This window comes from Folsomia candida, unplaced genomic scaffold, assembly GCF_002217175.1.
Source record: "Folsomia candida strain VU population unplaced genomic scaffold, ASM221717v1 Fcan01_Sc010, whole genome shotgun sequence".
Classification (NCBI taxonomy): domain Eukaryota; kingdom Metazoa; phylum Arthropoda; class Collembola; order Entomobryomorpha; family Isotomidae; genus Folsomia; species Folsomia candida.
In genome coordinates, this window is record NW_019091202.1 from 817,995 (window position 1) to 962,173 (window position 144,179).

General features: G+C 36.8%; 11 protein-coding genes, 4 long non-coding RNA genes and 1 other non-coding gene across 21 annotated transcripts; 10 read left to right on the top strand and 6 right to left on the bottom strand.

Annotated features, from left to right (window-relative positions):
* Positions 1 to 2,723: 2,723 nt before the first annotated feature.
* On the top strand, positions 2,724 to 6,029 carry LOC110854761. The gene is made up of 9 exons (XM_035855432.1): positions 2,724 to 3,033; positions 3,112 to 3,605; positions 3,685 to 3,702; positions 3,789 to 4,175; positions 4,263 to 4,290; positions 4,406 to 4,469; positions 4,587 to 4,816; positions 5,310 to 5,357; positions 5,722 to 6,029. Exons 1-9 carry the CDS (start codon positions 3,012 to 3,014, stop codon positions 6,027 to 6,029), a joined length of 1,599 nt encoding a protein of 532 aa, XP_035711325.1. The 5' UTR covers positions 2,724 to 3,011.
* On the top strand, positions 5,873 to 11,198 carry LOC110854569 (extensin). Of its 3 annotated transcripts, none has more exons than XM_035855230.1 (6): positions 5,873 to 5,993; positions 6,681 to 6,721; positions 6,832 to 7,322; positions 7,400 to 7,944; positions 10,008 to 10,240; positions 10,658 to 11,198. In XM_035855230.1, exons 2-6 carry the CDS (start codon positions 6,700 to 6,702, stop codon positions 10,957 to 10,959), a joined length of 1,593 nt encoding a protein of 530 aa, XP_035711123.1. In that variant the 5' UTR covers positions 5,873 to 5,993; positions 6,681 to 6,699; the 3' UTR covers positions 10,960 to 11,198. The 3 variants fall into 3 exon arrangements, with proteins under 3 accessions (XP_035711123.1, XP_021958712.1, XP_021958714.1); XM_022103020.2 differs by having other exon boundaries at positions 5,902 to 6,039; XM_022103022.2 differs by lacking the exon at positions 5,873 to 5,993 and adding an exon at positions 6,277 to 6,590.
* Positions 11,199 to 28,021: 16,823 nt separating this feature from the next.
* On the top strand, positions 28,022 to 30,079 carry LOC110854601 (retinol dehydrogenase 12). The gene is made up of 3 exons (XM_022103061.2): positions 28,022 to 28,415; positions 28,963 to 29,550; positions 29,824 to 30,079. The coding sequence occupies exons 1-3, from the start codon at positions 28,113 to 28,115 to the stop codon at positions 29,989 to 29,991; spliced, it is 1,059 nt and encodes a 352-aa protein (XP_021958753.1). The 5' UTR covers positions 28,022 to 28,112; the 3' UTR covers positions 29,992 to 30,079.
* A 5,442-nt stretch (positions 30,080 to 35,521) lies between these two features.
* On the bottom strand, positions 35,522 to 36,220 carry LOC118436705. The gene is made up of 2 exons (XR_004835654.1): positions 36,164 to 36,220; positions 35,522 to 36,091 (listed from the first exon to the last, which is right to left on the bottom strand). It is a non-coding gene; the product is annotated as an uncharacterized LOC118436705 (long non-coding RNA).
* Positions 36,221 to 44,754: 8,534 nt separating this feature from the next.
* On the top strand, positions 44,755 to 45,652 carry LOC110854534. The gene is made up of 2 exons (XR_002548330.2): positions 44,755 to 45,167; positions 45,252 to 45,652. It is a non-coding gene; the product is annotated as an uncharacterized LOC110854534 (long non-coding RNA).
* A 347-nt stretch (positions 45,653 to 45,999) lies between these two features.
* Positions 46,000 to 49,315, bottom strand: LOC110854617. Its single transcript, XM_022103081.2, has 3 exons — positions 48,976 to 49,315; positions 48,793 to 48,862; positions 46,000 to 48,334 (listed from the first exon to the last, which is right to left on the bottom strand). Exon 3 carries the CDS (start codon positions 48,318 to 48,320, stop codon positions 47,550 to 47,552), a length of 771 nt encoding a protein of 256 aa, XP_021958773.1. The 5' UTR covers positions 48,321 to 48,334; positions 48,793 to 48,862; positions 48,976 to 49,315; the 3' UTR covers positions 46,000 to 47,549.
* A 1,781-nt stretch (positions 49,316 to 51,096) lies between these two features.
* Positions 51,097 to 58,010, top strand: LOC110854573 (zinc finger protein 37). Its single transcript, XM_022103030.2, has 8 exons — positions 51,097 to 51,442; positions 51,734 to 51,857; positions 52,048 to 52,225; positions 52,556 to 52,648; positions 52,710 to 53,102; positions 53,816 to 54,136; positions 55,256 to 55,372; positions 56,027 to 58,010. Exons 1-8 carry the CDS (start codon positions 51,216 to 51,218, stop codon positions 57,064 to 57,066), a joined length of 2,493 nt encoding a protein of 830 aa, XP_021958722.1. The 5' UTR covers positions 51,097 to 51,215; the 3' UTR covers positions 57,067 to 58,010.
* A 262-nt stretch (positions 58,011 to 58,272) lies between these two features.
* On the bottom strand, positions 58,273 to 58,344 carry Trnae-cuc. The gene has a single exon. It is a non-coding gene; the product is annotated as a tRNA-Glu (tRNA).
* Positions 58,345 to 65,629: 7,285 nt separating this feature from the next.
* LOC118436889 lies at positions 65,630 to 69,483 on the top strand. Its single transcript, XM_035855545.1, has 4 exons — positions 65,630 to 66,466; positions 67,092 to 67,417; positions 68,156 to 68,446; positions 68,948 to 69,483. Exons 1-4 carry the CDS (start codon positions 66,079 to 66,081, stop codon positions 69,422 to 69,424), a joined length of 1,482 nt encoding a protein of 493 aa, XP_035711438.1. The 5' UTR covers positions 65,630 to 66,078; the 3' UTR covers positions 69,425 to 69,483.
* A 4,358-nt stretch (positions 69,484 to 73,841) lies between these two features.
* On the top strand, positions 73,842 to 77,101 carry LOC110854618 (calcium-dependent protein kinase 2). Of its 3 annotated transcripts, none has more exons than XM_035855405.1 (3): positions 73,842 to 74,530; positions 74,592 to 74,785; positions 74,872 to 75,100. In XM_035855405.1, the coding sequence occupies exons 1-3, from the start codon at positions 73,897 to 73,899 to the stop codon at positions 74,962 to 74,964; spliced, it is 921 nt and encodes a 306-aa protein (XP_035711298.1). In that variant the 5' UTR covers positions 73,842 to 73,896; the 3' UTR covers positions 74,965 to 75,100. The 3 variants fall into 3 exon arrangements, with proteins under 3 accessions (XP_035711298.1, XP_035711299.1, XP_021958774.1); XM_035855406.1 differs by having other exon boundaries at positions 74,592 to 74,768; positions 74,872 to 75,018; XM_022103082.2 differs by having other exon boundaries at positions 74,592 to 77,101.
* Positions 77,102 to 80,941: 3,840 nt separating this feature from the next.
* Positions 80,942 to 84,358, bottom strand: LOC110854762 (trypsin-1). The gene is made up of 6 exons (XM_035855433.1): positions 84,352 to 84,358; positions 83,378 to 83,550; positions 82,489 to 82,616; positions 81,820 to 81,937; positions 81,518 to 81,761; positions 80,942 to 81,045 (listed from the first exon to the last, which is right to left on the bottom strand). The coding sequence occupies exons 1-6, from the start codon at positions 84,356 to 84,358 to the stop codon at positions 80,942 to 80,944; spliced, it is 774 nt and encodes a 257-aa protein (XP_035711326.1).
* A 4,308-nt stretch (positions 84,359 to 88,666) lies between these two features.
* Positions 88,667 to 95,016, top strand: LOC110854747 (cyclopropane-fatty-acyl-phospholipid synthase). 2 transcript variants are annotated; one of them, XM_022103196.2, is made up of 5 exons: positions 88,667 to 88,777; positions 89,629 to 89,741; positions 92,163 to 92,587; positions 93,053 to 93,469; positions 94,177 to 95,016. In XM_022103196.2, the coding sequence occupies exons 2-5, from the start codon at positions 89,710 to 89,712 to the stop codon at positions 94,548 to 94,550; spliced, it is 1,248 nt and encodes a 415-aa protein (XP_021958888.2). In that variant the 5' UTR covers positions 88,667 to 88,777; positions 89,629 to 89,709; the 3' UTR covers positions 94,551 to 95,016. The 2 variants fall into 2 exon arrangements, with proteins under 2 accessions (XP_021958888.2, XP_035711276.1); XM_035855383.1 differs by having other exon boundaries at positions 88,694 to 88,969.
* Positions 95,017 to 101,356: 6,340 nt separating this feature from the next.
* On the top strand, positions 101,357 to 107,586 carry LOC110854638. The gene is made up of 5 exons (XM_022103103.2): positions 101,357 to 101,426; positions 102,060 to 102,176; positions 103,427 to 103,887; positions 104,719 to 105,066; positions 107,258 to 107,586. The coding sequence occupies exons 2-5, from the start codon at positions 102,173 to 102,175 to the stop codon at positions 107,267 to 107,269; spliced, it is 825 nt and encodes a 274-aa protein (XP_021958795.1). The 5' UTR covers positions 101,357 to 101,426; positions 102,060 to 102,172; the 3' UTR covers positions 107,270 to 107,586.
* A 2,676-nt stretch (positions 107,587 to 110,262) lies between these two features.
* LOC118436777 lies at positions 110,263 to 111,486 on the bottom strand. The gene is made up of 5 exons (XR_004835698.1): positions 111,374 to 111,486; positions 110,986 to 111,262; positions 110,765 to 110,831; positions 110,592 to 110,630; positions 110,263 to 110,530 (listed from the first exon to the last, which is right to left on the bottom strand). It is a non-coding gene; the product is annotated as an uncharacterized LOC118436777 (long non-coding RNA).
* A 1,980-nt stretch (positions 111,487 to 113,466) lies between these two features.
* LOC110854651 lies at positions 113,467 to 118,455 on the top strand. Its single transcript, XR_002548340.2, has 3 exons — positions 113,467 to 113,554; positions 113,647 to 113,745; positions 114,034 to 118,455. It is a non-coding gene; the product is annotated as an uncharacterized LOC110854651 (long non-coding RNA).
* A 13,645-nt stretch (positions 118,456 to 132,100) lies between these two features.
* Positions 132,101 to 134,983, bottom strand: LOC118436726. The gene is made up of 2 exons (XM_035855307.1): positions 134,304 to 134,983; positions 132,101 to 133,996 (listed from the first exon to the last, which is right to left on the bottom strand). Exons 1-2 carry the CDS (start codon positions 134,521 to 134,523, stop codon positions 132,684 to 132,686), a joined length of 1,533 nt encoding a protein of 510 aa, XP_035711200.1. The 5' UTR covers positions 134,524 to 134,983; the 3' UTR covers positions 132,101 to 132,683.
* Positions 134,984 to 144,179: the final 9,196 nt, after the last annotated feature.

The window sequence follows — 144,179 nt, forward strand, 5'->3', positions numbered from 1 at the left end:
CTGCAATTTTAAATTTACGGCATTATTACATAACTTATCTACCATGCTTATCAAATTTTGATACGTTGGGATGTCTGCATGATCCGGAAAACATGCGTTGACCACTTGACGACCACTAATTAGAATGCATCGCGACAAGTCATCCATAACGAGACGAGGTGACAGATTGGCAGAGATTTCATCATTTGAGGAGAAAATTCATTTCTATTTGCTAAAAATTCGTGCAAATTAAGGGGATTTAGATAATTTGTATTTGCATAAACAAGAAAATGCGAGGTCGTGGAAAGACGACGGAGTACATTCAGGCTCTGAGAGAATGGACGAGCTGGAATAGTTTGAGGTCAGAATTTGCAAAATTTTTGATACATCGTTACAGAAATTGTTTTATTTTTAAATTTGTATCTACATAACTTCACTCTTAGAAATGCAGTATTAACCCTTTAACGTGTATGATTAACGACAAGAAAATGCATTAAATCGGGGACACTATAATTATGTTGTGGTCATGGCGCGGGAGGAGAAATTCAGGAGTTTTTAATAAAACTCGAAAAACTGAAAAATCAAAAATTTAACATTGAGTTGCATAGGGAAATATCCAGCTTTTCGGGAAGAAAATGTTCAAATTTAGCATTGTGTTGGCATAGGAGAAATCCCTCAAATTGCAAAAAATTTTAGGTCGGGGAGAGAAAATGGTGAAAATCAATGACCTCCTAGAAACGACAATTGTCTTCCTTCCGCGCCATGACCACGATTTTTCACGACGACTTTTGTCGTACTCCCGAATTAAACCATTTCTTATAAAACGACTATTGTCGTCGTTACAGTTTAAAGGGTTAACCCTTTAAAAATACCAACCAGGTCGTATTCATGTACATACATATGATTCTACCAAGACGGTATTGATACAGAGGTCGACGCCGCCGATCTCACGCCGCCGCGCCGCCATACGCCGATGATTTTTCCGCGCCGCCGCCGCCGAAAAATTTGATTTCCTATTCCTTTAACATTGCGACGCCGCGCCGCGCCGCCGACGCAGCCGAAAAATCACCAAAGACTGGCGCCGCCGCCGCCGAAAATTTGTCGGCGTCGACCTCTGTATTGATACATTTGTGATACTGACGTAGTAATAGCTTATTGGTATTAAGTTTTCCCATATCGGTAGCAAAGTTTAGTATTAAAACACCAGATTTTTAAGAGTGTATTCATGGATATTTTAGAACTTATTCGTAAAAATATGTACTTGCTCTGATTTCAAGCAGCATTTGGCTGGCAGGAATGGCAATCTTGTTGCTTGTATTGGTAAATATAATTAAAATGAGAACTATCCACTTTAATTAAACTACTTAAGTCTTAAATTATTCTTTAATTAAGCAAAATTTATGTGTCAGATAATTTACGGGATTTGGTGCTGGGACGTTTTTACCGCGTGGAAACGATGGCGACAAAGGAGTCCTGCCCGATTTCGGGCAAAATTTTGGAACAGATTTTCTTCTCCAAATTCGGTGAGAGGATAACAATTCATTCACGCAGTCATTTGCAACTTTGTAAAATGGTTTTACAAACTCGTCCAAAATAAAGAGACTGGACCTGTGTAAGTTTAAAGAAAATTTGGAATTTAGAAAAATTTGAGAGCTAATTTGCGTTCGTAAAAATTTTGTAAAGGTTTGTAAGTTTTACAGAATTTGCAGATTTTACAAGGTTACTAAGGATTGTGTGAATTACGTCAAGGCACTTTTTATTCAAATAAATATGTAGTTAGCAAATAATGCGTATTTAAATAAAAAGGTACTTGCAAATTTTCAGACCGGATTACCATTACATCAATAATTAAAATTGGGATGCTTCTACTAGTGCAAAAATTGCTCGGAAATGCGTTTCAATTTTCCACTTTTGCGGATAAAATGCATGATGTTAGGAAGAAAACAAGTGCAAATTATTTATTTTCATGGAAAATGCTTCATTTACTCCTGAGTAAATGAAGCATTTTAAATAAATAAATATGTAAATAAACCGTCGCAAACGCGCATACGGAAGTAGCTTCAGACGTACTTCACCCCAAACGGTCCCACCACAGCTCGGGAACACTTAATTTCACTCTATTTCATCTATAGATTAATTTTTTATAAAAATCTCATTTTGCCCCAACCACACCCCTGGCGCCTACGGGGTGTGGCACAACTCCGGAACACATAATTTTACTCTATTTCACATATAGATTAAATTGCACTAAAAATCTCATTTTGCCCCAACCACACCCGCTGTCGCCAAAGGGGGTGTGGTCCTGTTGCCCCCAAAAGTTGATAGGATCCTCCCCCTGGGGTCCTATGTATGATGGCGAAAACCGATTTCGATTATCTCGATCCGTTCTCCTGATATCCTGCTGACAGACAGACGGACAGACAGACAGACAGACAGACAGACAGACAGACAAAGTCTTCACATAAAGTAGCTGAAGCTACTTAATAAATATGTATATAATAAATAAATAAAGAAATATGTTACAGGACTGTAACATATTTTTTTATTTATAATTTGCGAAATAAAATGTTGCACATTTACGGATGTTGGAAAAACATGGAATTAATTGTACCTTATTATTTTGCATGAAATATTTCCATTTCCATATGAAAACGAATTCATGACAAAAATGAAAATGCGACATTAACAAAGTTGCTTAAAAATGGGTTGTTTTGAGACGTGGGAAATCTGCTCAGCTCAAATTCCAACTTCACGTCCGGTTTTTCTGTTTATTTACAACTTGAACTTTTTCATATTTCGCTATTAAAACTGCAATTATTAATTGCGTACAAATAAATTTCCATCTTTAAATAATCAATAATGTTCTCAATTTTTATAAAGTTTGTTCGTCTAGAAGCAGGACTTTTTAACAAGATGTCACATTATATAATTCCGTTTTTGCAAATTATTAACAGATCGCTCTATGTATAATTAACCTTTGTTTCTAAACGGACAATTGTCAATTTGCATACATTTCTTATAAACCACGTGTCATGAACTACCGTGGTCCACGTGGTAATTGGACAAATATACATTTCATCTATTTCCTTATAATTTCTCAAATTTGGTTTAATTGGTTTCTAATTTTGTCAGGTTTTCGGCCTCCTTTTCGTGGTCCTGGACCTCGAGGACCACCTCCACCTCGTTTTATGGGTGCACCCCCACGACCGCCCCCCTTCTTTGATGGTACACCTCGATCCCGCATGTTCCAACCTCGTCACGACGGCGGGGGCTGGAATGGGCCTGGAAATTTTGACAATTTTCCCAGAAACGGTCCACCTCCACCATTTGAAGAATTTGAAGAATTTCCTTCATATTTTAATGGTCCTGGAGGAGAATTTGACGAATTTCCACCGTATTTTGAACCAGAAATGTGCAATTCTTTTAACCCCGACGTGGTCATGCGAGATCCGTACAGGGGGGATTTTCCTCCTCCACCTCCGCGTCGTCGGCCTCCTCTCCCTCGATCACAGGATTGGAGGGAGAACCGCATTCTAAGAAATCCACACCCGCACACCTCTCCAAAACCGGAAATATCACAGCAAAATTCACCAAAAGTCAATAAAGTCCAGCCCCTCGCGGATATTGTGAGTAAAGAAAATAAATAATCGGCTCCACCTTATTAAATTTGTGATACAGATTGTAATTAATTAATTATTTCGACAGGGAACGACACCCTCGCCGGTAAGAAAGACGTCTTATCGAGTTAATAACGGTGACACATTGTTAAATCTGTGATTCAAATTGTAATTAACTATTTATTTGGATAGATTACCACACCCCCAGCGATAACTTCGACTCCTAAACAAACTACTAGTATTACTTCCCCACTGGAATTGCAGAAAACGTCGCCAATCATACCTTCAGTCCCGGGAAAAATACCCACACCTCTGGCGATCCTACCGTCAAAATTGGCGATAACGACCCCCGTGGTTGTGGCACCTTCAAAATTAACGCCCTCGATACCAACGATGTCGTCACTTTCCTTAAAAATAAATTCGCCTTCTGGTGCCAAAAGTATCGACAGCGCCGGCGACAACCAAGAAAGAGGAACCACGTCCCCCTCCATCCGCACCGCATCCCGTCGTGAGCGGAATTGTGACACAAATCCTCACCTCGTCTGGGGTCATCGACCGGAGAATATTTTTCGATGCGAGGTACAGACTTATTTAGCAATATGGAATTTACATATAAAATTTGTCAAAATTGGGTCAAAATTTGACCGTCAAATTACTTGATTTCAGTTGTATTTTTATCCAAGCTTTTTGGAAAGTATGATGTACTTTGCATAATTATTTACTACACAGGAGTAATGCAGTAATTCTTAAGAAATTCATGAAATGAGAGGTTGTTTTTCGTTACTTTGTGAAAATGTTGATTAAATTAGATAAAGAATATTATTTCATCGTAATTTCACTCCGATACTTGTGCATACTAAATAACTTTGTAAAGTGCGTAAACCTTGGGAAATTCAGTTGCAGGAACAAAATCTAATTTCTTATAAACACTATTTTTAAATTTAATTTTGCAATTATTTATTAATTCGAACGTTTTTTGACTAATTTTAGCACGATGGTTGGCCCCATGCCGTCCGTAGGCGAGGCCGTCGTGGTTGAGGTGGAACGCGTGACGGGGCTGCCTTTCGAATTCATCGGGCGTCGCGTCCAAATCCTGTCCACGTTGGATGACCTCATCCCGAAAAGTGGGGATGAGGAGGTCGTCCCCCCGGAAACCGACGCCACGTTGGAGAAGGAGTACGCCATGTTTTTAAAGGAGTCCAACCTCACTACCAAGGATGGTGAGTTTTTGATTTTAAAAACGCAAGCCTTTGTAACTTTAACTTTGTGAGTTTTCAAACCTAAAAAAACGTGCTACAAAACCACGTGACTAAATATTGTAATAAAGATTAATAACGCTTTAATTTTATAAAAATAGTCTTTAATAATTTACAAGGTTTAGAAAAAAATCATTAAATTATAGTAAAGTTTACGAATTCACCGTCTTTAAATTCATGCTGCAAGGTACAAAACTTTTTATTCCTAAAACAGCGATGACAATTGTCCAGCAAAACATTTAGAGGAACATTGAATTTACGAAGGTTTAAACTTCACATATGAAAAAAATTACAACAACCTTATCAATCTGTGCAGGTTCTATTATAATTTTGCTAATGTGCATTTCGGAAATTAGAGACGAAATTAGAAGATCACACAGTAATTTAGTTAAAAATAATGAAAAAAGCTCAGGAAAATTCATGAAAAATATACATTAATTTTTTGTAATCTCCTCAGAACCTAATAACCCGATGACCACACCCACGCCGGCCACCACCAAAAAAGGTACTTGCAAAACTTTATATCTGAAAACAACGACAAAATTATGGAGAAAAATTAGCAAAATAATTATAAGAAAAAAAGTCTGTTTTGAAAGTCACTAATTAAAATATTTACATCAAATTAATTTACCCAATTAACCAATTAATTTCCAAAAAAATATTATTCACAAAGTTTCTAAGATTTACGAAATTCTGTAAAACCCATATTAATTTGAAATTCATGACTTATTAATCTGCCATATTGTAACTTTGGAAATTATACATTTCAAAAATTAGAGACAAATTAATGTAAAAAAAATAATAATTTACAAAATTTACAAACTTACGCTAATGAAAAAATTCACATTAATTTTATAACTTTTCCTCAGAACCTGATAACCCGGTGGTTATCGTCAAAAAGACACCCGCCGAGAAAGCGGAGTCCCAGCGCCTCGTCGCCTTTCGCTCGCACATCGCCAGGCAGCACAAGGCGCTTCTGTTCAATCTGAAAAACGCGGACCGCCTGAAGCGCGGCCTGTCGCCGCTCCCCAAGCCCAAGGAAAAGGCCAAGCGACCCGTGAAACAAAGAAATAGAGGAAGAAAGCGGGTAGAAAGAGGGAAGCTGTTTAGAGCTAGGCGTCAGAAACTGGGTGTGGACGGGGTAGGGTCTCCTATTCCGGTTTTAATTCGGAAATAAATTTGTACAGGTGCCGTTTCTTAATTAAGACTGTATTTTCGGATGAAATTACATTCAATGTATGTATAAGAATTATTTAAAATACTGTGTCAAATCACACAGGTCTTGATAACATTGTTAAATCGGTAGGGTTTGTAAAATAATTTAATTCTACAAACTTTTACAAAAAAGACGCCCTTGATCGGAGTAGGTTTACAAAATTTTGTGAGCTAAGGAAATGTTTGTCAAAGTTTGTAAGTTTACGAATTTTGAAATGAGTAAATTTGGGAGCTTTTTCATATTTTCATAATTTGAGTGCATTTTCACACGTGTATGAAAATGCAACCATGACAAAAGTGAAAATGAGTTGTATTGAATTGAGACGTGGGAAAGCAGCTCAGCTCAAATTCTATGTAATTTCACATCTCACATCTGGTCTCTATTTATTTACAAACTTTTACACATTTTGCTAAAATTTTAATTATTAATTGTTCACAAATTATTTTTCGTCTAAATAATCCACGTTTTCCACGTTAAAGTCTTTAAGTTTAAATTGTTTGGGATCAGATTTTTCGTCAATTCGTAATTCCTACTTTTACAAAATATTTATTTCCCGTTTCAAATTCGCAGCACTTTCTAATAAATAAATAACAATTTGTATAAATTCCACAGCTTCATAAAATAAAGGGTCATGAACTACCGGGGTCGGGGTGGTAAGTAATATTTAATCTATAATTAATATTATTTATTAATTTGAGCAAGAAATTATGACAATTTCATAAATATGTATTATTATTTTTATTTTTTCGTCTTTTTTCGTCAGGTTTTCGGCCCCCTTTTCACGGTCCCGGACCTCGAGGACCTGGACCCCCACCACGTTTTATGGGGGGACCACGACCCCTTTTCCGTGACGGTCCGCCCTTCTTTGACGGACCACCGCGACCACGACCCCCCATGTTCCACCCTCGTCACGACGACTTCGACGGCCCAGGAGATTATGACGATTTTCACAGAAACGGTCCATCACCCCCTCATCATCATTTCAATGGGCCTGGAACTGAAGGAGATTTTGACGAATTTCCACCATATTTTGAAGAAGAAATGTGCAATTCTTTTAACCCCGACGTGGTCATGAGGGATCCGTACGGGGGGGATTTTCCTCCTCCGCCACCCCGTCGTCGTCTTCCTCCCCCGCGATCACAGGCTAGGAGGGAGGACCGCGTTTTGAGAAATCCACATCCGCACACCAAAATACCAGAGCCACCACCAAAGCAACCCCCAAAAGTCAACAAGGTCCAGCCCCTGATGGATATTGTGCGTAAAATAAATACGATTAAATACTTAGGATTAAATTTGTGCTGCAAATTGTAAGTAATTAATTATTTCGACAGGTAATGACACCCCCGGTGGGAATATCGACGCCTGTACGAGACAGTGTGAAACTAGAACGGCACGTTTCTTCCCCCGTGGCAAGAGTGGGGCCGACGGTAGAGGTCAAAAGTACGTCACAAATAAGGTCAATAATACAGCCGGCGAAATTAGCGACACCGACGCCACCGGTGGTGTCGCCTATAAAATTTGCGACACCCGTCGTGGCGCCACCAAGATTTGCGACACCCGTCATTGCGCCACCAAGATTGGCGACACCCGTCGTGGCGCCACCAAGATTGGCGACACCCTCGATACCCGTGCCACCACCGACGAAATTAAATACACCACCACCACCAAAGCCAACAACGTCGTCACAGTCCTCCACAATAAATTCAGCAATGTCGGCGGCAGCGGTGCCAAAGCTGACACTCCCTAAAAAAGATGAGCATCATCCCATTGCTGAAAAAGCGAAGGAGTCAAAACCACCCCCCGTTGTGAGCGGAAAGATCACACAAATCCACAACTCGTCCGGCGTCGTCGACTATAAAATATTTTTTGACGCGAGGTACAGTGTCGGACAGATGTCTACGTCCACATAGTCGCGTCAATTTCATTTTCAAATTGTCACTGAACTACTGAACCAATTTTCATCATTGATATATCAAATTCTCACAAATTTAACGTAATTTCATAAAACATATGAGTTATTTCTGAAAATTCTGGGAAAACTGAGAATCATAGTGCAGAGCGAGAGAGGATGAAATTTGAGCGGACAAAAGTCTACGTCCACTTCACTTTAATTGTCAACAACAAAAATCTCTCCAATTTATAAAATCAGGTAACTTAATAAATCTATCAATAACATATGCCGCATTAATTTTTAAATAATTTTCTTCCAGAAAAATATGATGGCGTCGACACGCAAGGAAATTCCTATCGCTATTCGAGATCTTGTCATTCAGGACTGGAAGGGTGGACAAAAAGGGGGCTGTCGCAGAGACAAATATGGACCAAGTATAAATTAGCAAGGACAACCATCCAGACAATCATTAAGAACTTTAAAGCTAATGGTTCAGTCCAAAACAAGGTCAGAAGTGGTCGAAAACCCATTTTGGCTCACCGAGAAGTACGCCACGTGCTCAACAAAGTCAACGTTACACCCTCACTTAGTGCTCCAAAGCTATCTACCGAGATCAAGGAGATGTTCGACAAACAAGTTAGTCCTAGGACCATCCAAAGAACACTGAATAAGGGAAATTTGAAATCCCACAGAGCAGTCCGGAAGCCTCTTATTGTACCGAGGAATGCAACCAAACGAGTGAAGTTTGCCAGAGACCACATTTCCAAGCCACAAACATTCTGGGACATATTTTATGGACTGACGAGTCAAAGTTCAACGTCTGTGGGTCAGATGGGCGTCGTAGAGTGTGGAGGTATCCAAAAGAAGCTTTGAATCCAAAAAATCTCAACCCCACAGTTAAGCACGGCGGCGGGTCGGTAATGGTGTGGGGATGCATGGCTTCAAGTGGGGCAGGAAAAATGGAATTTGTTGACGGAATTATGGACCAATACAAGTACCAGGGAATACTTGACCGTAATATCCAGGAATCTGTTCGAAAACTTGGACTTGGACGACGATTTGTCTTCCAACAAGACAACGATCCGAAACACTCTGCCACGTACACCATGGAATACTTCAAGAAAAAAAAATTTCGAAGCTAGAATGGCCTCCCCAATCTCCAGACTTGAATCCCATTGAGCATCTGTGGGACCACATTGAAAGAGAAATAAGAAAACAATCTTTTTCAGGAATTCCGGGCCTTAAATCCAGAATTCGTGAAGTTTGGGAAACCATTTCTGAAGATGTGACCAAGAATTTGGTAAACTCTATGACTCGACGCCTTGAAGCCGTCCTTAAAGCGAACGGAGGCCCAACCAAATATTAAAAATTAATTGTTATAACATTCCTTATAAATTACAGTTTTTTTGTATGTTTTCTCTTACTGGACGTTGACTTTTGTCCATCCAATTGTTTTCATTTTGAATTAAAATACATCTCTGGCCTAAAATAAATTTTTTAGCGGAAAACTAATAATGTGCTATGAAATTACGTTAAATTTGTGAGAATTTGATATATCAATGATGAAAATTGGTTCAGTAGTTCAGTGACAATTTGAAAATGAAATTGACGCGACTATGTGGACGTAGACATCTGTCCGACACTGTAATTCATGAGAAGTGTACTTTTTTCGGAAATTTACTTGATTTCTTTACTGTTTTCGGGTTTAGGATTTTATGTATTCCGTCCCGACGTTTAAAACTGCGTTTAAATAATGTGTAAACCTTGTAAAATTATCTTACGTATAACTTTCCTGATTCGAAATAGGTTTTAAATTTTACTCCGTATCGTTTTCTTGGTTAAACTATTTTTAATTATTGAGTAATATTCTACGTTTTATTACTTTAATGTTATCCCATTTTACGTAAAATGTGAAATTTTATTGAATCATTTTGAACTTTTTTTGTTTAATTTACGATATTTAAGAATTTACAAATAATGTACAGTGTTTTTTAGCAATTTTTAAACTCTTCCTGATTATTAATTACTGTAATTTTGTCCCATTTCAGCACGATGGTTGGCCCGATGCCGTCGGTGGGTGCGTCCGTCGTGGTCGAGGTGGAACGCGTGACTGGGATGCCGTTCAAATTGATTGGGCGTCGCGTCCAAATCCTGTCCACGATTGAGCAAGTGCTCGAAAGTGGGGATGAGGAGGAGGTCGTCCCCCCGACAAATGACGCCGCGTTGGAAGAGGAGTACACCAAGTTCTTAAAAGACTCAAACCTCACCACCACCACGAATGGTGAGTTGTAAATCGTGAACTGTGTAAACTTTGCAAATTGGGTGAAAAATTTACATTATTACACAGTCCACAAATGATACTAAAATAAACGCTTTAAGTTTTGATTTTGTAAAATACGCTTCACAATTTCCTTCTGTACAAAGTTTACGAAACGTTGGCGTTAATGTTGAGGCAATTCACGCAGTGGTTGGTAACATTTTACATAAGTATGTAAAATCCAAAAATTCTGTAAATTTACAAACTTTAAAAATATTTCTAAAGACAATTAGCTTCAAAATTTTTGTAAACTTATGTCCTCATGTCCTCTTATCATTTTACAAAATTTGCGATTTTACAAAGTCACCGTTGCCTCAGAATTTCCACAATTTACAAAATTACGAAACCAAAATACTAAAACCTTTTTGTTAATCTCCTTAGCAACTGATGGCCCTGTGATCTCTCCAACTCTTGCCGCAACCACTCCCGCCGGCGGAATCGCTAAGACGCCCGTGGATGAAGCGGAGATCGAGCGCCTCGCCGTGTTCCGCTCGCATCTCGCCCTTCAGCACAGGACGCTTCAATTCAATCTGGAAAACGCGGACCGACTAAAACGCGGCCTCCCCCCGCTTCCCAAACCAAAGGAAAAGAAGCCGAAAAGACTGGAACGCGATATTGTTCGGACACTCGAGCATAATAAGGCGTCATTATTGAACTCTTTAAAAGTCAATAAACCCCAATAAAATAGATATAAATAAGTATCATACATATGTACATCATGTATGATACATATAAGTATTAGATTGTTTAAGGATATGCAAATCTGTAGCAAAATTTGTCTTTTAACTCATTCATACCGATGATGTGGTCAGTTTTATAAATAAATTGCAAAGTAACGATGTAGATATCCCGAAATATATTGAACAGGTTTTATTTTTTACATGAATACATAAAGGGTGTTAATAAAGTCCGATCCCATGCATTTTTTGGAGCGTGGTTGTTACAAATTCAGCTGGAACTTTTGAACCAGTGAAGTTATTTATTTCAAATTTTTACCATGGGGGGAACAACTAAACGTGTAAGTCATGAGCATCTTAGCGTTGAGATACAAACATTGCATCAGCAGGGGCTTAAACCTACAGAAATTGTGCAAAAATTGGGCTGCAGCCGCAGAACTGTTTGGAAATGGAAGAATAAAAATTTTGTCCACGACAAAAAGCGACCAGGGCGACCCAGAAAGGTGTCACCTACCACAAAAAGAATGATTAAAAACAGACTTTGCAAGAAAACCGGTAGTTCATTACGTAATTGAGCAAGGGAGTTAAATGACTCAAAACGCTATAAAGAGAAGAAGAAGCAAATTAACTGTGTGACCGTGCAAAAATTTGTGAAAACTACGAAGTGGGGTCACACAGCTTACAAACTAACCAAAAAAACCTCTCATGTCACAAAAATATATCGATGACCGTCTGAAATTTGAAGAACTCCTTCAGAAAAGTGCCCATTTGAGTGAAAAAAGACTTGGTGAAGAATTGCGCAGTCACATCCTTTGGACTGACGAATCTATTATTGAACTATATCCAAAATTGAACCAACAAAATGTTCGTTACAGGACAGAAAACAAATCGGATGTACCATCAAGAGCGATCCCAAAATTCGGGCTTAAAGTTATGGTAGCGGGTGGATTTTGTGCACGTTGCGTGACCCCTCTACATATCATACCAAAAGGCAAATCAGTCAATGCAAAGCATTATATGGAAAAAATATTACCTATCTATTTCGATAGCATGGGGAACAAGGAAATATTTCCGAATGAAAGAAAAATAGTTTTCATGCAGGATGGTGCTATAGCCCATACAGCAAAAGCGAGTTTGAGTCTCATCAAGACGCAAGTTTCAACGGTCTGGAGCAAGGGGGTGTGGCCCGGAAACAGCCCAGATTTGAATCCCCTGGAGAACCTGTGGTCCATACTTAAGGAAAATGTATACAAAGAACCACAACCCCGGACGAGGGAAGAGCTAGTAAAAAAAGTTCAAGATGTATGGAATTCGATTCCCACAGACACATTGGAAAAATTAGCACAGAGCCTTAAACAAAGAGTTGAGGGCATGGTTAAAGTAAATGGTAACAAGACCAAATACTAAGGTAAATATGTCGAACATTTTTTGTAAGTATCACGGGTAGTTTTTTTTATACTAGCCTTCACTTTTTTATAGGAAAAATGGGATCGGACTTTATTAACACCCTTTACATGCACACGTGTTTAAACATTTATTTAATTTAATTGTACATACATATTTATTAAGTTACAACGAACCACTTTTACATAATGAAGGATGAAAGGTGGATTTTTAATTTAAAACTTCAACATTTCGTACCCACCCTCCTCCTAAAAGAATGTGCACAAAAGTGATGTATGTAATATTGTTCGGAAATTAATTTATGCATATTATAGCCTTTTGGATACCGCAAATTTGCGGTTTTCTAGTGTACAAAAGCAGTTTTTAATGTATTCTTCTTACGTTTTTGAACTATGATTTTCTCAATTATGCTCTTCCCAATTTCCAACATGCACACAAGGCCACACGCTACACAACAATACCCCCAAATTTTACACGTAGTGAGAAACTTCGTCCTAAAATCTCTCCTCTCTAACTCATTAACAATCGGTTTTGTCCAATTAGCATAATACATGAATAACTTTCTCGGCCTACTTTTCTTAAACCATTTCTCCCACCAGTGATAAATCCCCGAAGAAATCAAACCCTTTAACCGTCCATACACAAAATTCTTCCTGTGCGTTGAATCAACCTGAAAGCCAACCGAAGTTGACAGAAAGCCATCGTCTGCCCCCTTCATAAAAACTATTCCGTCACCATTATCATTCAGAAATGGTAGCATAGCGTCAATATTTTCAGTGTAGTCGACATACGCAAATTTCCTGGTACACCGGGACAAATTTGAGTACAGATCAGCCCCCCATTTATGATGGAGTTCTTGCCAAATTCGACGACCACTTTGACTGCCCTTGGAAAAGTGTGTCTTACTGTAGACTAGATCACGACCCCCTAGCAACGCCCTACCGATACGTCTGTATCCCGCCAATCTAGTCAAGTTCCCCTCATACAACGCAGCCTCTTGGAATTTCCAGGCAAACTCGATCGAAACGATGGACTCAGCTTGTCTACCCTGCCCGTATGCGTTCTCATAGTCGATGTGCGCCTTAAGTGGGAGAAGAAATTTAAATCCTAGCCCTTCAAGATCGTAGATATGCGACCATACCGGATTTCGGCGGTATGGCTTGATCACTTCTGCGGTAAAGACGTCTTTATACATGCAAATGATTGTGACACAAGTTAGAATCCAGAACCAGAATAAGGCCCTCATTTTGCGGGGAATCACCTTAGTGATTAAAGATGATAGTGAAACCTCTAATAAAATGGAAAACGATACAATGACCATGTCTACATTTGAAGGGCCTGATAGAAAATTTGACATGGCCATAAAGACAGTAATTACGAGTGAAATTAAAATCCAGACCACTTTATCAAAAGGTTTAGTAAACAATTCATACGATTTTTCATGCTCAACACCGTAACACGCAATGAAACTGCAGGCCCTCCTCGCCAACATGATTATTTGATGGTTTCCTCGTTCAAATCGGAAATCGGAGGAGCCAAAATATAAATATTTCTCCTCTACGTCAACTTCCGCCGGGATTGTTAGGTTGTACAGTGTCTCAGAAAATATCGTGTAGGCGAGGAAGTCGTCAAAATTCTTTGAATCGTCCGCGACAGAAAACCAATCCGGGTATTTCGTAGTGAAAAAGTATTTTGACTGGATTCGTCGAAAATTCGTGCGGTATGTGTATACAGGTCGAAGGTCATCCATCCAATTTGGGTAGATCCAGAAGTACGGGGCAAATGTGGTCGAGATAAGGTCCGCCCTTTTGTCGAGGAGGAAGTAACATTCGTGCAAATTTCGTCTGGGGCAGTGAAATTCAGTAAATTTAGGAAATTTATGTACTAGCTGTATCGGGACTGGGTTTGGATGGACGATTTCAGAAAGACGGTGGTATCGATTCAGGTGATAAAACTTAGGATTAGCATCTGGAGTATCCACGAAGACACAGAATTCCCGATTTCCCATGAAATTCAGATCCGTGTGGGATATCACGGAATGAAGTTGGTCTAATTGGATTTCCATTTTTTGTTGGGAATTGGCCAGAAAGATGAAGTATACTGGTCCAGGTGATCCCCAGATGCTTGGAAATATTCTGGAATGTGGGAACTCCCCATTGTACAAAGGACTTTCTGGAAAAACGGTGCTCCAACATAACGGGCGGTGCATGCGATAAGTTATATTTTCGTGGATGAATGGCGACCAGTAATACGATCCGTTTGTCCTGTATTGAAATAGGTGAGCAGTTTTTAAGTGCACGAATATTGGGTGAAATGAAATAAAGTTGAAATTTGAATTGGGAAGAATTAAGGTGATCAAGCAGTGTGAAAAAATTTCTATGACGGGTAACAAGGAGGCTGGTGGGTTCATATTGATGCGATAATAAAGGGTGCAGTTATTACACGAAGTATTATTTTATACAGAAATTTGAGACGCCTACCTGAATGATTTTATTTAATCGATAAATGGAATATTTATTTAGAATCCTACAAAATGAAGGTTTTATAACTTGAACATTAAAATATAAATACACATACTTGAGATACAAAATAATTCTAAAATAATTATAGGCATTGAAATTTGTGCAAATAAAGTGACCCGAAAAAATAAGTGCAGAGTACTTTTATATATTTTCATGTACTGTTGCATTGACTACAAGCCTTTAGCAACTTCCACTTCATCCTCGGAGTAAGATGGTATTTACGTATGCAGATACTTAACCTTAGACTTATCAATGGACACTTGAAAATCAATTGTATGTAAACCTGGCCCACATGTGTACATATTTACGAAGGACTCTTATAGATGTATATTAAAACTCCACTGACACAAGTATCTGGAAAGCAAATAGGCTTCAGTAAAGTTTAACCTGTAATGAGAAATATGTACACAATGTGAAGTGAACACTGTGAAAATATTGCTAATCAGTGGCCGCGGAAGATGATCTTGACCGTGGGGACATGCTTGACAAAAAAAGTCGCAAAAATAGCTTCTTAATTTCACAATATACTGACAAGGAAACATACCGAGGTGTCCAACGAGTTAAGGGTCGACACCTATACCAAAATCACCACAATGCATGACTTATTAAACAAACTGAAGGAATTTCCTTGTAAAATTCACTTTTCGTCACGTTGTGACGATATTTGTGACGAGCGCATGACCATCGGGTTGCCAGCGGGAGAGGTCGGCCGCTGAACGATCAGGTCAACCACAAAGAAGCGTGGTCGTCTTCAGAGATTTCAAATTCTATCAAATTTTGAAAACCACTTGAAATTTTGAAAAAAATTTTTGATTTTCTTCAAAATTTCAAAAATTTCTTCAAAATTTCAAAAATTTCTTCAAAATTTCAAAAATTTCTTCAAAATTTCAAAAATTTCTTCAAAATTTCAAAATTTTCTCAAATTTTTAAAATTTTCTCAAATTTTCAAAATTTTCTCAAATTTTTTTTCAAAATTTCAAGATGTTTTCAAAATTTGAAAGAATTCAAATACTCTGAAGACGACGCGAAGACGACGACGCTTCTCTGTGGTCGACCTGATCGTTCAGCGGCCGACCTCTCCCGCTGGCACCCGATGGTCATGCGCTCGTCACAAATATCTTCACAACTTGACGATAAGTGAATTTTATACGGAAATTCCTTCAGTTTGTTTAATAAGTCATGTATTGTGGTGATTTTGGTATAGGTGTCGACCCTTAACTCGTTGGACACCTCGGTATGTTCCCTTGTGAGTGTTAGCCCGCTTTTTATTTACATAGTAACGTCGAATTTCTTGGGTGAACCCATCAACATCAGAAGTTCGATGGTGAATTTTTTGGGTACTTTTGGTTTGAACCGCTTCTCATTTGCATAAGGATGCAGTTTCTATTCCAAGAATCGTAAACTTGACTTGTCTGGAAAAGGTTTCCAAACTCGCACCTGGTTTGAAGCCCTCCGTGTAGGAATAGTGGTTCCAAAGTCTTGATTAGAGGTATTGCTGTTCACCACGAACTGGCTCGTGTCATAAGACTAACATTGGCTCGGCTCGAATATAACGAGCCGAGCCAATGCTAGTCTTATGACTCGAGCCAGCTCGTGAACAGCACTAATTAGATAAGAAAACTTACGCTTGAATCAAATAAATACATAACCTGATCAGCTTCTTATGTATAGATAGTTCTGCAATATTGTATTCTTAGTTCTAAAGTTTCCGGGATATACATAGTCTTGCTTTTCTCTCTTCCGTTGACCAGATCAAGTTTGAGACCCTGCGCTGGTGTCATATTGTTGCTTCTGATAGCAGGTTTTCGAGCTTGAAAGTTTAAGCGGTATTTAAAGTATTAAATACGTAAATAACTGAATTTGTTTTAAATATTTAAATACTAAATACTAAAATACTCGAATTTTGACCAGGTATTTAAATACTCAATTACCTAAATACCTGAATCTATATTAAGTATTTAAGTACCAGTTATTTAAATACTCTTTAAATAGTAGTTAAATAGGGATAGCATCTGAATTACCAACTCTTATTAGTTTCGATCTATATTCTCAAGTAGATTTGCCAACAAACAAAATGAGTTAGCATTAAAATAAGTCAGTTGTTTAAAAGATTAGCTTTAAGTCTTGATCAACTACTAGAAATGTTCGGAAATGTTTGAGAAAATTAGAGTAAGACTAAATATGTGGAATTAATAACTTGTGTCACAAGCTGAAAATAAGTAACCAATGTGAATAAGCCTAAAAATGCTAAAATGCAAATTATTTCTTTAAATTTTCAATTTAATTAAAATTTTCACTCATGTTTGATTAGTTTTCAAAACATGAGTTGTAATAAACTGCTTGATTTTGTACCTATAAAATAAACTATACCTCAAAACATGAAATGAATGCTATGAATTCGATAATTAACAACGTCCAAATTCCGACTTTTGCATCATGTAAAAGAAATTAAATATTTAAATAATTAATTTTTAAATACTTGGAATATTTAAAGTATTTAAATACTAATTAGTTAAGTACATTTTATACACTCATGTATTTAAATAATAAGTACTAAATACTTGAAATTCAGTATCTAGATTTTAAAGAATAAATACTAAATACCCAAACCGGGTATTTAAATACTAATCTTAAATACCAAAGTATTTAAATACAACAACTCTGGGTTCAAGCTATGGTTCATGCAATGCAAGTACATTGCATGCGACTCAAGAATCTTGAGTCATAATTTTGAATAAAACTTTGGACTCCAAAGTATTTTCCCGACAAATTTCTTGCCCCGTCATAACATTGCCCCTTAAGTTTGACAAATCCAGCCCAAACCTTCGTACGACATCTTTAATCCATTCAAAATGTTCTCACGAGTGGTAGAATTAATTTGATATAATCCTAAGAAATACTCCTTGCGAACAAGATTGTAATCAAGAAATGGGATGCAAAGTCTGACTTGTTCATTAGTGGATACATCTGTCGTCTCATCCACAATCAGGGACTTTGTATTTTCTTGTTTTATTTCCCGCGTAAGATGGCTCGGAATTAATCCCACCATTTCATTCTAAATGTCGTGCGATGTAATAGATTTGCTCCCCTTTAACCAAGTTTGGAGCTCCGGAATTTCTTCCATGCGAACCTTAAGTAATTCAGTAAAATTCCCTCGGCACTTTCATGCCCTTGAAGTGCTATAACTTGCTTGCCAAGGAGCGAAATCGTCGTTAATATTGCTCGTAAACATTTTCCTACTTTATCTGAGAATTTAAAAGTGACGAAACTTGATTTGGTTTTCTCTGACAATGCACCAATTTGATTGTGTTTCCAGTTCCCGAATCCTTCCACAATTAATGATTCATTCCTGATCGTGTTGCAATTTTATCTACAAAGCTTCAATGCACATCTAGCATTTTGTTTTTTCATCTCCATTGCTAACTAAAATCCATGGGTGTTCGGACGATCACGTTTCTTGGAAAATATAATTTCGACCTCCCTCGACGTATGGCTCGGGAATTTTTTGACATGCCTTCCTGAGGCTACTCAATTTTTCCAGCAGCCAAAAAAATGAAATTTTACTGCAGAACAATTTTTGTTATTAAGCATGGCGATTTCGTTAGTTTAATTCTTACTTTGCTCATTTTTAAACCTCATGAGTTTGACACATTTTGAGTTTTTGGAAGCTGTGGATGACAGGAATGTAGTAATAGGCGGCTGGAATAACGACAAGGTCGAACATCGGACTGGGGGTGATGTTCATTGGGCTACGGAATTTTCTGCCATTAATTTATTATTTTTCCAGAATTAACCCGGATATGCGAGGCAATTTATCTTCTTTACTAGCCATATAGTATATTGCATCAGTATTTGTTGAGTATCACACAAAGTTTAACTAACCTGGTAATAATTTGGGGGTGGGTAATCGTCAACCGAACATGCAATTATTTTGGTTTTTTAATGAAAAATTCGTCGCAACTCGCTTGGACCCCATGATTAACGACCTAAAATACCATTTCGCACGATTGTGCACATTCCCATTTACTAAATATTATTCTTAACAGATGAGACGTTTTAATTAAATTTTTTTATGTGATTCTTAAAAATTTTAAGTAAACAGTTTGTTTTAGTCCTAATTATTTACGTACGTAAAGCCAAAACAAGTTATCACATTTAGTCGATAGTATCGACTCGATACTTAAAAGTTTATTGGGACAAATAAGCTACAATAGATACTGTACCAACAAGTTTGTTGATTATTATTATTTTAAATGCCAATGCATTTTTTATTTGATTCTTGTAATTAAATAAATGCATTCCCGGTATCTAAATATGGAAGATATGCAGCCTGTTTTTATAATGTTTCCAACATTATGTCATACATACATGCATATCAAATAAGGGAATAATCATGAATGTCAAGATAATATTATATTCGAGTCTTCTGGGATCCATGTTCTGTATATATGCATTGGCTGTCCCCACGGCAAAATTTCCGTGGGGACATTGTCCCCATGTCCCCACGCTTCCGCGGCTACTGTTGCCAATGTAAATGAAACAAAATATGAAATTCTTAAATATGTACACAAAATTCCAGGGTTCAAATCAAAAACGAAGGACGCAGGGGTTTTATTAGGCTTTATTGAACATATTGTGGAAAATTGATTAAGCAAAATGTCACATTTGCTAACATTACTCATTTTATGGCATTAACATTTTTGCAATGTTTATATAAATATTTAACACATACTTGCTATTATGGGTCCTCAAGACTTCAAAGTGCTCCTTGAATTGGTAACAACTTTCGTCTTAGCTTTAAATTCGAATTTGTTCTTAACAAAAACAAAACCATTTCCTATACTACGTTTTAAAATGGATGGTCTATATTTCCAATTACTCCAAAGATCCACAACGAGTTCTGCACAAAATCCCAAGGTAGATATCAAAATTAAAATCCCAAACAGATAGAACACTACCAATATATTTCCTTTTAAGCTCAATGGGGCACCAATTGTACCCTTACCATTTTCAGGTTTTGCTTTCAATCTGTTAAAGTATTCAATTATTTCGAACCATTTTCCCACAATGCCAGACTGTACTAAATAATTTATTCTGTCAAGTATTCTCTGGCTCCCCCAATTTTTTAGGCTAAATCCTTTCATTGCATTTGCAATACCCTGTTTTCCCTTAATTACCATATGTTCTAACAATACAGGTCTCCCAACGTATGCTCACAAATTTGGGCCAAACTAGCGTCAATCGATCACAAACATAATTAGTATGAAATTTGCAAATGGAACTATCTGCCAATGCGCAGGTTTGGCGGAGATATTTGCATCTAAAAAGGGGGAAAGATGCGAAGCAAATTTGGAAAATGAAAAATTTGCCAGCCTTGGGGGTGCGTTTTTTCCTCTTTCTATGCAGATATCTCCGCCAAACCTGAGCATTGGCAGATAATTCCATTTGTAAATTTCATACTAATCATAATATTTGTGATCGATTGACGCTAGTTTAGTAAAAATCTGTGAGCATACGTTGGGAGACCTCCATTGTTAGAACATATGGTAATTAAGGGAAAACAGGGAATTGCAAATGCAATGAAAGTATTTAGCCTCAAAAATTGGCAAAACCAGGGAATACTTGACAGAATAAATTATTTCGTCCAATCTGGCATTGTAGAAAAATGGTTCGAAATAATTGAATACTTTAACAGATTGAAAGCAAAACCTGAAAATGGTAAGGGTACAATTGGCGCTCCATTGAGCTTAAAAGGAAATATATTGGTAGTTTTCTGCTTGTTTGGAATTTTAATTTTGATATCTACCTTGGGATTTTGTGCAGAACTCGTTATGGATCTTTGGAGTAATTGGAAATATAGACTATCCATTTTAAAACGTAGTATAGGAAATGGTTTTGTTTTTGTCAACAACAAACTCGAACTTAAAGCTAAGACGAAAGCCGTTAACAATTTAAGGAGCACATTGAAATCTTGAGGACCCATAATAGCAAGTATGTGTTAAATATATAAATATTGCAAAAATGTTAATGTCATAAACAAAAATATTAATGTCTATGTATCTCTTTAGAAGCCATTCATAAATTACGTAACGCAAAAATCGCATTTTTTTAAAACATATTTGTCCATGAACTTTAAATAATTACATTGTTCAATTTGTAACGTTATAATATTTTTGGTACATAGAAAGCTAACGCACACAACCATTTTTGTCGTATTTTTTCCTACACTTTCCCCCCACACCTTCGATCCACTTTCCTACTTTAAAGTACAGTTTTCTACAAGCGAGACGAACATACATTTTAACAAATATTGAAAAATTTATCGCCCTATTCCACAATCGCATCCTCACTCCCTCATCGGACAAATTCTCTGTTATAAAAACCATTCCAAGGGTGATCATCGTTACCCCCACTACATTAAAGAATGGGGAAAGTGTGTTCTTGGAAATATAATCAGACGGCTTTCTTTTCTGTGTCAAATTCTTCGCATCCAACATAATTGCATGCACGACTTGCACCTTCCACAGGTTTTGAAATCCTCCTCTCTGCAGAGCCTTGACACTCTGACCAATTTCAACCCTCAGGATGGAGCTCACAATATCAAATTTTTCTTCGCTTAATGTAATATCATAAATCACGAAGCATTCATACTTTCCCTTCAAGTCTCCATTTTGTAGGTGCAGGAACGCTCGGAATGTAACATCCTTCTCGAAAAGTAGGACAACCCTTCTTGGATTACGTTTCCTGATGTATGCAGTCTCGTTTTTCCAGGGGCCCCTAGTAGTTTAAATATTACTATTTTCAAGGTGATACAATAAAAGTACGACTGGAACTGGCAATTGAATCTTTTTTTTAAGCTATTTTTCAAGCACACCGGGATTGTGAAGCGAGTTATGTTTAAAAATCAAGACAAAAATTAGGAGTCACATGACGCTCATCTTGCTGATGAATGGCCCCTTTGAAGAATAATATTGACGGCAAAGTTCAATTTTCGAGTTATTTTTCTCTTGATGGATTATCCACGGGGCGATAAGCAAAGGGGGGAGCGTGACTTTAAATGGACGTAAATATAAGTGTGATGTGATTCCTAATTTTTGACTTGATATTTTGACATAACTCGCTTGAAAATCCTGTTGTATTCCTCATTTTAAACTTTCCATCCATACGAAAGAGCTTCGGGGCGAGAATCTCTACGTACAAAAGGTAAGACGTCACAAAAATTGAAAGTTTGGCATGATTTATAAAAGATTAAAAAAAAATATTTGTCTCATAAATTTACTTGTTATCTCACCTGTGTGACCTGTAATTAACGGGTGAAAACCCATAATTGTTTTACTGCGTCCGTCCCTCCGTCCGTCTGGTTCCTGCGAGGACTCTAACTGAAGCACAGTCCTTTCTGGCTCTCTCCAAATAAAAAAAACAGTTGGGTTCGCCGCGTGAACTACTGTCTGTCGGCATGATAACTTTAGAACAGATCAAAAACTTTAAACCAGGTTTCGGGAATCAAGTTCGGAAATGGGGTCAATCTGACCAGCCCTCTTGTGCTAAAGGGTGTGGTTAAATTGTTTTCTAAATTAATTTTTTATTTACATTTTGTAATTCAATGGATCCACGGTTACACTAGCCGAATGGGCTGGTCAAATTGATCCCATTTCCGAACTCGATTCCCGAAACTGATTTAAAATTTTTGATCCGCTCTAAAGTTATCTTGCCGACAGACAGACAGACGGAGGGACGTTCTAAAGTAAAACAATTATGGGGTTTTCACCCGTTAATAACAGGCCACGCAGGTGAGATAAAAAAATTATAAGCAAAATAATTTTCTTTTAATGTTTTATAAATTATGCCAAACTTGCAATTTTTTGAAGTCGTTCCTGGATGCCTTTTTTTGACGTCGACGTGCTCGCCCCGAAGCTCTTTTGGGAATGAATGGAAAGTTTAAAACGAGGAGTAGCTTGAGAAAGGTTCCACTGCGAGATGCAAACCATGCATCCCTATTGAATCGGCAGTTATTATTTTTTTTACAAAAATGTGCATTTGGCTAAAATGTTTTTTATAATATGTACGTACATACATACCGCATAAAATTAAAGGAGTACATACCTTAGCCGGATAGTTTTCTCATGGGGGAAGCCGCCCAGTGAGTTCCGAGCAAATTCCTCCTCCAGTTTGGAACGGACTGAAAACATTCCCACATACTCCTCCGATCGATAAACAAGGGTATACCCCTTATCAAAAAAGGCACGAAGCGTGCCAAATTTCTCTGCTGGTGGTGGAATCACCAAATTAGCCGTTAAGTATATCTCATACTGAGCAAGGAGTATAAAACTTGAAAACAGGAGGGATACAAAGATCCACACGGAGAGATACTTACTAGTCGACGCTTGTCGGACAAACGTCGCACAAATCGAGAAAACTACCTCAGCCACGTTTTTTACCATCATTCTAATCTTTGCGAGGTGGAAGAGGTCTTTAAAAATTCTCCCTAGCACTAAAACACCCACCATTCCAGCGCAACCCAGCCACACCTCTTTTCCAAAGGCTGACACCCACACGTGCAAATCCGACCTTTCGGACCAAACATTGAAATTACAGTGCAGCGCGTTAAACCCCTCAGGTTCCAGGGAAACCACTATATTAATATGAACATAATAGAATTTACTAACATGGATATTTTCGTGAAAGTAGCCCCATCTATGGCTGAAGGTGATGGACGGTACAAAAGTCAAATTCAGTATGTCACTTAACGTTAGATATTGTCTCTCCTCCGTGCTGCAGAATTTTCTTAGTGGGGAAATGTGGTATTGCCCCTTGCCACAGAGCGCACTGTGCTCACGAACCTGCACTAATATGACCGCGATGTAGACGTCGTCAAGCCACTGGGTACGAAGCGAATTTACCGTTAACCTTTTAACCTTGTGGGTATAGAAAATCGGAAGAAAAACATTTCGGCAGTAAGCGCAGACAAAAAACCACTCCATTGTTTTCGCATAAATGGCAAAGATTGTGCTCGGGATGCTGAAATCACCCCTGGATCGAAGCAATATTACGTCTTGTGGGGGCAGTTGAGAAATTAGGATAATTATAGAATGTTTTCGGCCTCTGTTACCGTCCCTTGTGCCGTGTGAATAGTCAGACCGAAATCTGTTGTCTTGGATTTCTATGTTAGTGAAAACTGTGATTGTGCAGATTTCATAAAACTTGAAGTCAAGCAGGTCTTTCTGGTCTTGAATATCTGGGGTAGACACGTTGTATCGCCCGCTGACCGTGTAGATCAGGTTTGCCGGATTGTTGGCATGGATGAGGTTCTCGGTTAGGTCAAGGTGTTCAAAGTTCAAAAATTTCAATATGCAGGGACCAAAGTGACCAAAATTGCCGGAGGGGAGGTCGCCCAGACCGAACGTTGGGGACACCATGGTTAGCAGTATCTGTACGATGAAGTACTTCGGATACATTTTACCTCGGAATTAAAATAATGTTCAGATTATGCAAAAGTTGAAAAATGCGCTTGAAAACAAATATTTTGGGGAATAGTTTAAATTACAAAACTTGTTTCTGATATATCTACCATAATATATTTATATTTAATCCTTATGTAGCAAACTTGGAGTGTGTCCCATTAATCCGCGTGATGATCTTTTTGACGCTACAGATTAAGTTTGTCAATATGTAGATATTCTATTAAATTAAGTCCAATCAATATTTGGAATTACATTTGCATCAGCTTATAGCCTCAATAGTGACGTGTGAGTAAGATGCACATATGTAGCTTACCTTCATTTTTAACCGTCAAAAACTTGTCAAATTTTAGAAGATTTTGTTTGATTACCATCAAGGCAGACACCAGAAAAATATTTAAAAAAACATTTAAGGTGATGCATGATTAGTGGACTATGCAATTTCTGTTATTGCATATGTATGTATATTTACACATATAAGTATACAAGTAAATACATATGACCATGAATCATTTCATTATAAATAAGTATGTGTACGTGGTAGGGATAAAACTAGTCAATTTTTGTCATTAATGGATTTAATGGTTTCGTGGAAAACATAATAACAAATTTGGGATTATTTGAAGATAAGATCGGTCAAAATTGGATTATTATGGGAAGCTAAATACATATTTACATATGTATCTGTATGCCTACCATATTTCCGTACGAAAAATACTTTCATTAGTTTCAGCGAAATTCAAATTGTGTCCTTGCGGGGAAAAGTTTATAACCAAGTGGCACACAAGGGACAGCATTTTCCACGAAAACGACGAATATCTAATTAACTTGTTGATGATGGTAAACATGTAAAATGTAAACTGTGGAATGAAAATATAATTTTGTATGCATAGGGAAATAATAAGGTTCCATTTTGCTTTTCAACTTCCGTTCAAAGTTTTCACAACCGAAAATTCGCAACAAGTTGCAAACGTTGGTTGACAGGGGTATGTATGTACACTCATCAAAATGGTATTGAGTCATTACTGACCGGAGAACATGCCCGGTAGGTACGGGCATTACCGTCGAGTAATGTTATGGCAATGTATAAACATGTAACTTGGCCATATTTTTAAGTGTACGAGAAGTATGTAAAATCAAAATGATAGAATGCACCCAAGTTCAACCTGGACACTATGTAACTCTTCTTCAATTATTACAGTTTATTATTCTTCAACTATGTATGTACCACTACACTCAAAACAAAACGGTGTCAATATATGACTTAACCGCCTTGGTTACGATTGTGATTCCGAGTAGTAATGAATTTATTCCGTCCGGTCATAACATTGTAACATCTACATCTAACATTGTAACATCTATTTCTAACATAACATCTACCGGTATCAAAATCATCATAACTCGGATTCAACATTGTAACCAAGGCGGTTAAGTCATATATTGACACCGCCGGTGTTGATTCGACAAATTTTTATTTTGAGTGTACTTGAAACCGAGACTCCGCAACTTTCCTCCTTCATCGGCTCATCCTCAGTACTCGTGAGTATATTTGCAGCTTAGCAGGACAATGTACGTATTTACATAACTTCAATTTTTAAGAACAAGGAAAAATGTTTAATGAAATTTATCATGTCTACTTAAAACTATTACGCCTTTAATGCCATTGTTAACAAATGCCTAAATTGTGTGCAAATATGGACTGGTCGGTGAAGTTAAGTGTCAAGCTATTTTAACCTACAAAAAATGAATGCATGAATCAAATCTAACGAAACTTATGGGATATTAACGATGACCAGACCGAAGTTTTTTAATCCTTCAGTTGGCCAAATACCCCTTCCGTACCGGTGGAGAGAAGACTTTGTCGAGGACCTCTAATGAGCGCTTTGCCACTCGTTTCACCAACTTCTATGATGAATTTCTCCATAACCCGTAGAATTTTTTTGAAATTTGTTGGTGTGCTTTCTTTCTGAGTATATTGTTTCTCAACTAGTGCCCAAAATCTCTCAATTGACGAACATTGAGGTACGTTTGGACCCATGTCTTTTTTCTCGAAGAAATCAGTTTTTTTCTCTCCATGGGACCCTGTCACTATTTTGGCATTCTGGCACGTAGTCATGTCAGGTCAAAATAAAACGTGTTGGTTTTTGTTAGAGGAGGTCAATCTCTTGATGATACACTCTTTCAAATAAAGTTCAAAGTTCATATTCTTGGTTGAAGCGAATGGATTGCAGATGCTGATTTTTGTCGACCGCCAGCCATTTTATGTGTTTCATTGGTAATTTTGCTTGGCTTTGAATTTATATGTCGAACGAACGTCATTTTTACTTCTACATGAGTAGAGCTTTACAGGATTGACGCTCCGAGGTCAACGTGGCAGTAGTTTTCATCATCCACGACGACAAACTTCTGGGAGTCGATTTTAACATTTTCTCAACAAGTTTTCGACAAATTGTTTTAGCTCCGGCCTTTTCATCGTCATTGTGTTTTGGCCCAGTTAAAGTGTTGTAATTCTTGAAGCCCATCTTATTGGCTTTGATCTTGCGAAGATATGTTTTTGAAATTTTTAGTTGTCTGGGTGCAACCCTCACGGATCTGTTGCTTTTTTCTGTAAAAGTTTTTCCACGTTTTTCGTCAGTATATTGGTCTCCTGGCGGACAGGTCGGCAATGTAAAATTTTGTATTTTGAATTTTCACGATCCTTAGATACGTATAGTGTATGGTGAATTTTGTCCGGTGCATCCCTTTAAAAGTGGGGTGATCACGAGCCTTTTCCCGATCCGAGAAAATCACTTTTTTGCACGAGTGGCAAACTAATTTTCCCACCTCCTCTACATTTTGTGCTGTCATTTTCTAACGAAAAGAGATAATTAAATTCTGTTTTCGGTTTTAGAAAGCTAATCCAATTTGCCAATTTTTACGATTTTTACATATGCAAAATTAACTGTTAACTGGTTGAACCAATAGGGGGAACCCTGACACTTAACTTCACCGACCAGTCCATATCCATTGCAAAGTGATTTAACCCTTTAACTGAATAAATTTATTTTAATCCTGTAAAATCGGTCTACTTGTTAATAACAGAATCATTATCACCATGAAACAGGCAGAATTTGAGAAAAATACTACAATTAGAAAAACTAGTTATAGGAATTATGTATGTTCGTTTATGTGTTCGCTTGTGTTTTGGAGATTATATTCTGTATACAGATCAAGTATGTACATTCATAACATAGGTAAATATGTATGTAAGTAACACAATTACCAATGATGCAATTTGCATTACTTATGCAATTTGCTGTAGACTTGATTGTGGTCACGCTGTCAAGCAGATAAAAACTAATCTACTCCAGTTCAGTTTAACACACGTTGTACTCCTCACCAACTATTTTATGTCCCTAATAAGCTTACTTACACATCAGTCAAGAGAATATTTTGGCAGATCAAATGCGTAAAGAACGATGAATACATATTTATTATATTTACATATGTAGAGTCCTGTATAAATTCCAATATTGGCAAATGCACTCAATAAGTTTGTATCGATATGGACAAGGCCACAATAAAAATCATACATGGTGCATATGTACATATTTAGCATAACGTCACGCACACAAATTTATGCCACATGACAGTGACTTTGCAATTTAGCAATCATTTTTTGCACTCTCATCATCTTCTATTCCACGTTTATGTAGAGGAGCCCATTCCCAATTTCAACTCGGTTCAATCCCCACCGGTTTATTTTCTCGGATGAATTTCGGAAATTTCTCCCAAAATGCTTTCCTGTATCACTTCATTTCTTTGGTGTGCGCTTCTCTACTTCGCCATAATTCCTGCTATTATCCTCATAGCGACACGAATCATTGTTAAAAAATTGCGTGGTCAGGTGGATCCCACAAATGAGGTAGATGTCTCAGGGAAGACCGTAATTGTCACCGGGGCCTCGGATGGAATTGGTAAAGCGACCGTGGAGGAGTTTGCCACCCGTGGGGCAAGAGTAATCCTGGCGTGTAGAAATGTGCAAAAAGCAGAAAAAGTTGTGGACGATATCCGCTCTAGGACAAGGAATGGGGAACTGGTACGTAAATAAATAAATTCGAAATTTTATATTTATGTAGACAAAAAATTCCTAGAAACTACACTCTTAGAAATTCAGTATTATAATAATACCATATTCATATATGACTCTATCTACGTGGTTTTCATAAATAACACCGTATAGTAATAACCCGGTATTAAAGTTTTATAACATATCAAATGCACTGTAAATAATCTGGTAATAAACGTTACCCAGAAGCACAAGTATATGACTCTACCAAAGTGGTAGTGAAAAGTTGTATCGTGTGGTAATGGCCTGGTAATAAAGTTTTACCATCATGGTAACGAACTTTTACTACCTGGTAAAACATTATTACCAAATTTATTACCGAGCAATCATTACCCAGGTGACTTTACCGGATTATTAAGAGTGTGTTTACGGACCGGTATACTTAATTTTGGTACCAAGCGGTAGCAACTTTACTACCGAGAAATCAATCCTTACCGGATTTCTAACGTTGTATTTCCAAACTGAAAATTATGTGCTTTTGTGAATTCTTTAATGTCCAATTAAATCTTTCCTTCAGATCATAATGCACCTCAATCTTTCCTCACTCTCCTCCGTGCGATCATTTTGTGCCGATTTTATCCAAAAATATCCCTCCAGTCTGTCCATCCTTGTCAATAATGCGGGTCTCATAAATCCCGTCGGCGTCAGGAACCTGACGGAGGACGGTTTTGAAGAGACTTTCGGCGTAAATCATCTCGCCCACTTTCTCCTCACCGACCTTCTCCTCCCCGAACTGAAGAAAACTGGAGCGCAAAATCCTTCCGAGCCGAGTCGCGTGGTCATCGTCTCATCCGGCGTGCACAATTGGGGCGCTCTTCAATTTCACGACTTGATGTACGAAAAAACGCCCCTGGACGATTGGAAATTCACGCCAAAACTTTACTGCAATTCTAAATTGGCGAATAATCTGTTCAACCTGGAACTCGCTAAAAGGTTAAGGTCCGAAAAAAATGCGAATGTCACGTGCTACGCGCTCTGCCCGGGCATCGTGACCACGAATATTGGCAAGGAAAGCGCAAAACTGAGGGCGAATCCGGAACCCTATTTGGTTAAACATGTGCTCTTTCCGGTGGTGAAATTTGCCATGGGGAAAAATGCAAAAGAGGTAAAAAAAAAGTGGATTTAACTCCGTTTCACACTTCGTGAGTTCATCAGATTGAGTGCATTAGCCGAATTATTTTATGATTTGACAGTTCTTTTTATTTTGGCGTGAAAATCATACGAAATTTAAAAAAATAAAAATAGGTGGTGTCAAATTATAAAATAATTAGGCTAATATATGTGCTCAATTTGATGAACTCACGAAATGTGAAACGGAGTTTATGTAATTTAAAATGCAAAAAAATATGGGATGTAATTTTATAATTATTTTTTACAGAGTGCCCAAACCACGATGTTTTGTGCCCTATCGAAGCACCTGTCGCACCATAGTGGAGAAATGTATAGAAATTGCGAATTTTGGGATTACAGTAAGCGAACCAAGTTGAGCGAGGAGGATGCCGCAACTTTATGGGAGATGAGTGAAAAGTTGGTTGGGAGGAAATAAATATTTATAACGTAGCAAAATGTATTTATGCAAATATAATTGTAAAAAAATTACTGATTGGAAATGTACGTACGAAGAGAAAATAAAAAATCACATTTCCTATATTTAAATAACGTACAAACTAAATTAATGAATCATATTTACATATTGAAGTAATTTTGTACATAAAACGGCAAGAGGGCATTCATTTTCTCCCAATTTACCATATGGCCGCGACCTGTTTTGAAATTCATTTTCGAGTTTTAAATAGGCCAGACTCCGAAAGTTTTCTGAAGGTTTTTCAAATTTGGAAACTGTTAATGTAATTCTTGGCCTCCACTGCAGCCCTTTCTGGAGAAAAACAGCGTCTCGCGTTCTCCAACTGACTAATTTTAATGCATCCCATCTATATCCCATCACGGAGTTAGGAGGATGAAATCTTCGTCATTTTCTTCGTGGTAGGAGATCTCTAGTTTCCGCTGAGCATACATATATTCAGTCGTCCTGTTTGTTGAATATTTCCTCCATAGTAAATACAAAGTTAGGAAAATTATTCTGAAGAGACATAAATTTTTGGATTCGCGCTAAAATTCGAAAATTTACAGAATTTTTAAAAACCGAGGTTGTGGCTGGAAAAGAGTTTAAAATTCGCGCCTCGCGCTCAAATTAGCGCATTAGGAAAAATGCAAAAATACGGACATGCTTATTTTTTGTGGTGAACAAGATAAAATTGGTCCCATTGAGATCTGAGTTGTACACGTAAAGACTTGCGTTGTAAGACCTTCATTTGTTAGGCTAACTTTTTCTGAGATCGGTACGGATTTCCTCGGACCCTTGCTTTCAGCGCTTTCACCATGGCTGGGGTCCTTATACTCCAAGGTCGACCGGATCTTTTTCTGTCCTTTATACCCCCAGGTTCCATGTACCATTTAGGGCATCCAAAACCGGGTTTTCCGATTTTGTGAAACCGGTTAAAAACCGGGTTTCAAGTTACCCGAAAACCGGTTTTATCATTTTCCAGAAAAACGGTTTTGTAAAAAAACCGGTTTTATCACACTCGAAAACCCGTTTTCGATTTTTGATAAAAATTGTTTTAGAACTACAAAGTATTAGTCATTTCTTGTTTTTCATGCAAAAATAAATTGTACTGAAATATTTCTTTCCAAATTAATGCGAAACGTTTGTTCAACTTTAAATTCTAGCCATTATATTTAACCCATTTTTAAAATTTTGTAGAAAACCGGTTTTGGAGAAAATCGAAAACCGGATTTACGAAAATTTAAAAAACCGGAAAAATCGAAAACCGGTTTTACGAAAGTTTTCCAAAATCGGAAAAATCGAAAACCGGTTTTTCAAAATTTTCCGATTCTGGATGCCCTAGTACCAGTTGATGGTATTGGAGATTGTCTGCCGGCTCATCTTTTTTGGAATTTTGAAAATCTCATATTGACGCATCAAGTGGAGCTGAATAATTCCTGCTCTTCTAAGTAACAACCTACAGAAGGAAACTTAGAGTTATTTATGCTGGACTACCAATCGCTTTACGAATTGGCTTTATGAAGATAAAGTCTGTGGCCGTCAGCTAACGAGGTAAATATATAGTGGAAGTTTATCAAACTATATAATTCGTGTCTGACTAGATAAAAGATCTGATGAAGCATTAAACAATTGCGAAACCGGTCACAGTTGGTGATTAAATATATCCAAACATCGGTAGAAAATGTTTTTCTTTTCATAAAACTCATTTACAATCAGCTTTGTCCAACTAGCATAATGCACGAATACCTTTTTTGGTCTAGTTTTCCTAAACCATTTCTCCACCCGGTGATAAATCCCGGAAGAAATCAAACCTTTTAATCGACGGTACACAAATGGTTCAGTAATGAAAAATTTACCCCTCGACCACAATTTACTACCAATCCGGTAGGAAATTATTACCAAGCCAATACCAGCACGGAATATCTACGTGACAAGATTTTTAGCAGTGTACGTATTCGATTATGTCATTTCATATAATTGATGCTCATCATTCCCACACCACGACCTGGACTGAATTCTTGCATAAGTACGAAGGCGCATTGCTATCTACTAACGGTGATTAGCCAGGAATTGCTATGTCGTAATGTTTGACAGGGCTATAAGATCACAATCACATGGAGCTAAGTTCTTTATCAGGAGAAATGTCACCAGACGGGCTCCAACTAGTCGATTTGTGCAATCTCACCGGACGAACTAACTTCAAACGCTTGCATAAATTTCAATTGCGTCCAGAGTGAGTAAATTAATATCCAATTACTTAATCCCATTCGACTCAACGGCCAGGCCAATATGTAAAATACGCATGACAACAGTTTATACAACGATGCATGATGAAGTGATTGATTAGCAATATCTAAATTTTTGGAGGTGCTGATATTCCGTAATCAGCTACATAAATTCCAGTGCCAACTTTATTAGGAATTGAGAATCATTTAAGTAGATTACGTATTTTTTAGTTGCTTAAATACGAACAATTTTCCCGTCTACGTAGTCAGTTTTACTGCCATAATTTACTTGACCTGTACTTATCCATATCATAAAAAACATGTTTCCATCAATTTCCCCCCAGCTTATTTCCGTTGGCTTAATTGTTCTCTCCATAATTTGCAAAATTAGTGCAGGAAATACTGAAAATAAATTTCCAGCATCAAAAACTCAAGAGTTAGCATCTTCTCCGGTACATTATTCCAACCAAAGTTTGTACACTCTGGATGAAGTCCCGGTTCAAACGGACGTACACGGTTTGCAATCCTGCCCACCCGGGTATTTCGAATGTCCCGATGGGATTTACTGTTGTCCGATGGCGTCAAGATGTTGTGGGAGGTATTGCTGCATTAATGGGACTTCCTGTATTGGGGGGACTTGTCGCACCACTACCCCCTCGTGTCGACCCGGGTATTACAAGTGCAGTGATGGGGACTGTTGCCCGACCGGGTCGATTTGCTGTGGGAAATATTGCTGTCTTAATGGGGCCTGTCTTATTGGGGGGCCATGTCGCAGCCCGACACCCTCGTGTCAACCTGGGTTTTTCGAATGTAGCAATGGGGACTGTTGCCGAACCGGGTCGATTTGCTGTGGGGCGAATTGCTGTGCAAATGGAGCAACTTGTAGTGGGAGACAGTGTCGGGGGACATCTACGGGGACAGGGGTAAGAAATTTGGGGGAGGGCGTAGTCGCTGTTGCGATTGGAATGGTGGCATTTGGTAAAAATTAAGAAAAAAAATCAAAATTGGGGATGAAATTTAAATTAAGTTATTTTGATTTGTAGTGACGTGGTGAAAATATTTACAAACCTAGAGGCGGAGGTGATTGATTAATTTGGACCTACATATTTTATATAATTTGAACCTATTAAGGGAGCCCGACAATCTGAAGGATAATTTGATGTCTTACAATATTACTAGCCGATAACCCCGTCTAAACGACGAGCTGTCGTCGAGAAATTTAAATAATTATTTTTATGACTACACTCTTACAATGCGATGACGCCAGCGGTCTCGCTCCGATTTTGATGAAACTTGGATAATTATGTAGCCTTAGGTAAATAATTGAACACATGTTTCGGGATTTTTTATAATGCTCAGTTTAAACAAAGTTATGATGGTATAAGTGGCCGAAAATTCGCATTTTTCTCGTGAAGTTTTTCTTTTTGGTTTTTGAGGGAGAAAAATGCGAATTTTCGGCCACTTATACCATCATAACTTTGTTTAAACTGAGCATTATAAAAAATCCCGAAACATGTGTTCAATTATTTACCTAAGGCTACATAATTATCCAAGTTTCATCAAAATCGGAGCGAGACCGCTGGCGTCATCGCATTGTTAGAAACCTGGTATTGAAAAAAACCTAACGGTATTGATATGTGACTCTACCGGGCTGGTATTAAACGGTTATACCATATTGGTATAGAACTGGTATTGAAATTATACCTCATAGTAATAATTTCAATACTAATTGGTATCAAATTTTTTACCACGTAGTCTTAATTCAATACCGGATCAATACCACGCGGTAAAGTCACGTATCAATACCAACGGTTATTAATTTTTCTAAGAATGTATTGACTAAATTATGATGCTAATGATTTTATGAATATTGACTAAATTATGAGGATTATGATATTAAGCATGATATGAAAATGAATCTTTGGTGTATCTACATATATCATGTATATCTTTGGTAAATATGAATGTGCCTTTTCGTTGCACGTTTTTCCCTGGAACTTTGCCCAGTTTTTATCATTGTAAAGTTTTTTGAACCTTATCGTGACCTCCTGGACCCCACCTCCAAAATTGTGTGGACTTCTGCCATTGGCTGGTGTGGGTGAGGAGACTTTCTCTTTGCCAGAAAGTTGGCGTCCTTTCTGGCAGTGAATTGCCTTTTAATGTGAAGTTCGTTTTGAAATAATTCAGTGTCTCTCCAACTATCAGAATAGCAATACATTTTTTCCCCTCGTCTCATTGAACACTCTAAAATTTTGTAATTATTGGCCCATTTGTGTGACAAATAAATGACTATAACCAAGTAACTATTTTGTGACCACGTTGCCCTTATTTACAGTTTTACGGTCACATTTACGCCACCGAGTTACATAATCACACACATAAATAAATACATATATATAGTCATCGTTCAATAAACTACACGAGCCGCATGGAAAGTTTTACCCAAATGTGTCAAGATTATCTTGGAATTATGTATAATAAAAACATTTAAGAATACATAGATTTGTACAATGAGTCTTTTTTCGCACTCTAACGATTTTGATGTATAATGGTTTATTGCAGTTGCCATGGACGTTTGTGACCAGGGTTGCAAGCGGTATATATCACCTAGTGAGATTTAGTGAGATTTGATGATTTATGTCAATCATCTCAGTTGGGACTGAGTGAGAAATATGAGAAATAATGAGATTAACCTGTAGTTCATGACCCCGTCCGCTAGGTGGCGCTAGTGCATAGCTCACAAATCTCACTATATCTCATATTTCTCATGTCGCATTAGTTCTCATTATATCTCAGTGAGATGAGATTTACGAAGGTGAAATGAGATTTCTACTACCCTGTTTGTGACATTGTTATGGAATTTTTGTAAGGTTGCTAATGAATTATTTTATGGTTGTTCAAACTCAAATTATAACGGGAATCATAAGTACAATGTGCATCTATATGCAGGTGCATAACATGAACAAAAAATTAGGCCTACTCAAGCCAAACTCATAAATGTCAAAATTTATGTAAAAAACTTTTTCCAATAATCTTGCGAAATGCAGGGTCATTTGTTCTGTTAATTTTCGATTATAGATAAATCCCATTGCTTTATTGAAAAACCTTGGAAAGCGAAATCTTATAAACATGTACTTTTTTTATGCATGTATGCAAATGTATGTAAATATATTTTTTAATGAAGAGTTTAGTCGTGATTAAATTGGACGTATGAAAATATTTAAGTACATATATACTTAAGAAAGCACAATGATGATGATGTGCAATTAATCTGTTTTGTAATTATGTTGTGATTCATTATTGTTTATCTTTTATTCAGGAAATTTATAAGTATTTTATGAGACAACAAGTATTTACATATGTACATACAAGGTCCAATTAAACGCATGTGGGTAATCTAAATAAATACACAACAAACTAATAATAAATCGTTCTTATCCAAAAATGGTTCCGATTTAGTTAAACATAGTAAACATGTATAAATGTAGCACCAGGGCAGAACCCGCAATTTACATAAAAGGTTTATGGTAATTAGTGCATACTGTAAATATTATGTAAATATGTATGTTAAAGTGAATTTAGGTAGTCTCCTTGTACATCGCAAACTATTGTTTAGCTTATTTATATATAACAAATGTACTCCTTATGGCTCATTTGGGTGCAACAAGAATAACTTGCAAAATTACGCTAACTTTACCAAAAATTGCATAATAAGGAGATTGCCTAAATATAGAAAATTTACACAGCAATGTTCTTATTTGATTCGGAAACTTAAATAATTATTAAACTAATCTTCTCTACAAAAAGTGATATAATTTGTAAATACAGGGTGTTAATAAAGTCCGATCCCATTTTTCCTGTAAAAAAGTGAAGGCTAGTATAAAAAAAAACTACCCGTGATACTTACAAAAAATGTTCGACATATTTACCTTAGTATTTGGTCTTGTTACCATTTACTTTAACCATGCCCTCAACTCTTTGTTTAAGGCTCTGTGCTAATTTTTCCAATGTGCCTCTGGAAATCGAATTCCATACATCTTGAACTTTTTTTTACTAGCTCTTCCCTCGTCCGGGGTTGTGGCTCTTTGTATACATTTTCCTTAAGTATGGACCACTGGTTCTTCAGGGGATTCAAATCTGGGCCGTTAGCGGCCCACACCCCCTTGCTCCAGACCGTTGAAACTTGCGTCTTGATGAGACTCAAACTCGCTTTTGCTGTATGGGCTATAGCACCATCCTGCATGAAAACTATTTTTCTTTCATTCGGAAATATTTCCTTGTTCCCCATGCTATCGAAATAGATAGGTAATATTTTTTCCATATAATGCTTTGCATTGACTGATTGGCCTTTTGGTATGATATGTAGAGGGGTCACGCAACGTGCACAAAATCCACCCGCTACCATAACTTTAAGCCCGAATTTTGGGATCGCTCTTGATGGTACATCCGATTTGTTTTCTGTCCTGTAACGAACATTTTGTTGGTTCAATTTTGGATATAGTTCAATAATAGATTCGTCAGTCCAAAGGATGTGACTGCGCAATTCTTCACCAAGTCTTTTTTCACTCAAATGGGCACTTTTCTGAAGGAGTTCTTCAAATTTCAGACGGTCATCGATATATTTTTGTGACATGAGAGGTTTTTTTGGTTAGTTTGTAAGCTGTGTGACCCCACTTCGTAGTTTTCACAAATTTTTGCACGGTCACACAGTTAATTTGCTTCTTCTTCTCTTTATAGCGTTTTGAGTCATTTAACTCCCTTGCTCAATTACGTAATGAACTACCGGTTTTCTTGCAAAGTCTGTTTTTAATCATTCTTTTTGTGGTAGGTGACACCTTTCTGGGTCGCCCTGGTCGCTTTTTGTCGTGGACAAAATTTTTATTCTTCCATTTCCAAACAGTTCTGCGGCTGCAGCCCAATTTTTGCACAATTTCTGTAGGTTTAAGCCCCTGCTGATGCAATGTTTGTATCTCAACTCTAAGATGCTCATGACTTACACGTTTAGTTGTTCCTCCCATGGTAAAAATTTGAAATAAATAACTTCACTGGTTCAAAAGTTCCAGCTGAATTTGTAACAACCACGCTCCAAAAAATGCATGGGATCGGACTTTATTAACACCCTTTACATTATGCAAAACATAACAAGATAATTGAAATTGTTACTACATATATCCATGCAAATTTCCCTTTTAAATTATTATATTTTGCGAATCCCCTTACGACACGGAGTCTTAGGCCTTCGCAAACTAGCTAAATGAGTCGCAACGCAACGTAGCAAACATTTAGTGAGACGTGAGTACCCTCGACGAGTGTGGTGTCCTCGGTTACACGGCCGCCGAGAGCTGCGTCCCCGCTCTCCTGGGTCGCACTTGCCGCGGGTATTTACCCGGGAGTTAGTCGACTGGCACATTTCTTTGGCAAGATCGAGCCAGGAAATGAGCCTGTTCAACGCATGGTTGGTCAGAATTTGCTCAAATTCCTGAATCGTTCTAATGTCCACACGACTCAAGAGGAAGTGGATGTAGAACTGTTCTACCTGAGTGAGTCTGCCAGGCGGGATGGCCTCCAGTTGAGCGCGGGTAGTTCGGACGGCGGCAAGGAGTTGGGGGAGGCCCAAATTTTCATTGCGGGATGACAAACGGTTCCTGGAAATGGTCCTGTTTTGCTCTAAAAGTTGGAGCAGATCCTGGGCGGGATTCTTGATACAGGTGGCCTTGGCGAGACCCATGAACTTGGCTGGACCCTGAAACTTGGCGGGACGACTCTTATTCATGACCTGTTTCAAAAGCCCAAATTTTTTACATGCGTCAAATTTCCTAGAACCAGTGACACGCGTAGATTTGAACTTTGGCCACTTGCCAGTGAATCCATTTAAGAATTCTTTTCCCGGTTTAAGGCCGCTGACCAGGGACAGATCTTTAACCAGTTGGGCGGTACGTCTCCTCACGACACCAAGCTCAGTTTCCGCCCGAGAGACCAGAGCAATCGCCACGTCTCGTACGGTGAAGAGGTCCGTCGGGTTGATTTTATCCCGGGAGAGGTATTGGTGGCAAAAGTTGTACAAGCTGACTAAAAGTATTTAAGTTTCTTGACCTCGGCATGTTGGAGTTTAGCGGTCCTTCGTGACAAAGAGACCGCCCCACTGTCATGATTGCCCAGAGCAGTGTCGAACCGCTTAATCCGGGCGGTGAGGTCAGCCAGGGTGGCCTTAAAGTCTTGGAGGGACATGTTGATACAAAAGTATCAGAATGAAAAACCGGTTAGGACAGTGACGCCTAGCAACGACGAATAATAAGACAACCAAATTAATTAAATTTCAATTTAGTTACTTTCCTTATCGGACAAACCTTACATACGTTTCAGTAAAAATTTGTTAAACAATTTACCATCTTATTTATTCACGTGCGCTGTGAAAACTGGAGGCAACCGGTCACAATCCGAAGAAGGTTGGCTCCGATTTTTAACTTGTATATGTTTTTCACTTTATTAGTGGACAGTGTATGATGCACAACTGATGAAGGCTGAGGATGGTGATGTTTATGTAATAACTGGGTCGCTGGAAATGTGGTGGGTGAGATTAATACTGATCCTGTCTTGAGGAAGGTTTGCCTTTTATACGTGAAGATGCAAGGTTGTAAATATATACGGCTTAAACGTTTTTCTGGAACAGTGTGGTCTTAAGTAGTTCTAGATATTTTAATTATGTATAAACTTATGTATGTATGTATGCTGCGGTGAGGTTAATCCGTTGTCGGAGGAAAGTAGAGTGAGGTTATTTCCTTGTGGGGAAAGAATGTTTGCTGGATTGAAAGAGCATTTTATTATTGGACGGACATTTATGTATGTACTTATCAACATAGTATGTACATATGTGCGCAAATAAGTTTGTTGGTATTTAGGACATGACCGATTTTATGAGGACCTTGTTAACACTTGCTTGTATGAAGTTTATGCACATAAATGCGACGTTTTTTTGTTTATGATGACGTTCGTTAATAGGTGAGATGTTATTATGTGTGCATTTTTGTGGTTGCATGTGTACATATTCAAATATGCATCCGATGACGGTTTGTATCATGTATGTATGTTAGTTCAAATTGATCTATTCAATGTTCCAGAGGATTCTATTAAGTCATGTGCATGTCCGTGTATGTATGTTGTTAACTTGTACAAATTCGCATGTTCGTGAATGTGCGCAAATTGTGCAAATTAGGATGTGGATAGATGTGCGTAAATTGTGAAAATTAGCATGTGCATGAATGTGAGTGAATTGTGCAAGTTAAATTTGCATGCAAATTTTGACGTAGTATGACGACTTGTAGTAAATTCTTGAGGTGTGAAGTTTAAAGAAATTTTGGGCAGCAAATAATTAGTTATACAAAAAATTAGTAAATTAAAAGGATGACATTTTAAAAATAAATTAGGCGAGAGCAAAGTTCGTATCATTTGCCATGAAACTGAAAAGAATGTCGTAAACTTCGCAAGATTTAAAAATGTATGCACCCTAAAATCTGAGAAACTTGGGAGATTTGCCGTGAGTGTGCCCATTTGTGCATTATTTACCAATATGTTTAAGTGTGCAAAGTCTTTTATTAATTTTCATGATTTAAAAAAGCTCGAATTTCTGACAATTATTCCAGCTGTAATTTTTTTTGCGATAGATTTCTGTTGCTGTTTTATTATCTATATTTCATGTATTACACAATAAAAGGTCATATTCAAACACGCCTATTTATAGTACCTGTACGTATGGATGTATGTATATATGTACAAAATAATAGTAAACCGTATTTAAACCCACTAATTTCGAGACGGCTAAATACAATAAATAACGTAACGGCAGAACCCGCAATTTGAAATGGATGTGGTTAGAAAATATTTTAGACATTATTTAAATAAATGGGCTAAAGTTGTAGGTTATTCGCTTATTAAAACAGACATGTGCTAGATTACAAACTATTCTATTTTTTTTTACATTTTTCAGATTATGTGTGTATGTAAATATGTATGTATAAGGTATTTATTTTATGTGGCATGCCAACTTATTTAAATTAAGCATGATAAACTAGTTAGAAAAGATTTTGCAGGCTTCGCAGGATTTCGCAAAAAAAATCCAGAAAAAGTTTGTTTGACCTTCTGTATCTCAAAATTTACCCTAAAATGTGCCTATTATTATTAAATAAAATTATTTCCGAAATCACTAACTATGTAATTCTGCAAATGAAAAGCGATAGAATTTACAGATATTCAAACTCATCGAAACTAATTTGTGCATAACAATATTACAAAACCGTTTTTTGTGCGAAACTTATGAAAAAGTTAATTTTTGCGAATCCCTCTTCGGCACAAAGTTCTAGATCCTCGTGAATTTGCCAATTGAGTTGCAACACAACATAGTAAGCGTCGAGTGAGACGTGAATACGTCTGACGAGTGCGGCGTCCTCGGTCACACTCCCGGTGAGTGGTGCGTCCCCGCTCTCCGCCGTCCGCCTTGCAGCCAGATTCTACCCGGGAGTTAGTCGACTGGCATATTTCTTTGGCAAGATGGAGCCAAGAGATGAGCTTGTTCATTAAACGGTTGGGAATAGTTTGCTCAAATTCCTGAATCATTTTGACGTCCAAACGGCTCAGGAGGAATCGGATGTAGAACACTTCTACCTGAGTGAGTGTGCGCACCGGGATGGCGGCGAGTTGAGCGCGAGTAGTCCGAACGGCGGCAAAGAGTTTTTTAATTCCGTTACAGATGTTGTCTTGGCGGGATGTGAAACGATCCCAGGAAGTGGTCCAATTCTCCTCGGTGAATGGAAGGAGATGCTGGACAATTGCGGTGCAAGGACCCTTGGCGACGTTGGGATTGGCGGGATACTTTACGCTCGTTTTGGCGGGAGACTTGATACTGGTTTTTGAGGGGGGTTTGTCGTTCGTCTTGAAATCGCTGGCTCTGCCTGTACCCCTGGAAACTTTGGGCTTTGCGGGATATTTGAATAATTTGGGCTTCGTCGGACCCTTGAAGATGTTCCTCTTGGCGGGACGACCCCTCGTGGCTTGTTTCATAGATTTTAACTTTGTCAAAATTCCATGGATTCCATTTAACGAATGTTTTTTCGACTTGAAGTCAGACACTAGCGACAGTTTTTGAACCAGTGCGGCAGTCCGTCTTCGCATAGCGCCTGCCCTAATTTCGAGTGCAGAAACGAGACCTAACGCGACGTCGCGTTGGCTAAATAAATACGTCGGCATAGTTTTGTCCGAGGAGATTTGGCGGTAGCACAAATTGTATAAAGTTGCGATGTCAGATTTAAGTTGTTTGAGGGCGACAAATTGTAGTTCAGCGGCCCTTCGAGATAAAAGGACCGTCCCGCGGTCATGATTTTCCAGCGCGGCGTTAAACCCCTCTATCCGAGCTTTCACGCCAGCCAGGGTAGTTTTAAATTCTTCGAGGGGCATGTTGATACAAAGTATCAGATGGGATATCAGCGGGGTAATATGAGATTTCAGGGTACTTTGGCAGTCAGGGGTCGTTTTCGTTTCTTGTTTCAAAAATAAAAGTTTTCAAACGTGGGTTAAAGCCACAGTCGTTATGGAAACAGTGAGAGTTGCCGGGTCTGCGGGATCCGGGTTACGGAAGTGGCGGGGATCAGAGACTCAACGAAAGTCCAGCAGCGTTGTAAATTTTTGAACACGACGAAATAAACTTGATTCCAATTTAGTCCCTTTACTTATCGGACATGCCTTACATATGTTTCGGCAAAATTTGATAAATAATTCGCAATTATTCATGCGTGTGAGTGGGAGCGGTGGCGAAAAATTGAAGAATTTTGGAGTCCGTCGGAAGGAGAATTTGATCCGTCGTAAAAATCTTGGATTATTTTTTGGAGCACAGTGTGTTTGGTGAATTTATTTATCGAGTTGGATGGCTTTATTTGGATTTCTTAATAAAAGTGAGAGCTTGTTGTTGCACTGATGGAGGTGAGATTGTTACTGATTCTTTGTCGAAAAACGTTCCCCTTTTATACGAAAATTCAAGGGCGTACAGAACGTTTTTTGAGGAAAAGAGTGGTAAAATTGTGTTCCTGGTGGTTTCTTACATATGTAAATTTGTACGTCACCTTGAGATTAATTACTTCCTTGTTGGAAAGAACGTTTCTTGGAGTGCGAGCAATTGTTGTCTTACATATTTATGTGCTGGACAAGTATGGAAATATGTACATAACTACGAAACTACGGATGGTATAATGACGTTACATTTTTTGTGTGAAGTTTATGCATATAAAGAGCAACGAGGTGATTTCTGGTGTGACTGGTTGGTGATGATGAGTTCCGTGTTTTGTGGTACGATGAGACTACATGTGCGTTTTTATGGTTGCATGGATAGGTATGTATGCGTCTAATTACATAAATATGTCTCTACGTGTTGCAGGAATGCTGATATCCACTTATGCCAAATTTGGCATGTTGTGCAAATTTGCATGCACATTTTTTTACGTAGGTACAAACATACATATGTACATATCACCTACGATGTGTTCACATATACATATGTATGTATGTATGCGTTGCTCTTGTTGCATTTGTAAATATGAATACGTCCAATTACCCACTCTTAAAAATAGTGTTACCCTTTTTCAAAAGTAAAATGCACTGTGGGTTCTGTATTACGTAAATTAATCCAGAGTAGCGGTAACTTGATAAAGAATTAAGTTTATGCTGGATTTTGTAGTTTAGGAAATTTAAAATTCACGATGTAAATATTTATTGTTTGAATGGGTAACTTTATTTTTAAGCGTGTACATCGTCTTGTGAATAAATATATGCATTATTCAGATGGATACTGATCATTTATGAATGTACACATGTGCGTAAACTGTGCAAATTTACATGCAAATATGTACATAACAGTATGAATTGAAGAAGTTCCTGAGATGTCTTCAGATTGAAGTATACCATTTTTTTAGTAAGTAAATTAGGAACAAAATTCGTAAAATTTATCACCAAAAAAATTTAGGAAGGCTGCGGAAACTGAAGATTAATCATTTCCTTGCAGTGGAACAGTGCGCTGTTTTCCTATAAATAGTTTTTACGACATTTGTGCATATGTTCCAGTAAGGTTATTTCCGTAAGATAAAGAACGTTTACTACCGCATACTTGTTATTGGACGGTAACGTACGTACATAAATAGGCAATAATTGATGGTGAACAACTTGTTTTTTTAAGTGAAGTTTATGCCGTTAAGTGATGAGCATGGTTATGGCTGCAATGTATGCATTATGCGTCCAGTTAAATATTTTGTGATGTATGTAGTATGTGCACAAACTGCAAATTTACGTGCAAACTTTATTCATGCAAGGACAAATATGCTGTCTGATAAATGTGCAAAATATAATTGTATGTATGCTTATGCATACATATTTATCATAAGGAACTTGTGAATTGCTTTATCGAAATTTTTGAATTTTTATATATTTACATTAAACATTTCAATTTTTTAATAGGCTAAAATTCAGGAGACAGGGGATACATATTTGTGTACCAAATCGAACATATAATATCGCGAAGCTCAAATTGTTAAATTTATAACTTCAAAATAAATTACCTATAATTTTTTGTCAAGGGGATCCACATTCGTTTTCAAAACCATAAAAAGCGGAAATGCTGTAAATTACTTATATAATATAAGTTATATTATAGTTGGAGGGTATAAAATAAATCACTTATAAATACAATGCGAATCGATTTTTTGTATTTCTATATAAATTTTAATTTAATGCAACTCATCTTTAATTGAATTGGGTTTGAAACGGAAGTACTTCAACCGTGTGAAAACTTCTTTTTAAACGCAGCATTCCACATTTGCCGGATACCCTGGACAACTCCAGGCTCCAGCACATCGCGACATGCAAGAGTACATCGAAGGCCGGTCTACACAGTTCCAATTTGATGATCCGCAACAGGCAGCTAAAAAATTAAGCAATTTTTTAAAATAAATGTTTCCAAAGTATTATAAATTTCTGTACATATTGAAAGGACGTAAATTTAGAATTTTTACTTAATTAATTAAAATACCTTCGACCTTATCGAAGACGAGACTTGTTGCAATAATTAAAACCATGAAGAAATAAAACTTGATATCCTTCAAAATCATTTTTTTAATTTAGTTATTTTGTCAAATTGATATATTTACAGTTGTTGGGAACTGTTTAACTGAAGAAAATTTTAAACTCAGGATGTTTAAGTATGTTTAGTAAAGAATGCTTAATTATGCAAGCAACCTGACTCGGGCCACATACATAATTATTTAAATGTGTTGCACATTAAAATGAAAATAGATAATGTATTTTAACTATATTAAAAAAAACTTTACATGCGCCGTTTGAATGTGACATTTCAAAGAAATTATGATTTTTCTAATAAAAGTGTTTTTAACGAGTTTCTCTTCAAAATATTTATCTACGATGGCAAGTTTTTAGTTGTGTTATTCAAAATTTAAATTAATAAATACATAATAATAATTAGATAATTATTTCACTTGAAGGCAAATATGTGACTCGTGTCACGTACACTTACATTATAAATTAAAATTTTCTGTAAACTTTACAATTTTGCAATTTCAGCAGGTGTGCATCCTCTTATGAAAGGTTTATGTGATTGAATGAATATTTATGAAATTATAATTTTGTATCTTACTGCCGAATTTTGAAAGCCTTCACAAAAATATGTAAAGTATATAAATAAAAAGGTAGATGACTTAAATAAATTCGTTCAGATTTAGAATTATCCTTGCTAAAGTGAGCATTTAGAAAAAAATTCCAGTCTTGTCGAAATTAGTAACATTTAATTTTGGTAAATTAGATACAAAATGTCCCTAAATTCTTTGAAGACCTGGATTCTTTTTCTGTTTGTGGTAATCATATTTTTCATCATAAAAGCTGACGGTAAGAGTAAATAAATAATTTAGAACACAATACCAATTTGTACAAAATTATGTGTTGGTTGAAATTATAAATTTACATATGTAGCCTCCTGTTGTGGGTGGAGTGGCTGGAATTGCGTGGATCGCAGCGGGAAATATACTTGCTATTCGCGCTGTGGGGGTGGCTGGAGTTGTCCAGGATATCCGGCGAATGTGGAATGCTGTCAGTGAATAAATCAAGCAATTTTTTAAATAATAGAGATGATGTTACCCTTGTGGAATTTTTTTTGATCAATTTGCCGTACTTGCCGTGATATGCCCAACTTGTATGCCCAATATATGTACTTGGGTTACTTAGGTATTCATATGCATTTAACTATTTCTTAAATATTTAAATAAGTTGGTGTGCACATTCTTCGAGTAATTTTCATAATTCCAAAAAAGGCAGAAAGATTGTAACTTAAATATTTGAATTATATCTAACTTGAATAAATCTATTAAATTGAATATTTTGAATTTTAAATTCTTTAAAGCTGTTAAATTGGATATTATTTTGAATTGTATATACATAAATTCTACCGGGCTTTGAAAAAATATGTTGTTAAATTGAAAATTGAAATTTTATGTAAATAGTTACATAAATTCTACCGGGTTTTGAAAACAATGCGTTACACAATTTATGGTACACCGCTAAATTTATACATAACTAAATAAGAAAATTATACATATTTGGCGTGAGTATGCCCAATATATGTACTTAGGTATCCATTTAACCATTTCTTAAATATGTAAATAAGTAGGTATGCATATCCTTTGAGTAATTTTCATGATACCAAAAAATACAAAAATTCTGGTCCAATTTTTCAACTTGTTAGTAACCACCCCCATTTAATTTTTCTTGTTAGACGTACATGATACATACATACTCATACATATATTTTGAAAAATACTATATACAAAATCATGCCACATTTAAGTTTGCCGTTTTCGCGGATTAACCCCAACATCAGAATATCAAATTCCGATCTGGTGCACGGTACGTTAATTCAACGCTGAAAAACGAACCTACACGTCACATCGGGGGACCCTTCGTATATTACGTAATTAAAAAACGCGGATTTTAATATCATCCTTTCCCTTGCCTATCCTTCCCATGTTAAACTTAACACGGGTAAGATATACGACTCCAAACTACCCACTGACTTTTTTAATGACGTAATATATGAACCTTCCCCCTTCGACATGTAGGACCTGACCAGAAGTGAGACTTACGGGTTGGATGTGATCCAAGATTTTTTTGGGTAATCCCCCAATTAATCCCCCTCAACACCCGCACCGTAAAAAGGGTCTCTTTCGAAACGAGGTACTTAAACACTCCGAATAAAAAAGTGTGCAAAATTGTAAGCGAAATTTTACGAATCAAAATTTTGCTCAGAATTTCGCACAAATTAGTCCTCAGAGTGAACCGTGTCTCGTAAGATGTAAAATTGACACTTGTCATTTTAGGTATCTTACGAATTTCCTCTCAGTTTCTTAAAATTTGTGCCGTTGCTAACAATCGAAACTTTTCAATTGTTTAGGAACGTTGACAAAATCTGTACCTTCCCTCCTAGGGACCAGTTTTGTAGAAATTGGCATTTTTACCGGGGGGAAATTTATTGCTGGATAAGGGTGTTATTTTTTAATCCATGAGAAACATTGAATTTTTTCGGTTTAACTGACTCGAATTTTTTTCTTGTTGTTTTTTTCATGGAAATTTTTTGCTAAGGTTGTTAATTTAATTTTGCAGGGTTACAAGTTCCTAAATTGTTTGATGATTGAGATGTTTTCAATTTTATACACTGATTTTTTTAGCAATTTGTCAAAATTTTGAATATTTTTGGCAGTATTTTCTATTCGTTTTTGGCAATATTTTCAGTTAATTTTAGACATATTTTCTACCCACTTTTGCCATATTTTTTAGCAGTTTTTGTAATATTTTCTGCTAATTTGTTCAATATTTTCCAGCAATTTTCCCCTTAAATAATGCGACTCTAGAACTGTTCCGGTGGGAGGGAAGGGGTCAGTACAAACAAATTAAACAACATCACTGGCGTAACGTTATTAAAGATGAGTGTATTTAAAAGATGTATTTTTGGTGTCCATAAATTGTGTAACGGTTTTAAATTGAATATTTTTAATCCTGTGTACATATGTAAATTTTTTAAAGCTGTTAAATTGAATATTTAAATTTTAAATAGTTTAAAGCTGTTAAATTGAATATTTAAATTTTAAATAGTTTAAAGCTGTTAAATTAAAATTTTGAATTTTATGCAAATATTTACACAAATTCTACCGGGTTTTGAAAAGAATGCGTTACACAATTTATGGCACACCGATAACTAAGTGCCTAAAACTATGACTTCTAATAGCCCGACTCGCACGTTTCCAGAATTTTATCGAGTCCCAATAATTGATCCAATTCTGCGAGTGAGTCGGGCCCCTCAAAATTATCGTCGAGTGGGGATGAGTACATCATCCCCACGCCGGAAGTAATATCCGCGCTGGATATTACCACGTGGTCATCCACGTGGTCGACTTTTTCTCCTCCGAACAACGCATTTTTCAAGATGAGGTCGAATCTTTTCCGGTAATTTTCATTTTCCGCGGTTAGTTTTGAAATTCTGGCGTCGGAATCTTCTTTTTCGGCCAAAAGGGCAACGACCTGATTGGTAAGGGCCAAATTTTGCGCGTTTAAGGACTCGTTTTCCGACTGCATTTTTGCAAATGCTTCCTTCTTCAGGTCACGATTTCGCTTTGCACCGATCGCATTTCGGACTGATTTTGAGGTTGGTGGTTCCTCGTATTTTTTAGCTTTTTTCGTGACCTGGGTGATCTTTTTGTTTAAATTTGGCGGTCGGCCGCGTTTCCGTTTTAATGGCGGCGGTGGTGATTCAGGAGTGTCCAATGGAAGAGTGGGGTCAGGGTCATTGACCTCGGGGTCATTGACCTCGACCTGGAACGGAAAAAGGACCAATTCGGAGAAAGGGCCCCCCACATCGTGGTGAAGGTCGTTGACCTCAGCTGCATTATCATGACCGGAAGTGAAAGCCTGGTTCGAATCGTTCTCAGCATTGAAGAACAATTGGAACAGGTTATCGTCACTTGAGGAGAGAGATGGTGTTGTGGTGTTCATTAATTTGATGTTGTCTATAAATTAAATTTTTGATGGTTAAGATTTAACAAGTGTTGGCGGAGGATATGTTACGTAAAGTTTCGTAACTTGGTAAATTTTGTGTAGTTTTATACATACATATTTATGTAGATGAGACAATTTACAATTTTTTTTGTTTCTAATATTGATAAAATTGTGGAAACATATGATCCGAGCTTTCAAAATTTGAAGTTACAAAGTTTTGCGTTACGCGAGGCAATTAACGTAGGGCTTGGTAACTTTGTAAATTCATAAAATACATAAATTTGCACACTTTTGCCAATATTTCTCTGAAAAATTAGTGTAAAAACTTCCGTAAATGAACTCCGATCAAATGCATCTTTTTATTTTATAAAAGTTTACAAAAATATTTATAAAAGGTTACGGATTTTACAACGTTTACACAGTTACGAAATCTCGCGTAAAAAGTGGTTTAAATGTTTAGTACCCTCACCTTTAAGATGTTCTTTTTTTTATAACGTCCCTGGGGGAGTATAATGATCTCGCACTGTTCTAGATGTTACCTAAAATCAAATTGCAAAAAATAATAAGTAACAATTTGTGAAATTTGGCCAATTTTTGGCGAAACTTTGTCCAGAATTTTAGCCCCACTTTCAAAATTATACAAAAATTGTACCTTGCGTCCTGTTGTTCTGACTTTGACCTGGCCCATCGGGCCCCTTATTGCTCCCCCCACATTTTTGCTAAAAAAATTCGCTCTTCGCGAATTATGGTGTTATTTCATTCCTTCTTTGTGTAAGACTGACCTCGAAGAGAAAGGTTGTTTCGATGCAGAGGACAAAGATGCAAAAAATTAAGAGTACGTGTGATTTGCAGAGATGTTGCCAAATTGGGCGTCTTTATCCAAGAGGACATTCATGTGGGTTATGAATACTGCAATTTTTTTGCAAGTTAAGGGTTAAATAGTTAGCTTGATAAAATTCAGGTATTTGCAAATCCTAGTTTCGCATATCTTGCAAAAATTTCTGCTGTTACATACATACATATGCGAATTATCTTAGTTACGCAAAATTCGGAAACAAAAGTACATAAATGTGTTAAAAACTTGTGCAAATTTTCAAAATAAAAAATGAAAAATTCACAGAAAACTTAAACTTATTTTCTGAAATTCTTAAAATTTTCTAAAATTGCAACTTTGTAAAATTACACAAACTAGGTGGACGCCACTCCATGAAGTAAATGTGGCATCGAACCCTCTCTGAATTATTCGAGGCAACGTTCATCTCTGGTAAATCGAGAGGGGTCGAGATTGGGCACGGGTGGTGAGGTTTACCACAAAGTTTGACCCTTATCCACTTGTTGGATTGGAGGATGAAGGCAAACTGGATTTTTTGTACTCTCCAAAATGTAGCGCTTGTTACTTATGTATGAAGGTTATTTCATAATATTATGAATCTTCTCGAAGGGAATGAAAATGTGATGCAATTCACGCAAGGCTTGGTAACATTACAACTCCATTATTTTGTTAACTCACAAATCTTTCTCAGATTAAGGGCGAAAATTTATGAGATTTTGATGCTACAAGTACTTAATTAACAAAAATTGTCGTTGACAACGTCAAATAATGGAGCGTTGGATGATGGACACTCTTAAAAATGAGTTTACCTTTTTGAAAAGTTAATTTATTCTCAATTTTACATTAATTAAACAAAACTGCATCGAGAGTAGATTTTACTACTCATCAAGCTAACGTTACTCTGGATTTCGTGTAGTTAACTTAATAACGAATTCAGAGTCGATTTACTTTTCAAAATGGGAAATTTATTTTTAAAAGTGCATGAATATAAGATTAGGGTGGGACGCAAAAATTCACAAAATGGGAGATACACATTTTTGGTCAAGCCTTAAATAATGCTGCCTTATTTTGTATTTTGTCTCAATTTTAATTTCCATTTCGCAAATGGAGACTTAAAGTCTAAAAAGAGTGGAAATTTTGCAATTTTTACAATACAAAAACAATATGTAACAATGTGTCTGTGTGTGAATGTGTCTCAACTTGACTGAACTTGAGTTTGATGGAGACACGAAAGGCCAAATTTTATATCCCGGAAACTTTCGAGTAATACAATTTCTTGGGTTATTTATAAATAAGGACACTTCCTAAATTTATTTTGTGATTGAATATATTTAAAATCGATGCGATTTTAAATAAAAAGATGCTGTAAAATTTTCATGAAACATTTTCATGAAAAAAATATAAATTATGAATCCAGGCAACGTTCACGTAGTAAAATATACTTATAAAACTAGGACAATAAACCTTATCGAACTGCTTATCTTACCATCTCATATTTAAAAAGAGTTTAAAAGTTAACAAAACTTCTTTAAACCTGTAATCTGACATTAAAAATCATACAAGTCGCTCATTCTTTCATGGAAATCATACCCCTCCTTCGAACCTGATGCGGTCAGAAATTCATAAAAATACATTTCCAAACTTTTACATTATCGCAAACTCATCTTAAATAAAAAGGGTGAAAAATTTTTTAAAAATCCTTAATTTATTAAGAAAACTGTGTAAACGTCTCACATTAAATATGAAAATCAGACATTTTCATGAAAATCATGTACATCATTCGAACCTGATGCTGTCAGAAATTTATAAAAACAAAGTTTCCGAAATTTCCGTCATGCTTACAAATTCATAGGAACGCTACCCAACTGCGGAACAAAGGGATGAACACGGGCTGAACAAAGGCTAACTTCACGCCATCCAGCGTGCACAGCCCCCATCTCTGAAAAGCCTGTTTCACTTTACTCCTCTCCTCCACCGCCCTTCACTTCACTTTATTTTGTCCAGTCAAAAATAAAAATAAAAACAAAGTAATAAGTTTCTGAAAAAAAAAAGTTTCCGACATGACGACCACCACTTCGGGTGAAAAGTGTGTCGTTTGTACGGCGCCGGTCAGCGAGAATAATCGCGGCGCAGGGGAGGACACGATTGGGGACGAGATTAACTTATTTTTCTTGACGGATCTCCTCCCCCCACAATTTTTGGTACATTTGGGGGCTCGAAAGGGGGATATTGCAAGACAAAAAGAGGCCGGGGGGTTGACCAAGTTGCTGGAAAGTTTGGTGAAAAGGTGAGGAAATATTGTTTTGGAAGATTATTTTGGAAAAAGTTGAGGGCTTTTAGGAATTCTGAAGGTTTGCGAAGTTTTGTACATTCTTAATTTCAAATTTGTTAATTTGTGTACGCTTTTAACTACAAATTTAGTAATTTGTGTGCATTTGTAATTAAAAAGTTGGCAATTTGTGTCAAAGGTTGATGCTAAAGATTTGCGTAATTTTATGAAACTAAATTTTATGAATGTTATGATTTTTTATGAAATTTTGACGTTGTGAATTTTAAAATTTGTATTTTGTCCCCCCAGCCAAGCCTCGCCATCGACCTGGGTCTCATTTTGCGACGACTGCGCCGCCCTGATCGTCGCCGCGAGACAGCTTCGCCTCCAGATTGACCTCTGTCAAGTACAATTAGATGGACACCGAAAACGGGTACGTATTTAAGGACGAAAATCACCCTGAGCTTTGTAAACTGTGTAAAACTTAAGGATTTTACAGCGTTATGAATGCCGTAAAATCCATAATTTTACAAAGTTCGGTGAATAATTTTCTAATTAATTAAATGTCAAATCCAATGTATATTTTAATCATCATTATTCTAATTAACTAATTATGTAATTAGGTGTTGGCCCTCGTGGAAGGCACGTGGGAAGAGAGCAGCACTGCGGCCACCGATGCCGCCCCCGACGCCGCGGCCGAGGGCGATCCTCCAATATTCGACCGTGTCCGCGCCGCCGTCATCCGTTCGACAAAGGCCAGCGACGAGAAAAGTACAAGAAATGATGATGACGAAGGTCCAGGTGAGTTAATTAGTTAATTATTACTTAACTAATAAATTTGTTTGGTTTTTTTAAAATTAATTCTTTAAAATAAGGTTTTCAAATTTTGCAAATTTTAATTTACGCTGTGTAACTTTCACACACACAGTTCATAAAAATTTAGAGAGAAAAACCACAAGCAAAAATTCAATTACTACATTTTAGTCGAATTTAAGTCCTAGTCGAATTTTATTCCTGCAAAGTCTTCCAATTTTATGAAAATTATAAAGATTTTAATTACATAAATGATTTATGTAAATTATGATTTATGATAAATCATAATTTATATTTATAATTATTCCCATATTTCAGGCCACATCAAAGCCGAAGCCGAATCTGACGCAGAAATAAGTTTCGATGACGATTTAGACCTTGAAGATCCCCCACCGTCGCAACGGCCAAAAAGTAATCGCTAATTAATTCTTAATTAATTAATTAAATTAAACAATTTTTTTTACATCTATAGAAAGAGGCCGGAAACCCAAAGCAGAACGGGCGCCACGTGCCAAGCGCGTGTCCTCCTCGACGACGACGCCGTCATCCTCCACGCCGAAGAAGAGATGTGTCAGAAAACCGATAAAATCCCTGCTGGACAACGTTTCCGGGGAACAACAAACCGAGGCGGACGCGGATGCCGAGTTGGCGGACGAACTTCTGGACGAAATCGGGGGTGACGATGAGGGTGACGAGGGTGGTGGCGAGAAGAAGACGGAGGAGGTCACCATGATCCGGACCCATTCGGGGAGACGGGTGACGAAACCGGACTACAAAAAGTTGCTGGGGGAGGACAGCGAGGAAGAAGAAGAGGGGGAACCCTTCCTCACCGTGAAGGATGAGAGGGAACTCCTCGAAGTGGAATGTTAGTCGGGTTTTTGAAAATTTTGGATATGGGTTTTTGACAAATTTTTTGTAAACTTTGTAACTTTTTTTGTAACTTTTTAAACGGCAAAGTTTGTTAACCTAGTTTAAATATTTTGCTAGTAATTTTAAAGGCATTTATTTGTAACCTTTATAGTTTTTGGTGAAATTCGAAGTTGGCGACTTTTTAAAGGGATTTTTGTAAAACTTTAACTTTATAAATATTTTAGGAGCAATTTCACGCCATTTTTTAAACTCTGTCATGTTCTGATAAAATTTTACGTGTACATGACTTTTTTTATGTACATGGATTTTGGTAGTTCTTACGTACGGTTTAGTAGTGTTCACGTCAGTTTTAGTAAACTTTAATTTTTTTTATAAATTAAATGTGACTTCTTTAAATGTTTTTTTAACTTTAAAGATTTCCGATTGAACTTCGAAAAGTGTGGTAGTTTAAAAAAACTTGTAATTTATTAGTTTCGTATTTTTTAAATTTGTTTATGTATTTATTTATCACCAATTTTTGATTTTTTATGGGTTCAAATTTATCAAAGTTTCCACAAAGTTGCAAATTTACATAAATTTACGAAGCTTAAAAAAATTTAAACGTGCAAATATCAATATTTGCAAACTTTATATTTACCAAGTTACAAAAATTTACAAAAATATGTACAAAGTTCCCAAAAATTTATAAAAGTACACATGTTTTTCCAGATTCCGAGTCTGAAGAGTCCGAAGACTTCGTAACGGAAGCTGACCAACTCTCCGACATTGAAGAAAGCAGCGCCACGTCCGACACGGAGGACGAAGATGACGACGCGTCCAACGATGACGAAGGCGCTACGAAAGATGACGACGACGATCTCCCGCTCTCCGCGAGATTAAAGAAGCGCCGAAAATCCGCGCCCGTCGCGGTCCGAATTTCCTGTTCGCATCCCACGTGTCGCAGAACGTTCAAAACGGAGCAACAAAGAGATACACATTTCGAAAAAAGTCATGGACCTGGATCTGAAGAGAAGGAAAAGGCACAAAAAAGTGGGCAAAATTTCGCGAATATCCAATTTTTTAAAAACGATTTTGTTACAAAAGACTTTGCTTGTGTCGCTTGCTAAAATTTAGCACACTTAATTTGCTAGCGATTTTTGTAAAAGTAGGTATTTAAACGTGTAACTTGCAAATTAGAGCTGTATGTCGACGAGCTGTGGGCATGTCGACGGAATCTAAAAGTTGCAAATTTTACTGTTAAGCTAAAATTGCACTTCCGACACGGAGGACGACGCCGGAAATCTGGGTCTTAAAAGGGAAAAAGTGCAAACAAAGTGGGCAAAATTTCGCGAATATCTTTTCAAAATTTTTTAAGAACGAATTTGCTATGCTCTTTTCCAAAATAAGTTTCCTCGTGTAGCTTGCTAAAATTTTGCGGCAATAATTGTGTGAACCTTTTGTTAATCGTGTAAACTACAAATTTAATTTCATAAAGTTTTCTGACATTTGTTAATGAATTTTTTAGTTTTTTGCTGAAATTTTGCGAAAATAATTTTCTACAGATATTGTTAATCTTGTAAATTGCAAATTTAATTTGGCAATTTTGTAGAAATGTTGTCGGAATTGAAACATTGCAAACTTTATTTTGCTAAAATTGTATACCTGGAAATTTCTGTATACTTTGCTGAATGAATTTAATCTAGTGAAGGACAACCTTCTAAATTTTGATATGTGGTTGGCTACAGTTTTGGTAAATGAACCGAACGCTTGCAAATTTGTAAATGCGATTTGCTAAAATATATGCGAAATATTTAATGCAACAAATAAAACCTTGCTAATTCCTTTCTGCTATCATTTTTTAAGTTGATAAGGCTAATATCTTGCTAAAATGTATGCAAATTACGTAATCCCTTGCGAAACAAAACCTTGCCAATTTCACATTTACCCCATGCCAAAAGTTGTGCAAATTATTATTGGGAGCATAAAGCTTGCGATTTTATTTTTATTTTGCTAAACCTTTATGAATAATTTAAACTCTTCAAATCTTTCTGTTTCATTTTTGCGAGAAATTTTTAATTTGTATTAAAATTTAATGTTGCAAATCCTAAATTAAGAAATCTACTCCACGATGAACGAAAAGTAATAATTTTGCAAACTAAAATCTTCCAGGTGGCAAAAAGCGTTACCCTTGCGAACACTGCGATGAACTCTTTATCCGCAAAAAAATCCTCGTGGCGCATTTATTCTCCAAGCATGGAATCGCTCCAAGAAAAAGAGGCACTTACGGTATGCATGCACTTATTACAAAATTTGAATCTTTATTGAACATCCCGAATTCGGAGATTCAAAATTCCATCCGATTTTGCATAAATTATAATCTAAATTTCCCCAAATTCATCCTGGAATTAAAATGGAAATTGAAAACAATAAATAGTTTGAGTCCGTTCCTGGTTAGTTTTCCGGATCGGTTCCACCCCGAATTTTACGGGACCCGAGTCTGACTAAAATCTATCAAATCCGGATATAAAAAATGCCTTCCATCTTAAAAGTACCCCGTTAAAAAATAAGTCAAAACAAAAATTCCCCGATTAAACCAGGAAATCTTAAATTCCTAATCAAAAATTCATCTAATTCCTAAGTTTCCGATTTACAAAATCCTCTAAATAATAAATCCCCGATTCTATAAAATCCTCCAAATCCTACATATAAATATAAATTAAGAAATCGATTAAGAAACTTCTCTAAATCCACAAATTCCCGATTTAACAAAACCCTAAATTCCTAATTTTAAAAATCCTCCAAATAATAATTTTCCACCTTAAAAAAATCTTCCCATTTATTAATTCCCAATTTTAAAAAATCTTCGCATTAAATTCCCGATTTATAAAATCCCACACATTTCCCCCCGAAAAAAAACCTAATCTCTCTTTCTACTTCCAGCCGAAAAACGCCACGTCTGCCCCCTTTGTTCCCAAAAATACCGGAACCCCGCCGAACTCGCCCTCCACCACCGCCGCACCCACACCGGCGAAACCCCCTTCGCCTGCCCCCACTGCACCTCCGCCTTCATCACGACCGTCTCTCGGGAACGCCACATCGAAAAGATGCACTGGACCGAACCCCCCTTAAAGTGCACCTACTGCCCGAAAGCCTTCTTCCGCCACCACCGCCTCACCGCCCACATCGGGACGCACACCAAGCAGAAAAACTACGTGTGCGAAATCTGCGCCCAAGCATTTTCGCAACCCACCTTCCTCAAATACCATCAAACGACGCATCCCGAACTTAACCTTGAAGCTTATCGCTGCACCGCCTGCGACAAAATCTTTTCCAACCCGACCAATCTGAAAAACCATAACAAAACCGTGCACCTAAAACAATTTCGCATTTCCTGTGAGGTTTGCGGCCTCGGTTTCATACAAGAAAGCCACAAACGCATCCATATGCGGGGGCACACGGGGGAAAAACCCTTTTCCTGTGAGTATTGCCTGGCCCGATTTCGGCTCCGGGAACAGTTGACGATTCATGTGAGGAGTCACACGGGAGAAAGGCCGTATGTTTGTGGCACGTGTGGGAAGGATTTTGTGGCGAAAAGGAAATTGGCGAGGCATGAGAAGATTCATAGTAATGAAGGAGGAGCAGGTGGAGGAGGGCCCCCGGTCGTGAAAAATTTGCCGTTTAGGTGCGAATTTTGTGGGAAGGGGTGTGCCGAATTGCCGCATTTGGCGAGTCATAAGCGGTACTGTAAGGTCAGGTTGGGCCATCAGCAGCAGCAGCAGCAACAAGTGCAACAACAAGAAGTGCAACAGCAACAGCAGGTGCAACAACAAGTACAAGGACAGCAACCACCACAGCAGCAACAGCAGATTCCTATTCCCCCTGGGGGTTATGTTGGGGGAGGAGGGGGAGGAGGGAATTTGGGACAGATGGGACATTTAGGAGCGGCGATTGGACACGTGTTGGGGGCAAATATGATGTAGTTGGGGGAGAAGAAGGGGGATTAATTTGAAGCGTTTTTTTTATCAGGAAATATTTTATTGCGAAAATTTTGCGGATTTTTGTGCATTTAGTGAAAAAATGGGACATGTGTTGTGAGGAAATATGATGTAATTGATGGCGATGGGAATATAATTTACGGCGTTTCTTATGCACGTTTTATTTTTTTGGAAAAGCTTTTTTGTGCATTTCGTAATTAATTCTTAAGTTTCCACTTTTTTTATAAATATATATCCTCAATAGTTTTATGATTTTAAAGCAATTATTTTTTTGTTGGAAAGTTTTGGTTGCTGTTAAGCAAATGTTTTGAGGTTTTTTGAACATATATTATGAGATAACTATGTAAATATGTATGTCAGAGATTTGTAACGCAGTTTGCTAAATATTTAGGACGATGTTTTGTATGTATTCGTAAAAAAAACTACGTGTTTCATGTATGCATTTACCCACTTTAAACCCTTGAGGTCTGTAAACTTTTTATAACAATTTTTACGCTGTTTTTGGAAATTTAGAAAATCTAACAAATGTTTTAAAATATTTTGTATAAATAGTCAGTTGAGAAAAGACTTTTTTGCATGGTTTTTACAAGCATAAATAATTTTATCAATTTGCAATGCTAGTTTAATTTTTGAATCGTTTTATGTACCCTGTTTTGGCCGAATTATGGCAAAATTTTAGCATACATAGTTAATGTTTGTATGTCATAGATAATATGTAGAAGAGTTATATTTAAATATTTACATATTTAGTGGCAGCTCCATTTACGCCACGTGTTAAAAATGTGTGTAACTTGGAACAAGTGGTGATCTGAAAATTGTGCATTTTTCGTTACATACTTCAATTTTTTCACTCTTGTTAAAATTAATCGTATTTGTGTACACTAAATAAAATTGACAGGAGTAAATAAATTTTGTAGTTACATAAAATACTTCTTTGCAGTATTTTAGACTCTGCAAATATATTTTGCATGCATGATTAATTGAAGAGAAGAAGCGTTTTTTGCATGAAATAAATAATCATCATTCATCAACCACAATTTATCCACTTTTTTATCTGAAAGAATGACATAATTTACATAAAGACGCATTAATTTTTCTAAAAAGTGGCGACTAAATTAATTCCTACTTTTGCCGTGTATTAAAATAAATATTTCAAAAGTTAGTTATGCTGTAAAAAGTGGCAAAAATTCTTTCCCGTGCCGGGAATCGAACCCGGGCCTTCCCGGTGAGAGCGGGAGATCCTAACCACTAGACCACACGGGACAAGTTGTTGGAAGGACTGCTCGGGAAGCTCACTTCCTTTCGCATGATAAGATTTCACGTGGACAAAGTTTATGCAAATGTCTGGATAGATATGCAAATGAGACGTCAAGCCCGGAGAATGATAACACTCTTAAAAATAATGTTACCCTTTTAAAAAGTGAATACACTATAAATTCTAAATTATGTAAGTAAAATACTAAATCCAGAGTAACGTGAAACTGATAAAGAGTAAAAGTTATTCTGGATTTTGCATAGTTTACTCCTTAAAATTAAATTCAGAGTGTACGTATGCATTTCTCACATGAGTAGCTTTATTTTTAAGAGTGAGTTTGTGTCTTAAAATAGAACACAGTTCTGAATATGTATGTACAAACCTTTTAATACACCAATACATTCCATTCAATGACTCCAATCTTATTCGTATAAAAGTGTATAAATCTGTACATACATACCGTAAAACCTCTATTTATAGCCCTCTTCTAATTATAGCCGGTCTCCAAATATAGCCGGGCCTACAGACCAAGATTTCAAAATTTTAACCGGGTCTCTAATTATAGCCGGGTCCCCAATTATGGCCGGGTCTCTAATTATGACCTGTCTTGTCCTCTGTGTCCCTGTTCATAGTCCATTAAAGAAAAATGTTTCACATTATGCCAATCAACGAATAAGTTGAACTACTAATTTTTTCCTATTAATTTCAGGTTAATAATGGATATAATCATGAAATAAGATTTAAAAAACCTGCTAAACTTCGTTTCAAGATGTAGATTAAAAGTGAATGGGTTACTTATGGCTTATCTTGCTAAATTACAAAACTCAAATTGAGTCAACATGAATTATATTTAATTTTGTAACATCTAAAATTTTTGGAGCAACAAAATTTAGCCGGGTCTCTAATTATAGCCGGTCTCTAATTTTAGCCGGGTCCGTGACCCTCAGTTTTGGATTTTAGCCCCGGCTATAAATAGAGGTTTTACGGTAGTTCTAAATTTTGTGTATGTCCTAGAGATGAGCTGGATATCCATTTTTTGGATAATGCATGGCCCGATCCAGTCCAACTGGATTTGGATGGATTGGATCTGAAATTTTTTGGGCCAAATGGATTTGGACGGATTGGATATCAAAAAATGACGATCCAGCTCACCTCTGGTATGTCCATATATATTTGCGTTTTTGGCTTTGCTTTGGCTGTGTTTTTTTTAAGTATTACATAAGTAGATACATATGTACGGTTGTCCGACAAAAATGGAAAATAAATGTAGTACGGTGTGGTTCGGTGGAAATTTCCAAGAAACGTGTAAAGAATTTGATAACATGCCCACACTCTACATATTTGCAGACATGCATTCTAGATTGCATGTCTGCAAATATGTTCATATATGGTTCATAGATATGAACATTTATGTAAAAAAAAGATAACCCATAAATATATAAATACATACATAGATAAATTTTGAAATAAATAAAAATACTCGTTGCCAATTTTTTTTATTATTTTGTCGCTAAAAATACCTGTACGAGGAGACGATTTTAGTGACATTTTTGTTGAGAATGCAATTTCTTTACCATATCCGATATCAAACTCAACTCTTTTAAAATTTCAATTTTTGCGAAGCCATTCCCTTACTACAGCTTAAATATTTGAAGGTTATCAAAATCTGGTACTGTCCAGTTGGGAGTGTCTCCTCCTTAGTCCTGAACAGGCTTCACTTTTGCAAATTCTATTTCGCGTTTAAAGATTCTGTGCTTACATAAATTTTGCACAAGTTTTGCTTCCAGTTTACTTTGGTTGAAGTTAGTTGGACACGAAACTTTTTAACGTTCAGAGGTATAAACCTCTAAAAAATGATGTAATACTGAATAGTTAAAATCAAATCAAGGGTGTAAAATTAGCTTCTAAATAATTTCTAAATGGTAGCATGTGCCGTTTATAAAATTCTTATAAAACAAGCACCTTCTCATTTTTACGGCAAAGTTAATGGCTCTCAGTGTCAATACCTTGTAAATAATTCGGATTTTCATGAATCATTCTGCACCATTGTTACACTCAAAATAAGGTAGTAATGAATCATTACCAGGCGGAATCACTATGTGTCTCTACCACTTCGGTTACGATTTGTCGTAGAAATGGTAATAATAAGTTCAGGGAAATTCAAATTTAATACATAATGGTATTCACTTCCTTAATATTTGGTAATGAATTTGAATTTCCCTGAAATTATTATTACCATTTCTACGACAAATTGTAACCGACGTGGTAGAGACACATAGTGATTCCGCATGGTAATGATTCATTACTACCTTATTTTGAGTGTAGAGAGTCTTTACAGCTTCGGAGTTTCCCTTGTAAGAGTACTACAAATGGCACATGCTCCTACATATTTATGCATACTCAATCTTGACATGTTTATGTATTCTCAAGGCAATTTATGTGGTTGGAAAATTTTTCTCGTGACTTCCCATGACAAATATTTGCTATGTGATAGCATGAAAGATAACTTAAAAAGTTATTCATACGTAGGCTGATGCATTTGTCCATGAAGAATCAGTCTTTCTAGAGTGTCCCAAGAATCAATTCAACTCATCCTATTGTGTCAACTTTAAAACAAGATCGCTGCTCAGTGACCTCGTTCGGGTTCAGGTGATGGGAAAATTACGATCAATTTCTCACCTTACGGGTAGCGCTTAATTATCGTGAAACTTATGTGAAGCCCTCGCCCTGAGGAGCGATGATGGTTGACAAGTCCTCAAGAATTATATTCTTCTTTTAATGCTCGCAACATAATTGTACCGCAACCCATGCAGATTTACATATCTTACATAGTATACATAGTGTTCAAAACATAAGGAGATATTGTTAATCACGAGTGTTGTGATGCATACTAATTTTTAAGTACGAAACCTACATAAATTGGACACATGTGGAAAACAGAATAAATTTGAAAGTTTGTCAAAAAATATCGCCCGTTCCTACCTACTACTGCCATATATTCTGTCTCAAGCATTCCGCGCGCAAAAAACATCAGTAGCAGTTACGTTAGCCAGTTGTACTATTTTTTATTGAATTCCCCATGCAATTGTCTATCAGAAACCATCTTCCGAAATTTTTTGTGATACAAGGTGCTAAAATGACAGATCGGACAAATCGACGTGTTGCAATTTTTCAGAAACATTTTTGCAAACATAAAAATTCGGCATTTTTCAATAGATCATTAAAAATCGGAACTAATTGCAAGATGGTCGACCATACCATAAAATGATCCACTAACATTGGCAGTGTTGATAACCGAAAACCGAGTTGAAGGGAACGGTCAAAAAGGTCACAAAAAATCACGAAGGCGCACAAAACCTGAACTCGGCTGAATTCACGCCGGATCCTAAGAAAAATGTCCCTACAAATGAACGGTCCAAGTAAAACTACGTCCCAGGCCCCTAAACTCGACCTTGGACTTATGTTTTTAAGATGTGAAAAGAAACACTTGCTAACTTCACGCCAAGTAAAAATAGGACCCTTGAAAGCCGCGCACTGATCATGCGGTACGCGCTTCAAAATGGAAATAAGAATTTTTCAAAGATAAGTAAACTTTCACAATAGAGGTCATATAAAATTAGCAAAAGCACTTTGTCCACACCCCACCAGTCCATATTATTCATAAAATTTTTTAAAATATTAGTCGGACCCACCATCCAGATTCTGTGATTTTTTTATTCGGCGTAGATTGGATTTGGTCAAAAAAGTGAATTGTCTTCCTCTGGGGGTGAAATTTCTTGTCAAAAAGTATTTTTTGAAGTTATCGAGCGAATGGAAGAACCACTGGACCACACTCTATTAAAAAATAGCTGCTAAGTATTCGAGCAGGGCTCAGGACCTGCTGATAAGGCCAAAATAGTAAAAATGGGGTAAAATTCCAAAATTTCTTACTCCATTTCGGATCAAGAATAAAATGCACTGTCGCCGAACCTCAACCTTCTGGAATACGATATGTGGTCCAAACTGAAGCTAGATACATGTGCTAAACACCACACAAGTTTGGAATCCGAGAAAAAATCTGTCGCTTAGAAATGAGACTAATATTCCTTGGAATGAGTGCGTACCGCGAGTGAGATGTGGATATCTAGACTTTGGGCTATTGTAGCTTCGAAAGGAGGAAATTTTGGAAAGTGCCCGGTATATTTTGTAGGGAATTTAATAGGCTTTCTCATGATATCGTTCGTTTTTTAAAATTCACTAAACTGAGTCCGCTACATTAATTTGTTTAGTGGTCAAAACTTATGGCAGTAGTAGGTACATACATACATACATAATTTACAAGATTTCGACAACCCATGGGAATTTTCCAGGCATTACCCGAATATTTGTGAATTTTTTTTGCAATATTTATAAGGCGGTTCGGACAAAGTGAAACATGCATTTTTAGAAAAATTTAATTAATTTAAAACGTAAAATGTTGACCAATCTTATGCTATCCTGCTTCAAAAGTCAGATAGGACTCTGTCGATTTTTGGGGTTTAATTGTTACAAGTTTTCCAAAAAAGATAAAACTTTTGTGGAGTCGATCCATCCCAAAGGATCTCCATGGAAAACAGTTCTTTTCGCTATTGTGACATCGTTCGGGTTCTTTGTTGGGCTAAACGGATTATATGTGACCTACCGGCTTTCTGCGACACAAGTTACGCCAAATAATTTCGGAATTGCCTCACTTGTACTGATTGCGATGACCTCGGTCGCCTTATTGGCAGATGTGTCAATTAATCTGATCGCGTGGAGAAAAAGTATGGAAATGTTGGGTTGCGCACAAAGTTTTGTTCCATCAGTCATGTTCAAAATTTTTCTTAATTCGTCAAAAACATTTGTATTTTGTAGATTTTTGGAATTGTATTTTTCGCAAATGAGCAAATATATATGTATGTACGTATGTAAATTCCGCAAAATATGTATGTAATATGTGCTTAAAAATACTGAAAATATGCACATGAAAATGTTTTTCAACTTAAATGTTCTCCTATGTTTATAAAATATAATTTTGAGGCAACATTAATTTCTAATTTCGAAATTTCTAGCCTGATTAAAATTTTTCTCACTGCATTTCATACTCTTCGATTTGGACCCATTTTCGTCAGCTTATGAAAAGAAGTAAAAGTATGGTTATTAAAACAATAATTTTGTGAGACAGAACTTTGCGGGCACGTTGGCATTCATATTTATGTACACGTTAAAAATTATTACAATATTATTAAATTTTCAGACTTCCAAGTAACCAATTTGCTAAATATGATGTACAACTTGGAAAAATTGGACAAACCATCCTCCCAGAAATGGAGTGACCTCACAATAATTGGCGTCATGTACATGTGCCAAATAGCAAGTCCAATCTATTCCAGAGCTCGTCATGTTGTTAGGACTATTCACAAGAACAGGTGGAAATATTTACACTACGTCAGAAAAGATATTGCAAAATCTAAGAAAAAGGAAGCCCAACAAAGCAACATTTTTCAAAGGTAGGAAATCTGGAAATTAAGGTGCTAAGATCCCTGCCCAGACTTAAAGTGAAATTCGGACAAAATTTCTTGGAAATGGCGGCATGCATAAATGTCTTGGATTTTTGTGTTAATCGAACCGTAAGCTTGCTGCCGATGAATTAAATTTGAGCTGAACTGCCTAAATCAATTTTGTTCATAGTGATTAGCATTAAAGAAATAAAAATATGGTTGTAACGTAAAATGTAGTTACAACAATTGTTTTCTGATTTCATGGTTTCTTTTCACTACTTACATATTTACTATCTGTAGATAGTAATAAAAAGAAACTGTAGTTTTATTCAATCTAACTACATAGGTATACTAATTTAGGTGGGTGGAGTGTTCAGATATGCCACAAATCACAATATGAAAATATTGCACACTATATCGGTATGAAGCAATATTCAAAAATTTCCGTAATATTGTATTACATACGTTCTAAAAAATAGTGTTAATAAGCTGCAAAATAAACTGAAAAGTTGTCCCTGCAAAAAATATATGTAGGTACATACTTATGTACCTATACATATTTGCATTAGCTAAACACATTAGCTAAAAAATAAGAATTATAGCATTTTTAATACATAGGTATATACTTACATACATTTTACTAAAATATCAATAACGCTTAACCTAAATAATTTCTAATAATTTATGAATCGAATACACTATTAAACATCCAATCAAATTTGCCCTCATCGTTCCAAAATATTAAGTAAACTTTAATCGGCAATTTAACCCAGTTTATTTATATAAATAAACAATTCCTAAAATATGGGGCACAACATTTATATGTATTTACGTATGTATCTACATTCTTCCACGATAACTTTGTAGCTGTATGTATATGGAGTTTACTACATAAAATATGTATGCACATATGACATGGAATTTAATTTAGGTTAGGAGAATACTTTATAAATATATAAATATATAGGCCAGTCACTCAACTCTGACACAATTTACACAATCCTTTGTAACATTGTAAAATTCATAAATTCCGTAAACACACATATCTTTGTATGCAAACTTTGTATGCAAAGAAATGTTTACAAATATTTCTCAGGAAAATTAGCTCACAAATTAGTGTAAAATTTGTGTAAAGGGCGTCATTTTATTTTGGAAACTTGTTATACAAGATGCGTACGTAGATTTTACGAAGTTTAAGTAACTGCTTGAATTGGCTGTCCATGTTTTTGAAATTGCGAGAATTATTGAATAAAACAAACTGGATTGTGTATGTAGATATGTATGTTTGTTCGTTTGGAAATAGGGAATTGTGTCATGTGCAGATATTTTAAGAATAAATATTTCAATATTGATTTTAATTTTACTTTCCCCAGTATGTATTTATTTATTACATTGCGACCCAGTCATTTATAAACGAATTACTAATTTAACGACAATTTCATGATGTGACCAGGGTTTGGAAAATTATATCTATAACGATGCGAGGTTTGTAGGTGATTGCTGTTTTGTCGGGTTTTGTGTGATTATGAGGCAAAATGAAACAAATTGTGGATTCTGCATAAAATTTAGAACATTTTCATGCATACACGCTAAATAAATGTTACTAAAGATTGAGGAAAATTTGTGATGACACAGTTGTTGTGTAAAATTTACTTAACTGAAAGTTATGATTTATCCAATGTTGCAGAATTTTCGCTCAAATTGAAGTAAATTTAACCTCCGTTTGGCAATTTTATACAGCGAGTTGTTTCATCTCAACTTTTATTCAATGTAATTAAAATGTTTCTTTTTGCCAGAAAAACTATCCCACAAATTTCGTTTCCAAAGAATTTTTAAACCAAGAAAATTGGGTTCAAAATTTTATTTTTCTTTCGATAATTTTAGCTTAACGTCCCACAAGGATTATTTATGAATTTGGAGTTATTTTCATGAGCTAACCTACGTATGTATACATTTCTGAATTTGACCTGCTGCAAAAAAACAAACATGTTTCCACAAAACGTTTGCTTGCATTTTTGGAAACCCATTTCCCCCAAAGAGCAATAATATATAACTATTAATATCATGGCCAGCATTAATTGCTCGAAACCCTGGCCACCTCTTTTATAATGAATGTTTAAAACGGGGTAAAATCAATATGAACGAACCATCTCCATGACAATTTTAGTGGAAAAGTCACCACACAAATTTCTCCTCCTCGACTAAACAACAAGTCAACTTTATTTCCGTCTCATCCTCTTTTCCATGGAGTACACGATTTTAGCGACATCCTGCCCCCCAGGGGACGAGTGGGAGGTCCCCGTCCCTGCCACCTTCTGCCCAAAATTATCTCACCAGGCGACAAATCGCGACAACAAGCCGGCCACCCTGCTCCTGGATCCGGACGATTTTACGAATTTGGAAAAATTCGAGGAAACTTTGAAAACCTGTGGAAACCTGGTTTCCGTCCAGATCGGGGGAAAATTGAGTGAACAAGGCAGCTCCCGATTCGGGTGGGATCACTATGCCAAAATTCTGCAGCTGGTGACCCAGTATTGCGGGGGGAGGTTGGAATGTTTCTGTCTCGCGGTTAATAGGACGAGTGAAGTTTCGCAGGTCGAGGGAAAGCTCAAGAGGAGGATGGAGAGTGAAAGTGAGTAAGATTTGGGACGTGGTAAAATATTGAGGCACGCGAAACTTTGTAACTGTGTAAACCTCGAAATAGTTTACTGGTGAAAACCGTAGAATTTGGGACTCAATTTCTGTAAAAATCAGGTCTATTTTCACAAAAAATCAATAGGAAACATTACATATATATTTGTCGCGTAAATAGATAATCAAAAGTTACCACACTACAAAACTGTATGTAATACATCTCTACGCACATATTTAATGTTCACACAGTCATTGGAAACTCATAAAATCCGTGCATTTTTTAAAATAATTTTACAAACTTTACGAAATAAAGAGACGTCATGATCTGAGGATGTGCTTAGGTATATAGAAATTTGTAACCTACAATAACTCATCCTAAAGATATTTTGCCAAATTTTATCAAAGTTTGCAGAATTTACGTGGTTTGCGATGTTGTTAAGTCCTGCGTGAATTGTCTTATTCATTAATACGTAGATATCTTAATACAACCAGTCTCATAAATAGTGGTAAACACGTTGAATATTTATAAGAAATGCATAATAAAATTTAAACGGCTACAAAGCCTCGCGTGAATGAAGTATCAGCAAAAACACTTGAAAAATAATACTTTTAAATTTTTTTAGAGCGAGAATATCACCCCCATTCTCAAATTTGGGACGATTTTGTGACCGCCGTGGCGCCCACGCTGCGTCACATTTCTCTCCCCACGACCTCTTTCCCGTATCACATTCCGCGCTTCGCCTTCGAACGCCTCATCCTCGAAGCGCCCAACTTGGATCAAATCGCGCTCGCAGCGGAACCTCCGAAATGGTCGTCGCTGTACTTGAATCGCGCCGAGCTGGGGGGATACCACGCGATCCGGAGGAAGGACCCGTTCACGTGTCTCATCTCGGTGCAGATCGGCTACGTCGACTTGGCGGACGGATGGATGTTCAACGAACTGAGACACGTGCGTGAAATTACATATTTGGGTCACGTGTCGCATAACATTTTTATGTCCACTCTTAAAAATAATGTTACCATTTTGAAGCGTAAATACAGTCTAAATTTAGGAAACTGTACAAAATCCAGAGCAAAACTTTACTCTGGGCATAACTTACTTAATATAGAATTCAAAGAGAATTTACGGTTCAAAGGGGCAGTATTTTTAAGAGTGTGAGTATTTACAAGAGTTGCGCTACATACATAAGTGTGGCACTTTTAAAACATTTTAAATCCTGGCGAAAATTGGATCAGAAAATCCTTTCATTGTATTCTTGGTTTGAACAAACTTTGAATTTTTCACAGAAACAAAATTGATTTGGATAAGATGAATTCTCGGTTTGCTAAAATATTAAACATGAAATAGGGACATACATATTTGGATTTAAGATTTCTAAACAGAAATTGGGGACTAATTTCTGATGCATCCATATTTTTAAAAAAATTCAAATATAATATAACAAATTTTTCGTGAGAAAAGATCTGCAAAAATTTACTGCAAGAAATTACTGTTGTTTTGTATGCAGAAAATTGGTACCTATTTTTACATTGTAGCATATTTAGTGCACAAAATATGGAAAATTTGCAAGAAATCCATTACAAAATTTCGGGTTAACTTATCCCTATTTTTGAAGTTTGATACGAAATTTTGGAAAAACACGATTTATATGTAAATATGTACCTATCTTGCTAATTCCACTTTTAGTTTGTCCATTTGCGAAATTTGCATCTGTACTTTGACCAGCTGCCCGTGGGGGAGGGGACGTTGGACCTGACCGGATTCGACAAGCTGGTCTCCCTCGCCATCACGCCGCACGAGCTGGGCGTCATCTTCGACACGTGGAAAACCCTGGAGAGGAATGAGACCCCGGTCGACCTCGAGTTCCCGGAGGCTTGCAAAATTACAAAGTTGGACCTGCGCGGCCTAATTATGAAGGATTCTTTCTGGACTGGATTACACGAGAGGGTTCCCACCCTGATGAAATTTACTTATTGCGTAAACCTCATAAAAATAAGATTATTTATCGTTTTATTAACGTTTAGGTATATACATTTACATACATATGGGAGCTTTGTAAATTTTGCAAAGACCACAAAGCGAAGTCATGCATACATAATACATAAAAGTTTGTGGAAGTTCTTATTTTAAAAAATTACACACTTTACAAAGATTTTACAACTTTTGTAGTTTTTTATAACAGAAATTTTCCTACACGACTTACCTATAATTTTTTTTAAAGTCAGTAATATTTTCCTTGACTTCTACACTTTACGAATATTAGAGTGAACTGTGATGCATATTCATATTAATTTGGTAAAATTATAAAGTTTACAAGGTACATACATATTTATGCAGCTCCTATCAAATATTTCACTCACATTTTATTAAATAACTTTATTGATATTGCATTTCTCATTTACAAAAACTTTTACCCACTCTTTTTTTTACAAAGTTTACCCAACTTTGCGTTAAACCAGTACCTCATCAAATTTTCAGGTGGCCCACGCCCCGATCAGCTTGATCGATCCGAAATCCTTCACTCGACTCGATTCTCTCCAATTTCTATCGCTCAATGTTCCCATAAATTATTGGAACGACGACGTCATGACGCTCCTCTGGCATACCGGCGGCCCCTTTCGCCTCCACCTCGCCAACGTGCAAGACTCCGATGTCGCCGTGGTCGACGAACTCGTCAACCTCCGAATTTTGGGAAGTTTCCAAAACTTGGAGTGGATCGCGCACAAACGCGACAGAATTTGGATTGAGGTCGAATTTGCGAATTATCAGCAGGAAGATATCCACGCGGAAGAAAGAGCTACAGTTTCGCAACAAAGCAAGAACTTCAAAATCGATTGGAAAAACGTTCATGCCGAAATCAACGCCGCGAATGAGGCGGAAGATGACGAATATGGCGAAAAGAAGGAACCACTACCGGCAAAATGGGTGTTGAAGGCGGTCTATAAATGCGATTAATGTCAAAATTTGTGTCAAAATTTAAAGAAAAGATGAAATAAATTTAGGTTAGATTTGGATTGATGTGTTTTTTTCGTTCTTTTGGAGCCACAAAATGTTTGTCTTATTGAGTACGAAATTTATGGACAGCCCCTACCGCAATCTGCACGTATTTATGTGTGCATAATTAATACATAGGTATTAATTCGATGATAAATATTCCACACGTGCTCAAACGAAGTTAAATATTATGCATGCAAACACGCTTATGCAAATTTTTAAATATATTTATTCCTAATAATTCGATCATTTAACCGGCAATACTTAACATTATGCAACCTTTGTAATGATAATGCATATGTGACATTACCATTCCAAAGGTCAAGGGATTCAACTACATAGATTTAGTTTCATATGCAGAGTGTTATATGTATGTATCAACTCGCCTCTCATGGTTAACCAAACACATGTAGGTGAAGTTTCAAGATCAGGCCCCATACCTCTGGTATTGCCTTATCCTTAACTTTTCTTTGATAGATAAGATAATCAACTATCTTTCTATAGTTCTATCAAAGTAAAAGTTGAAGAAGGTCGAAGTATGAGGTGTACGGTCAATCAAAAGGTAGGAAAACTAGGGATCCATGATAAGATTCGACCGTATAGATGCGCTCGTGACCTTTTCTCAATATACTCCTTGGGGAAGTGATAATCAACCATCCCTCCATATAACTTCAAGAAGTTTAGGTCAGAAAAGTCGATACTGATCGTACCCGGTCCCTCAAGAGATGAGAAGTTAGAATTCGTGACGTGGTCGCAGCATTAAAATTCTTGTGGGAACCGGGTTCATTCGTCACTTTGCTAAATATGATGTTCGCTTTAAAGGAGTCACTTCCAATTGGTGAGTAAAATATGAGGAAAAGTGTAGATCTGGAAAGTTATTTCTTAATATATTCATTACCAGAGCACGGGTATGCATGTATTTCCAAAAATCTCTAAAATACTTATGTTAAATACTTATGTAAAAAAAAACGCCAGTATACATATTTACGAAATATGCAACTATGCCAGAAAAACATAAGAAGAAATTTCGCAAAATTTATATTTTTGATAATAATGCAACGTTCAAATATTTAAATAATATGGGGAATATAAATATTTATGTCCGAAAACATAGAAATAAGTATGTTACAATGCATAAAAATATTTTGAAATTTTATTAATTTATAAAAATTAGAGAACACATACATGAAGCTTGTCCGTTGACTGTGATTAAATTAAAAAGTTTAACATAACGAAATATCCGACTTCTGCTAATAACTGCTTGTAAATTTTGTGCACGCTTTTCATGCAAACAATCCTACCTGAAAGTCATGCAATGATTTTTGTACGGATTTCTAAAGGATTAATCACGTGGGGTTTTTTTAAATGACTTTTTTGCAGAAAATAACCCAACGTTAACCTTGTGGAAATTAGGGATCAAATATTGCAACCTTTTATCCACCTTGACAGCAATAGTTTCATCCGTTGTGGTAGTAGCAATTCCATTATTTAAACCGGAAATGCCTCCATTTCTTGGGTCTCTATTTCCTTCATATTCGACCAATCAACAATTGACCAGTCTTTTTGGCCACGTTTTCCTGTTCGGCCTTCAAGCTTGGGCTATGATAATTCTTACTTTTATATTTTGTATCCTCGTTTTTAAAATTTTCTTGGGAACGTTACTCTGTCTTGGATGCAGTCTATCCCAATTTAACTGGTAAGTGTGAGGTTAAATTGGTTTAATTTTTAAATCTATTGTTCGAAATACCTAACTTACAATGCGATGGTATGAAGTGTAACGCTCCGACTTAGTTGAAATTTTGAAACTATGTGGTCCATGTGAATACAACCAACGCATCTTGAGGCAGTTTGTGCGATAGTCAGAATTTGGCATACTATTTGAGGTCAAAGTTGAAAAACGGGCGATTTTTAACAGGCGGATGAAGTAAACTCAACTTGCGTTCCCTTCCTGTGTTAAAAATTGCACATTTTCAACTTTGACCTCAAATAGTTTGCCAAATTCTGACCATCGCACAAACTGCCTCAAGATGCGTTGGTTGTATTCACATGGACCACATAGTTTCAAAATTTCAACTAAGTCGGAGCGTTACACTTCATACCATCGCATTGTTAGAGATATATAAATCGTCCCCTGCGGAGATAATCTGTACTTCAGTGCTAGATTTTTGGGTGGTAATTAAGGTGATGTTTTGTCACCAACGGGAAATGCGTAAGTCAAAAACTCATGTACCAAACAGGCGTGATGTCGTTCTTTAAAAAATTAAAACTTTCTTGTTAAAAAAATATTTTATTCAGATATTGCAAATTCTAATTTTTTCTAAATTTTGTTTGGTACACGAGTGTTTTTTGTTTATTTTGGTAAATAAAACGTCTCATTAATCATTACCCAAAAACAGAGCACTTATGATAGTAGCTCCTCGGGGGACGATTTGACTCCAAATTATTTAGAGTGTGACATTTTTACAGTTTTGCGAAATTCAAGCGACCACATGATACCGATTATCTAATCTCTCGTTACACACATCTTCGCATAATTGTTGCCCAAGTAAACCTCTGCTATCGAGAAGTTATCCTTCCCGCCGTCTTAGTCACCATCTCGTTCGGAAACATATTGGGAACATATTTGACAATTTCGCTTAAGTCGGAGCTATTTCAACATTTAGGAAACGGCGTGTTTCCCACGTTTGCGACGGCCTCGTTCAATTCAATCTTAACGATAGGAACGCTTTCCGGGTATGTAAATTTGGGTTCGAAGCTGTATCGGAAACGATTATGCGGGATTTCTGAGGGGAACAGGACAAGGAGGAAACTGTTCGGAAAAATTGTAAGATCTTGTGCTCCCATGAAGATAAGATTTGCAAGCAATTTTATGGAGATAACGACCTCCTTAGTCATGATTAGCTGGTGTGCTAAGACGTGTGTTAGACTGTTATTGTTGTATAAATGAGTGCAAAATATGTAAAAAAAAATGTATTCACTCTTAGAAATCCAGTTACGGTTATTACCCGAAGGTGCATGTGCTCTGATAAGTTTGTCACCGACTGGTTATAAATGTTTTACAGTGGTGATAAGTTTGTAACCAGTCCGGGATAAATTAATAACCACTGCGATAGAGTCATAAATATACGTTTAGGTTTACTGCCTGGTTATAATCATGCCTGGATTTCTAAGAGTTCAATTTTTGCATCTGTATTGTTTTAACAATATGTTCAAGTTTTTTATATAGATATCAAAATTTTGTAATGTAAATATGTAGATGCACACTCGATTTAATTAGGTTGACGGCAAAGTAATAAAGAGTAAGCTTTACTCAGGATGTACATATGTATATGCATCCGTAGTCTCATTACTTTACATATTCCTCATGTTGATACTCGAGTTTTTGTAATCGCACTCTTATCAATTGTGTTACACTTTTGAAAATTAAATTCACTCTTAATTTTATATTAAGATACATATAAATAATATAATATAAAATATTTTTTGTTACATTATATTTTGGAGAACACGAGTATATAGATATAAAGTCAAATTTTGAAAATGATGGGTTTTAAAGAAGTTTGGGATTACCTAAACCAGAGTTTTTCCCATTCCCTGGTTTGGGTGGGTGGTGAAATTCTCTTTGTCCCACTTTTTCCTGCTGCGCTGGTAAATTCGATTTTTACCAGTCGAAACCCGTGTCCTTCTATTACCATACGGTAATGCCGATCTGTGCCGGCGAAGTCTTACATGCACTCCGATCGTCAGTGGCGATGGGCGATAATTTTAATCAGGGGGACATATTATTTAAGCGTCTACCCATATAGCGCTCAGAAAATTTGCGTTACCTACATAAATATTTTACCCTGAAGAATTTGTCTGAAAAAACAACAGTATTTGAAAAAACGTTACAAATTTCATCAATTATCTATGTTGAAATTGGATTGTAAAGGTAAGATTATTTTTGTACTGCTATGAACATAATTTATAAATTAGTGTTGAAATTTGTCCAATAAAATGCATGTCTTTGTATGTACATAAGTCCCACGAGATCGTGGAGACAAATGCATTTCATGTCCCCACGACAAAATTTCCGTGAGGACATTGCCCCTATGTCCTCACACTTCCACGGCCACTGCCGATCGGTGAATATTTAACACCATTGCTAACAGTGTATAAACCCCGACCTCACCAGTTACTTTTGTAGTTACGGCGTAGTTACTTTTGTCAACGGATTTGTTAGAGTGCAGTTGAACAGTATGATATTCGTATAAATTTGCAGCCATCAAAACTCATCTTTAGTCAATGGAATGGAATTTAGTCTGAGATAAGTCTTTATCTGGAAATGATAAGCAGAAGCCACATCAGCAACTGCGTATTATTTCTCTCGCCATTTTGCAACCTCGCCCAATACTCCAGTTTTTATTGCATAATCTTCAACAAAAAATATTACCATGGCTGCAAAATATCCAGAAACTACTGACCTGCCAGTCCCAGACCTATCAACCCTTACGCTAGATAATTCACCGCCCTCTGATTTCATTGACAAGATAACAAAGCTTGAATATTGCCTTGGTCATGGTGCTTTTGGTGTCGTTCTTAAGGCCAAAATCTCCTCAACATTCTACGCCGTGAAATTCCTCCTTCCCAACCAAATTCTTCCCGAAGAAAAGGCACGTCGGGAGTTCGAAATTCCGCTCACCCTAAGAAAACATGATAAAGTCGTACAGATTCACAAATTCGTAGAAGAGAAGGTCCTGTCGCACTCCCAAGTGGAACAGATTATCCAATTATCGGACCCCACCATTGAAGCTAGATACAAAATTGAACAACGTAAAGGGGCGCCCGTGAAATGGACTTGCATTCAAATGGAGCTCTGTGGACGAAGTTTACGAGATTGGCTGAACGAATTCAAACCATCAAACGACTCGATTTATACCCACATGAAGCAAGCCGTCATCGTCAAAAACCTACTGAAAGGGCTCAATTTTTTGCATAGTAATCAAATTATTCATCGCGACCTCAAACCAGAAAACATTATGTTCTCTTCGCTCGAGTATGGTCTTCCCGTTAAAATTGGAGATTTTGGTATGTCCAAAATTTATGTAAACAATTTTCAGTGTGAAATATGTATGTTTATATTTCAAAGGCCTCGCTAGATGGATCCTCCCAGAAGATGGCAGCATGTTTACGAGCAATACCGGAACAAGATTGTATATGGCACCGGAAGTGCTGGATGGAAAGTACTCATACCAGGCCGACGTTTACTCCTTGGGATTAGTTGTATGGGAAACAACGGGATTAATCCCGTCACATAAAAGAGCTGGTATGTTCGAGAAACTGGTAAATGATAGAAATGAAAAATTAGTTGAGAATCATCCCCTCCTTGGCCCATGGTTAAAAATATTAATTATATCCTGCACCAAAAGGAACCCAATCGACAGGTTAACAAGTATGACTTCAGCCTCCGAACTACTGAATATAAAGAAAATAAAAATTCGCCCACAAGAAATCGTTGCTAGAACAAGTGAAGAGTTACAATTATGTCTCAAATTTGTTTCAAGTGGATGCACCATCCGATTGGTAGAGACAACCTATTTCGGTGGCATTTACCTGAGGATGGACAACGTGAATATTATTGGTCAAGGATCAAACACCGTTATTGATTTACGTACCCCAAGACGCATCTGCATATATGCAAGTCATTGTACCCTTTCAAATATGAAAGTCGCTTGTCATGGAAAAGGATCGAGTAGGAATATATTTGTACACTCACATAATAAAATACATGACCTTATAGCTACACTTGCCGCGTCTCACAATGACGACGTCTCAGAAGGAGAATCCGACCGTTATGGAATTATTGTGCACGGTGATAATAATATGTTGCAACGCGTAACGATTGACAACACGACGTCGAAGTTCTTTGTAATTTATGGCGATTGCCAACCAAACTTGGACTTTTCTGATTTGTATGTCACGAAAGGACACGTTCTAATATACTTTATCGGCGACAATAGTTCCCTTAAGCGTATTGGCCAGTCGGATCTGGTAGATAATCCCCTTCAAATTAAATCGTTACGTCCAGAGTCGCGAAACGAACTATTTAATCGTGGAGATGTTCCCCCAAAATTGGACATAGTTGTTGAAGGATTAAATTGTAATCTGGAAGAAATTAAATGCAATAATGTCCTCGTTATGGTAAGCAATGTGTCACTTCACAATGTGCAGTGCTCAGGTGCGATTGCAATTGTAGACAGACTTGAAGGAATTGCATTGAAGAAATGTCGAGCAAAATGGCTTGAAACAGATTCAACAGTATCCATCACAGATTGCAAGCTCGGCGCCGTATCGAACTCTACCATGCACTGGGAAATACTTTTAAAATTTTACCTAAGAAAGCTTTACCCTTATCTTGAAGATTTAATGTGATAAACAGATGTACATGGGATTATTAAGGTACACATTTAAGTAAAATTATCTGGCTGGGGTCTTTACAATCACAATATTATTGTAAACAAAAAATCTGATTTGTTCGCAAATTTGTATATATATATTACCTGATGAATTTATAAATTAATGTATTCTCAATTCTTTTGTCGTAAACTATATGACGATTTCCATCAGCTATCGCCGGTAAAAAACATATCATTTTATCTTCAGGTGTTTTAGCTCAAAAACATGTTCAGCGGGACTGAACTATTCGATTTAGTTGGTTTTTAAAATTTGCATGACCACCTCCACGTAATGGCATAGGCGACAGCTGTAAATAAATAGGGGGTCGTCCCAGACCCCATAAAGTATATATATTCTGAATCCTCCCGCCACGACCTTTCCAATGATACCCCACTTATGGGGTTATGTGAGACTTGACCTGTTGACCTTTTGAAAAATTTGTTGACCTTGGAAAAAAATTAAAAATTCTTAAAGTACCTGATAATACAAATTATTCGGATCAGTTTTCACCACATATGAAGAAAATCTATCCAGGATTGTTGAAATGCGAGCTATTTAAAGAATGGTAATGGAGGAGCCAAATTTGTAACTTGACCTCATGTTAGTTTCAGGTCATGCAGTATGGGTAGGGCTTAGCGCTTCCGTTTTATCCTAAAGCATGGCCGGAGGATTGTGCATGCGAAGTTTGACCGCTGTGGGCCTTGTGGTTGCTTCACAATGGAGGGAGAAAGTTGACAAATATTGACAAAAAAAGTACGGCTGTCGCCTATGCCATTACGTGGAGGTGGTCATGCAAATTTTAAAAACTAACTAAATCGAATAGTTCAGACCCGCTGAACATGTTTTTGAGCTAAAACACCTGAAAATAAAATAAGATGCTTTTTACTGGCGATAGCTGATGGAAACCGTCATATTCAACATCCACAATAACGTGACCCTGATAAAGAGTAAAGTTTACCCTGGATTTAGTAATTTGCTTAATACATATGGAATTCAGACTGAAGTTACTCTAGAAAGGGGAACATAATTTTTTAGTCGTCTACAGTTTTTCCAATCATAATTACATATTCACAAATTGTTCCCATTTCACTACACTACAAACTGCAAATAACATGTAAAAGTATTAAGTTAAGTATATTTACATATGCTTATGTCAAAAATCTGATAATTAAGTGAGATAAATATATTCACCAATGGCTCTCATTAGACTGTATACCACATTTATTTATGTATGTACATGCTTCTATGTACACATATCTATACATACATATTTACATACATTCTGTAGCACAGCTTAAAATATACAACGATACATACGTATTCAATGAAAGTGAGCATTGTTATGTATAATCTCAATGCAGGTACATACTGATCTTCCATTCCGCCACTAGGCAATAACCATGTTCAAGATGTATTTCACTCTCTATGTTAGAGATGAAAATTTATCTATGTACTTGGTGGCCAGGATAATATGGTTGAGACATTTGCACAATAATATCTTTAAACTACTTAACGGGACATAGCTATTTCGATATACATGCAAACTGCTCAAACTACAAGACAGGGATACACTCTTAAAAACCCGGTAGTATGTATGTACATACATATTATTATTCTGCATAGTCTTGAAGCTTATATATGGAGAAAAAATGTTTAATCGATTTGGCTACTGGCGCGTTTGAACTAGATTTAGAGGTAAATTCAAGGATGTATATGTCGGCTGAAGTCTCTTGCAAATATTGGCTTGACCAGGTGCTCATTGTCGATTTCGAGCATCTATTATTAAATTGCTCAATATTCGTTTCCGGCATCTACGTATTTATTTATGTATGGTTCAACAAGTTTACTGATCTCGTTTAAGTGGAAACTGAATACTCAAAATAGTTAAGTATGGATGTTCCTGAAGCTAAAACTACTTACAATATAGGTACATAAGTACGTGTTACCAGATGTTTTAAGTGGAGGCGCTTCATCCTTACACCTTTGGATGAATAACTTAGGAGTTTTTCGCTGTTTAGTGGTGCGTTGTCTACATATACGTGTATATAATAAAACTTAAATTAAAGTTGCACAAACCGTTCTTTATTGATGAGATATTTATTACTTAAGGGCGTAAGATCAGCTTTGCACACCGCACGAAATACAACTGAATTCATTTATCAAGGCTCGTTGAAAACACACTTTTTCGTTGTTTGATATCCATATAAAATTGCTAATACATTTAGTAGTTTACATACATATGTAGTTAAATTTGTGAAATTACCCACGCAAGTAAATTCCTAGCGTGGCATCTTGAACTCATTTGTTGATCAATATGGACGCGTCACTATCTGTGTTTCGTATCGTTGAAATTTTTTCGCATTGCATGATTACTTTAATCCTGCCTAATTCAAGTAGGAATTTCATTACCTTGCACCCATTGTTAGTTTATATTGAAGATGCTGGGCTATTTGAATATAGAAGCACCGAAACGTATGCCCATTCGGAATTTATTTTTCACAAAGTAACCTTCATCAGACGGAAGCAGGGCAAATCGTGGTGTTGGGCTACACTTTTTGTAGATACTGGATCCCACTTTTACACCAGAGGTATGCCCTTTTCAAGAATATTTCCAAAAATCTTGGGAAGTGGGCCAGCTTATTTCATCTTTATGGCGTATCCCAAACAAAAAATTGAAAACCAATTGGGCAACATTTACAAAATGATGTTAAAGACGGATCTAACTTTCATGGGAAATCGAGAATTTTGTCTCTTTGAGGATGGTCGAGTTGTAAAACTGCATCACCTTAATCGATACCACCGACAGGAAGGAGTCCTTAATCCAAACCCGGTTCCGACTGAACTAATAAAGAAATTTACAAAATTTACAGAAATTTCATGTTCTGGAGAAAACTTATCCACGTATTACTCCGCTCTTAATAAAAATGCTGACCTGGTCTCGGCGACGTTTAACAAATACTTTTGGACATTTGGATACTGGATGGATGACATCCAATTCGAATACAAGTATAGTCTAGATTTTCGAAAAATGCAACACAAATACTTCTTTGCTACGAAATATCCGGATTGGTTTTCTGTCGCGGACGATTCAAAAGGGCTGGAGGACTTCATCGCGTACACTATACTCTCAGAAACTCTGTACAATCTAAGTATTCTAGAAAGTATCTTTGTGAACGATAAATATTTGTATTTTGGGTCGGCAACTTTTCGATATTTACCAGGAAATCATCAGATTATCTTGGTAGGCAGGAAATCTTGTAGTTTCATTTCGTGCTATGGTATCCAACATGAAATGTCGTACGAATTGTATACACAGCCGTTTCACAGAGGTGTTTGGATTTCAATATTTCTTGTTATCCTTTCTATTATTGGGATGACTTGGGCAACGAATTGGCTCTTTGAGAATGAAACGGAAGAACCAACAGGAACTCAGGTTAGGACGTCAGCTGTTGACATCGTAATTGTATCATTTTCAATTTTACTCGAAATTTCGTTGTCAACCGCTATTGATAAATTGAATGGTAAATTGAGCGCCCTCTTTTGGCTCTGGATAGTTTCCTGTGTCGTAATCAGTAACATGTGCAAAGATGTCTTTACTTCAGAAGTAATCAAGCCATTCCACAGAAATCCATCATGGTCGCACATCTACGATCTTGACGAACTAGAATTTAAATTTCTCCTTCCACTTAAGTCGGTCCCCGAGTATGAGCAGTGGTACTCGAATGGTACACGGGGAGCTACAGTTTTATCTATCGAATTTGCCGGCAAATTGCATGAGGCTTCAGTATATGCGGGGAATTTGACTCGACTCTCGGGCTACAGGCGGGTCAGCAGCGGGATGCTAAGGGGCGATCCAGCCTATCATAATACCAGGTTTGCGAAAAAATCGAAGCGAATTTGGCAAGAAGTGCATTATAAATGGCCACATGATTTGTACACTAATTTGTCTAAATGTAGTCAGAAATTTGCATATGTCGACTACACTGAAAATATTGTTGAGATTTTACCCTTTCTGAATGACAATGATGACGGAATATTCTTTCTGAAGGGCGCAGACGATAACTTTCTTTCGTATCGTGTTGGCTTTCAGGTTGATTCGACGCACAGGAAGAATTTTGTGTCCCGGCGGTTAAAGGGTTTGATTTCTTCTGGGATTTATTACAGGTGGGAGAAATATTTTAAGAAAACTAGGCCGAAAAAGTTATTCATGTATTATGCTAATTGGACAAGACCGATACTCCACGAGTTGGAGAGGAGAGATTTCGGGGAAAAGTTTAACACTATTTGGCAGATTTGGGGGTATTGCTGTTTAATTTGTAGTCTGGCGTTGGTTTTCGAGATTGTTAAGGGGCTTAGTCTACAGAGTTTGATTAAGTTGATGTTATTCCGCTTGGTTAATAGTGCACTACCAACGTAAACAACTTGTGCTTTGTATTAATTAGGATGAGTAGAAAATAAATTCTATGGCTGTATGGATAAATTGTTAATGTTCATTAAGGTGCATGTTTAAAGAAAATATCCATAAAAATATGGTAACGATTTGATAGAGAGTTTGAGGACAATATGTCGAGCCAGAACAGTGTCAAGTTGGCAAACTGTGTTGTTTAATACGACAAGATTGTGATGTATGCGGAAACAATATGAACATAATAAGTTATAGGTGTGTTGTAGAGGTAAACCTAAAATTAGTCATAATAAGTACCAAGGAATTTAGGTTAATGGACGAAAGAATTCTAATTTAGATCATTCGATTAAAGCGATTTATCAAAAATGTGAATTAAAATTTCGAAATTCTCAAGATATGAAATTCATAAATTAAAGTATCTAAGTCGGTTTGTAGTTTTAATCAGGATTTGTTTAGTTAAGGTAAAATTAAATAAATATGCAAAAGTGGATATTAGTTGCTTCTGTCTGTAGAATATGTAAATACAAAGATGCAATTAAAAGTCGAACTCAGTTTTATTTATACAAATTATAAGCATGTTTTAAGCAAAAAAAAATTCATAATGAGTTTTATTTGGGATGCATTTCAAGTATTAATTATCATCCTTTGGTAGCCACGTTATTTATGTTTTTCTCAATCCAGTCCAGATAAGCAGATATTTTCGTGTAAACGCCCGGATACTCCCAAGATGCACATCCAATACCTGACAAAATAATGTGACCATTATCACAGGAATCCTACTACAAAATTTGAGTACTCCAATGAAACTCACAATGGGCGTATGCTTTTCGATTTTACCAGACTATTTTAAAACTAGTCAAAAACTCACCTAACTAATACGAAAGTTTGAAAAGCTGCTATCTTCAAATGTAAGAACGCAATAAATTTGCAAAGTATTAACTCCAGGGCGAGTTTTCTCCACTTAGGAGGAAAATCTATTTTGAAAATTGCTATGAATCAAATTTGTCTTCGATTAACAAAAATTTGGTTAAAATCAGACAGCACCCACTGCAAGGTATCAATTGTTGGATAATTTCAGCTCAAAAACCAAAATTTGAAATTCTCAATTTTAAAAATTCATTAAAATTAACTTAACGATAAGGCCCTTATCGTTAAAATCCGGGTTACCCTTATCATAAGGGTAACCCGATTTTTAAGAGTGTAGCATAACCTACCATACGAGACGATCCCCACGACGGTGTACTCATCCGTATTCTTTCCGGTGTGCAGGGGCCCCCCGGAATCCCCTTGACAGCTGTCCTTCCCCCCCGCGCCGACGCAAATCTGTCCCATCCCTGCATACTTTAAGGGGGTGGGTTGATACGCCTTTTCACAGACGGAGTCTTCCCTCAGTTTCACCCCGACCTTTAGCAAGACGTCGCTGCCGCGCGCATTCGCTCGAATCGCGCCCCACCCGCAAATTTAACGCTTTGTCCACAAAGCGCTTCAATTTTAGAAGGTAAGAACCCCAAATCACCATATCATCGGTCGGCTTTGTGTCGACTTTCGCGATGCGGGCCGGTTTGATGTACGGAGTGCTAAAGTTGAGCGGGGTTTTCAGCCGGTAGAGAGCAATGTCGTGAAGAAAAGTTTTGCTGGAATTTTTTCCAAGATAAAGTATTATTAAAGCGTATTTATTACACTCTTACAAATAGGGTTACAATTATAACCAAAATGTAAACGTATATTTATGCCTCCCCCGCCATGGTTATGAATTTGTTATAAATTTATTAGTTCTGGTGACAATTTAATACCAGGTTGGTGAAACTTTATAATTCGTCGGTGACAATTGTAACCACTCGATGACAAGTTTATAACCACGGCAGTAGAATCAGATACATCGACTTGGTATTTGTGTCAGGACGAAAAATGGGAAGGGTCGAAGAATTGACACATTATGGGGTTCGCGCTGTCCCAAATTTAACACAGTGATAGATTGGGAGTTAACATGGCATGGTGTTGAGAAAAATCTAGAAACTTTTAATTTCTTGCAGGGACCATGCTAATGGCAATATTCTTAAATATTATTTTGGGAAAATTTCAACTTTGTGTTGCCTTCCAAGTGATTTAAGCATTTGGAAAAATTAATCTAATCTAGATTTTTAGTAGAAGATTACTTATTTTTTTAGAAAGGTAACCAACTCACATTGTGAAATCTTTGTGCGGAATGATTTCCGCTACTTTGACGACTTGTTCCGTGCCTTCATCCCCGCTTTGAATGTGGTCCCCCACGACGACGGTCAACATGCTGGGATCCACTCCCGTGCAGTGGGCCTGTTATTGGAAGACTGTTACGTAAGATGCAGCAGAACAATGGGGGATAGTGGGGGGATGGAGAAAATGTACTAATTATGATATATTTATGGATAAAGGACTGTCCATAAATTCCGTTACGCGAGAGGGGGGACTAAGGGACCAGTGAAATCGTGCTTATGTTACACATGCTAAAGTAGGGATTGAGAGGGGGTCAAAAGAATCGCGATTTTGCGTCCTTGTAATGTATAAACAGCCTCAAGCATATTGATAAATATTTTGTGGGGATTTAGCCACTGTTTTTCCTTAGAAAAATGTTATCGCAGATTTTTACATGTCAAAAAAATTGGGAGATTATAAAATTGTGTTTGGTTTGAAGACGATTGGGATCAAGCATTTTGAAAACCCAATCCGATTTCCCAATCCGACCGGGCCGGTTAATTTCTATACTCGACCCGGATACTTGCTCTGTCCCCGTCCCCCGAATCCGATCTGGTTACGGTCCGGGCAGGTTTAACCCGGGCGGACCGGGTATCCGACTCACCTCTAATTTAGTTTAAAGTAATTAGTAATAACTCGTAAATTCTAGAAGTTTTATACAACCATTTAGAAAATAGGGCCTTAATCGGATAAATTAATAACTTGTATGCTATTTTCCATTCGAAAGATTGGCAAAATTTTGGTAAACTTATAGAATATAAGGATTTTACAATTTCACCAGGAACTGCATGAATTAACACAATTTTGACCAAATTTGCAGTTGTTTTTTTAAAGAAACTTACAGCCCCCAGGATGTAATTTTCGTTAAGGATGGTTCCCGCGCAGAAGAGTGCGCCATCAAATTGGAGTAGAGCCACCCATGGAAATTCCCCCTTTCGGGCTTTATATCCCCCCACGATCCGCCCGTTTCGGGTCAGATTTTTCCTGAGAACTTCAACTTCCGGGGTTTCCTCGGCTGTTGGCAGAAATAGATAAAGGAGTAAAAAAAAGTTAAGAATTTCACTATGTGGGCGTTTTTAGGCAGCGTTTGCCCAACGATGCCTGATAAAATGGATTACACGAAGTTATGCAAAAGTTATTCAACCATCGGATAAATTATGCAAATTGTTGTGTTATCCTCTATTTTTTGCTAAATTTTGGGAAAGATTTACTTCGTGTGTACATAAATATGTAAATAAATATGTACAATATATTTTGCAATTCACTCAGTTTTTGATAACTTGTAAGATTCTGATAAAACCCTTGCTCTCTGCGAGTTTACGAAAGTTAGCATGCATGCATGTACATACATATGTAAGCTAATTTTCCTTGGAAATCCATACATATTTGCAAAATTTTGAAGAAATTTGTATCTTTGCAATGTTGACGGGTTGCATATTTAAATAAATTTGGCAAGAACTGCGTGAACTTCTTCCTTTTGTGGAACACTTTAATTTCTAAAATAGTCTAAAGTATCGATTTAAATTTTCCTTTAGCTTATTTACTTTTAAAAATTATGAATCCTTTAATTAAGCTAAATTGAAACCCAGCCAAAAGCAGGCAGACAATTTGGAGTTTTCGCATTTTTATACAATTTTGAATCTTTTTAACACCGATTTTACCCGGAGGAAGAGTTTTGTCAAAAATTTGAGTTACACTTCAATACTATTCCCGAAACCATAAATTTTTCAGAATGACGTACATAAATATGTAATCCACTTGGTTTAATACTTCCTTTCATAATTGAATGAGAGGATGAAATAAACTGCTTAATTACTGCCCATTGTGAATTAATAGGGTTGTACGATGGGCAGAAATAAAATGCGAGTCTTGCAACTCACACTGACCTTGGTAACACTGTAAACTCGGTAAATTCTTTAAACTTCCAAACTTTAACAAATACTTATAAAGGAAATTATACAGTTTACACACTTTAGAAAATTTCTGTAAATGTGGACAAAACTAAACTATTTGTTGGTAGAATTACTAACATAGGCCCCGTTCATTAATTATGTCACGCGACAGGGTCAAAGGCTCCAATGATATCGTGACACATGCTAAATAGAAGAGATGGGCGGGGCGATTTGAAAATCCCGATTTTTCCGTTACATAATTTATGAATGGCCCCATAAATGTGGGATCAATTAAACATGTATGGACGTCCTAAATACGTCAATGAAATTTATTTTTGATGTCGTCCATCTTATTCATATGCATACTTGCATGAACCCCGTGATTTTATGCATGCATTTTTGTGACGTTTACATGGTGTACAAAAATTATCTGACGGTCCAAAGTACAGTTTCCAACTATTGGAATTTTGGCGCGAGGAAATTTTTATTGACGAAATCGTTTATATCATGTAATACAACACTATTTGGTGTGTCCTCAGACGATTTTTGCATGTCCTGAAATCTTGTCCTGAAAATTTATGATCGATTTTCCAAACCAGTTTTTGGAATTTTTTTCAAAGTTGTTCTTAAAAGTTCAGTCAGGGAAGCACAATCAGGTGGAACTGGTTTGTTCAACGCATTGCTTTTAAGTTTAGGCAATAAATGTTCACCTCGGTGTGTGTCCGGGCTTTTTCCGAGCTACAACCACTTCCTCAAGATGATAAGCGACCGCTTGTCTAAAAAGCGAGTGGTAGCATTTGAAGCATGGGCTAGTGCTCCATCCTGTTAATATTAAATTTGTTTCGAATTTGGAAAAAGTTTGTTAGTTTGCATAGTATCGAAGTACATTGGCCAGATGTGGCTACCCGAAAACTGTCCGACCATATTTTGACAAACAAAATTGATGTGCAGCTCGGTGGCGCCAAGACAGCAGAGCCAACCACAACCCATCAATGGTCAGTTTTTTTGAAGCTTCTTATCGGGGACCTCATTTCTCTTCACAATTTGGTACCTTGTATAGTGAGGATTCGCCACATGATGACCATTCATTCCGGTCTTTTGCGTACATAAAATTTCTCCACCCTTTTCGACAGCAGTCAAAAAGCCGTTTTGCTCCAGAAATTTGCTAAAGTTTAGTCGATGTTGAATGTTTTTGTTCAAAAATGCGTTGTTCTGGGACTCATGAAAGCTAAGTGACCCTACTCACTGGGTTTTACCTGATTCTGGATAATGGAACGACAGCTTTCCTACCAAAAATCGTTAAAATCGATCTGCGAGATTTAGGACCACTACGCTTTATGGTCGAACTTGCAGATTTTCGGGACATTATTTTCAAAATCGTGTCCAAACTTATGGCTGAGGTTATTGTGGGTCGTCCAAGATGAATTGGGTCTCTGGATGGCTTCCGGTTCCTCCACAACTTGACAGTATGTCAGGGAACCCAAAATTTTTGAGGAATTTATGAAACGAATTCTCCTTCATCTAAACGTGAGGTTGTTTTTATAATTTTTCCCACATTTGAACATAAACGTCTGAGGGACATTGTCAGAAAAAATTAGTACCGAGAACACAACAACAAGAAAGTTCTGACAAGTTTTGTGGCAGGTGGGATGATTTTTTTGGGACCGTCAGATAATTTTTGTACACTATGTACATCTTAAGAACCAGTCATCAAACGGTGTGCAGATGTGACATCACCGCGCGGTGATAATGGGAATAACGTTGGAAATCCAAAATTTTAACATTGATTTGTACATACATAAACAAGTATGTAGATATGGTTCACGTTTTCGGATAATTTCGAATAAAATTGAAGGTCGACTTACATACAAATTGTAAGTGACGACAACACCTAAATAATAATAATAAAAATAATTTATATTTATTACAATGAGATATGTACCCCAGATTCCTGGGTCATTACATTTCAAGGCAGTCATTCATTACAGAGACACTTTTTACAAAAGCATATCAATCATATGTAAATTCTAATTCATCAATAAGATTAAAGATGTCCATTAGACGTTCCGTACATTATAAGTTTACGTATGTACGTACATACATACGTAAGAAGTCTGTATCAGGCGTGGGAATTTGTCTCCACGTGGTGATACTGATCAACTGAATAAATATGTGGATACATACCTATTTCCTCAAAGTCAAGGAAACCATGTGTGTAACACTCACAAGATATAGTTTTTTGTGTATCTTGTCCATTTTAACCTCATCGTGACCATGCTCATGGATTTATAAAAGAATCTATCCTGAGTATGTACGATACTGATTTCATGCCGACATTTAATTGGCAGCAAAGTAAGTAAGTTCCCATGATTTTATATATGCATGAAAAAGATGAAATATGGTTTTTTACGAAAAATGCAAATAAATCTACCACATTTTAATCGTGGTCGGTACATATGTAGATAGAAAATTCTAATATTTGAGAACAAAAATATAAAAAAAACTTTGAACGTTTTTCTACCAGTTTTACAGAAGATGGCAACCAAATTTCTGAACTTTTTTTTAGAAATCCGAATATTTATTCGTTTGGATATTTATGCATGACGTAAATACATACATATTTAAATGATCTAATACTCATAATAAAAATGAGTAAAATTTAGTTCAGGTTGCGAACAAAAAGAGGATGACACAAAGATTTTATGATTTTGAACACCAATTCAATTGGGAAGAAAATTTTTGGGGTTTTAAAAATATATTTTTCAAGATCAGCACTTTATCAAAAACTAATTCATTTGTCGCCTTGTTTTTGTAATTGCTACATAAATGTTACTGCATGGTGACAGTGTATCTTTAGTAACAAAATTCGCTGTTTTTCAAGTACAAGTTCTTAAATATTGACAAGAGAAATATTTATATAATCGGGACGAATTCAATCAACACGAACGTCTTCAATTATAAGTAATTACATATGTATCAAATCGTATAAAAATTCAGTTACGCAAATAATTCATGCACAAATTTGGATAGATATCTACATAATTCATACGTAACTTTAGCTCGGTAAAACCAGAATATAATTCCGTGCACAAGATTATTTTACCGATTGCTTCCAGTCCTCGCTCTTTTCCCACAATTTACATATGTACGTATGTAATTACTTATGTAACTCGATGCATAATCCTCGACATTTGCTTCCCACCGTGTACGTACGTACACTACAAACTTCACTTCCTTGTAGACTCCTTCGGAGTAACTATTAATTTACTAATTAGACTTACGTATGTATGTATTTAAGTCAAACTTGTGTCGTAACACGATTAAAGAAAACCTACTTGGGAAAGGCATTTGTGAGGATATGTACACTCTTAAAAATAATGTTACCATTTTTCACTTTAAATGTATTCTGAATTGTAAATTCAGTAAATTGTGACAAACCCAGAGTAAACTTTAATCCGGATTAAATCGACGTTTCTCTGGATTTACAATGGAACCTTTTGTCCAACTATGGACACCGGGATTGAAACATCGAAAATTAGGATCCACGTGACACTTTTCTTTCCGTTGAATGGCCCTTTATTGAAAAATATTGGCGGTGAAGTTGTTCAATTTTCTCTTGCTTTTTCCTTAACGGGGCGAAAAACAAGGTGGGGGCAAAGCCAATATTTTACTTCAAAGGGACCATTCAACGGAGTGATAAATGTCATTTGATTTCTAATTTTTGGCTTGATTTTTTAATACAACACGCTAAACAATCCCGGCGTAGGTAAGGGAAAGGTTCAAATGTGTGCATTCTTGTTAACTTTCATTTATGTGAATGCTTATGATGGCAGTGAATATTTAATAATGTACTTCCTGTTATTTGAATGAGAATGAGTGAAAGATTCAGTAATTTCTGATGAACACAGTGACTGTGAATGACAGGATTTCTCACTACTTCATTTTTCACCCTGTGCTTAATACATTGGACGAAGTAAGAATGAAGGCAGATGAAGTGAAATGAAATGAGTATGAAAGAAAAGAACTGAATGTGAATGAAAATCTTCACTCAGAAATTGGGATGACTGAACTTTGATTAAAAAAAACGTTTTTCGAACAGGTACGTTTGTGTGGATGCATTTACTTTGGGAACTTATTTTTAAGAGTGTAACTATGTATTTCAGTATGCTTGCCCTTGATAATACCTAGTTTCCTCGTGGGAGGATTTACATATTTATGTACGTTCTAATGAAGTGTGGGACGAAATGAGACTAGTCGTCGGTTGGGTTTGGACAGAGACAGCGTTTAAGAGTGAGCGGTCCACTTGTACGGCGGGGCACACTAATAAAACTGAAGTATAAAGTAAAGCAGGTATGTATCGGAATCTCTGCACCGTTACATATCTGGTAGCGTCACATATGTAGATATTCCTTGGTGGTATTGATTGGGTAATAATTTCCTACCGGACTGGTAGTAAATTGTTCCAGGGTGGTAAATATTTCATTACGACAACATTACTCAAGAGTAGTTCCTGCTATTACCGATGCCAGAAGAGTCACATAGGTATGTACTCCGGTCGGTAATGGTTTAATACCATTTTTCTAAGAGTGTGTTAAATCGGTTATTATGTAGGTAAGAAAAAATGCATTTCGGAACGGAGTGGGGTTAAGAATGTGCAAAAATTGGTTTTTAATATTTGCCCGATTTGTCGTTTTTTGTAGGGTGTAAAAAATGGGAATATTTTGAAAAACCGGTTTGGTAACCTACAAAATCAAATCTAGTTTCTATCTCTCGAACTTCCGGTTTCACTTATTGTTATGCGGGCTTATACAAATCTGAATATTTACCGATCGCCTTTATTAAGGGGTGAAGCGAAATAAAATCCCTTTATGGAAATGTCTTGTCTGTCCGTCCGTTCGTTTGTCTGTATCCACGATAGCTTTGGAACGGATACGAATTTCGGTATTCGGTTTTCGTCGACGTATTTCTAATTTTGGAGGTACGGATGAGTTCGAAGATGGGCGTGTTAGGTGATTAGGTCACGGCGCCACGGGGATGAGGCTAACGGTCGTTTTTTTTATTTTAACCGGTTTAGAAGGGACTTCAAAAATCGACATAGTTTTGACGTGCCATGACCGCTTCAACCCTTTGCTACATTTCGTTTACAACGTTTTTTTTTCTTATTTTAATACTTGATCCCTAAAAATATACTTTATCCGTAGGGCACACACGCGCCACCTATCGGAGGCTAAGTTACGTGAAAACAAACAGAACGAGGAGCCTGTATTAATCCGTAAAAAAACATGGCCACGATGCAGGACACGGTTTACGACGGGTAAATCAATTATAAATATTTTCCGGAATTTGCAATATTTCCAATATTATAAAACTAAACAATATTTCGGCAACTTTTTTACGGGAACGATTTTTCCCCACGTTTTTGTAAGTATGTATGTACCCCACAGATTTGGATATTTGGGTAGACGGAGCTACTTGGAGAAATCGTGGCCAGATTTTAGCAAAAAAATTATGGATAAAAGGTGTTAGGCGATAAAGTGTTGAGAATTTTCCGTTGGGGGAAATTTTATGAAAATTAAAGTGAAAATTTCAAATTTTGAGATATAATATTAACCTTTTAAGCATTTTGACCATGTATGTCATGGCGAACAATTTTACACGAAGTGCCGGACGAAAACACAACAATTAAAAAGATCCGTCCTTAGTTACATATATCAATTTATTAAGTAATTATTGTCGACTTTTAATCACATCGCAACGTTAAAATATTCGGATTACATCCAAAGACTGACTTTTTCTCGAGTCGTGATTTTTAGCCCGAACCAGGGCTTATGTAATTGTCATGTCAGTCGAACTGTCGAACGAGTTAACCAATTTTGACCAAATTTGGTGCAGACATGTATCTGGGCAATGCAACGACCGAGTTAGAAGATGGGTTCGATCAGAAAAGTTTTGAACCGGTGGGGGTCATATAAGTGGGTAGGGTATTTTGCACCAAAATTTCAAAATTGTTGTAGAGAGCTGAAATTTGATACAGAGGTTGCTAATGGCTCCTAATAGAAAAAAATAACTTCAGGTTGGAAAAATTTTAATCTTGAGGGACCCTGTGGGGTGACCCATACTGATTTTTAGAAATTACTTTAAAAAGATGAAATCCGGCACAATGGTACTTAATGGCTTCTAATTAAAGAATATGAAGTTAAAAGTGAGTAAAGTGCAACCAGAGTGACCCTATGGGGTGACCCATACTGATTTTTCAAAATCATTATATCGAGCTGAAATTTGATATGGAGGCTGAAAACCACTGCTGGATAGCACATACATACAGCTTAGAGCTTCAGGATGTTAAAGAAGCCCACTGGTCATGGTGGTCAAGACACATGATCTGTAACTTGCTCAAAAATTTGGGACCAAATAATAGAAACTATCTAACAAACTTTTAACCATCCACAACACTGAAGTTGGTGATATTATGTTGGTCAATTCGGAAAAAAATTTAGAAGCGGGCTCTGACTTATTGAGTCAGGGACTATGTCCCTGACTCGGGCTATATGGAGTCTGCACTGTAGGTTTTATCTATTAGGAGCCATTAGCAACCTCTGTGCCAAATTTCAGCTTTCTACGACAATTTTGAAATTTTGGTGCATAAGACCCCACCCACTCAGATGACCCCCACCGGGTAACCAGTTAACCGATTTCGCCCATCTTCGAACTCGATTCCTAACTTTGTCCAATATGCACATGGTAAAAATTTCAAGTCGGTAGCTTGTGTTTAAAGAGAGTTATCCTGTTTACGGACGGACGGACATGACGGTTCCATAAGCCCTGACTCGGGCTAAAAAGCTGTGGAAATTATTATTTTCGACTTCCATGTATGTCATGGTCAAAGTATTTTCTTGCAAAAACAATCGCCATGACTTTGATGGTATTGGTCCTGCAATGCAAATTTTTGCGACCATGACTAACATGGTTTTGGTCTTTCGATGTGTAAAAAATATGACATGAACACCATGGTTTAGGAAACTTGGTGTAAAATTTTTCTCCATGACATTCATGGTCAAAGTTCATTCCCCATTTTCGACTATAAAATGTAAATGCTTAAAAGGTTAATATAAAAACTGAAATATCTAATCACACTGTCAATAATTCTGTACTGCAAAATGTCATCCATGACATTTTGATTTGAATTTTACCTCACCAGCTTGTTATGGATTATAACAAGCTGGTGACAAATTTATAACCATGGAAGTATAGTCATAAATACTTATTTTCTGGTTATATTATGTAGTAAAGTAACCCCATTTTTTAGAGTGTAAGTAAGTAGAAATTATGCATATATATATTTTGTCCGCTTATTCTGCACCATTAGAGGAACGTCCATATAACACGTTATAAAAGAGTTGGGTGTTTTTTTAGGGTCGTGTATCTTACTCGTGTTAAGCTTGACTGTAAAAATTAGATTTTTTTAATACCGTATATATGGGCGTTCCCTTGTGGAAAATTATATACGCCAATTTTTTCCCTCATTCTGAACCTTTTATTTTACCCAAATTATTTTAGTCTAATCTTCCCAAAAGTTCATTTACCTTCATCTACCCTCATTCATTTCCCTTCATTTGTCTTCATAAATTATTTTACGTTTTCCCTCGCTAGGGTTCATTTAACTTTATTTGCCTTCACTTACCTTCATTCGTTCACCTTCATTCATTAACCAAAAAATTCATTTACAATTTTCCAGCCTGATCACCTTATTCGTTTACCTGTTCGACACACTAATTCCAATCTTCCGAAAAATCCGGTTCTTCATCCTCCTCCCGTTTACCCCGATTTTGAAGCCCATCACGGACTACCTGTTTGCCAGCATCGGAATTAAGGTGAGCTCCGAAATGAAGGGGTCACACGCCGACATTTGCGTCCTGGATAAGCGCTTCTACGCCCGATTGTGGTCCGACCAGGAGCTCGGTTTTCAAGAAATGTACGTTGAGGAGTGGTGGACGACGGAAAATATGGACGCCCTTTATGAAAAAATTGTCGCCTTTTTCGAAAAAAATCGCTGGATTGCTAAGGCCCACATTGCCTACTGGGAGGCCCAATTTCGTTGGGCCCTCTTGAACACGGGGCGGGAAGGGCATAACTTCAGTGCCCCGCCGGAATATGACTTGCGTAAGAGAAACTCCATAATTTTCAAAATTGTGTCATTAAGTACATATTTCTCCCGCCAATTAATTCTGAACTACTTATTGATGTATTCTGCATCAAATCGCCCCAATTGTTTCTCCCCATTTTGTGTTAAACCGATTATACCCCCGACTAAAAAATTTAAGAGATTTTATGCAGAAATTTGGCTGGTTTTTATGCAGACAAATTTATGCCGAAACAATGTGTGCACAAAATATGCAGAATTACGCATAATTGTGCTAAACCTTTCTGCAGTATATATGTATTCAGCAGTTTTACGCAGAATCGTTCATACTTTTTCGTCACAAACCATTGTTTGGGTAGAATTATGTGAAATTCGACATACCATTTTCACCCAGGTAGATACATAATCTTAAATTCGAATTTTAAAATTCAGATCGGATTTGACAGCCTTATTCTCAATCGCTAATTACTTATCTATTTATATAGCTCCCGCCTACTTCAAACTGATGACGGACAAGGAACACATGCAACTCTCGGCGGGTTACTATGCCTACGGAGCGACCAACTATGCCGAAGCGCAGGTCGGAAAGCTGACCCTGATAGCGGCCAAACTCGGCCTTAAAGCGGGAATGACCCTGCTGGACTTAGGCTGTGGGTATGGCGGTCTCTCCAAATTCATGGCGGACAATTATGGCGTCACCGTCGTGGGAGTCACGGTTTGCGGGACGATGGCAAAACAGGCCAGGAAGCACTGCTCCGGTAGTAATGTGACCATTAAAAAGCACCATTGGAGAAAATTGGGGGGAAAATTCGACCGCATAACGGTCATTGAAATGTTGGAACATGTCGGGAAACAGAATTATGACGAGTTTTTTAGAAAAATTGAATCCCTCCTGAACCCTGGTGAGTGTTTGGAATATAACGAATATTTATGAAGTGTCGATATATGTATGTACAGGGTGGTTAAAATGTCACGGTACACTGAAGAATTTTTCGATCTGGAAAAATCGTAAATTTCCATTAGTTATCGAAATTTTTGTCTAAAATTCTACATTTGAAGAATTTTGTGTTCGATTAGTTTTGATAATAATTGATAAAAATCTGAAACTAAAATCTTGTAACTAATGGAGGTTTAGGGGTTTTCCTATTGACAAATTTTCCATTGATACGTGACATTTTAACCCACCCTGTATAATATCACTGACTTTAAGGTACGCGCACTTTAAACAAATTAACCTGTTGGCTTCCAAAGTATACATATTTGTGTACCAGATTATTTTCTGTTGAAGACCAAGTAAAAAAATGTGTGTCCTGCGTGAATTACTTTGAAATCAAAATTTCCCCCCCAAAAAAACGAGTATTTCTATCGTATTCTGCGGAAAACCCGATGCCCAAAAGTGTCTTTTGTTCGACAATTTTCTCTTCATATTTAGGAATTTTCCCTATACCGAACAACGTTATAAAGTGGATTTTTCGTATCTTTCCTCTACAAAAAGATCGTAAATTAGTCGAAATTTTAATTAGTTGCTATCAGATATTGTTATGAAATCAATATTAAAAACTTACCATGCTTTGCCACCGATTTCAGAATTAAAAAAAAATATTTCCAGGGGGCCAGGTTCTATTTCAGCATTACGTCACGGACCATAATGTCCCCCACTTTTCCGAGTTTTACTGTAAATACCAATTCGGCCAGGTTTACTTCCCCTCATTCCACGAGTTCGTCGAGCCTTCGTCCAAGTACTTGCGCATCGCCAACACTCAAGACTTGACGATTGACGCGTCCCTCACCTGTCAACACTATCTCGACATGGTGGACAACAATCGGGCCGAGATGGAAGCCTTGGTAGGGCCCAAGGTTTGGAGGGCCCTTCGAATCACGTACGCCATACCGTTCGCTCATGGGAAATTCGGAACCTTAATGATCTATCAGACCGTCCTGGTGAGAAAGGATGAGAAGAGCAGGGTACCCCTGGCACAGTGAAGGGCCGTCGGTTTTTAATTACCCCGCCGCCTTGATTGTAGAATATACACTCAAAATAAAAATTTGTCGAATCAACACCGCCGGTGTCAATATATGACTTAACCGTCTTGGTTACAATGTTGAATCCGAGTTATGATGATTTTAATACCGGTAGTTATAATGTTATGACCGGACGGAAAAAATTCATTACTACTCGGAATCACAATTGTAACCAAGGCGGTTAAGTCATATATTGACACCGTTTTGTTTGGAGTGTACCCAATATGAATGTGTGTACCTCTGGTACACAAGTATGTACCATAGGTACAGTATGTCAATTATTTAGTGCTACGATTTTACATCCATGTAAAATTTCAGTTTTCTGGGAGATGATTAAAAATTCAATATTTTACAATTGTGGAATTTACAAATATTTATTATGGCCCAACTTTGGCAGGTGAGAAATATGTATGTATGTAGATACATCTTGTAGGAATAATTTCATTTTCTTAGGGAAGCTTAATTTGAAGTTCAAATTTTTCAAAATTTCAAAATTTATTCAAACTTTAAAATTTGAATATCATATTATTTTGATATATGTAGGTATATTAAAAATCTTAACACTAAATGAGTCATATACCGTATGTATTTTCAAATTTTCTATTTTGTCACGTCAAACGGACTAGTTAAAACTTCCAAACTATTTCCAAAACGTGTTTTTTTATTATTTCAATAACTAAAAAATTGTTGCTCAAAGAAATTGGATTTGCAAAAAATTAAGAGTACAGCTAGCTACATATTTAGACTTACAAAACCAAGTTTGTAAAATCCTTTGTGCATTTCATAAATATTTTAATTATACATTTTTGATAAATATCTTCTTTTTGTGAACTTTCATGAAAAATAACGTCGGATTGTTACAGTTGTACATAAATAAGTTTACAAGTGATTTACATATTGATGCACAATGTGAACTAAAATTTCAAAATTCTCGAATAATAAACTTTATGTATTTCGGTGTGTAATTTTAACTTAAAATTTTAACTCATTGTTTTTTTCGTTAAGGTTGAATTAAATATAGTTGCAAAATTTATGTAAATCATTATTTTTCATGAACTTCGAACTATGTAAATAATTTGCCAATCTTTATCTGAATTGTTTATCTCTGTAGAATAAATACCAAGGCGACATAAAACGTGTAGTCTTGTTTTATTTAATGTGAAAGTGCCTAATTTTTAGGTAGAAATGAGCTACACATTAATACACTCAAAACAAAAATTTGTCAAATCAACACCGCCAGTGTCAATATATGTATGTATGACTTAACCGCCTTGGTCACAATTGTGATGCCGAGTGGTAATGAAATTTTTTTCTGTGCGGTTATAACTTTATAACTAAAATTTATTTTATACTATCCAACGAAAATATGGTTTATTTCGACCAAAAATTAATAAATTCGCCAATCATGATATGTGCAACCAGTTAATTTATTTTACAACAATTTTCATTAAAATTTGCAACAACATTTATACATAACTACCGGTATCAAAGTCATCATAACTTGGTTTCAACATTTTAACCAAGATTGACACCGGCCGTGTTGATCTGACAAATTTTTGTTTTGAGTGTATTTACCTACGACGAAGTTGATATGTAATGGACATTTACCAGCGTGAATATGCTCTCCGACCGATTTTGACCAAACAGGTTGGTAAAAATAGTTTGGTCCAAACTATTGTCAAACTAAGCATAAGAATTCCTCATTATTATGGTCAGCATGCAACCTCGGGAAAAATTTACATAATTCCCGTGATCGTTGGTGACCATAATAATATAAAATTCAAATGATTAAACGCAATAAAGTTGAAAAGTAGTCTGATATTGTGTAGGGGACACTTTTTCCTCCTAAAAAGTGCAAATTTTTCTCCTAAGCCAGATATACTGTCTTGTGAAAAATTCCTCTTAACCAAATTTGCCATCCATTGAAGCTACATATGTACAAGTTTGGTAAAAAAACCGAGAGTATACCAAAGGAGATAAATCAAAATAAAAGACATCGATTCCAACGATATATCGAATTAAACTTGATACCTTACACTAACAATGGAGGTGTCCCAACGTATGCTCACAGATTTGGACCAAACTAGCGTCAATCGATTACAAATATAATTAGTATGAAATTTGCAAATGGAACCATCTGCCAATGTGCAGGTTTGGCGGAGATATTTGCATTCAAAGCAAAAAAAAATGCGCAGGAAATTTAGAAAATGAAAAATTTGCCAGCCTTGAAGGTTCGTTTTCTCCTCTTTTTATGCAAATATCTCCGTTAAACTTGAGCATTGGCAGTTAGTTCAATTTGCGAATTTCATACTAATTATATTTGTGATCGATTGACGCTAGTTTGGTCCAAATCTGTGAGCATACGTTGGGAGACCTACATTGTATGTATTCACTTCTTGTTTTTCGCGTGAAAACACACTTTCCGGGCGAACAGTGAAAACATTTCGGCTTACGGTATTTATTTATTTTGTTTAATTTATTTGTTTATTTATTTTCCGTATATTTTCATGCAACTGCATACTCCCACAGATGTAAAATACCAAGATAGACTGAACCCAAAGGCAATGATTTGGTGGAAATTTTTAAATTATTGCAGTCCAAGTCAATATATACAATCAAGGTTTCTTGACGCAGTTTGTGCGATGGCGATATCAAGTTAGTGAAAATATTTGAGGTCAAACTTGTAAGCGAGAAGTACATAAATACGTATCCACACGATAAGTATTTAATCACTTATACATAAATTGGTAAAACCACCACATTAAGAAACACTACGCGTGGGAAATTGTAGAACAAGCTTAGAAAGAAAAAAAATCTCCACGTGGTGATCCTTATCAACTTATCAAGTCAAGCAAGAAATAACAATATCTTTGTACATATTTACAGGGTGGTTAAAATGTTTTGCTACAATGGAACATTTTTCAACGGGAAAAACCCTTAAAGTATGTATGTACTGTATCCATAAGTTACAAGATTTTGGATTGAGATTTTTACATTTATTATCAAAACTGATGACAAAATTCTTAAAATGTTAAACTTCAGGGACCAAATTTCGTTATTATGTAGTGGAATAAATTTACGAATTTTTCCTATCAAATTTTTTCCAGAACAATGTAAATATGTAATTGTATTACAAGGCTATCAAAAGGTAAGAAATATTGTAACACGCCGAGATTTAAAAAGGAAGATTACCTCGACATATTTAGATATAAACCAAGAAACACCGTCAGCAATAAATAAGAGCCGGAAAACCCAGTAGATCAATGCTGAATAAACTTGATGTTAACATGAAGTTATGTAAATAAGCAAGGACACCATATTTACTTAGTAAGCAAACTGGTTCTAGATACAACTCAACCCCACTGTGAACCGCTTACATAAATGGAAATGGAAGTGCATGCACTTGATTGGTAGCAAGAATATGTATGTATCAAGCACAAGAAGAAGAAGTGCACCTTGCCAATTCCTACATACGTGACGAACAACTGAAATTTTACTCAAGTCACGTAGATAAGTAAGAAGAATGTGTTTATTAAGGGGTGAAACCCCTTTATAAGATTGATATGTCCGTCCGTCCATCTGTCCGTCCGTCTGTCCGACCGATAACTCAAGAACGGATTGAAATATTGATTTGAAACTTTGAACATAAATATTAAGGTCAAGTTCAAAGATGACCCTGAAGGTCACCCCCTTCAAGGTCAAAAGGTCAGGAAATGTCATTAAAAGGTCAAATTGCATATATATATCAATTCAATAGGAAATTTAACACGGATTTCAATGGTCACACCCATTTTGACCTCAGAGGTCATCTGAAGGTCACTTAGAGGTCACTGAAAGGTCACTGAATGTTATATCTGATACATATGTCAATGTGAACTTTAATTTAACCCCGAATTCAATGGGGACATTCATTTTGACCTCATAGAACATGAATTTGTTACATGACTGTGTGTTAAATGTTAACTGACACCATATATTAAATTTGATATATATGTTACCTCACAAATGTTATACAGTTCTCGGTTCCACCCCTTCGTTACATGGGTTTAACGGTTTATTGAACTTGCACCTGGTTTACTATATTACTGTATTTGAGAGATGGAAGAAATTACATTGAGAGAAATGTTATTGCAGAATATTATTTTTGGAAGAATTGTTATTAAACCCAATTTTTGTAAATATTATAATTTCTGTAAGCAATTACATGATTATGTACACTCAAAACAAAAATTTATCAAATCAACACCGCCGGTGTCAATAAATGACTTAACCGCCTTGGTTATGTACAATGCTGATTCATGGTGGATATGTAGCAATGAAATCCAACCTTTGTCAAAAATAAGTTATAAAAAACCTGACACTGATGACAATGGATGTCTCCCAACGTATGTATGGTCACAAATTTTGTACCAAACTACTAACAATTCAAGTCTTTTACGTGTACAACTCAGATCTGGTTGGGACCAATTTTATTTTGTTCACCACAAAAAATAGGCATACCTGTATTTTGGCATTTTTCCTAATGCGCTAATTTGAGCGCGAGGTGCGAATTTTAAAATATTTTCAGCCAAAACCTCGGTTATTAAACATTCTGTAAATTTTCGAATATTAGCCCGAATCCAAAAATTGGAAAACATGTCTCTTCAGAATTACTTACCTGAGTTATGAAAAATCCAATTGTCTCGAAATTTGATTTTCAAAAAAGTTTCATTAAAACAAGTCTACGCGGCATTAACAAAATTCCCAGTCGTTAACAAAACTTTGCATTAATTTCAAAATTCCGAAAAATGTGTTGTAAGTAGTAACTGCGGTCTCCAAATTTAAGGCGATATAATTACAAACGTCGAAGAGTTACATATTTACATAATTTCGAATTAATAACAACATTCCCAGTTGGTGTAAAAAAAAGTCGGAATTCAGTAACCCAATCTATTTAGCTGGCGATTCCGCTGACGGGTTAATTTAAAATGCTAAACAAAATTCCACAATTAGATCGTAATATGGAAAATGCAATTATTTTGTAAAGTTCAGCATATTGGAAAACTCGGGTCAGAAATCAAGGCAAATTCTGGTCCAAAATTATTTCTAAAATTATTTCCGATGATATTTGATCAAAAGTTGGACGAGTTTGAGTCAAAGTCCAAAATTTGCAAAAAATTCGCACGTTTTTGCTCAGATCTCATATTCCACCAATGGGCCCCCCAATTTTATTACAGAATATTATTGATCTACTCAATTGATCCTTTGAAAAAAGGTTCCATTGCCAGTTCTAGATTTTAGCCCGGGCTATGCATACATAAATTGAGTATTTACGGCAAGCCATTTCACGACCCTCACAGCAAAATTACGTAAAGAAGATTATTTTTCAGATATGTACATAAATACGCAAATTCTTGCTTGTATTTATGTACTTATCGCTCGCCTCCCACAGTCAAACAGTATGTAAGGTTAGGTAATTTATTTATCGAGTACGCGTGTGCACTTACAGTGAATACGTTTAAGGTGATTATCTCAGATTTTGACCAGATTCAAATTCTAAATTTTTCACGCTAAAAAAATAATAAGTATTTTTGCATTTTCCATGTTTTATCACGTTTCAAGAAACATTTTAGCCAAAAACAAGATTTTTCAAAGCGAAGGAACGTTATGAATTTTAGCAAGATTTCAATAATTAAATCATACTTTTGCTCAGAATTACATCACTAAAATTATAAAAATTTGTTTTTAAAACTCTCAATTTTCAAAGAAATATGGATTTTTGCCTTTGAAAAAATCCAGAAATGAGATAATAATAATATCTAATTTTTTAAATTTTTTAAAAATGCATTCTTATAACTGCAAGGAAGTTATTCTGAGTAAAAAAAATTGCTCTTAATATTTAAATCAGGTTAAATTTGAACAGTTACAGATTTTTGAAAAAAAAAATACATTTTGACTGAATTTTTTGTTTTGAAAATTCTCTCACAAGTGAAAACACACTGTAAACCACAAAAAGCTTATTTCTGAGAGTAAACAATTTAAAAGTAGTCCGGTCAAAATCTTAGATAACCACGTACATAAATTACCTTCAACATTTGTTCCCACATTTTTCTCCTGTGCAACCTCGCATATTTGAGCATTCCTTTGGAGCATGTACTAATCAAGTAAGATCTACATATGCACATAAATATGTCGTAACCATGCCTGGAATTTTTTACCCTACCAACCAGCAATGCCGAGAGAAGTGACGTTTTTCACTAGGTTACGAGTCGTAAAAACATGGGAAAAACACACAAATATCAAGATATGTACACCCTTAAAAATACCTATACTTTTTCCAAAACTAAGAGCATTTTGTAAACTAAGCTATACTAAAAATCCAGGATAACGCATGTGTACATACCTGTTCACTTTCATTCATATTTATGAATGATTATGATAGAAAATGATAATGAATGAAAATGAATTTCCTGTGATTTGAATGAAAATGAGTGACTCTGAATGAAAGGATTACTCACTCATTTCCTTTGTTACCTTATGCTTAATAAATACATTGGGCGAACTAATAAATGAAGTGAAATGAAATGAATTTGAAATACAAATCTTCATTCACTAAAAAAATCGTATGCCTGACGTTTTAATGAATTTTTTTTTTCAACATACGTATTTCTAAGAGTGTGTGAATAGATAAGTAGGTATGTATGTATGCTTGCCCTCTCGAATATCCGGTTTTCTCGTGGGAACATTGGCGTCATGATGACACCACGTCTGAGAAGAACTGAGTCCAGTCTTGGATTGGGTTGGGACAGAGACGGAGTTGTTTATGGTATCTGTTAGATTCGGAAATTAGTCGCCCAGGTAAAAACATCTCCGTACAAGGTTTCCTACATATTTGGTAAAAATATTATACCGACATGATAAAACCTTATGTACATACATACATACAGCCGGTAGACAAAAAGTATTGGGTATTTGCACTTTTGTAATTTGGAAATAATCCCGTGCACTTAAAGTTTCGAAACTCTGCACGCAATTGTACATATGTATAAACTAATTGGCGAATAATCCCTCGTCGCCGATTTTTAAGGTCGCCGACAGGTCAAAGGTCAAAATTTTTTTAGCACTTCAAAATGAAACGCGAAAAATAAAAGTCCGTGGATAATTTTTTTATGGACTTTTTGATATTTTTTTATTGGAAACTGCAAGGTCTTCCGAAGAAAATGAGCTATCGTACGATCATGACCGATTTTTTTGATACCGGAATTTTTTGCCAAAAAAGTTTTTGAGGCCTAAAATCGCGACCGAGGCGAAACTAAAAGAATTGAAATATAGAAAATCATATAGAAAGTGCATGTTTTTGTGTATTTCAGCCCTCCCAAAAAATTGGGGCCCTAGGCGGTTGCCCATGCCTAAAAACGCGGGGCATATGTACAATTCGCTATAATTTTAAGATGGGATTTCTACATAAAAATATTCTTCCCACGTGTCTAGGGAACATCCGCTGGAGTTTATCACGTGAAGCAAACTACAGAACGAAGAGCTTTTCCCAGTCCAGATTAAATATTCGTCGCAAAAAATGGCCACCTGGCAGGACACTGTTTACGATGGGTAAACCAATCACAAATATTTTAAAATTCACGAGAATTTTTAATACTTTTAATATCTAATAAAATTTTTAACTCCAAACTTTTTGGGAGAATTTTTTTTTTCAAAGTTTTTAAAGCCAACAAGCTGAAAATATTTATGTATTTTCTTAAAAAAACGAATTCTTTGTTTCCAAGAAATTAGTGGTGCCGGTGAGTTGAACACGAGTTGGCACTAAATATAAATAGTCATCGTGCAGCTTGTATAAATAGAGAAAATTCCATCTAAAAATCGATAATTTTTACATTTACAAAGTTAAGAGGGTGGAATTTTGATTTTCTTTAAAAATTTCCATGAGAATAAAAGTTAATTTTTTTATTAAACTTAATAAAAAATTAACCTACTTGTAGGTATATATTTTACTCTTATTTTCTCATATGTGACGATTTCTCAAAATAAATTCTCACCTACATACATAGTTCGAAATAATTTCAAGTTCCACAAAATTGTTTTCAGGTATAAAATAAAACGACCCCTGCAAAATGTCCTTGCACGCTTAAAAAATAATTTTTGTACACTACAAATTTGTCTGACCCGGTTTTTGAACACATTTCTTAATCTTTTCTTCACAAAAAGTTAAGCTCGCAAGTTCGCAAAAAAATAAGTTCGTAAGTTCGCAAAAAAAATTTGGCTTGAAAATTAATTTGCGAACTTGTCCATCTCCATGAATTGGCTAGAATTTAGTTCGCAAAATACTTGTCAAAAATTTTTCAATTGGAAAAGTCTATAAATCTCTGTTACATAGTTACGTGAAGTTTTCATTTTAAAATTTCCTAATTTGCAAGTTTCTGACGCAAAACTAATGTACATTTTCGAATTTTTCCCATTGCAAAATTCAAGCCATATGAATCAAATTTTCCAAACTTTTTTATTTGCCAAGTGCCTTCAGTTCGTGGCTTGGCAAAATTCACAATTTTGAAAAAGCTATGTTGCCATACAAACATGCCAACTCGTAGCGAATATGTAATACACACTAAAAAATTGAACCTCTTAACACACTGTAAATAATGTGGTAATAAACGTTTCCGAAAAGCACAAGTATGTATATGACTCTACCAAACTGGTAATGATAAGTTCTACCGTGTAGTAATGACTTGGTAATAAAGTTTTACCATCATGGTAACGAATTTTTACTGCCTGGTAAAACATTATTACCAAATTTATTACCGAGAAATCACCGGATTATTAAGAGTGCCTATTTCCTTCCAAAACAGGCCATCCGCCAAATGAATCCCTCCGAACTCGCGGCATTGCCCGGGATCAAGACAAAATTCAAGACGCATCTCCTCCAATACTTCGGGACGGCCGTGCCGCGGGAGGAACTCATGAAATTGGCCGATTATGGGGTCGAATTCACCCTCTGGTACTATCCCAACGGACCCATCGATTCGTCCCAATTTTTGGCCGCGGTCAAAGTCTGCGCCAACCTGCTCATCCTGGACGACTGGTTGGACGTGAAGGAGTCCACGACGCAGGGCGGGCAACGGAAAGGCGGGCACGCCTCCGTTATGCGGCTCCTGCTCAACCAGTGGCAAAAATTGGACGATTCCGAGATGTCGGAAGAGTTGGAGGAAGCCTTGCAATCCTAGCCGTTGCTTATTTGCATGTGTCACGCGATGCGGGACGCGCTCAATGCGCTGCAGCGCTTAGGAGGGCGGGAGGAATGTCTCAAATTGTAAGGGGATTACCACACAGATTCATTTATTTAACGGATTATGAAAGTGGATTATGTATGGTGAATCAGAATGAATTTCATATTGTTTGAATGAAAATGACGAAAGATTCTGTCGGAAGGAATAACTCAAACTGTATTACTATACCTGTTCAGATTCATTCATTTGAGCGATTTTCATAGTGAATTTATGTATTTATAATGAATCGGAATGAATTTATTATTATTTAAACGTATGTAAATGACTGAAAGGTTCCTTCGGGGGGTATGTTTCAAATTACGAGAGCATTACGGCACCTGTTCAGGTTCATTCATTTGATTTGTTATAATATGTAGTAAATGAATATATCTATATTAGTTTTATCATGTCGTTTGAACGAAATGTTCATAACGATTGACTTTCATTTATTTTGATTTTTTTATGATAAATAGTGAAGGAAAATGAATTTCCCGTCATTTAAGATCAAAATGAATACCTGTTCGCTTTCATTCATTTGACTGATTATGATACTCCGTAAAAATAAATATTCTGCCATTGTGGATGAAAATTAACACTAATTCACTTTCATTCATTTTACTCACTATATGATGAAGACTGAGTGAAAATGAATTTTCCGTCATTTCCATGACAATAACTGAAAGATTCCGTCATTTCCAATGAATGCCTGTGAATGAAAAGGCTTCTCTCATTTTTCACCGTATGCTTAATACATGGGGCGAAGTAAGAAATGAAGTCAGATGAAGAAAAATGAAATGAAGAAAAGAACTGATTACAAATGGAAATCTTCTGCCCCACGGAGTTTTGAATGAATAAAAAAATACTTTTTTGAACAGGTACGAGTACTACATGTTCCGCCTCTACTTTGCCGAATCGCTCCGACACAGCCGCGTTTACACGGTGAATCCCGCCGCGTCCGCGTACTTCATGGGGGAACAGTTCGGCATGACCGCGGTCATCGCGCTGTTCGCCTTCGCGGAGGGGATCTCTCTCCCCGACAAGTTTCGGATCCACCCGCTCTTCACGCGCTATCAGGAAATGGCCAACGTCCTCGCGGTCGTGCAGAACGATTTGGTCGGCCTCGAGCGCGACCTGGTGAATGGCGAGTTGAACAATATCATTTACCAGATGAAGGCGGGAAAAGGCTTGTACGAAGTGGTGGCGCGAGAGATGAAACTATACGAGTAAGAATTTTTAGATTTTTTACTGGAAATTTTTTAAAATTGTGACAGTCTGAATTTATATTAAATACAGTCTAAATAATTATGGGACAAATGGTCTATATATAGCGCAGCAGGTACTACAGGGTGAGGGTAAGGGTAAGGGTTTCTGGGGTGCTGGGGTTACTTCAAACTGAATTAGCGAGCAGTTTTGTAGCTCAATTAGAGAAAAAGTATGTTTTTTACAACTAATATGTGAGACCCTAACTCATCCTCAGTTTACCCCCAACACCCCGGGTACCCGCAATACCCAGGGGAAACCCCTGAGTATGGATTTTCAACAGCAAACCCGGGGTTTTCCCTACCTTGCACATATCCTGATCTTTTTTCGGTAATGTTTAACAAGACGGAAAATAAGCCAAAAACTCGTGTAGGAAAGACACGTGACGTTGTTAAAAAACTGAACATTGAGTTTTTAGACATGGAAGCATAGATCGGATATTTTGTACATAGTGTATAGAAATTATCTGACCACCCCAAAAAATCGTTCAAACGTTGTTGAAACTTTCTTTGTTTCTCTGTTGAAACTAATTTTTTCTGACAATGTCCCCCAGACGTTTATCTTCATTTGTGGAAATAATTATAAAAATAATCCTACGTTTGGATGAAGGAGAATGCATGCAAGCCACAAATTTTAATTTTACCCAAATATCTACAAGTTGACGAGAAACCTGAAGTTAGCAGGCCACGCGATTCATCTCAGACGACCTCACACACCCTCTTCCATAATTTAGCATACGATTTTAAAAACAATCTGCCGAGAATCTTGTAGTTCGACAATAAAGTGTGAAGCGGTCCCAAATCTCACAAGACCGATTTAAATGATTTAAGACTAAAATTGCTGTTCCATTATTTACTATTATCTATTTAAATCCCACTGAATATGATTAAATAGCTTGTAAAAGTCCAAAAAAACCTTTTTCAGACAACAACTTTCAACATCTGGGTTAAATTTGGCAACTTTACAAAGAAAAATGGCTATTTGACTACCTGCGCAAAGGGCAGATATATTTTACACACGCAGAAGACCTGAATCAATGGTCACCCTGTGGCTAATCCTCAGTATATGAGGTACCGAAATGTGAAAAAAAACCAGGTACCCGAGAAGAAGCTTCCACAAAATTGACTACTAAAAAAATATTTCCAAAATTGATTTGAAAAATTTGCTAGGAAATCTCCCAAGAAAATTTCACGACATACAAAAATCGTCCAGACGACACTCAGACACTAATATATGACATACTAGAAAAGCTTTTGTTAAGAAGTGGTGTTTACGTCAAAACTACACCGGTTTTCAGAGTGTACCTTGCCTGGTCAGATAATTTCTTTACACCATGTATTTGACTTCATTGGGGACAAAACATCCACGTGATCAAAAAATAGAGTACTATACATAGTACCGCCCTGGGTGACGAGTTGTCTCAAAATTATGAATAGTGTAACAATGCAAGGTTTCTTCAAGCTACGCTGAAATTGTGAAGCGAGTTATGTCAAAAAATCAAGCCGAAAATTGGGAATCACATGACACTTACTTACATATGTGTAAATATGTAGAAAAATATCTAGAAATGTATCTAGCAATAGGAAATATATTAGGGGCAAATATTCCCCCTGGGGCGTTGGGGAAGGAAATTTTACTAAAAAATTGAAATTAGCTGCCAATAATTTTCTTCAAACAGAAACAAAAGTGTCACAAGGATTCGATTTTTGACTCCATTTTTTGATATAACCCGCTACACAATCCTTCTAATTTAAAGAAGGTTGTAAATATTTATTTATTATTAGTAAACTAGTCCGGAGTAACTTTAACGTGTACACAAAGTATTTCTGGATTTACCATGCATACATAAGCATTTTACTTAATTCAGTTCAGATTCATTCATTTTCAAAACGGGAACATTATTTTTCAACGCACTGTAAATAAACGTTACCGAAAAGCACAAGTATATGTATGACTCTACCAAAGTGGAAATGATAAGTTGTACCGTGTAGGAATGACTTGGTAATAAAGTTTTACCATCATGGTAACGGATTTTTACCACCTGGTAAAACATTATTACCAAATTTATTACCGAGAAATCATCACTTTACCGGATTATTAAGAGTGCGTGTGCAACTTAAAAGTTAAACGTCCTTATTTTATGCTTTATTTTAGGCAAAACGTTGAAGAACTGTTGGTCCTGCGGGCGGAAATTATGGCGCAATTTAAGGACGATGAGAATGTCGTAAAATACCTGGCGTTGACGGACGCCACGCTGTTTGGCCAGCTGAAAATGATGGACAAAGTGGAGCGGAACAGTATGAAGGGGCGCCTGGACTTTGTAATGGGGGAAGAAGAGTGAAAACAAAATTATGTATGCTCCGGTAGCTAACAACGGATGTGTCCCAACGTATGCTCCCAGATTTGGAGCAAACTAGCGTCAATCGATCACAAATATAATTAGTATGAAATTTGCAAATGGCACTATCTCCCAATGCGCAGGTTTGGCGGAGATATTTGCATCCAAAGAGGGAAAAATGCGCAGCAAATTTTGAAAATGACAAATTCGAAAACCCTGAAGGTGCGTTTTCTCCTCTTTTATGCAAATATCTCCGCAAAACTTGAGCATTGGCAGATATTGCCATTTGCAAATTTCATACTAATTATATTTGTGCTCGATTGACGCTAGTTTCGTCCAAATCTGTGAGCATACGTTGGGAGACCTCCATTGTAAGTTATTACCAGGTGGAGTATCTATGTATGTGACTCTACCGCATAGTAATTTATTTATTATTGAGTCGTAGAAAATTAGTTACCAACTGGTAATATTTGCAAATTACGCGACCGACCGGGCTTATTACCCGTTTGGCAACAAAATGTCTACCACTACACTCAGCATACAAATTTGTCGAATCAACACCGCCGGTGTCAATATATGACTTAACCGCCTTGGTTACAATGTTGAATCCGAGTTATGATGATTTTATAATGTTATGACCGGACGGAAAAAATTCATAACTACTCGGAATGACAATTGTAACCAAGGCGGTTAAGTCATATATTGACACGGTTTTGTTTTGAGTGTACATAATAAATTAATTAACATGCGGTGGAGTCACATACATAGATACTCGGCCTAGTAATAACTTAGTTACCGGATATCTTTTAGAGTGGAAGGGTACACAATGTTAATATTCAGAATTATTGTGTTTATTTTTTTTTAAGTTGCATTAAAACTAGGAAAGTCGAAGAGTGTTATTAATTAATTAATACTGCGTAATTATGTACATGACTTTAGGTACAGAAATACAAAAATTAGCTAATTGGCAATGTGAGTTATTCCTATCATGTTTTTCTCAGCCAAATTAGAAAACTATGAAAAATTATTACGTATCTACATAGATATTTTTGAAAACTGTTCTAAATTCTAATGTTCTTCGTATATTTATTAAATATAAATTTAAGACGAAGACAAAATTGTTTAATATACACTAATTGTAATACATACATATGCAGTATTGCGATTGTAGGGAAGGGCACCAAATAAAATTGGAAAACCTATTTCGACCTACATACTTAGATTTTTAAGCAATTAATAAACATACATTCTTCTATAAAATATCTAATTATAGTGTGTCCACTATATAGTTGGATTGGGATCCATGACCTGTGGAGTTCCACCTAATTAGAAGATTTTTATAAAACCTTTGGGGTAGTGTAGCCGCGAACCATGTCCGTCAGTGTTTGTCGCAGACGATTTGTCTGAGCCTCTTCTGGGCCACCAATGACAATTTCCGCACCAACCCTCAAATTAGAGATTTTCCACCCACTTGCGGAATGTCTTTGCTGATTTTTCGCCATTAAAGTTCGAAATTTTCCAGTTTTTCTGCCTTTGAGCGACGGTTAGAGTATCAACTTTTACACAAGGCCAAAAACTTTTCAATTTTTCGCAAGTAGGGGCATTTAGAGGGTTTTCTGTTTTAAGCCCATTTGTCTCAATGTAAGCCTTGCTTGGAATTTTGCAGGGAATTTAGATTTCACGTACAACTTCTGTTGATAACCCACACTCACAGGGTTGCCTGAATGAAAAACTGTGCTTTTCGAAGTCTTTGGGGGATCAGCTTCGACGTAGGTCTTGTCATAAGTAATGATAATTTGTCATGACATTTCGCGACACATTTTTTTGCAAAATTTTTCGCATGTAATTTTTTGGTCTTTAACGTACTTTGTGGAACTTTGTTTGAACTTTTCCGGAATCCTCAGTTTGCGAACTTTAATGTTGCGCAATAAAATTTTTGAGAATTTCAGTACCAGAGCGGCACAACGAGGTGACGTCGAAGAATTAGTGCCGAAGATTTTATAAATGTTTTTCGAGCTTTGGTGGATGGTCATGACCAGAGTTGATGTGGAATGTTTTTTGAATTTCACTTTTTGTCATGGTAATACTTCGAAATGTTAAGGAAAATTGTTGTTTTGGGACATCCTTCCTTTTTGATCTCCTGCCACGTCTTGTTCGAATAACGTGAAGTGGCGATTTTGTAGTTGTGAAAAACTCGATTCGCGAGGTCTTCACTTTGACCCTGATTTCTATTGAATTTAGACTTTCTGATAAAAAGGGCTTTCCACCTGATAGTTGCCCTTGAAATTGGGTTTCCAAAAAAGCATATAGCTAAACAACAACCACCACCAACTGCCGAGTACCATTTAAAATCCATCAATCCAACTATATAGTGGACACACCTTAACTGGGGAAAATTAGATATTCCCAATTAAATATAACACTCGGGCTGATTTTTTTTTCATGTCGTTGCTATTGCTGTTAAAAAATGTGAAATGCGAGCAAACAAACTAAGGAAACAAACACCAAAGGATGGAGGATTTCCAGAAGGGGGGCAAACACGTCTTTGATGTCGGTCAAGCCACCCTGAGCGAAGGTTCATCCCATTGTCCCGGCACAATGCCGGGACAATGAAATTGGGCCCTTGCAGGGTCAAAATTCATATATGTGGCTGTAGTCACCTGTCTCTGACTTAATTGACAATACCTAATAAAATAATAAAATTTTGAAGTGTTAAGAAATAATTTTTTAAACATTAACTACTATTCTTCTAAAAACTGTTTTTTTTCGAATTAAAAAAGTTTTTTTTTTAATCCGAACCTTATACTTTTTTAAACACGTGTCAATCGATCATAAATGTAATTAGTATGAAATTTGCAAATGGAACTACCTGCCAATGCGCAGGATTGGTGGAGATATCTGCATTCAAAGCAAAAAAAATACGCAGGAAATTTGGAAAATGAAAAATATGCCAGCCTTTTGGTTCGCTTTCTCCTCTTTGGATGCAAATATTGCGTGACGTGGTTTAAATCTTGAGAAATCCTCGTTTCAGCCCACTCCGCATAGCTCATTGAGGACGCCTTGTCATCGGTAAAGGACTTTACAGCCACCTAAATGTTACTGAGGAATGAGTATTCGGTCCATTTGAAAACTAATTTAATCAATTCATACCTGATACAGCTCAGCACACCGGAGAAGTAAATGCGGTTTCTGTCCCCAAAGAAAAGTGGGAGTAAGTCGCAAGTGAAATAAATGAAAAAAAAACAATAAACTGCACCCTGGACAAGTTTTAAGTACATAGCTCATTTCATAATTTAACCCAACCGTCTTACTTATTTACATACTTGTACATTTTGCCGTAACAACCAACATGTTGAACAGGTGGACCAGAATGACCGGATACAAGCTGACCTGCAGAACATTCGTAATTTATGTATATAATCTACATATTCATACTAATATTCAAGTCGGTCTAAAATAAAAAAATAAAATAAAATAATCCTTTAAAGTCAACAGATATCAGTTAAAAGCAAACTGGTTTCCAATCTATGACTGTCCTTCTCACCATATAACTCTGGTGATGAGTCGGATCTTCTCACAGAGAACGGACTCTGCGAGGGCTCCCCTTTCTGGCATTGCCAGACCGTCTGGCCGGGCTCACCCTACCATGAGAGGAGCACCCACCCCGTACTAACACCGAGCCGAGTAGGATTAGCAAATAGCTTCCCGGACAGAGAGGAATCGAACGTGTGACTGCGTGGTGACAGTTCCGCCCCCGAACCCCTAAGCCAAAGGGCTATTGCATTTTGAGTCTGAGTATTTTGGAAAAATTGTGTTACAACCTGTAACAAATGAGGACACCCAGATGAATGTCTCCATTTATTTATTTATCAACCTTGCAAAAAATTTTGCACGAATAAGTCAACACAAAATACTTAAACTCACTGACTTACATTCGAACTCCAATTATCGTCTGATGCAGACATTCCAAGTTTTGTACTAATTTTATTCACCGGAGGATTACATTGTGAAAAAGATGACCTAGCAAAAGTCAGTATGTAACATGTGTATTTACTGGTGAAAGATGCGTATCGATTTTTCTCGCACATTTCCGTCCCCACTTCGTGAAAGTAGTTGGGTATGCGTACCCACTTTCTCCCACAAAAACATACGTTCGTACATATGTACATACTAACGCAACTCGTACGGATGGAACACAACGAGATGAGATAAGATGGTTTTCATACACTGCACAAAATCTGGTTGGATTCATCCCAGTTAAATTTGATTCATTTGACTTATTTACCATCAGTGGCGCAATTAGCATATACCGTAAAACCTCATTTTATGTATAGCCCTATTCTAATCATAGCCGGTCTCCAAATACAGCCGGGTCTAGGGACCAAGATTTCAAAATTTTAGCCGGGTCTCTAATTATAGCCGGGTCCTTAATTATGGCCCGGCATGTCCGCTGTGTCCCCGTTCATAGCCCATTCAAGATAAACGTTGCACCTTATGCTAATCAACGAATAAGTTGAAATACTAATTTTTACTTATCAATTTCAAATTAATAATCGATATAATCATGACAGAAAATTTTAAAAAACCCTGCAAAACCTCGTTTAAAGATGTAGATTTAAAGTGAATGGGTTATGATGGCATAAATATGAAAGCTTAAATTTAGTCAGAATGATCTTGTAAAATTTGAAATTTTGGGTGGAACACAATTTAGCCGGGTCTCTAATTGTAGCCGAGTCCGAGACCCCTAGTTTTGGATTTTAGCCCCGGCTATAAATAGAGTATTTACAGTAGGCAAAAACTAGGGGCCCGCGACTTCAGGAGCCCCCAAGGCTGCTAACCATACATAATTTACAAATTTAAAAAATTTTATTAGTTAAAGAAACTCCTAATCGATGAATTTAATTGGTCTTAAACGTCCACATTGTAAGTTTTATTGTGTATGTTTGAAATTTAAAATCAAACGGTTGTCAAATACCTACATACACACGTAGATAAGTATGCAGATTTTTGACAAAAAGACATAAACACACAAAACTTTTTTCGTCATTTGCTTAGGGGCCCCCAAAATATAGTTGCGCCACTGCTTACCATAAATACTCTGTTAATAGCCGGGGCTTGAGCTCAAGTTTGAAAAATTTAATACATAAGGTAATCTCTGATTACCTTATGCCTGTTCTTACATGTTTCAATTGATTCATCACCTGAAAAAAAATTAGTCGGGTCTCCAATTATACCCGGTTTGCAATTGTAGCCGGATCTGTCCTGTCTTTAGACCCGGCTATAAATAAAGTATTTACGGTAGTATTATAGTCAATGGTCATGAACATTTGAATGGAAGTGACTGAAAGATTCCTTCGTATCAAGTTGAAGGGTTTTACATTCCTCGCATTTTTCAATGAATAAACTTGAGAAAATGTGAAAATTGTAAATTTTTAAAATTTCTTATGCAATTTTTCTACAAATCACGGTATTTTTTAAAAGTAACGTGTACATATGCTGTATCTTTAGGCAGTTAGTCGATTTGTCTCAAAATTATTTGTAGTGTAGTAAAGCAGTCGTAAGAAAATCTTACCATTCAGTAACAAAGTATGTATGTGCACTACTAAACGAAATCACAACCAGTGTGGTGAGGAAAAAATACTGTGCAAATACATTCTAAGAAATTCTATCACCGGCCGGTGGCTATACATTTGTGGCTCTACCGGAATGGTGATCATTTGCCACCGCTCGGTGTCACCTTGGAAATAACCTACCACCAACCCAGTGGTACTCGGAATTACCACACGGAAGAAAACCACCACCCTCCCGACCACCAGACCCGGTTGAGTCACCGGATTTCGTGGAGTGCATCTAAATATGAATATATGCACGAAAGTGAGAAGTCAATACATATTTATGTAAATATGTACATACTACTGTCCGAATGTACATATCTTGTGCACACCTGTGTTTGTGACGATTATGTATGGCAATGTATGTTTGGTGATAAACAAGAATAGATAAGATAACGTGGAATAACCAGGCCAGAAGGATTGAGTCGATAGTGGAGGCTACATTTGTAATGCACTCATGTGACTGAGGATGAGTAACACTAAAATAAGCTCGGTGTGCAAGTAAGGATCATGAATTGGTTTCTAGAATTTTCTAAAGTTGGAAGTAGCTTGATTTAAAATACTAATTTCGTTTGAACCTTGTCGCAATGCAGAAAAGAACTTGGTGAGTGGATCAGGTCGTATGACCCGATTATAAATATGCAGGTTGACCCGCACTTCACGATTTAGTCAAGTTAACAAATTTTCTACAGGTAACAGCCTTTAATATACTAACATATGTACAAATTATATGTATGTACATATGCATGCATTGGTTGAGTAACTTACAATGCGATGACGCCAGCGGTCTCGCTCGGATTTTGACAAAACCACGATAATTATGTAGCCTTAGACAAATAATTAAACAAGCCTTTCGGGATTTTTCATAGTGCGAAGTTTCGTCGAAATCGGAGCGAGACCCCTGGCGTCATCGCATTGTTAATATAAGTTGATTATGTATCTAATACATATGTATCTATCTTATTTTTCGCTTCGTTTAGCAAAAATAGGCCGAAATCGGTTGGATGGAAAAACTCGATATGCAAAAAATATAGCTGCACAGCACGATTCAGACACGATGGCGGTTGACCCATCCATCATTACCAACCAAAATACTCCGTTGACTGACGACGAGATCGCTAAAATTCCACGTAAATTATTCTAACTTACATACATACATAAGTTTTGATATTTCACTCCTTCTGGCAATGTCTAAATTCTACACAGCTTTACTTAAAATGCACACGTCAGGCATGCTTTTCTCTGATCTTATTAAAGGCATAACTAAAAAAATGAAGTATATAAACACAAACAACTGTAAATCCAACACTTGAGAACCTCTACGGATTTTATGGATTTAAGGGGATAATTGGCAAAACCGCGCTTTTTCTATAACCGGAAAGCGGAGATGTGAAAACTATAAAGTCTCCTATTTAAAGGTAAAAAAGGACGTTTTTGCCAATGCCAACCAAAAACCTTTGCAGCAAAGGCTTTGCTATTCCGCAAATTTCTCAAATACCACACTATGGTTGGTTTTGTTCTAATAAGAGGCTTGTTTTAGTAGAGGTAATAGCGTTCATGAAAATCTCCAGTTCATCCATTTTTATTTACTTATGTAACTTTCATTAAATTTCGATATTGGAAAATTAAATTACTTTGCAACTAAATACTACATATGGTCTGACCATTTAAATAAGAGACTTTTTACATGCAATGCTTATGGCGGGCCCTCCTTTATTTAAACCATAACTGTTGTTAGTGTTTAGTTAAATACTTGATGTTTCAGGCTTAGTTTTAAGAAGGTTCACGATCAACAGTCTGAGATATGTTTTTGTAGAGCACAGTTATTTTCTATATAGAGTAGCAATAATGTAAACCGGAATTTCGAAAGACAGAAAAAAAATTGATGTTGATAACATTTACACCCTTTGTAGAGGTGATTTTTGTGAGTTCAACGGTACCAATAATTTGGTTCAACTCCGCCCCCTGACCGAGGGGGAGGGGCAGAAAGTCGCAAAAACTGCGAGATCGTCGAAACTGCGAAATCGAGCGTTTTTTGAAATTCGAAAAACAAAATTTCAAAAAAACTACTTGGAAAAATTTTGGATGAAAATTTTAAGTCTCAGAACACCCCATAAATGGGGTATCGTTGGAAAGGTCTCGGCACGTGGATTCAGAATATATATGCTTTATGGGGTCTGGGACCACCCCTGATTTTCTAGGGGCCCATGAACATTTTTGGTTTCCTCGCATGCAGACGTTAACACAGAAGCAGATTGAGAGCTAACATACCAAAATACCGACGAAAACTCAATGGAAAATTTTTCAATGCGAAAAATTCACAAATCTCCTGGTAGTTACCGAAGTTTTGCCTCTGAAATTCAATATTTTAAGAATTTTGCCATCAGTGTTCCATAAGTTTTGATAAAAATTAATAAAAATCTCAATCCCAAATCTGTAACTAATGGAAATTTACGAATTTTTCCCATTGAAAAATATTCCATGGTAACCTGACATTTAAACCACCCTGTAACGACATAAATACTTTACGGTAATTCTAGTAATTTTTATGGATCCGTCTACCATACCAGGAGTAACAAAGAGACGAAAAAATAGCAGGAGTTTCAACCCAACCCGAAATCCCTCTTGATCTTGCTTGTTGTATATTATTTCATATTGGCTGCGCCGTATTATTTTTCATTCTTGTAATACATCTAATATCAAATATTTTTGGGCCGAATATGGATCGTTCGGATAATTCATATACAACAACTCAAATGCCCACATCCTTATGCAAAGTGAATCCATCCCTGCAGTTTGATGACGCTAATTCTCTCGTAAACGCAACCGAACTTCTTCCAAATTGGAAGAACTCGGTGCTCGATCTATGTCACGATTCCGAAACGATTTTAATCATAACGGAGCCCTTAGTGCTACATGACGAACAAGAAATCCGTTGTCACGAGCGGGTAATTGGACTGACGATTTTTGTCACGTTGACAAATCTAGAGATGCAAGCGTTCCTTGACAAGTTTTGTCAAATTATACAAATTTCATTTGTTGGAGGGGCCGTTTGTCACGTATCAAAGGATTCCAGTATTCAGAGAAAAATTATATTTGCGCAGAATGTGCAAGCCATAAGTTTAGAGAATTTGGAAAACTGTTCAAACTTTTATGCACGATTAGGATATTACTTGAAAGCTCCGAGATTAACTAGGGTTAGTTTTAAATGCACATCCTTCAAAAAGGATGATTTGGAAAGTTTGAAAATTTTTTTTCTACGACAGCGTAATGTTACAAGGGTTAAATGTTCCGATGAAAATGGGTGTATCGATCTTAATTTGTCAGAAATGAGCTTACAATCCCAAATTGTCTCGTGTATTGACAGTATTTAGTTGTACATATAGTTTACTTAATTATTGAGAAATTTATTATTATATACTAGGTGGCCCACTGAAACTGTAAGTGAAATGAAACCCTGTGACTTTAACAGTTTTTATTTTACGAATTTCTAGTTAATTTTAACTGAAAGCCAGTTAATTTCTGAGTAGAAAACAATTTTTAGTTTTCGAAATTTCCTCCCTCGGCGTTAACGCAGCGCTACAGAAACCGCCTGCAGTCCTCTGCTGAAGCACGCACTAATTCCAGGGCATAGTGTTCCATTCCGTGGTCAAAAAATTTTTTCGGATCCCTAGACTTCTATGAGACTTAGAACACACGTTTGCCCCTAACTTTGACCATTTTTCATAATCTGGAGATTCAAATCCTGAAAGTAGAATTACCATTTCCAAGTGGATGTAAAGTTCGGAATTTTGTTTTTTACACACGCTTGGGTCATTTTTTGCACTATAAGCTCTTGCTGAGTCGTACTCCAAGGTCCAGTCGACTTCAATGAATTGGATCTCACTTAGGGGATATGGCACGGACTCGAAAACGTATTTTAAGAAATTTGATCCCCCCACCTTCCCCCCAGTTTCAACAAAATGTAGAGGAATTACCCCAATTTGCCCCCACCTACCAAAATCATGACAAAACCTGGATAATGTGGCTTTCTGACCTATTGTCCATATTGGGGGATGTCTCTGACAGATTTGGCGTAGATTAGGCCAACTCGCTTGTTAAAAGATTTTTCCGATGTTATAATCTCCTCATCTGTAAATAGAATCCTCTTCAGTTTTTCTGAGCGTACCGCTTGAAGTTACTCCTGGGTTTCTTTAATCTGGTCTTCCTTTGGGGAATGATCCGCCTGTGGCAAGTACCACATTTCAAAGGCCTAAGTCTAAGGTTCAATTTGAGGGCTCATTGGATAATCTGCTTCTATTCTGTCACCTGTGAGGTTGGTTTCCGTTGGAATTTCTTGAATTTCTTCGGATTCCAACTTCCAGCGCCTTCATGATGGGTGTGGTCTTTGTACGATTTCAAAAAATCTTTCTTCGACTGTTCTTAGTCGACCCGGTCCCCATGAACCTTATTATAGTCCGTCGGACAAAATTATAGTGCACGTTCGATTTCTGCCACACTTTTAAAATTCGCCATTTTTCTCCCCATTTTTGTAGTGAAAAATTTTCGCCGCCCGCTTCCAATCAATATTTTCCATTCTAATTTGCTTTGCAAGTAGTAAAAAACTGATTCGTGGTTCTTATGCAAAATCGCACGGGGAATCCAATTCAGTCATCAGAATTTCATTATCTCTAGCCGTTTCGAAGAAAACAGCTACTTACAGCTACAGTGGGCCCAGTAAGTATTTATAGCAATTAAGTAGGTGCATAATGTTAAATAAACATTGTACATATGTTTATAAATTGTTTTTAACATGTGTTAATATGTATGTATTTACATATTTATCTACTTGTAATACGAGGCACTTCATTACACGACATTATAGTTTCACGACTAAAGCAGTTAAGCAATTATGTAATTCATTAATTACTTACTTTTTGTAGATTATTTACATTGGCGAAAAATGCATATCTACGTTCATACTTATTACAATTGTGCAAACTGCGCACATAACTAGTCAAGTCATAAATAGTTGTGTTAATGCATGATAGTATGCTGACTTGACGATGCTTATCGGAGAATGAAATTAGATAACAGTTGCCACGGAAGATAATTTTGATCGGGGGGACATATTATATTATATCGAGATCCTCTTTGGCTTCCAACCGTGCACGACGTGTCTCTCTCTCGCTCTGCAACTGGATTCTCTCTCTTCCATCTGGGTCGCGGGTGTGCCAGGGCAAGTGAAGTGTGTCCCAGGCTTTTCGCCCTGTGAGCCTCGTCCACTCACACCCCCCAACTGCGTGCCTGGTGACACCCCCTGCCACACCCGTCCCAGCAACGACAAGCCGAGCCATCAGGCGAAGATGGATTCGCCGGACCAAGTGCACGGGAGGATCTACGCCATGGAGGACTCCCCCCAGGTAGGTCATTGTTTGGTATATCGGGGTGGTGACCGTGGGGGCGGTTGGTAGAAGAGTGGGGACGGGGTCGTGCATGGCGGTGGGCAGTGTAGTCGGGCCTACGGGGGTCCCATGGCCCGGTTGTGCTGTGAGGGGTGAAGGGGCAAGTGGGTAGTGTCGCTCGGCCCTGGTCACACTGTGTGACCGTGAAGGGGACACGTAGCCCGTGCCCGTGAGGGCGCTAAGGTATTTCGTGGTCCGTGGACGCCCCGCCCAACAACCTTCACTCACCTCGCTTCCGCCGTCACGACGCCGTCCTCATTTGGATATCAGCAGTTCCTCGCGGAATCTGCCTATGATCCCTATCACTCATTTGTCCTGCCTGGGTGATGTAGTCAGAGCCGAATGGACCTCTGGGCCACATTCCCAGAGGTGATAGTGGTTTTCCTGGCTCTACACCATAGCCAGGTTTTCCCACTATTCCTCTGACTACTTTACTTTATTTACATTTACATATCTAGCTCTGTAATTTCTATTGATGAGGACTCATGGCCATATCAAATGCTAATAAATAAATTGAATTGAATATTATATTATATCAGAAGCTCACACGAAGTGTTTGTTAATATTTTGCTTGCCTATTTTCATGCTTAAAAATATTTTCAGAAAAAGTCCAGCTTCTAACTTTAAACAATTGTGCAAATGTTTTTTGCAAACACAATTTGAAGATTATCTACAAAAGATAAAAGTTTCATTCAAATTTGTGAAAATTATGAAATTGGAAATGCATTGTAATTGTTAGGAAATGCATTGTATGTATATTTTAATAGCATTAACGTATAAATTTTATCAATTATAGTTGAAATTGGAGGATAAAGCAATATTATTACCGTATTGCCGGATAATTTTGTAACCATTTTGTATTTAGGTGGCCGTAAAAGATGGATGTTTTGTACTTCAGTTAAACGAGACCACAGGGACAAATGCATTTCATATCGCCAAGGCAAAATTTAGATAATGGGGACATAACCCCTTATGTCCTACACCCTTCCGCGATCACTGATAAACAATGCAGAGTATTAAGTTGATCATTACAATATTTGTGGGTAAACGCATAACTTATGCCAAGCGATGCTTCACTGCAATTTAGGTAGATACATGGTACCATAATTATCCGACGGGATAAAACTTCAAGTCGTTTTCGAAGGGGGCAAGGCGTGTAAAAAATTGTATATTGCTCGAAATACTGTCCAACCAAGGGGAAACCCGAAGTCAGGGGCAAGTTAGTACTGCCTGTTCTGTTTTGCCTTAACAAGTAGCAAACTTCATCCCGGATTACCCACCTAACTTTCGTTGCTCATGAAAATATGATAAGTAAAGGATTCACCGAAAATCTTGTGGTCCGACGAAAAAGTGCACAACGGTCCCTAAATATGTATCACAGATACGAGGTACGGTACCCCCAGTTTTTGGGGTATTGGGGTTTTGCGGGTATTGGTGGGTTCTGGGGTAGCCAAAATGCGCAATACCCACGGGTAGTTGGGGGGTTTCAAATTTAATACAGTCTGGTAATAGGGCTTTAATAACAATTCTACAAAGTAACTAGTTTTTAAAACCAAATTAACACGCTGCTTAGTTGCGAAATATGAAAACTTTAGGGGGCTGGTCAGATAATTATTATACACCATGTACATATTAATACACGTACACATTAAAGTGCATACATACAGGTGCATGTACCACCATAACCTTCAGCTACTGGTTCATTATGCACTCTGGATTTGAGTTCAATTGCCACTCAATGACGAGCAGTGGCATAAGTACATAAATTCATTCGCTACAAAATCTTTTATATTTCTAAATTACAATGTCTCAGCACCACCACGAGGAGAAATCCTACACGAATTCGTTTAACATTTCGAAATCGGAAACGTTCAAATCCGTCGTGACTACCGGCCCCCCGGGGGCTTATAATGTGTAAGAGGAAATTTCCAAACTCGGCTTGACATAAATCGAATCTAATAAAATATATGTATGTGTAATCTACCTATGTATAGAACAACGAGCATCCCACGTATAAAGCAGGAAACATGCAACTTGTCACCGCCGATTGTCCCAGTTGTCGTTACATAACCGGAAATATCCAAGGGAAGCCAATTGGCCCAGACTTACAGTGACGTTCGTGTAACAAGGTTGAAGCAATTGTTTTTTTACCTTAGTAAAGTGGGAATATCCGGTCGGAAAATATCCGTTCGGTCGGACCGGATCTGTTTTTCTACCCATCCGTTTACTATAGCATGGATGTCATCCGAGCTTACGGATTGTATGGTTTCGGATTGGTTTGTCCGAATCGGAACCATTCTATAGCAAACGACCGGACTGATCGGATGCATTTTATTTTCAACGACCGGATAGTCGCACCATTTGATCGATCCGATTCGACCGGATAATCCGGTCGGGTCGGACCGGATATGACCAGTTTACGCAGTGTCTGGCTGATAGATTTCTTCATATAACAGCACAACCGGAATATCCACATCAATGTCCATCCCAATCATTACCTGTTTCTTCGTTGCACTCTTGATCATTCTGGGTTTACTAAGCGTGATAATTTTGGCCTTTTCCGGGGTATTAAGCCCGGAACCGAAACCCACACTTGCCCCGAATTTCGGACCTAACCACTCGACCGAACCATTTACTACCACTTTCCTACCCTTGATAAATTCCACTACCTTACAAGGTGAGATAAGCACTCGACATCCTGATAAGCCAAATACCACGGTAAAAATAACATGCCTCCACGACCTCAAGTTGATCAGAAATAAAACCACCGCCCTATCGATAAGTTCTCTGTATTCAAAGCCGGATGACTGGGACTGGGATGATGCCCCTAATTTAGGAAATCGAGGGTCGAAAATTGATTTGCAAATTTTATCCAAAGGCTTGGACGAGGTCTTAAATTTGAACAAGATTTTAGATTGGCTGCGAAATCGGGTGGAAAATGTGACCTTGGATGGAAGAGATTTAGCGACTTGTCCAAATTCTAGGAACGAAACGATTACTCCCATCATCCTACCGGAAGTTATTAAACTCGAGATTTTTAACGTTACCGGTTGCCTGATTAATAAGGTCTTGAGGTATTGGCAGGTCCCCGAGGTGCTGGATGTATTTGTTTATTGTACGGATAAGAAGGACGAGTACGGGAAAAACTTAATGCGGTTGCTTAATCCTAAAACAAGGCAACTGAATAATTATACGGTCCATCCGAAACATTGTCATGAAATAAATATTTAAACTAACTAGAAAATTAAGATTTATTAGGAAATTAGTGCGAACAAGACATGTTTTTAAAATAAATTGTGACTTTCCTATCGGTAATCTGGATAATTGTAGCATCCTGTCAATACTAATAAATTAATCTTTACGCATCTAAAAAAGTCTAAATATTATTTCACAGAGGGGATCCATCTTTTCCTAGATTTTGACAAGGTCAATTTAGGTTTGGCAACACCCTCGACACGTATACCTGAAAATTTACCACAAAATCCCATGACCACGATGGAACAGATGTAGATAAATACGTAGTATACATAATATGTAAGGTCAAATACCACCAGTATAATTGAGATAAGCAAACTGTTGCATAACTACATATTATGTATGTACGCTTATCTAGTTGTGCAGATACTAGATGGGTTTTAGTGGCCTCTTGTGTCCACGTAGCTTGCCATTAAATACAAGAATGCAAGCATTACATTATACATTAAATACAAATACAAGATTGTCTATGTTCATTCACACCTTCACCAAGAATCATTTTTGTTTAATATTGATATTTAAAATTCTTGCAGGATTTTGCGCACCTCATGATACGGTTTTAATAGTTGTGAGTTTCGGGTAGAAAATTCCCACGTGATGCGGGGAAAGTCGGGGTTTTAAAATTTGGGATGAGCTACCATAACACATTTTATGAATTAATTAAATTTTAAAATCGAATTAATATGTAAGTTGCCTTGGCAGGGGAGGCTTAACTAAGGAGGGGAGCTTGCGAGGTTGATAATAACAGATCTTGATGCCCTTTGGATATGTGGTAGGGTCCCGCGAATGTACTAAAACCCTGAAGCGGTTTGACTCCATGGTCACATTTACGCCCGCCACATCCACTCAAAAATGCCCAAAAAACGCTGTCACTCCAGTTTTCACTCACTCAAATCCACGCCAAAAATCCAATTTTACTCGGATTTTGAAAATTCTTTGACCATTACACTCCCAGATAGTTGCTTTCTTCAATCCAATCTCAAACTCAATTTTTTGAAATTTTTAGTATTTTTAGAATTTAAAATTCTGAATGAGCATTGTTGTAGTAATCAACAACGCAAATTATGCCTGCGAAATAATAATCAGCAAAATTGAGTTTGAGATTGGATTGAAGAAAGCAACTATCTGGGAGTGTAATGGTCAAAGAATTTTCAAAATCCGAGTAAAATTGGATTTTTGGCGTGGATTTGAGTGAGTGAAAACTGGAGTGACAGCGTTTTTTGGGCATTTTTGAGTGGATGTGGCGGGCGTAAATGTGACCATGGAGTCAAACCACTTCAGGGTTTTAGTACATTCGCGGGACCCTATCACATATCCAAAGGGCATCAAGATCTGTTATTATCAACCTCGCAAGCTCCCCTCCTAAGTATTAGATACAGTTTCAGATATGGATGTAACCTTACATAAATCCTATTTTCATGTAGATCAAATTAACTAAAGAATGCTACAGTCGAATTGGACTGATTTTTTGGGACTTTGTATAAATTGCGTTATTTTGATCATGTTTAAATGAAACTTTGTACATATGAGCATATAGCAATACTTGGCCAGTGGCTAATAAAAGTATGGGCCCAAGGACCACTGTGGCAAAAATTAGGAGCATTTACCAAAATTATCTCTTCATTTTCAGACAAAGACTACCTACATAAGTAGTAGTAAAAGTCACTTAATAAACGACTTTTTTACATGCAAAATTTAAGACGAGCAGTCTCTATTTAAAACATCAAACTTTTGGAGTATGGATAGCGAAAAAAATTGTCACAATTGGAGTAAAGTTTAAATTTCGATTGCAATTTTTGTTTGTCGTCCATTGGAGAAGGTGTGGCGGGAGCAAATGGGGACCTAAAGGAAACCCACTTGTTCATTTCTTTTCCACGCATAAAAATCTATGGGAGCCTCGGAAGTTCTGAATTATTTCTTGAAGAATATGTAGAAATATTACGCAATAAAATTATCTTCACGCTTACAAAGTGGGAGATTATGTGGATTGCTGGCGAACGCGTGATATCCAAGGAATGTTGCAATGAAAACCCGAGATAAAATTATTTTTCGTGTTTGGGTGGAATAAAAGCAACAAAAAGCTTTCATGTGCAAGTCTGATAAGGCGGACAGATCAATTTTGATGGTCAATATCTCTAAATGTATGTAACCTCGGCTTAGATAAAAGAATTGAGATTGCTAGCCTTAACGGTTATAAAAATTATTATGTTTGCTTTGACGTAGTATTGTGACGTATTTGTTCATGAAGCGTTCATGAACGATTACTGATTATGTCTAAAATATATTGGAAATATTTTATGGAAATATTTCGTAGATATACATTTTTGTAATTCCTTCAAGTCATTATAAACAAAATGTGCTTAGAATTTTGTACGGAGACGCTTTGTCACCGAAGAAAAATAAGTAAAAAAAAATTGGGTGCCACCCACACGTGATGTCGTTCTTTAGAATAATTTTGATTATCTGAATCAAAAATATTATCACACGGTGGTATCGTATTTTTGAATAACGACGTCACGTGTGTCCTTAATAATTACCCATGAATAGAGCACTACAATACAACCGTGGCTGAAGATTTATCCCCAAATTATTTAGTGTTTTTTTTGGGTGAGAACGGTTTAAAGTTAGTCTGGTTGCAATGGAAAAAATTCTCATGCCTGCGCATTGTAAATTATTCAATTGGGACTTGTTCCTATTTAATTAGCATCAATTTATACAAAAGTAAATTAACAGACAGACGGACACGAGGAAGTAAATACATGTGACGCAGGGCGGACTGATACAAAAAATTTGACTTTTGTTGCCTTAGAAATCAAAATTAAACACAATTTTGACCTAAAATATCTAATCAATTCAAAAAAGAATGAAAGCAAAAAGTGAAATCATGTCAGGGTTTCGCAATACATAAGAGGCGTATTATGGGAAATGTTCCATTCTACGTTGCATCGATTTCTTGGAATTAAATATAAAAACTTGCAAGTAGAGTTCCGGGTGCAACCGTCAATTCAGCATAGCTATTTTTGAATTATATTCAACCACCCCCCTTTTTAAAAATTGAGAAAAGAAACTGGGAAAAATGAGAAATCCAATGCACACTCGGTACAACAAGAATTAGACCCCAACTTGCATTTGCAATTCTAATTTGCCCATGAATGCGGACATTTTGATGCATCAAAAGTTTCAAAATTCGAAAATTGGCGGTTTTTTGACTTACACATAAATCGTTAAAAAAGTCATGGTCCTACCCATTTCGAGTCTGCCAACCTGATGCCAGAATTTTCTCCATTTGAAGAGCTAACTTTTCAGCTTTTGTTGCCTGGAAATGCGTCGGACCATGAGATTTTTGGGGTCAAAGTTTCTGTGGGGGCCATCTTATATCGCAAGAGCCGTAACAAACTCTGGCCACTAATGAGTGCAGAGAGAGAGAAACAGAGTGAGAAAATGGATCGCGCATACGACCCGTACGCACGATGGTGGTGGATACCCACCGCCAACCACTTTTCTCACTTTATTTCTCACAAAATGGTTTTTATCATAAAGCACGTTTTTGTCTCTTTTTTACACCTGGATTTGGCCGTCGACTTTCGCCAGCTGTTTTGTCCAGCCGTTAGACATTATATCCCATAGTGCACACATATGTAATTTCCTCATGTATGTACATATGTACATCACGCCCGAACTATTCATGAATCATGAACATATGCATGTACGCATTAAGCAGCAACAACATGTTTGTCGTTTGAGGAGTAGAATCATACTAATGGGATGCCTCATTGTACATAAATTAATCAATCAATCAAAATATTGCACGAGCATTCAGATTAGCATTATACATATCGTGTGAGGGTTATCAACACACTCTTATGTACATGAACCAAGTTTATATTGCTCTGCCATTACTTAAGAACATGCTTGTTGTTGTGACCCCGCTCCAGAATGAATGAAAGTTTTATCTTGGGCGTTGCCCAGTGATTGAACCTGGGATGTTATGAAAGCACATAATTTCCCACGTTCACAAATAAAATTTTCCTATTGCGTAATATGTCCACGACTCTTAACTTGTGGCATTTTTCTGCCACCCACTGGTTTTGATGGTTTTAGAGATGATACATATGTGACATCGCAAAATGAGGTGACCTCTATCTCAATAATAAATTATGTCATCATCATAAAAATTACCCTGACAGCATAGTTTCTCAAAAAAAAGTAGTTCTTTGGTACATATTTTGCGGAAAACTAGATGTATTTAATAGTTTGATTTGTGTTGATATTTTTGTTCAAAAATTTTGGAATCTGCCATAAATATAAGTACAGACCAATGATAAAAAGCTGAATTTTTAAATTTCCGACACAACATTCTCAAATAGGGAACTGGTTGAAATTATTCAGATGTAAGTATGAAATTAATCTCGCATAGAGGGCAAATTTTACTACAAAATCTGATGAACGGAAATGTTTAAAAAATCATGTGCTAATAAACCGTAGTAGCGTTAGAAGTAGCTCACCCTGTCATGATGATTCGACAGAACTTTGCACCGAAGGTGCAGAATAAGCCGGGAATATAGATTATAACTCGTATGTATTCTTGCACCCATGGTCCAACAAATACGGCTAACCGTTGCACCATTACTGCAGATTAGCGACCATCCGGGATACATAATTTTGAAAACTTTGTCAAAATTGTATGACCATTTCTCCCGGATATTTTGCACTATTGGTGCGTTTTGCATCCCTTCTCCCAATTATTTCGCATCATTTTGTGTTACCGATTGTTAGATATCAACGGTGCTATTAATTTATTAAAAATTTCTATTCGGTTTGTTCAATACCAATGGTGCGCCTAACTTATATAATGGTCAAGGGGATTTTTAAACAGCATCAATTGATGCAAAAAACTCGTTAACAGACGGACAGACGGACAGACGGACAGACGGACAGACAGACGGACAAGAGGAATTCAATAGCTCTCATGCTACGCAGGGTGAGCTAATAAATTAACGCTTGCTAATTTTAACAAACTCTGAATATTATTTGATACCAGGGATACAGTTTTGAATCGAGTTTGTTAGATTTTTATTAAAATAGGTACGTCTTTTCCCAATTTTTAACATTTCAATTTCTACAAGTGTCATATTATTCGGCGAGTGAAGATTTTTGGAATGCGGTCCATGCGCGGAAGAAATCCTGAAAAAGGGTTGGACCCCAATATATACCCTTAAGGAATACATATTTTACTACGAATGGAAAGTATCTCAGAAATCTTGATTATTTTACACAAGATCCCATGAGGGAGCTATATTCATGGTCATACATATTCCTCACTACCATCGAGGTAGAGTGAGCCAATTTATTACAAAAGGCGTTAGGACATGGTTTTGACGAATTCATACCTTAATTGCGGGATGGTTTTTAGTCGTAGAGATTTCTAACTTTTTTTATTTGAAAGCCCATGTCTCAAACTATAGGTAAGCATATCTGGCTTCCGATTTTGTGTACTCTGCGAAATGAGGCAAGGTCAAATTTGGAGAGGTGTCCTTTTTTAGTTTTCCAAACCAGTGTACTTATAAAATGGCGTTGAACAAGATATTTTTTTCTGAGGTCCTGATGCAAAAATCGTCTTTGCGACTATTTTTAAGGGACTTAGCATGCTTTTCACTATATAAAACCACTTTTGCCTCATGCTTATCTTTTAAGTCCGTTTTACAGTCTAATTTCATACTTGTCCTAATGAAATGCGCTCTTTAACGCAACTCTTCCACTTTTAAGGCCCCCACATTTTACGACTTTGATGCTAAAAATCCCTAACGTGGTTTTTATCCAAGGTACATATAGTATATTGCACTGTAAGTACTTTTGACAAAATTTTGATAAGTGGTTACACCCCACGGACTGAGTTTTCATCAGACCTTGTAAAATTATTGGAAAAGTTCCCGTCGTTTTCGATGTCGAACTTCAGAAATAATTTAACTAACCAAAACGCAATAATTTTATTATTTTGTCACTTGTACCTTGTAGATAAAATAGTTCTGCAGTAAGGGACACAAAAAGATTAGTAAAATTTATTTTCGAAAAAATTTGACCATTAATTTTCCAAATAAGTTCACGAGTTTTTTAGGATTCTGCGACAGCTGATTAGCTCGGGTCCTTCTATAAAACTGTTTACACAAAATCTTGACTGTTTGTTTTAATATTACTTAGGACACTTCCAGCTTTACCCTCAAGCTGCATTTGACCCGGTGGGTCAACTTTCATGGTCAGCAGGTTAATTTTTCCGCGCACGGTCTGATTTATCATTTTTTGGGCAAACTATCCGCGATGATGGAAGGCCCACGTTGTGTGATTCATTACGGATTCTTTTATTATTACATGCAATGATTATCTAGGGTTATTATATTAACAATCATTCACCTCTGACCTCTTTGGTTATCATGCTATATAAGCAATTAAGTTTGGAAAGTGTTTTTTTGGCTTCTACCAACTCCGGGGGCACTGTAGGGTGCATTTGTGAAGCTATCACCCTAAAATTTTAAATATATCTTTTTGAGAGTATTATCTTGCAACCTACCAAAAATTAGTCCAAAATTCAACTCCCCGCCAAAGATATTCACCCGAGAATTCTTCAAAACCATCACCTAACGCCTTTTGTAATCCAAGCAAATATTCGTCAGTAGCTTGTTCCCCTTTGGCGAGTGGGCAAGAATAAACTTTGGACTAACCGCCTACATAATAGCATGGGGTCAAAATTATTTGTAAGTGAGGAATTTCCTTGCCTTATGTACATACACTCTAAACATTTTTATAGACAAAATTTTTTTACAGAAAGGAACTGAATTTCGTAATAACCACGTCACGCATATGAGATTTCCGTCCGTGGCTAAAAATCTGCTTAATCAGTGCCCAAAAAATAAAGCAGTGTAGTAAATACCTCGGAGAGTGACGATTTGTCTCCAAACTATTTAAGTTTAGGTACTGTTACATATTTAGGTAAATATATCGAATTTCGGGAATAATTAAATAAATTTAAAACAAATTTCAGCTTATTTACACAATTCTGCTTGTATCTGGGTTCTTTAATCCTAACGTCAGAATTTCTGCCAAGACGATGATTTCCCCGGAGAAAGTAGACGAGTCTCCAAAAGACTGGCTACTTGCAAAACCCGGGTTGGCAGACGGATCGGGACAATTAGAAATTCGGAAATTATTCAATTCCATCTTCGATACCGGTAATGATCGCAGCCTGTTTTAAGGAGTTATAGTAGGGGCGGCGCACAAACCAATTTCAACCCAGATCATGTTTCGCCCACATTAGATTTTTTGAAAGACAAATTCCTTAGAGACAACATGTACTCTTACACTTGTGCAGATGCGCAAAATTGAGAGCGATCTACGTAGGTGTTTTATTATTAATTTTCAAAAGGTATGTTCCGCACTGTTTCTGACCAAAATTGTGATGAAATAACAAACTTCAAATACATTTAGGAGGCTGTGATTTTTTTCAGTTCTTAAGGTTAACGTCAACACTAGCAATAAATCGGCAAACTTTACCTCGACGGAAAAAATGCTAGATTTGCAAATTAAATATCGTAGTGTGATTTAATTTGTAATGCTGGATAGGCAATACGTGTCGCAGATTTATGGTTGAATGCTTAAAATGTACAATGAAAACTGCCCAACACGAAACACAAATTCAATTGGGTCAATAATTTTTAATTATGGCGAAACGAGGTCTCGGGCAAAAAGTTGCAAGGATGCTCAAAATTCGCTTCTTCCACAGAAAGGCTCCGGAAACTAGAGGAACAAATAATGAGAGATCCGCGATTGAAACTGTCCTATATAGCAGATGAGATGGGTGTTCCAAAACCAGCAATTTGTTCCATGTTAACTGAAGACTTAGGTATGAAAATGGTTTCCGTCCGTTGGGTACCAAAATTGCTTTCGGCATCTCACAAACAGGACCGAGTCGACTTTTCCAATCCCAATTTTAATCTATTAAATAAAGACTTGAACCTGCTCAATATTTTATTAGTTGCATATGGTGCTTGGGTATACTATTATGACCCGGTGACCAAATAATAATTCCCTCATTGGAAGCACGAGGGGTTGCCACCGCCCGTGAATTGAAAAGTGCAAAAATCTGACAAAAAAATTGATGATGACCATTTTCAAGGATACCAAAGGTCCCCTCCTTATAAAATTTATTGCTGGTAATACTGCAATAAATGGGGCCGTGTATGCAGGAACCCCGAAGGAGCTGCGTCCTCCGGTTGAAAAGAAACGTGGGGTCAAAATAAAGAGTTGGCCTTTTTTTAGACTACAACGCGCCACCTAATACCTGGCTTTTTGCGAGGGTTAGTGCAGACGAAAATCGCTTTACCTGCACAAACCACGCCCCGTGCAGTCCAGACTTGTCCCTTAGTGATTATTATTCGTTTCGAAACTTAAAGAAAAACATCAGGGGAAAACGGTTTTCGGATGATAATGAAATCAAGTCGTAAATTTTGGCATATTTTCGAGGTAAATTTTAATGAGTTATTGCTAGTGTTAATGTTAACCTACAGAACTGAAAAAAATCACAGCATCCTAAAAGTATTTGAAGTTTGTTATTTCATCAAAAGTTTGGTCAGAAACAGTGCGGAACATACCTTTTGAAAATTAATAATAAAACACCCACGTATGTAGGCGCCACAATGGAGAGATAATTCTTGGCTGCTGGCGCAATGCATAGATTCCGCTTGACAACTAAGGGTTTTCACTAACTTGCGGCGCGAAAAATACTCCGAATTTTCCGCATCTGCTCATGTGTCGCACTATTTAGTTACATATGTCTAAATAGTTTGTCTATCCAACTAACATGGCCAAAAATTAATCTGGGCTGACCCTCGTTCGCGTCCTCCATTGTGAGCGAGAAAAAAATTCCCACCTTTGTGCACCCCTTGAAAAACATTTCTTTGTTTACCTCAACCTTTTCAACAATTAGAAATTCGTTCAAAGATATGTACATGTGAGACTATTAGTCAAATTGGGATGGAAATTTGTTACTAAAGCCTTTGAAAAATATATTTACAATCTTTGCTAGTTTGTCCTAGATCACGATTTTTAAAAAAAGCTTCAGTTTGCTTAAATCTAGTCTGATAATGACATAATAATAATAATAATAATAGCCTTTATTATCCTCATTTACTAGTACTAGGGAATGCACAAAAATGAATTTAGCATAGCACACTAGCCTATTTTCGTGAGCTTACATCCTATTTAAGCCATTACTACTACCGTCAACGACGTCAAATTATAAATTTAACTAGATGAACAAAACAAAACTAACTCGCTACCTACTGGCGCGACTATGTTGGTTGCATACCAAGACTAGTAATGTTTGTAAAATTTAGGTACATATAAGATAATCCAATATTTAACCAATTGACAAATTTTAATTAATAACTTGTGTTGGAAAAATGCACAAAAAACCAACTAAATTTTGAAATACAAACCAATTTTTGATTCCCCAACCAACCGAGGAGTGAGGGACAGAGGCCGCGTGGTAATTCAGATTGTAAAAAAACACATTAAAATAAAGAATTAATAAACAAATTTTGACTGGAATAGTTGACCAGCTTGATAAAGAACGATTTTCGCACATTGCCAATTAAAATTAATGTTATTACTAATTAAATTTAGTTAAAATTAATATAATATAAATAAATTTAGGAGAGCTCGTGCAAGAGCAAATCCTCCTCGGTTGGCGCGCAGACGGGGAATGACATATTCGTGTTGCTTGTGAACAGTGGACACGACCGGGGAACGTGAAGGGCGGCAATATTGGGGGACTGGAGGGTGTTGCAGGGACCCCTGGCACGATCAGATGGACACCTTCCTTCTCCGGTACTATATCTACCATGGGTTCCAAAACACATGGAGGAGTCAAGGCAACTCTCAAGGCAATGTTGGTAGTACGGTTTACGATCCTTCTTCTGATATTGGTATCGCCAACCCAAATTTCTTGCCGATACCAATTGAAAATTTCGGTTAGCTCGCATCCTGTCAGCGAGATACATAAATTGTAATAGTCCGGTCTCAACTTATCATCGGATGTCTTCCGGATCTTTTGATTGGAAAATATTTAAGCGGGATGGATTTGATTTGAATTTCAGCCCGCTCGAAACGTTAATTAAGTGGGAATGTGTTTCTGGCGGGCAGAAATTCCATCACGCTTAAATATTTTCCAATTAATAGTGTCGCAGAAATAAATATGTGTGAGTGCAATGCTTCATGTGAGCTGGAATGTAATTAATATTTATGTATTTAGAATTATGAATGCATTTATTTCATTCAAAGGTAAGATTAATTTTAAGAGTGCATACATTTAACAAATTTAGGGAAAAAAGCCTGTCACAAAAAATTATCAAGTGTCTGGATCCCACAACCTAGCAAAAATTGAAATGGGTAGGTTTTGGCTTCAGGCCCCTCCCCCCTCTCAAACATAGTTTTGCAGAACAGGAAAGAGAAAACTTAGCCGTGAGTAAATGTGATTGTGTGCAGTTAGTGTAACTTACATAGATAGTTATAACTATACAAATTACTAGTCTGGAATTATCTAACCTATGTATGCGTAAAATTATTCTTGATAGATTATTTTTCTAAGGAATACCCATAGAGCACAATTATTATCTAATTTACATATACATATAAATGAGTTCTAATTAATTATTCTTTGAATAATATAATTTAGTATTTTTAGGTAATCATAAATTTTTGAGTAAATTTTGAGTAAATTTTTCATTTATCTTCTGCTAAACTAATGAAAAGATTTCTGCGTAATAAGGTTCATGTTGCATAGATAATTTGCTAACTTAACATTTCCTTCATGACATGATTTTAATAATATTGTGATTGAAAAGACCCCAGCCAAGGCAACCTTAATAACCCATACGTACTTATCTGTTCATCACATTCTCGTATATATCGTGAAGATAAACGTAAAAATCCCCAAAACGCCGTGGGTACAATTTTCTAAATTGATTCCATTCTACGTTAGAGTTCGATACGGCGCCGAGCTTACAATCTGTTATGAAGACTGGTGAATTTGTTTCGAGCAATTTTGCTTCACATTTCTTCAATGCAATTACTTCAAGTCCGTCTGCAATTGCAATCTTATCTGAGCATTGCACATTGTGAAGGGTCCCATTGTTTGCAGAAACTAGGACACCTTTACATTTTATTTCGTCCAGATTACAATTTAATCCTCCAACAGATATTCCCAATTCTGTGGGAAAATCTCCTTGACAAAATAGTTCGTTTCGCGAGTCTGGAATTAACGAATTATTTTGAAGGGGATTATCTAGCAGGATCGACTGGCCAATACGCTTAAGGGAACCATAGTCGCCGGAAATGACTATTTGAACTTGTCCTTTCGTGACATACAAATCAGAAATGTCCAAGTTTGGTCGGCAATAAGTATAAATTAGAAAGTACTCCGACGTCGTGTTTTCAATCGTTACGCGTTGCAACATATGGTTATCGCCCTGCACAATAATTCCACACGAGTTGGGTTCTTCATCTGCGCGATAGTCACTCTGATACACGGCTAGTGTAACTATGATGTCATTTATTTTATTATGTGACCTTGTTACCAATATATTTGGAGTCTCCCCTTTTGCATGACAAGCGACTTTCAACTTTGAAAGGGTACAATGACTTGCAGCTAGGTGGATGTTTCTTGTGGGACGTAAATCAATAACGGTGTTTGATCCTTGACCAATAATACTCACTTTGTCCATGTGCAGGACAATTCCACCGAAATAGGTTGTCTCTACCAATCGGATGGTGCATCCACTTGAAACAAATTTGAGACATAGTTGTAACTCTTCACTTGTTCTCGCAAGGATTTCTTGTCGGGGAATTTTAATTTTCTTGATATTCAGTAGTTTGGAGGCCTTAGTTATACTTTTTAATCTGTCGATCGGGCTCCTCTTAGTGCAGGATATGATAAATTGTTTTAGCCTTATACCAAGGAGGGGATGTTCTTGTACTAATTTCTCGTCTTTATCATACACTAATTTGTTGAATAAACTGAGACTTTCATTAGGCGGGATTAATGCCGTTGTTTCCCAGATAATTAACCCCAAAGAATAAATGTCTGCCTGGTACGAGTACTTTCCATAGCGTATTTCCGGTGCCATATAAGATCTCGTTCCGACATTGCTCGTGAACGTGCTGCGATCTTCTGGGAGGATCCATCTTGCGAGGCCTTTTGAAAATATACAGAGTGGTTTAAATGTCAGGTTATAATGGAAAATTTTTCAATGGGAAAGGTTCGCAAATCTTCATTAGTTACCGAAATTCGGGTTCTGAAATTCAATATTTTAAGAATTTTGTCATCAATTTTCCATAAGTTTTGATAAAAATTAATAAAAATCTCAATCCCAAATCAGTAACTAATGGAAATTACCGAATTTTTCCTATTGAAAAATTTTCCATCGTAACCTGACATTTAAACCACCCTGTATTTACATAAATAAAGCTACAAACGGTTGACAAAAATTTCGAAAACCTACCAGAATCTCCAATTTTAACTGGCAGTTCGTACTCGAACCAGGAGAACATAATGTTTTCTGGTTTAAGGTCACGATGTATGACGTAATTCTTATGCAAGAATAGCATCCCCTCAATCAGGTCTTCCACAATGGCGGCTTGCTTCATTTGGGTATAAATCAAGTCTTTGGATGGGTTGAATTTGTGCAGCCAATGTCGCAAACTCCATCCGCAAAGTTCCATTTGAATGCACGTCCATTTCACGGGGACCCCTTTGCGTTGTTCAGTTTTGTATCTATGTAGCTTCAATAGTGGGGTCCGATAATTGGATAATATTTTCCACTTGAGAAGGCGACAAGACTTTATTCTCGACGAATTTATAAATTCGACAAATATTGTTGTGTTTTTTAAGGGTGAGTGGAATGTCGAACTCGCGACGTGCCTTTTCGTCCGTTTGGTTAGGGAGAAATTTTACAGCGTAGAAATTTGTGTCAATTTTTCCCTTAAGAACGACACCAATGCACCATGACCAAGGCAAGATTCGAGCGTTGTTATTTTATCGATGAAATCTAGGAGGGGAGGATGATTCAGGCAAAGGATTGACAGGTCAGTGGCTGTAGGGTCACGAATTTCTGGGTATTTTGCAGCCATGGTAATATGTTTTATCGGACACAATCCGCTAAAAACTGGAGTATTGGCAAAATGGCGAACCAACTCCTACGAAGTCGATGATGTGGCTTCTGCTAATCCTCTCGAGATAAAGACTTATCTCGGACTAAATTCCATTCCTCCTGAGTACTGTTGAGTTGCCATTGCTGTAAATGTGTAATCTTATGAATACAAATACATTTACATATGTATCACGCTGTTCAACTGCACTCTAAAAAATTCCCGTTCTGCTCTGGTGATCGGAGTTTTTACCATTTCTTTGGTACCTTTTCTTTGCCTTATAATAAAGTGTAGCCGAGCGTATTTACACTCCGGTGTGTGCTCCCACTTCGTCATTCCAGCATAACTTAGGAATAACACATTTCAACATCATTTGTAAATGGTCGTGGCGAATTTTATAACGCAATTGGCTCACACTACACTCTCAATAATTTTTTGACGATATTGTTACCGGCGGAGGTACTATGCAACTCTACCGCTGGGTTAATAATTTATCACCGAAGGGTAGCATATATACAGAGGCTAAATCCTGCTCAGCCCCCAATGTCAACGCTCAGGTAATAAAAGTATTACCGATACCGAAGGCAATTTCTTACCCTCAGAACACAATTTGTTACTATAGTGTTACCACGCATTAGAGTTGCATATTATCTCCGCCGGTAACAATTTTGTCAAAAGATTATTGAGAGTGCATAATTTATTTGTATGGCTACAAATGTGTGTACATATATGTATCTATGTGAAATATGTAATTAATGTGTCGCGATTGATGTATGAATGCATTAATGATGTATGTATTAATCAAAGTCATATGGATGAATACATGCATCATTACATATGGACCATATCTATTTACAATAAAAAATAATTTAAACTTTTTTGAATGAAAGAAAAAAATGTATTTTTCACATATTCTAGATAGGTTTTATTAAACACATTTTGTTATCATTTTATACTTTAGAATATTAGAATTTTATATATTTGTATTTCCATAATTTTTCATACTACAAATTGTGAAAACCTTTTCTATATAAATTATTATGTGCGAAGTGTATCAATGTGTAATATCCATGAAATAAAATAAATTTAGTTCCTACTTTTTCCATCGAACTTTTGAATTCAATTTTTTGTAGACATTATTTCTTTTAATGTACATTTGTCGCACAATTGTGGATAACAAACGTTTACGGAAGTATTTTATCAATTGAATATTTTTGTCTTGGTTTTAAAGGGGTTTTAATTTTGTGCATTTGAAAATAAACGATGTGCAATTTCTTTATCGTTCCTAAATTTTATTTGCAGCATTTAAATTTTTTTTGAACGTATTTTTCGCATTGTGTTAACCTATTTTGTACACCTGCTAAAATTTGAAATTATCAAATTAAAAATAAAATGTTTGAGGGTTGAATAGCAGAAAAAGTCCTAATCTGTGTGTATGTACAGTAATTTTACATTTTGTCTATGCAAACCATTCCTTACGAAAACGAAAATGAAAAGCATAACATGGTGGGTATTGATCGAGTAGGGAGCCATACGTAGTTGCATTAAGATGTGCCCGATTTCCAGACATATGTACAAGAAAGGAATGTGCCATCATCAATACATTTTATTTAAGTAAGAACATACAAACCTTTGGGTTAAGTATTTTAGAACAATGAAATCTACTGATGAAAAAATGAGATCCACAGCGTGATATGTAGAACAGATTATGTGATATCGTACATTCCGGATTTATTTGCTCAAAATACTCATAATGTGCATAATGTTAAAAACTCAAACTTAATATTTGTGTTAGAAAAATTAATTATTGAACTTAGGTTAAATACATAATATGTATTTGATGTATGTACATATTATGTACATACACACATACATACTTCTGTATATGTACGCAAGTATGTGTGATTATTCATTGCTTATTTTATGCAACAATTATTTGATTGCAAGGCCTTTGGCAAACGGGGATGAAAAGATATTCATGCGTAAAACATGTATTTGCATATGTACGTCCATTGAGAGAAAGGATGCAAAACCAAGCAATAATATTACCACAGTTCTTAATTAAAATTAAGGAAATTACAATAAGAAACAACGTTTAATTAGATGATGTAGCTAGTCGGTATGTGGGCGTCATGATCAATTTTGAAAAGTAATTTAAGAGTATAGCAATTTTTTTCTCCATTCACCACTATCCTTCGATACGGCGTCGAACTCGCACTCTGTCGTGCAGACTTTTTCATCCGCTTCCAAAGTTTTTGCTTTACACTTCATCAATATAATTCCTTCCAGTCCGTCTTTAATTGTAATTGTGCCAGTGCATTCCACATTTTTAAGTGATGCATTCCTTTTAAGAACGAGAATACTATTACATTTGACTTCTTCAAGATTACAATTTAATGCATCAACAAATATGTGCAGTTCCGCGGGACAATCCGAACGTTTTGACAGAGCGGAATCATTTCGAGTCTCAGCGCTTAACGATTTGGTTTGAAGATTTTCTAGCTGGTTACTCCACCCAACGCGTTTAAGGAAAGTATTTTGACATTCTACATTTATTCGGACACGACCTTTCGTCACAAATAAATCCGAAATGTCAAAGACTTCGTACACACTACTAACTAGAAAATAGTTGCAAGTAGTGTTTTCAATCTTTACACGTTGCAATATATTGTAAGAACCCCAAAAAGTAATACCATGGTAGTAGCAATTTTCTTGAAAGTAGCCCTTCTGATGTACTGTTAGTGTAACTGTAACGTCCTGCACTTTATTATGACATCCTAGTAATGATATACTTGCATACTCCGTATTTCCATAAATAGCGAGTTTCAAATTTGAAAGAGTGCAATAATTTGCATTGATATGGATGCGATTATCGGCACCTAACTCAATAACAGTGTTTGGTCCAGAACCAATAATGCTCACGTTGTCCATGCGCAGATCGATGCCACCCAGGTAAGTCGTCTCTACCAATCGAACGATGCATCCACTTGAAACAAATCTGAGACATAGTTGCAACTCTTCGCTTGTTCTCGCGACAAGTTCTTGGTAGCGAATTTTAATATTTTCTAAATTCAGTAATGTGTTGGCCTGAGTCACACTTTTCAATCTGTTACTTAGATTCTTTTTTGTGGAGGCTGTAATAACTTTTCTTAACCCATGACCAAACGGATGCATCTCTACTACTTCTTGATTTCCATCATTTACTAACTTGTCGAATAAACTAGCCCTTTCATTAGTATGAATCAATGCCGTTATTTCCCATAGAACTAACCCCAAAGAGTAAATATCAGCCTGACAGGTATAGTTCCCTTGCATCGCTTCGGGTGCCGTGTACAAAGTAGTGCCCACGCTGCTGATGAGTGTGTTTCTATCTTCTGGAAGGATCCATCTCGAAAGACCTTTTTAAAGCAAATATACACAATTCGTATTTCAAAAGGTTTACAAAAATTTGGCATATCTACTTACCAATATCCCCAATTTTTATTGGAAGATTGTACTCGAAAGAGGCGAATAAGATATTTTCCGGCTTAAGGTCGCCATGAATAATTTTATTATTATGCAGGAATGTGAGGCCTTTCGTTAGGTCCATGACGATGGCCGCTTGCATCATTTGAGTCAAAATTGAGTCGCTATTTGGTTTAAACTCGTCCAGCCAATGCCGCAAATTCCGACCGCAAAGTTTTTTCCCAGAAAGTACTCTGTCACTATTTTGGTGCTATGGCACGTACAGATGTTCGGCCAAAATAAAACGTGTTTGTTTTTGGTAGAGGGGGTCAATCTCTTGATGACACACTCTTTCAAATAAAGTTAAAAGTTCATGTTCTTGGTGGAAGGGCATGGATTTGAGACGCTCCCATTTTGTTCGGTCGCTAGCCATTTTATGTATTTCATTAGAAATTGTGATTGGCTTTGAATTTATATTTCGAACAAACGTCATTTTTACTTCTACATGAGTAGAACTTTACGCGATTGAAGCTTCGAGGTCAACGGGGCAGTAGTTTCCATTATCCATGACGAGAAATTTCTGGGAGTCAATTTCAACATTTTCTTAACAAGGTTTCCAAAAATTGTTTTAGCTCCGTCTTTTTTATCTTCGTTGTATTTTGGCGCAGTTTTAATGTCGCTAGTTTTGAAGCCCATCTTATTGCCTTTGATCTTGAGAAGATAGGTTTTTGAAATTTTTAGTTTTCCGTGTGCAGCCCTCACGGATCTCTTCGGGTTTTCTGTAAAAGTTTTTTCATGTTTTTTGTCGGTGTTTTGGTCTTCTGACGGACAGGTCGACAAAGCCAAATTTTATATTTTGCATTTTCACGATCCTTAGATACGTATAGTGTACGATTAATTTTGTCCGGTGCATCCCTTGACGGATAAAGTGGTCACGATCCTTTTTCCGATCCTTTTTAACTGGGTGAACCAATAGAGTGAACCTTGACACCTTCAATATGTGGGCAACTCTTATACGACCACTTGTAAAAATGGGGTAGATGAATGAAAGTTTAATCTTAGGGATAAGTTTTATTGAAATGTCATCATTTGCTTGACCCGAAAAAAAGTTTCACCTCCGCTCTGGCCCCAAAATTCGATGGCCGATTTTTTATATTTGAAAAAATAGGAATATCAACATTTCCTCTGTGACATTGGGATGAAACAAGAGGAAAATTGAATGCTAGCATGTTAAAAATGTGTTGCTTATGGACCGGCAGCAATAACTCACGTCCTCCGGACTTTGCAGTCCTCGTGCAAATCTCAAATGAGGTCGGAACAGATGATGGGTGACTGCGTCACCCTGAACTCGGAGCCGTAGCGCTACTGTGGAAAACGGCTGGCATGCCGAAACTGATCCCGTATCCTCCTCCCCTTCCTCCACCACCAGCAAAGAACAAGTCGTTGGTTGAACGCTGGGCCGATCTTCAGGCGGACGAAATGTCTTTGCAGAGAAAAAAGGCAGAATTGGAGGCGAAGAAGGAAGCATTCTGCAAAGAACAGAAAGCTGGATTGAGTGATAACCACAATTTGGCCTGACCTAGACTATATTAAGTCCACGCAGTAGAGTTGATGGTAATAAATTGATAATAATTTAAATACAAACCAATTCGCCGTTAACCAAACCTACCCTAAACAGACGCCAGTTCCATGGAATATTTATGTGTTAAGACAAATACATTGATAAAATACAAAATACACCTACATATTTAGTGGACTTGGGGATTAGTATTCATATGGAAAAAGGTCAAAATCAACGGATTTGTTCCTGTGTATATACATTGAAAAGATCCCTTTCAACTACCCATTGTCACACCAAGACCAGCAAATGGGTAGAAAGTTCTAAAAGCAGTTACATATGTTATAAAAAGTTATGCTTAAAACCATTCACATGTATATATTTCCAAAAACCTGCATTTTGGTATGTGTCCAACACACACATGTACGGAGTTGCCATTAGGCTGGCATATAGTAAGTGAGAAGGTGAGAAGTAGCGAATGGTGGGATGACTTGGCCCTTTCATAAATTAGACTATGAGGGTTGATACAAATGAACCTAGTTACGACTACAAATACGTATGGGTTGTGGCGCCCGATCGAACCCGGGACCGAAAAAGGTATATTCAGTCAATGTTTCAATATTAAGCATTTCACAGTTGAACTATAGCTCTCTACAACAAAAAATTAAAGCTTAACGTTGCTGGTTGAGTCATTCGTGGGAGTTGAACACCCTGTCAGGGAGTGCCACAGACAAGAGAACCAAAAGAAACACTACAAAATTGAAAAAAATAAGTCTGATATATTTTATAATTCGTAATGCAAAATTTTCTCGTCCTGACCTTGGGGCTCAGATTTTGATTCCCTTTGGATATGCTGGATTTTACTCCATTGCTCCATTTGCACGAACCCCACCTCTTCAAAGGTGAAGGGTTTTGTATTCAAAAATTCTCCAAAGCTCAGCTGGATCGGATTTTCATGTTTTTCGAATTTAGCATATTTTATTTTATCCACCATAAATCTCAATTGTCTTAAAATTGAGTATTTTTGACAATTGCTTGGCCTGTGTTCGCAAAACAGAAATCTTAGAAGCTGAGATTGTGCATTTCTAGGCAACTACATAAATGAGCCTACAATGGTGCAACCTTCAAAATGCGATTAAAATTTAATTAGTCGGGGATATGTAACTACTAAATAAACCCTTGGTGAATGTTTTACGCCAACTCAAGTTGGAACCCGGTCGATTGGCATCCCTCTTTCAGGGGGCCCCAGCATGGGACCCACCTCAATTAGTATCCATCTCTCCTAGGGCCACAAGTCTCAAAATTAACAAGTATTTAACAAAATTTGTATCCATTTGTTATTAGATTAACAAGGACGACCCGCCCACTTCTTCAGCCCGTGCCATCTCTGACCCATAGCTCTGTCGGAGAGCCGGAAGATGGTTGGGTTCCACTTGGTTCACTCGGGTGGGTGCTCTTCCACCCAACCACGTGCGATTTTGTCCTCCATCGTACTCCGTCTACGTTCCATCCATCCATCCGTTGTTTTCGAATGTAGAAGTAGATCGACCGAGTCCAGAGATTTAGGCAGCGAATTCCACCAGGAAATACGAGAATGCCAAACGTAAAGCTAAAGAGGAACGCCGAGAGGAAAAACAAAGATTGGTGTCAGTGAATTTATATATATATATATAAATATTAAAATATATAATATATAAATACGTATATGTACATACACACATACCTATGTATGTATATATATATATATCTATAAATATATATTTATATATACATATTGTTAGATGAAGCGATGTTAGATGAAGCGGTTGACGAGTGTGTGGGAATAAAGTGTACTTGAGTCGCAAACAAAGACTGAATTTATTACACACCGGGTTTGGGTATACATACCCAACAATATAAAGAAATACATGTAAATATATAGAAATAAATATGTATAAATCTGTAGTATTATTATCTGTAGTATTAATGCACCTGTATTATTATTTTAGAACTTGTTGTATTTGAAAGTACTATAAATTTATATGGGTAGCATTTAGGGGAAGAGATATGTAAGTAAAGGGTAAAGAGCATTATTTAGTATTTATGGTGAAAGTAGTTTAGGGGTAAGTCGAACCCAGTTGCTATGAAAATAACTATGAAATTAACTATAAAATAAAACAACGGATTATACAAACTAGTGCACACGCAAAACTAGCCAGTGTGTTGCGAAACCTGGTCAGAGCAGGAAGCAGGAGCGAAGGAGAAGAAAAAGACATTGGTAGTAGAAAAAAGCGAGAAAAACAAAAAACTCGAGTCAGTACTAAAAAGCCTGCTCGGTATCGTCTTGGTGGTGAATCGCTGGACAGATTTTGAATTAAATGTTTTTTTCAATGTTTCCAAAACATTATTAATTTTAAATATCCGTAAAGAATTATAAGACTAAAATTCAAATTGAGATTGGGACCGACAATTTTCTTCACGGAAATCTTCATAGAAAATGTTGCAGATTTTAATACATGCCCGTGTGAAACATAAAAAAGTAAGTAAAAAATTTGTTTGCATTTTGACAATTTTTATTACATAAGTGTTGTGCTTAAGCGGACGATCATGAATTATATCACTCCACAATCGTGATGGTCCAGATCCCACATTTAACTTCCCATGTTTCAAGGGCTCGATATCATTGGTACCTTACGCCTTATTTAGAGTATTATTTTCTGTTTGGTTTTCTTGAAGCTTTACTTTCTTTTTGGTTTACTTTTCACTATACCAATTTATTGAAAAAATGAATATTTAAAAATAAGTTATTTTCACTCGAAAAAAGTTGATTGCATATCAAGTTCAAATTTTATTTTCTTTTCTAACTTTGCAAAATGAAGCAAAACAGAAACGAAAACAACGTAAAGTAACAAAAGATAAATTAAAAGGAAAATGTTGACATGGCATTAATTTTTGACGAAATCAAAATTAAAGGAATTTACTACTAATTGATGTCTTGGTGAAAAATAGATAAACAGAAAATAAAGCGACATTAATGCGTTACTCTAAATAAGGCGTTAGACCCCACCTAGCCTTCCCCCTATCGCGTAACTTAATTTGTGAACATCCCCTAACATTAAGTGTAATTTATCCATAATTGATAATCTTTTTACGCGGTAACTGTTTTATGTTTATCTTGACAACGTTGTACATAAATTTGAATGTATGACTGTAAAATATTTATGCGTGCTTCTTATTTTCGCGGGTAGTGAGTGCAGCGGCCTCTAGAGCTAGGACTTGTTCTTCAATATACGCCGCCAACTTTACTGCTTCCTCCGTTGAGACGAGGTTTGCATTGAAGACGGGATTAATCTGGACAGAATCACCGAACGAGGAAATGCAGATCATTCCACCTGCGTAATCGGACGCAATTTTGATTAATTGTGGAAGACAGAATTTGAAGAGGGGAGAAGTTGTGGTGTTCATACAGAAATATTAAAACTATTGAAGGGAGTTTATAAGAGACTAAAAACTAAGAGGGAACCAGAAGGTAGTTGGATATGATTTTATTATATTCTGTGTCACGATCCGATCCGATCGGAATGCATATTGTCTTTACCCAAAGGAAGGATCGGTTCGGATCTTAATTTTCGGAAATAAAAGAGACAGATTGGATCGGATATACATATATACTCAGAAATCCGAGAGACAGATTGGACGGGATATTTTCGCAAATTTAAGAAATGGATCGAGTCATATCTGATATTGTTAAAAATCCAAATGACCCATCGGACCAGATAGTTACAAATATATAGGAAGTGAATCGGGTCAGACATGGGATATCAAAACGTTGCTCCGATCCAACTCTGTCGGATTGTTAACCTGTATTCCTTAGGCAAAAAATAGATCAGTTAATTTTTTTTATCCCAAAAATGGATAGGATTGCGTTCCTGAAATCGCCTAACCGATTCTACATTGCACATTGAACAAGTTAGTAGATCCTCACCTTGCTGTCCTTGTTGGAGTTTTAGGTAAAAGGTAAGTTGAGAAACCCGATTTCCGAAAACGTTCCACTCCGGACTGAACCCAAACGGGTAATAACTCGTCGCCAGGGATGCATACGGATACACGTTCACCAACCGTCCTACCCAGTTAACGTGGCTGCCAAGAAGGACAAAGGCGTAGTATCCTGTGACAAAATAACCTCCAATGAATTACTTTAAAACTTTACTTTTAAAAGTAACGTGACCCGTTCAAAAATTAACTGCAG

Coding starts and splice junctions, on each gene's coding strand:
- LOC118436726 (XM_035855307.1), bottom strand. CDS start 134,523: ATGGAACTTTGCGGATGGAGTTTGCGACATTGGCTGCACAAATTCAAC. Junction 133,997..134,303: donor AGTTAAAATTGGAGATTCTG/GTAGGTTTTCGA, acceptor TATTTTCAAAAG/GCCTCGCAAGATGGATCCTC.
- LOC110854747 (XM_022103196.2), top strand. CDS start 89,710: ATGGCCACGATGCAGGACACGGTTTACGACGG. Junction 89,742..92,162: donor CAGGACACGGTTTACGACGG/GTAAATCAATTA, acceptor ACAATTTTCCAG/CCTGATCACCTTATTCGTTT. Junction 93,470..94,176: donor TGAATCCCTCCTGAACCCTG/GTGAGTGTTTGG, acceptor AAATATTTCCAG/GGGGCCAGGTTCTATTTCAG.
- LOC110854618 (XM_022103082.2), top strand. CDS start 73,897: ATGGCTGCAAAATATCCAGAAACTACTGACCTGCCAGTCCCAGACCTA. Junction 74,531..74,591: donor CGTTAAAATTGGAGATTTTG/GTATGTCCAAAA, acceptor TATATTTCAAAG/GCCTCGCTAGATGGATCCTC.
- LOC110854601 (XM_022103061.2), top strand. CDS start 28,113: ATGCTTTCCTGTATCACTTCATTTCTTTGGTGTGCGCTTCTCTACTTC. Junction 28,416..28,962: donor GGACAAGGAATGGGGAACTG/GTACGTAAATAA, acceptor TCTTTCCTTCAG/ATCATAATGCACCTCAATCT. Junction 29,551..29,823: donor TGGGGAAAAATGCAAAAGAG/GTAAAAAAAAAG, acceptor TATTTTTTACAG/AGTGCCCAAACCACGATGTT.
- LOC110854573 (XM_022103030.2), top strand. CDS start 51,216: ATGACGACCACCACTTCGGGTGAAAAGTGTGTCGTTTGTACGGCGCCG. Junction 51,858..52,047: donor TAGATGGACACCGAAAACGG/GTACGTATTTAA, acceptor TTATGTAATTAG/GTGTTGGCCCTCGTGGAAGG. Junction 54,137..55,255: donor GAAGGAAAAGGCACAAAAAA/GTGGGCAAAATT, acceptor AAAATCTTCCAG/GTGGCAAAAAGCGTTACCCT.
- LOC110854617 (XM_022103081.2), bottom strand. CDS start 48,320: ATGAACACCACAACACCATCTCTCTCCTCAAGTGACGATAACCTGTTC.
- LOC118436889 (XM_035855545.1), top strand. CDS start 66,079: ATGGAGTACACGATTTTAGCGACATCCTGCCCCCCAGGGGACGAGTGG. Junction 67,418..68,155: donor TGTTCAACGAACTGAGACAC/GTGCGTGAAATT, acceptor TTCCACTTTTAG/TTTGTCCATTTGCGAAATTT. Junction 68,447..68,947: donor TGATGAAATTTACTTATTGC/GTAAACCTCATA, acceptor TCAAATTTTCAG/GTGGCCCACGCCCCGATCAG.
- LOC110854569 (XM_035855230.1), top strand. CDS start 6,700: ATGAACTACCGGGGTCGGGGTG. Junction 6,722..6,831: donor GAACTACCGGGGTCGGGGTG/GTAAGTAATATT, acceptor TTTTTTCGTCAG/GTTTTCGGCCCCCTTTTCAC. Junction 10,241..10,657: donor CCTCACCACCACCACGAATG/GTGAGTTGTAAA, acceptor TAATCTCCTTAG/CAACTGATGGCCCTGTGATC.
- LOC110854762 (XM_035855433.1), bottom strand. Junction 82,617..83,377: donor AAAATTACATCCTGGGGGCT/GTAAGTTTCTTT, acceptor TTCCAATAACAG/GCCCACTGCACGGGAGTGGA. Junction 81,938..82,488: donor CCGCACAAAGATTTCACAAT/GTGAGTTGGTTA, acceptor AAAAAATTCCAG/CAAAACTTTTCTTCACGACA.
- LOC110854638 (XM_022103103.2), top strand. Junction 103,888..104,718: donor CGGGAGGAATGTCTCAAATT/GTAAGGGGATTA, acceptor TTTTTTGAACAG/GTACGAGTACTACATGTTCC.
- LOC110854761 (XM_035855432.1), top strand. CDS start 3,012: ATGAACTACCGTGGTCCACGTG. Junction 4,291..4,405: donor TTATCCAAGCTTTTTGGAAA/GTATGATGTACT, acceptor TGATTAAATTAG/ATAAAGAATATTATTTCATC. Junction 4,470..4,586: donor ATACTAAATAACTTTGTAAA/GTGCGTAAACCT, acceptor GACTAATTTTAG/CACGATGGTTGGCCCCATGC.